The sequence below is a fragment of the Megascapheus bottae genome, chromosome 6, assembly GCF_031878675.1.
Source record: "Megascapheus bottae isolate mThoBot1 chromosome 6, mThoBot2.hap1, whole genome shotgun sequence".
In the NCBI taxonomy this organism is placed as follows: domain Eukaryota; kingdom Metazoa; phylum Chordata; class Mammalia; order Rodentia; family Geomyidae; genus Megascapheus; species Megascapheus bottae.
The window spans coordinates 36,712,483-36,856,661 of NC_143514.1; the positions used below are offsets into that span (position 1 = coordinate 36,712,483).

Genomic DNA, 144,179 nt, shown 5'->3' on the forward strand with positions numbered 1-144,179 from the left:
AATTCTCATATAGATACATAGATATCTAACGGTAATGTAAAATTCTGAGTTGTGTAAATACATATGGTGATAAGCAAGGGATTACAAATGAATTAAGTGAATGCCACAAACCCTATAATAGTGCAAACAGTGTAATTCCTTAAAAAGGCTAAATCAAAGCCCACCAAGTAAGTGCCAGGAAATGGGTATTTGCAAGAGGGGAGGGTGAGACCAAGGGGAGAGGAGGAATGCATGCAAGAATTCATTGTATATACTACAGAATCAAGAAATGCAAAGGAGTGGTGGGTTAAAAGGAGATGAAAATGTCGAATTGATGCCACAGACCAAAATATGTTGCATGTATAAACTGCTTTGTTAAATGGTAAAGAATTAAATAAATAACCTAAAATTAAGGTAAGTAAGGGAAAGAATAGGTTGGGAAGAATGGGGAGAATGTTTAAAAGGGGGTGACTCAATGCCTGTAATCTTAGCTACTCAGGAGGCTGAGATCTGAAAATCACTGTTCAATGCCAAACCTGGCACGAAAGACTGTGAGACTCTTATCTACAATTAACCACTAGAAAACCAGAAGTGGGGCTGTGGCTCAAGGGTAACGGTAGCCTTGAGCTGAAGAGCTCAGGGACAGTTTCCAGGTCAAGAGTTCAAGTCCTAAGACCAATAACAACAACAACAAAAAGGTTAATATTGATCAGAAGTACTGTATTCATAAACTACTTTGGTGAATGCCAACTCCAACTCCTTGGTAAAACTACTGAAAGATAATAAAATATTTTAATGGGAAAGGTAAATTTGCATTTAGCAAATTGCTAATAGACAATGTCATGGATATTTCATATTTTACCTACATTTCAGTTTGAATAGACACATATCATCATCTTCATTTTGTCACTGACTATGACCAAGACTCAGAACAATGGTAAGAGATAAGATTTGTTGATTAATTACTATTTTCCTGTCATTGCTTTATAGTTATTGCTGCAATTAATCCTTAGGATCACAATTAGGAAGAGACATTGCTTCCCTCATTGCATTAAAAGTGATTATAGTAAATAACCCACACAAGATTATTCAAGTTAATATGCAGTGCATACTGGATTTAAACTCAGTTCTTGTTCACCCAAACATTAGATTATGAATATATGTATATGGTACATGTGTGCTGTAATGCTAAATATGTATATTCGTATTTTGGGTTTGATCATTGGAAACTATATATATAATTTTACAAGTATTATCTCATTTATTATTTATGTATATATATAATATTCTTCTCATTTTATTTTTATAAAACTGAAGTGATGCTTGGAGAATATCAATAATAATAATAATGACAGTAAGGACCAAAGTAACCCTTATTAATATGCTAGACATTCTTCATACAAACACTTGCAAATATAGTACTTACTTAAATACTGCATCAACATGATTTTTGTTATTCCTATTACACAGATAAGAAAACTGAGGGGCAGAACAACCTTAGTTCCAAAGGATCATGACTATAATCACTAATCAAAACAACTTTGAGATTCCACCTCACTCTAGTTAGAATGGCCATGATCAGGAAACCTAATAACAGATGTTGGTGGGGATAGGGCCAGAAAAGACCACTACTACATTGTTATGGGAGTGTAAACTCATTCAACTACTATGGAAAGAAGTATGGCAATTCCTCAAGAGACTAAACATAGAGCTCCCCCATGACCCGGCAATTCCACTCCTTGGCATTTACCCAAATGTCCAGAAACAAGGACATACTAAAGCCACTAGTACAACGATGTTTTGCAGCACTATTTACCATAGCTAAGATATGGAACCAACCCAAATGCCCCTCAGTAGATGATTAGATCAAGAAGATGTGGTATTTATACATAACGGAATTTTATGCTGCCATCAGAAAGAATGACATCATGCCATTTCCTTAAGGAAATGGAAAAACCGGGAAAAAATCATATTAAGTGAGGCCGGACCCAAAGGAACATAGGCTCAATGGTTTCCCTCATTTGTAATAATTAGTACACATCTAGGACTCTCCTAGTGGAGGATTACAATAGCTCAAAACCTAGGTACATAAGGTCATATAGGATGACACTAAATGAAAGGATCTCTAGGATTTGGAAACAAGAGCTTTATCTTGTGTGATTGTTGTTCTTAATATACTATGTTATTTCTCTTGTCTTTTGTTGCCCTTTGGTCAATCTCATATTTTCACTGTATCACACTTTGTTACCTGGTATATTGTATATATGTTTACTTGTTTATTTGAAATAGAAAAGGGAGGGGGTCAGGAGAGGGAAATGCAGACAAAAACATAAGAAGGGTTATCAATGTGTGAGAAGTAATGCACCTACTACCTGGAGAATGTAACTATAACCCCTCTATACCTTACCCCGACAATATTTTTTTATTTAAGCTATTATTTGCTTATTGAAGCAAATGTTTATAGAATGCTTACCATAACATCCATCATAATTAGAAATTTTGTTACCTAGCAAGTAAAATAATTATCCACATTTGGAACAGAGTATGAAGGAATCAAGGCTGTACAATTTCATATTGATCAGATGTATACAGTTTCTGTGATGGAAAAAATAAAATTCCTCACTTTATTTGTTCTAAAAAAAACTCTAAGTATTGACTATTTTCCAGGTGCTGGACTTATGAAAAATAAGACTTACTTTCCATCTGTGAGGAAATGGAGAAATATAAACAGGTAATTAAAACATAAAGGAGAGAGGTTTTCTTATTTTCTTTCCAACTCTATGCCAAATTCATAAAATATATGTTTCATACAATCTGAAGAGTTCATACACAGGATAAGCTAACAAAAGAATAAGAAAGCATAACATCTTTTTATAAACACATATAATAAAAGTCAATAAATAATGTTCTCTAATAATTATAATCATCTTTACAATTTCAATAATATTTGTGCAACCCAAAGTTGGAATTCCAAAAGAATGTTATGATATGTCTATTCTTTACTTTAGGAAAGCCTGTGCATATTTTTTGTTATCAAAGATAGCTAATCTCTGACAACTATTTCTTATTTGCTAGTACTGAGGTCCCAGGCCTTCTCAGTGGGGCCCATCCATAAAAAATCCAGCTCTAGTTCATTGGAAATCTGGGTTGCAAATAAGAGACATCAATATGGTTCGGCTTAAGCAAAGAGAGAATGAGCTGAATTGGCTTATGGGACTAGGAATTCCAAACAATAGAACTGATTCAAATAGGGCTAAATTCAGAGGTTCAAATACTATGTTCACAGTTCACATTTAAAGCCAGGGATAGTGGTATATACCTTAGTCCCAACAATTGGGATGACACGGTAGGAGGATTGTTTGTTCAAGTCCAGACTTGGCTAAACAGTAAATTCCATGTCAATCTGGGCTAGTTAACCAAAATGTATCTGAACAAAATAACACATCTTTCTAGCTATTCTTATTCCTCTTCCTTCACTAATCTTCTCCTTCAGTTATTGTTTCTGCTTACCTTATGTGGATATGCTCTCTGTATACTGAGTGTTATTTTCACATATGCATAGATTAGCAACTCCAATAAAGTTCCAAGTGTTCCTAAGAAAATCTTAACAGAATCTAGGATTCTGAGTGGTATTTCCTTATGTAGGCTTTAGCCAATCTCCATGACTAGGTGAACTAATACCCAGGATTGACTTATCAAAAAATGTGAAAACGACGTCACACTTCACTAATCATTTCAAAATACAGGCAATTAAGAGACAAAGCCTGAGCAGAAGAAGATCTAGGATATTCTGACTCATTTGCCAAATTCTTCCTTTCAATAGGCCAGATTAACAAACAGGTTTTCTATGGGCCATTGTACATTTTATCACAAAGTAGAGGATGTAACTTGTGAAACATCTATTTATGCCTCAGTTATAAAATGGCATAATACTGTGTGACATCCTCTAGGAAAGCCATACCCTAGAAATCAATGCATTCCAGGCTAATTTACTATAAGGAATTCTTGCCTAGGGAAACCCAGGTATAGGCTTTATGGTTGTTTTTGTTTCGTTTTGTTTTAAATTACCTCTTCCCATTTAAAATAATCATCCTATTTATCTAAATTTTCAGTTGACAAGATTATTACACCAGGCTACTTGTTTTCTTTTCTCAACTGTTGGAAGAGAAGTGAACAGTTCACAGATAAATTAATTGACTTCTTTTTCTTCGGGAGATTGGATATTCATATTGGAAAATAAGAATCCCAAATTATGATGAAAAATTCTCAGAAACACCTAAAGCAGGACAGCTAGAGGAAAGCATGCCAACCAAATATAAACTCTGACTGCTCATATTTAGTACGCTTCTGTTGTTCAGACAAAGATGTTAAATGACCTGATGCTGTTACATCTTGGCTGTTCCAAAGTTTGTCTACTGTTGTTTGTTTCTGTGAAAAGACTCCAGCTACATCCTATAGCTCACAGACTATCACAGAATCTGTACAAATACTGGTAAATTGGGCCAAATTTGGGGGCCTGAACAAACAAAGCCAAAGGAATGGTTAAAATGTTCCACAAGAAACATTAGAATGCAAATAGAAGACCCAAACCTGGTGTTGCATGTCTGTAATCCCAGTTCCCCTGGAGGTAGAGACAGGATGTCACACGTGTGAGGATAATCTGGCAAAGAAAAACAGAAATATAGCACAATCATCGAAGCTTGACTAACATATAAATTATGGTTTGATCCTCATCACATCAAGGAGAAAAATGGAGACTATATAAATATTCAAACTAGGATGTTTTCTATCCTAGTCTCAGGTCTTTGCATCTATTTCCTTACAGAATCCGGAAATTCTAGTAGAGTAACTGAAGCTCTTTCACAAGAAAACAACTACCCAACTGTATCATAATCCTCCTTTTAGCTGCAATACCTAGACCTGTACCTACTGAGGGAATCAATTAAAAAGTGAATGCACTTTTAGCATCTAGCATCTCATTTCTTATGTACAATAAAACACCTAATGAAGTCTTTTGTTTAAAAAAAACTCCATTTTATCATCTATTGATACCAAGTTTCCATATGCTTTATTATAATGTGTGATTCTTAACATAAATTTGCACATCATTTTGTATTTTTCCAGTGTTTCTTTTTTCCTTTAACATATATGCTCAAGAAAACACTGCAGAAGATTTGTGACTGACACCATATATAAGCTTTGCCTCTCAGTCTCCAGCAGGGCCTGCCTCCTTAACCTAATTAGAATTTTCCACTCCCATACGGCTAGTAAATTCTATAATTAATTTATAAAGGACTCTGCAACACCAGCTGGCAAAACTTTCCAACCATTGCTTTCTGTAGAATGAACAGAGGGAGGAAGGGAGGAAGAAAGGGAGGGAGAAAGGGAGGGAGAAGGGAGGGAGAAAGGAAGGGAAAGAGAGGGGGAAGAGAAGAAACAGAGGGAGAGAAGAAGAAAGGAAGGGAGGGGAAAGGAGGGAGGGAGAGAAGGAAGGGAGGGAGAGAAGCGAGGGAGGGGGGAAAAGGAGGAAGGGAGGTAGGGAGGGAGGGAAGGAGGGAGGAAGGACAAGCAATTGGCAAGTCATAGGATAGTAATTTAGGGTAATCCTTAAGTGTAGACTTAGGTTAAGGAAAATGTACTAACATTGCATATGAAAACTGTCCTCCTTTTCAGGTTCTGCTTCTTTGTGTTCTTGTCAATAATACCATTCCTGGCTAATTTCATATGTCCTATTGCAAGACAAAGCTAGCAATTCTAAAACATAGAACTCCCCTATGACCCAGCAATTCCACTACTTGGCATTTACCCAACCACCCAGAAACAAGGACATACTAAACCCACTAGCACAACAATGTTCATTGCAGCACTATTCACCATAGCAAAGATATGGAACCAACCTAGATGTCCCTCAGTTGATGAGTGGATCAAAAAGTTGTGGTATTTGTACACAATGGAATTCTATGCTGCTGTCAGAAAGAATGACATCGCCCCATTTGTTAGGAAATAGAAAGACTTAGAAAAAATCATATTAAGTGAAGTAAGCCAGACTCAAAGGAACTTAGGCTCAATGGTTTCCCTCATTCGTCATAATCAGTAGAAACCTTGGGCTCTACTAGCAGAGATTTGCAATAGAACAAAATCTTGATACATAAGGACATATAATGTGAAGCTAATTGAAAGAACCTCCAGGATAGTGAAACAAAAGCCATATAATGAATGATTGTTGTCCTTAATGTACTATGTTGTCTCTCATCTCCTTTGCTGTCCCTTGGTTATCTCATATTGGTATAGTATCTCACTTTGTTATCTGATATATTGAATTTATTTGTATTTGAATATTTGAAATTTGATAGGGAAGGGGGAAAACCAAGACGGGTGGGGGGTGTGGGGGGGAGGGAAACGGGTACCAAGACATGTGAAAGGGTATCAATGTATGTGAATTAATGCACCTTCTATCTGGCAAATATCAGGTAACCCTTTTACTAATTACAATAAAAAATGTGATTACGTAAAAAAAAAAAAACTCTCCAAAAAAAAAACAAAGTCAGCAATTCTATTATTTACACTGCCATGGCTCTCTGGATACTTTTTTGTAATTTAAGTTTTATTATCAAGGTCATACATAGAGAGGAGTTACAGTTACATTTGTAAGGCAGTGAGTGTATTACTTCTTGAACATTGTTACCCCTCACCATCTTTTTCCCCACTTTTCCTCCACCAACACCCCCCCAAGTTGTAAAGTTCATTTGGATACTTTTTAAATGTAAACACCCCCTTTTCCCTCTGAAGTTCCATAATGCCATTTGTTTAACACTAATTACATCATTCCTCACATTGGTACAACATCTATTATGCAGCCTGTTACTAATGCTTCTAATGACTCTCAAAATGTTGTCAGTGTGTTTTCCATATAAGAACCACAAACACAAGGGCTGTCCAGAGAATGCAGGAAAGCATCAGTAGTTATCTGAGATGCCACAGTAGCCTGTCTATGGATGATATGACTACTTGTTTTCGAGGAATGGACAAGGGTGGGGAGATTCCAGGATAAAGGACTCTGACAGCCACTATGCCTCCTCTCTTAGGTGCTCTTGAACATACACTCATATAGGCAATTCCAGCCCAAAAATGAGCACTGGACACTGGATCGTAGGCAGTCCATAAATAATCCTGTGCATATGTTAATGAAAAATAACCTCTTATAATAAATTAGCATCATTCCAATCTTGTAAGATCCTCTGAAAGAAATATTACCATGACCATCACCAACTCTGGATAGCCAACAACCCACTTGGGATTTGTATGATCACCCATCCTTAGGCCATCTCACAGAAGACAGTCCTATAAGCTCTTGGTACAGTTAATGGACCCAACACACACTAATGTAATAGGGGGAAATAGGGAGTACTAAAGCCAGTGTTTTAAGTACACCCCTCAAAGTCCCTCTCATATGCCTAGTCTCCAACACTGCATAGAACATTTTCAGGTTTTCTTTGTCTAAGATCCACATTACATTGAGTTTGGAGTGGTCCGAGAGATTAGGAGAGTTCTACAAAGCACAGTCAGAGCTGGGTACAGATTAAGAACTTGGCTTACTCAAATCTTAGGATGGTATTGTGTCTTGATGTCATGTGAACTAAGTAGTAGGAATCACTGGTCTGATCAAAGAAAATGATGAATACACCAGTCAAGCCAGGCAAGAAACAGAAATTGTGCTGCTGCAGTGCAAGATGATTTAGCCTCTTTCTGAGTTTGTTGCATTCTTTTCCTAGCATTATATCAATTAACTCTTTACAATGTAACCTTCACTCTCCCATTCCTTTGAGGTGGAATGTTAGTTAAGTCAAGTTACTTTGAATATACCTACTTGCAAGCAGGGGAAACCTAATAAAATAATAGCTATGTAATTTTAGAAACTCAATCTCACTATGTCTAACATAGCTAAATCACTGCATGTGAACCAATATTTTAGTAAGAACTAGAAGAAACTGATATAAATATCAGAATGTAACAATCTATAACTGATATAGAAAAAATAATTTATACAGATAATTATTGCAAGGCTTTTTAAAAAGATAGGCTATGATTATTTCCAATCAGAGGATTGTTTGGTGAGCATACAATTATAATAGAAAGAATGGGTAAGTGGGCCCCAGCATCTTACACCTGTCCTAACTACTCAGGAGACTGAGATTTGATGATGGTGTTTCAAAGCCAGCTTGAGCAATAAAATCCATGACACTCTTACCACCAGTAAACTTCCAAAAAGTCAGAAATGGAGCTGTGGATCAAATGGTAGAGCACTAGCCTTGAGCAAAAAAGCTCAGTGAAAGTGAACGGACCTTTGACTTCAAGTCCCAGGACTGGTGTATACACACACACACACACACACACACACACACACACACACACTCACTAAAATGAATGGGAAGGATGTGTAGTTCTGAACAATTTTTTTAAGGTTTGTATGGTTAAAATAAATTTGTTCTCTACTCTAAGAATACTTTCCTTTAAAAAAAAAGTTGTTATTTTTGAACTGAAATAATCTGTTTTGTCATGCCCACAACTACCCTTACATTATGCTCAAACTATCCTAGCCTTATTGTATAAATAATTCCTATTGACATGACTCTCAGAAAAGCTTTACTAACTAATTTAATATTCATTACAGCATCTCCATGACATTTATCAGCTTTTATATCTACTAATTCTTATATTGCCTTCTAATCATATAGGTTCTATGGATTCTAGATTGTCTTTGTTATTATGACTCATATATTGGTGCTTCATTCCTGTAATCCTAGCTACTCAAGATGCTGAGAGCTAAGAATCGAAGTTCAAATCCAGCCTGAGCAGGATAGCGTATAAGACTTATAGCTCCAGTTAACCATGAGCAAACCAGAAGTGCTGCAGCTCAAAATGGTAAAGTGCTAGCCTTGAGCAAAAATTGCTTAAGGATAGAGTTCAGGCCCTGAGTTCAAACCCCATGACGAGAGAGAGAAAAAGAGAGAGAGAGAGAGAGAGAGAGAGAGAGAGAGAGAGAGAGAGAGAGAGAGAGAGAAAAGAGATTTCATATATGTGTAAACTTGAATATCAAGTATCATTTTATATCTGTTTTTTGTAATTCAATACTTTTTGAGTGACATTCATGATGTTCATCGTAGTTACAATTTGTTGCTTATTGCTGTGTACAGTATTCACAATTGCTGAGTGATTGTATGACAACATATCTATTTAAGCTACCATATATAATCATGTGGCAAGCTTTTATCAGGAAGTATTAAGAACAAAGCAGTTATGAACATTGTTATACATGCCTTGCTTAAATGAAAATATGTGTCCTTGGGAAAGTAATTTGTGGGGCATAATGCATGCATACAGTAAAATTCAGTCAATTCTAGCATTTGTGGAAGTACAAATAGTCCTTGATTTATGATGGGATTACATAAAATTGCCATATGAAAAAGCCATTGTAAATTGACACATTAAGTTGGCACATGACTGACATCCAAGTGACACAATACACTGAAGTGTACGATTGTTTCTCCTGTGATTTCTTGACTACTAGGGAGCTGAAGTTATCTTTTACAATGCAGAATCACAAAAGTATGTTCACAATATTGTTAGACTGATAAAAGATCATAATCCAAAATGTGACCTTTGAGCTTGATTCTGGTGGCTCATACTTCTATTCCAGTGACTCAGGAAGCTGAGATCTCAGCATTACAGATCAAAAGGAGCTCAGAGGGACATCCCTGAGTCTCATATCTCCAATTTAACCATAGAAAGTTGGAGATAGAGCCACTCAAGTAGTAGAGTTCAATCCTTAAGCAAACATGTTCAAGGAAATCTCCCAAGCCGTGAGTTTAAGCACATTTAAAAAAAAATAGTGAACTATAAACACCATTGAACATGCATCCTGATTATAACACCATAAAAACCACAAAATTTCTAAAGCAAACCATTCTAACTTGGGAATCATCTTATAGACATATCAACTGATACTTCGATCAGCAACATGAGAATGTCATTTATACTTACATTCTCCAATGCTTAGTATTGTCCATTTATTTTATTCATTTTGACTGACATCATATTATGTTTTCAATTTTCTTGTTCTTGATTTGCTGTGCTAGCCATGGTAAACTTATTAGAGCCTATCTTTTCCATTGATTACTGTGATAAACTCAGTATAAAATACACAAAACTATGGCCTATGGACTCTGAGAAGTTAAAAAAAAAAAACACAGGCAAACTGGGACAGAGATGCAAAATCTAGAGAAATGAAATGTGTGGATTTAACAGCTTTGACCATAGGCCTAGTGAATCTGTAGCGTGACAGCACAAGCCTCAATAATTGAAGGTAAACACATGCACACACACACAAATAAAAATACTTTTCTGTCCAGATGAATAAGGAAAGTTCTGTGAGGTCAAAATTTGTGGAAGAATCTGTGGCTCTTTCCCTTGTTTTATCTCCCCTTTTCCTTTATTTTTTTCCCCAACACCCTCTTATCTGGGCTTTAATAAAAGCGAGGGATGTGGGTATTGGCTTGTAATACCTATGAGAAACAGTATTTCTAGACAAGGAACTGAGAAAGGAGGCTTCTGTTACCTAATGGGTGTGAAGGCAATATCACACCTTTCTCTCCTCTCTCTCACCATTCTGCTCCAGGTTAGGGCTTAGTCAACTAATAGTTATGACAAACAGCTAAAACTCCAAGGAGAAACTAGTATTTCTTGAAAGGGGACAAGGAAAATTGAACTTTGCACACAAATGTCAGAATAAAAGAGAGAGCTGGAGCTATGCACGATCCATCCCACATTATACACAATGAATGTGAAATACTGATGGGTACAGCACCACTTAAGCTACCCTCGCAATACCAAAATAGTTCCTGAGTGTTGTATGCATAAACTCAAAATAGAATAACAATATCTTTGGCTTTACAAGCCAACATGGACTCAGTAGTGACAAGCAAGAGTGAACCAAACTGATCAACTGATAAAACAATTAACATTTCCCCAAACATGGGGACTGGCTAAAAAATAAAGCAAAATTACTTAAATATGATGGAATTTAATCCACTAATAACTATTATTAATAAATTGTATTAATAAACTGCTTTATTGTACTTTTCTGTACAACTAAAGATAATATATTTTAAAAACCCTAAAATCCCCCCCATTTGAAATAAATGCACATTATATGATGATGTCCAAATAAACATACCAAATTATTTGGGAGGGGGGAGAGTGAGGGAACTGGGTCATGAACCTTCTTTAATGTAACCTCCACAAACTTGGATAACCTATCCTAGCCGACCACAAAACTCACAATGGGTAAACCAGTCCCTCCAAGCCTCTGAACGAATCATAGTCACTTCCGCCGTGGCTCCTCTAGCTCCGCCCACCAGAGCGGAAGGACTTTCCTTTAGGGGTCCTCCCGCCTGTAGGGGGCTCTCCGAAAATTCTAGTGCCACGAAGGCCGCCTGCATAGGCTGTCCCAAAGACGCCTGTTCAGTTGGTCTTAGAAAAGACATTTATATGATAAGTTTTGGGCCAGGAAACAATCTCCGTGATATCTCAGCCTGGACAGTAACGTTCAGTTTCAGCACGGGTGTCAATGGCTCGGTCGTCAAACCCGAGGCGATGCTGGGCTGGAAATCAGGCAGTGTGAGGACAGCCTCGAGAAGGTGAAAGCCCCCAACCCGCTCCCTCCGGTAAAGACGTAGCTGCGGGTGGCGGCGGTAAGTGGCGGCGTCCAAGATGTCGACCAAAAATTTCCGAGTCAGTGACGGGGACTGGATTTGCCCTGATAAAAAGTGAGTGTAAGAAAGACCTCAGATTGGGGCGGAGTTTCCTAGCGGAGGCTTTGCGGAAGCTTCCGATTCCTCATTATGACTTTTTTTTTCTCTCTTCCTTTCCCTCATCGTGGCCCGGTCGAGGGGGCGAACTGCCGGCTCCGGGGCGGGAAGCGGCGCCCGGGGAGGGAGAGTCTTGGGCGGGGGGAAGCTTGTGTGTTGGATCTGGCGGCCACGTCCCCTCGTCTTTGATCTGTCTGAGGTGGCGTCTGGTTGACGGGGAGCCAGCCCGGCCTCTCCCCCACCCCCTCCCCCAGTTCGGGCCTCTGCACACCGCCGCGGCCCAGGCTGCGGGGTGAGGCCGGCGCGCGCCCGGGGCTCCCCACGTGACTCCCCCCCCCCCCGGGGAACTTTATCTATTCCTGTTAGCCTGCACGTTTTCTTGCTTTCCCTCACTCGTCCTTTACCATTTTGACGTCTCCCTGGTTTTGTTTGGGTCCTTTTTGGGGGGAGGGAGAGGGGTGAATCAAGTTTTCCAATTCCTGTTGATTTCCTTTATCCTACCCTCATGTCTTTGGTTTGGAAAATTCTGATTTTTTTTTTTCTTCCATCATGTGTCAATTTCTCCACAGGGAATGAAGCTCTTTCCCCCTCTTCAGAGTGTGTGTTTTTGCCCGCTTAGCCTTTTCAGATGCCTGAGTACATGTATCAGTGACATTGCCTTGTTGTTGTTGTTGTTTTTAAACATTGTTGATCTTAACTCGGTTATCCATCAGATCTTTTAAGGAAGGGTAAGCAGATGTAACTGTTTGGGAACGTCAAAAAAGACATTGTAGCCAGGCGCTAGAGGTGGCTCATGCCTGTTAATCTTATCTACTCAGGAGGCTGAAATGGGAGGGATTGATTGGTTTAAAAACAACCCAGGCCGGAAAGTCCGAGAGACCTTTATTTCCAAACACACCAAAACCAATAGTGGAGTTGTGGAAATGCTGTCCTGTCAGCCTTGGCAACAACATTTCTTGTCCCTAGCCACGAATTGACTGAAGAGCAAACATTAGAACAACCCTAGGTTTAGTCTGTTCTTTTTATTGACCACCACTTTTAAGTATTTTATCTTTATTAAAAACATACAATTGCTGTTTTACAACGAACACATGGAAAGGAATGTGAATGGTGTGTGTAGAGAAGAGAAATTAACCGATATTGATTACTTACTGATATTAACATTGATAGTTGTTGATAGTTATTCAGAATTAAGACCATGCAAAGACTCAGACTGAATAGACTCTATGCCAGGAATGTCGTTTATGTAAGTAGAATGACACTTCAAAACACTTGGAACAACTTCTGACTGTATTAGTGGTCACAGTTTGCTATTTTCTACAGTAAAGAATATTCTTGGTATTCTGTCCTGAGATGCCAGTGGTTCATTCTTACAAGCCTGGCTACTCAGGAGGCTCAGATCTGAGGATCCCGGCCCAAAATTAGCAAAGCAGGAAAGTGGGAGCCATTCTTATCTCCAGAAAGCCATCAAAAAAATCCAAAAGTGTTGCTGTGGCTCAAGTGCTAGAGCCTGTAGCAAAAAAACTCAGTGACAGTGCCTAGGACTTGAGTTGATATCCTAGAACTGACAAAAAAAATACTCTATTCTTAATAGCAACCAAATGCTTGCAATGAATGACACTTTTTTAAAAGTGCTACTATGAATGTGATATGCAGAAGAGTTACAGTTAATATAAGTCAAAAAATGAATGCATTTTTTTGGACCAATGTTACCCCTTCCCTCACTCTTAAGTTGACACTCCTGAAGAGAGAAATGCATATAGTTTTGTGCATTTCAGTTCATTAAAAAAATAAAATTACTTGTTGACATGTATAAATCCAGAAGACATTTTTAGAGTGTATATTCAAGGCGCTTACTAGGGTCATAAGAAATACTTTTTTAGGGGGAAAACTCCTAAAAATTACTTAGAAGTGATTCAGTTTAGTGTTGTAACATTGTTGTTGTTTTGCCAGTCCTGGAGCTTGAACTCAGGGCCTGAGCACTGTCCTTGGGCTTTCTCAAGGTTAGAGCTCTATCACTTGAGCCACATCACCACTTCCAGCTTTTTCTACGTATGTGGTACTGAGGAGTCAAACCCTGCCTTTGTGCATGCTAAGCAAGCACTAGGCCAAATTCCTGCCCTCCCCCTTTTTAATTTAAGCTTTGCATGTTTTCAGAGCATTTAACATGTATTACTTTAGTAGTTTTTAAATATAAAGCAAAAAGATATACTATTTTAACTCTTCCTTATTGATTTGGTTGTTGAGCTATTTTTCTTTGTCTCAGGTTTTGTAAATACACCACAAGACTGAATTTCAATATTACTGAATATGTTTTTAGTTAATAAACTTTTCTTCTTCACCATCTTTCATCCTATTAAAAAAGAACATCTAGGGCCAGCCGTTTGGCCTAGTGGTAGAGTGCTTGCCTAACATGCATGCTGGTTTGATTCCTAGGTACCACGTACATAGAAGAAAGCCGGAAGTGGTGCTGAGACGCAGGTGGTAGAGCTCTAGCCTTGAGAAAGCCCAAGGACAATAGTGTTCAGGCCCTGAGCTCAATCAAGCCCAGGACTGGCAAAAACAAAACAACAAATTTCATCAGGGTTTATGAAGCCCTTCTTTATCCTTCACCCCCTCAATCCATTGATCCACCTGTATAATTTTATTTTTTCTCATGAAAACATCACATTTTCATATTTACTTTTATTTCCTATACTGAGAATTAGTTGGATGTTTTACTTTTTAAACTCCCCTTATATATTGACTTTCCAAGAGTTTCCATTATAATTAATGATATGAAGATAGCATGAGACAAACCATAAAAAACTTAAGGTTTCCTAGCAGGTATATTATAAGATCAGAATTTGTCCTGGATTTGTGATTCGCAATTCATTTTTTTCTGTTAGATTTTCTGTAGTTATAATGTTAACATTAACAGACTCAAATGAATTAGAGGTAGTTATATTCTTAAAATACGTAGTAGGAGATGTGAAAATAGAGACATTTTAAGATCTTTCTATAAATATTTTTTTTCAGATGTGGAAATGTAAACTTTGCCAGAAGAACCAGCTGTAATCGATGTGGTCGGGGTAAGTCCTTAGTGAAGATTCTAGTAATACTTGATATATAGATTATTTTGCCAGATTTATATTGCATATTTTTTTTGTTTTCAGAAAAAACAACTGAGGCCAAGATGATGAAAGCTGGGGGCACAGAAATAGGGAAGACACTTGCAGAAAAGAGCCGAGGCCTATTTAGTGCTAATGACTGGCAATGTAAAACGTATGTGATTCAAATTGTTGTCCATTTTCCTAATAATATATCCAGCCATTAGTTATTATAGATTCTTACTGACTACATTGACACATCAAAGGCTTGTTTGTAGTTGCCTACTCTTCATGTCATATTTAAGTGTTGTGAAAAGAAATTTTAGATTCTCTTTTTAGTATCTTTCCAAGGTTTTGTTGTTACTATGATGGGGATTATATCTACCAGTAAATGAATATTTATGTGTTACCTGATAACCCGAGCAGGTGAGCAACATTACAAATATCCAGCCTGACTTCTGTCATTATGAAATATATAACAGAATTGATTTGGTCTGTTTTACAAAGTAATTTTAGAATAGTAAATTGTCTGTCATCAAATACCATGGCTAATTGGACAGATTTTATTCTAAAATAAATTTACTTCTGTACTGATTTTTTTCAACATCTTTACTATGCAGATAAATCCTATATGAAAGAACACTGAATCAGGGAAGGGTCTTATATAAATCTTGATTGCATAACTTTGTATTGGATTCAGAGGATTTGGTATGTTATGGAATTTAATAAATTAAACCATTCCTTTATGGAAGAGAATATTTGAAGGGTATCATAACATTTTATTAGAGATTAATTTGGAGACTGGAAAGTTGTAGGAACTTTAAGGTTATACTTCTTTCCTAAGATGGCAAAATCTGAAGTTACTATGTATTGTTTCTCAGTATCACAGAGGCATTTTATATTACTGAATAGATTTGTTCTCTACCTCAGAGGTTCAGTCAATTGTTAGCACCCACATCCACATTTCTTTTATCCTTGATATTACAGTGATTTTTATCTTGAGAGTCTAGATGTCTAATAACAGCATTTTTCTAATTATTATAGCTTTCTGATCTGGTATTTCTTTCTATTTTAGTTGCAGTAATGTGAATTGGGCTAGAAGATCAGAGTGTAACATGTGTAATACTCCAAAGTATGCTAAATTAGAAGAAAGAACAGGTAAGATAAAACCAAATGATTTTCTGATAGAAGTATGATTTTGTTCTTTTTTTTGTTTTGTTTTGTATTTTATTATCAGAGTGATGTATAGAGGGGTTACAATTAGATTTGTCAGGTAGTGGGTACATTAATTCTTGAACATTGATACCCCTTCCCATATTTTTCTCCCACTTTCCCTCCATTCCCCCTCCCAATCATCTTTTTTTCAGTTTTTTCTTTTTGTTTTCTAGCAAAGCAAAATTTATTTCACGGAAAGGTTTGCCGTTGACACCTAAGCACAAGTCTGGGTTGGTTTTTTTTTTTTTGGTTTGTTTTTGTTTTTTTAAGAATTTTAATTCACTTCATACACAGAGGGTAATTTCATTGTTGCATTTCAAATAGGTTTACAGTGTTATGGTCAGTAGTAATCACTTACTTCCCCTCCCCCCAATACAATTTAGACAGGTTTCTTTGACCAGTTTTCATAGCTGCAGACAGCCTGTCATCTGTATTCAAAATATATTTCAAAATTCTTCACCCTCTGTTCTTTTCCCCCTCTTGTTAATCTTCTCCTAAGTTATCCCTTAGTTGTATTCAAGTTGTGTTCATATACACATATATGAATCTGTAAGTTGGTATATAAATGAATGTATATGTTTGAATTTTTTTATGTCTGACTTCCATAAGTGAATGATACATTTTGTTTTCTAAGGTTGGCTTATATAGCCTCCAATGTTAATATCCTTTTCCTGCATATGATATGATTGAAATATTTTATCTTGAAAAGTCACAGAGCTTGAACTCAGAGCCTAGGCTCCATCCTATCCTTGAGCTTTTTCTCCTTAAGGTTAGAGCTCTGTCATTTTGAGCCATAGCTTTACTTCTGGTTTACTGATGGTTAATTGGAAATAAGAGTCTCATAGACTTTCCTGCCCAGTCTGGCTTTGAACCATGATCTTTAAGTCTTATCAGCCTCTTGAGTAGTTAGAATAACAGGCATGAGCTACTAGCACCCAACACTCCTCAACTACCCCACGCCCACACCTTTTTTTTTTTTTTTTTATTCTTCTGCTGGTAGGACTTCAACTTAGGGTCTAAACTCCACCACTTAGGCTACAACTACACTTCCAGCTTATTATTGGTGATTACCTCAAGATTAGAGTTCTGCAAGCCTCAGATCTCAGCCTCCTGAGTAGCTGAGATTATAAATGCAAGCCACCAGTACCTAGCTTACCCTTATTTTATAAAAGATTTGCTTTATAATTTTTGATTTAAAGATTAAGGTGTTAGGAATCCCTGTCCTAACAAATAAAGATGCTAGAAATACCATTTATTTCTTGTCCTAATATGACAAAAAGGTCAGACCTTTCAGAATACTAGGCAATAATGGTTATATATTAGACTCACCTGAAAAACTTTAAAAATGCAAATTCCCAAACATAGAACTGTGAACTCTTTGCATTTAGGTTAATTGTCAGAATTCTTTGGAGGTGAGTCACAAAAGTCTGTAGAGTATTTCAATGGTGTTTGTTAATTATTGACTTAATGTCTGTGTTATCAATGTTGAAAGTATCAGACATAATCTAATTTTCGTATTAATCTCTCAGCTACTTGTATTTTACATAAAGTTCGGGTGAACTACTTATCTATTTTCATTTTTTTATTTTCAGATTACCTTCACAGTCTATTTGTTTTCTGAGGATTATGAGACCACTGATAAATTTTTTAGGCCTTACGACTTTAAAGAGTTTTATTCTTTTTAAAAAATGTATGCACTAATATTCTCGGTTTCCATTCCTTCTATTCCACCTCATATTCTTGCAAGTAATTTTAACTTTTGACTATGTGGATAAAAAAGGCAGTTCGTTTTTATTTTTTCAATAATTACTCCATCTTTGTCTCCAAGCTTCTCATTATTCTTTCCTTTGTTACCTGAGTGTCCCCGTACTAGGACATGGACCTCTTTCAATTACCTTTCTGTTTTCTTGGGTTCGTTCCCCCCTAAATCGAATAATCCTTATTTTTGTAAAAACCCTCTTTTTAAGAGTCAAGTCCAAAATTTTTAAGTTTCTAAAATTTGTAGAAGCTGTAGTAACAAACTGTTTGGTAGATAGTTTGATGTCTTCTCACCTTGCTTCACTTATTTTCTTTTTTTTTCATATTTTTTTATTTTAATTAATAGAAGGGTTACATTATATATGCCAGATAGATGGTGCATTACTTCACATACATTGATACCCTTTCTCATGTCTGGGTCCCCATTTCTCTCCCCCTATCCCAACCCTTCTCCCTTCCCTATCCTACTTCAAATAACCAAATAAGCATGTATACAATATATAAGATAACCAGGAGAAATACTATAACAATATGAGATAAAGGGACAGCAAAAGAGATGAGAGATAACATTAAGGACAACAATCACTCATTATATGGCTTTTGTTTCTATATCCTGGAGGTCCATTTCATTCTATATGGCCTTATGAATCTACATTTTGTTCATTCTGTATGGCCTTATGAATCTACATTTTGTTCTATTGTGAATCTCTGCTAGGAGAGCCCAAGATTCCTACTGATTATGACAAATGAGGGAGACTATTGGGTTCCTTTGAGTCTGGCTTACTTCACTTAATATGATTTTTTCTAAGTCTTTCCATTTCCTTACAAATGGGCCGATGCCATTCTTTCTGACAGCAGCATAGTATTCCATTGTGTATAAATACCACATCTTGTTGATCCACTCATCAAATGAGGGACATCTGGGTTGGTTCCATATCTTTGCTATGGTAAATAGTGCAGCAATGAACATCGTTGTGCTAGTGGATTTAGTATGTCCTTGTTTCAGGACAATTGGGTAAATGCCAAGTAGCTTCACTTATTTTCTTAGCATCATTCTGGTTTCTTGAACTTTTTCTACTTAAATGGCTACAGTATATGTTTTGGCCAGTAGCAGTTGTAGGTATCAAGTAACTTTTATCTAAGGTTCATGTGACCATAGGACACTGATAATAAAAGAAGCTTAATGCACACCCTCTGAGAAAGATCACTAACTTTATGTCGGTAACATTAATGCCATAACATTGTGCAGTAACTTCTCTATCCATTATCCCCCTTGGAATTTACAGTTCACAGTTTTATCTGCCTTTTCTTTTTCTGAGACTTATTGGATGGAAGCAATCTTAATACAATGGAACGGGTATTCTTTTAAACTCTGAGAAACTGAATTTCTTGTTTAGAAAATAGAATAAATGAAATGTCCAGCTAGTTCCTTAATTAAATTCATCCTCCCTTTTCTCTTCAATTTCCATTTTATCACCTTAATCCAAACAGTATTTCTGTTTGCTTATTTTAAACTGTAGTTAAAAACCTTTTAAAAAATTGGAATTCTTTAAATGTTACATAATTGTGTTTTATATACATTGTATTATCAGTGTCCATTGTACTTGGGGTACATGAGTGCAAAACAGTATGTACAGCCAGGCAACTGAAATCTTCTTTGCGAAAGCTGTGTTTAAGCTAAAAATCTGAAAAGTGGATTACCAAATAATGATTTAATGAAAAAGATTGAAACAGGAACAAAATTCTTTTAGAAAGTCAGTTAAAGAACTCCTGGTTAGCTCCAGGAGGTACTCCATGTATTTTGCCTATCTTTGCAAAATTAGCTACCTAAATTACAGCTTACTTTCTGATCTTACTCTTTAGGTCATTTCATATCTTTAATTATTACTAATCTAAGCATGAAACTCTTGCTCATATTTCAGAATACCTCTATGAACTAAACTGTACAGGTTAGCAGATGTTTCTTCATAGATTTTCATAGTTTTTTTTTTTTTCTTATCTAAAATGCAGTGAAGGAGTCAGCATGAGTGGCTCACACTTATAATCTGGCTAGTTAGGCGGCTGAGACCTGAGATCAGTGGTTCCAAGCCAGCCTAGGCGGAAAAGTCCATGAGGCTCTTATGTCCAGTTAACTACCCAGAAAAATCCAGCAGTGTAGCTGTGGCTGAAGTGGTAGAACAGTAGCCTTGAGCAAAATATTTGGATAGTACTGGGGCCTTGAGTTCTAGCCCAAGGGTAGATGTGCATGCATGTGCACACACATGTGCGTGTGTACACACACGATGCAATGAGGGAAAAGGGTGTTTTTTATTAATGTAGTTATTTTCAGAAAGTAAAAGTTGAAACATTTTTTAAAATTTCTATTCTTGGCAAATTTAAGTTTTTTCTTGAAGTCTTTATGTTTAAGAATCCCTAGTTTTATACTAGTATTACCTTAAAATGTATGATTTACTTAATACCTGACTGACTTTTAACCATACAATAAGAAACAGTTGACATTAAAACCAAATAAACCAAGACTTTAAAGAATGAAAATTATTAAATGGATAGACAACTGATTTTGTTTATATTTTTCTGTTTGGAAGGGGTATGGACATAATATTGTTATTCTGAAATGCTGTCATATTTATGCTCTTTTTTTAAGGATATGGTGGTGGATTTAATGAAAGAGAAAATGTTGAGTACATAGAAAGAGAAGAATCGGATGGTGAATATGATGAGGTAAGTTCTTAGTTGTATAAACAATTTAAATTATGGAAATATTAGACGATATTCCATGTGCTAACAAACATTTTTAAATGACTTATTTTTGTAAGTACAATAATAGTAATGTGTTTTCAGCCTACAGAAGTAATTTTGAAATTATTTCTCTATAGTTCGGACGTAAAAAGAAAAAATACAGAGGGAAAGCAGTTGGTCCTGCATCTATATTAAAGGAAGTTGAAGATAAAGAATCAGAGGGAGAAGAAGAGGATGAGGATGAAGATCTTTCTAAATATAAATTAGATGAGGTAAGCAATGTTGTTCTATTTCATACCCTTTGTTACTTGAGCTGCTACATAATATGAATGTTTTTGGCAGCCTTGGACTTTGGTGAAAATATATTAACACAAATATGAACTTTAATCTTGTGAATAGAGTTTTGCTTTGAAGATATCATGGTGACTAAGAGAAAATCATCCTTCTCTTACTAAATTTTAGAGGGGGGGTTGGTATAAATGAACAGGTTTGGATATTGGTAGTGTTAGGAAATCATAGTATGTCTAATGGATAAAGTAAGTGGGAAATTTCTGAGATGAAACCTGAGCTGAGAATTGAGATGTATTTAGAGAAAGAAGATGGAGTGAAAGCACATTCAGGCAGAAAGTTAATGGAAAATAAGCCAGAAATGTTTTTGTGTGTTTTTTTTTTTTTTTAATTCATATAACTAGGCCACGGTGGCTAGAACACTGGAGAGAATAACAAAGAAATTCTCACCTTACTCCGGTGATATTTGTTCTATAGGACTTGAGTATAAATTTTATAGTCTTGCTCTAGAGATACAAATCTAGTATTCTTCTGAGTCTGACCTTATGAGGCAGAATAATTTTCCAGAGATAGTCTAATAAGAGCTTAATATGGGAGACAAAAGTTATAAAAGTGTGTGTGCACGTGTGTGCATGCTTGTGTGTATGTATGTATCTCTGTATGTGTGTGTGTATGTTGATACATTAAATTCAGGGCCTCAAGAGCTCACTGGGCTTGCTATTACTCATCCTCTTTGAGCTAATTTACCAGTCATCATTTAACTGGTTAATTGGAGGTGGACTCTTGAGAGCTCTCTGCCTGGGAACAGAAAGTTCTAGCATCAAACCTCTGTCCTCTGGTCTCAACCTCCTGAGTAGCTAAGATTACAAGCATGAAGCAATGGCATCAGCAACTTTTATGGAGGTCAATTCAAAATAAGTGTGTTGGGGGGGAAGGTAGCAGGTCCTAGGCCAAAGCACTATCTCTGAGTTGCTGAAGGCTAGCAATCCACCACTTGAGCCGTAGATTTACTTTCAGCCTTTTAGTGATTGATTGAAGATAAGAGTCTGAGGGACTTTCCTGCTTGGGCTGGCTACAAAATAGGCCTGAGCTACTGGTACCCAGCAGAATTTAAATTCTTGACACCTAACTTGCTAGGACGTAATAGTAGGAAGAAAGGAGGAGTTATTGTCAAGTGCCAAGACAGTTGTCAAGTATGTATAGCTGTAGAGACATTTAATAGGTAAATTCTGGAATTGAGAGTCAATTTGCTTTGAGCTCTTGGTAACATGCATATGAAAAGATCTAGTATACCAATCTATTTTCTTCTGGTAGGTGATAATAGCTAATCATGTAAATGTAATTAAATTTTTATTAGGATGAGGATGAAGATGATGCTGATCTCTCAAAATATAATCTTGATGCCAGTGAAGAAGAAGATAGTAATAAAAAGAAATCTAATAGACGAAGTCGCTCAAAGTCTCGATCTTCACGATCTTCATCACGCTCATCCTCCCCCTCAAGTTCAAGGTCTAGGTCCAGGTAAACGGGTACAGGTCAAGGGTAACATCAGTCAAAATGTCAGTATCTAACTTCTTTACTTATTTCTTTTAACTAAATAAGCTTTTTATTTGTATTTTAAACATTTTAATCAAATCATCTTTTGAAAGACTTCATTTTGGTATCATGAAGTTATGTCTGAATTTCCAAAAATGCAAAATGTGACACTTCTTTATCCTACTTTAGCATAATATTATTTACTAGAATAAATTTTTAATTTCATATAGTTACGTTTTGATACTTAGTTCACATTAAGACACTTTCTAGCAAATGAAAGGGAGATTTCTGTATGTTAAAATAAATTCATGAGTACTTGTTCTATTATGTAATACTAACTTGGAGTTCCCAGAAATAAGTAGAGCATTAAATTGGGGTTGGATTTAAATATTCTTTTGTTTTGTAGTGTAAAGTACATAGTACCTGTGATTTTTATAGTTAACATTAACAATAGAATATTAGTGGAGAAAATTGAATTTTAGAACTCAAATAGGCCATCTCTCTTGTCCCATATTTTCCTGTGTATGTTTTCCTTTAAATGGTGTGTGCTAAGTAAATGGAAAAACAGATCAGATATACACCTCAACATTTAGAGCTCAATGCCAGCTAGATGATAAGGAAATAGTTTATAAATGAAAATGGAAAGAACAGTCCAAAAAATTTGTCTTCTGGATATATTAGTGCTAGGTGAGTTCTAATGAATTATTGGTGACTATAAAGTGTCCATTGTCTAATAAACTAATAGAGCAATCTAGTGGTTTTAGTGTAATCAAATTCAAAGTGATAGCTAGTCTTTTAACTTTTTTTATTATAACAGTAAAAAGCTTAAGGTAATTCTATTTTGAAACTGTAGATTGTCTAGATAACTTTTTATATGAAAATGAACTTTTTTTTTTCACTGTTCATATCACAAAGTTAAGTTAAATGGTCCTGGAAAAAAAATGATTCCATGTTGTTCCAGGTCCCGTTCAAGAAGTTCTTCCAGTTCGCAGTCAAGGTCTCGTTCCACTTCCAGAGAACGTTCGAGATCTCGTGGGTCGAAATCAAGGTGAATGAGGTAGCAACTCTCTGTAAAACAGAGAGGAAAAATATTTAAAAGCTGCAGAAGGTGTTGCTGCTTCCCCCCACCCACCCACTTATTTTGCTTCTGTCAATTTCATTTTAGCTTTAGAAAACTAATGCACTTACCTTGGCTTAATTTTCTCACCATGAAATGTTTCCATTACCAGCAGTGTGCCAAGACATTCCCATGATTGAATTAAGGTGATTATTTTGTGTTATAGAAGATTTGTTATTTTGGAGCTAGAATATGGTCAGATAAGAAAGTAAAGCCACGTAATAGCACTACAGCTTTAGTGTATTAAGATTTTCATAGTAGTGAAAGAAAAATAATTCCCTCAAAGCAAGAGTTCTTCTAAAAGTGAGATACTTACAGAAACAGCTTTGCCAGTTGTATCAGAACGATTTCTAGGGCATGCTATACGCATTTCACTTCTTTAATTTTAAGTGGCATTATAAGTTGTATTTGTAGAATAGACACCTCTCTTAAAGCAAAAGCAGTAGTATGTTAATTTAGTTTGTATGTGGCCTTACGCATTGGTGTAAATTTTTATATTGCATTTAGTCAAACCCAGTAGAGCAAAACAATTTCTAAAGAAATTAATGAAATACTAAATTTTGCTCCCATTATCGAAATTCACACTAAAGTTTAACAGTGGCCCTAGCAGTTAGGGAAACTGCAGTTTAATCACACTAAAAATTATATGCACTTTTGTATTAAGGCAGTACAAATAGAGAACTTCCAGTATGTATTAGTATTGTAGACCTTTTGTACTTAATTGAAAATTCATGTTTGATATTTCCTTTGAGAACCAGTCATTTAGATGTACAGAATAGCCTTTGTATTCTTTCTAAACATTTTTAAGTGCTTATAACTTTCCAAAGAATTCTCCTTTTGGGCTTTCTGCTTTATTAAGCCCAAAGGTGAATTTTTTGGGAAGTTTGAGCTAAATTCCTTCAGTCAAAATATGTAAATGAAGACTATTTGCATTTAGACACTGCATATTTACTTCTACCTGAAACATGTGAATGTCAACACTTCATGCTTCATGAATATTGATGTTTCATGAAGATAAATATTGTGAATATGCAAGTTTTAAAGTTACTTTTCTTTGATATTTAGCTATTTGCTATAGCTACAGTTCTTTCTTATTTCTATACCATATCCTTCATTTTTCTGTAGCAGTGTAGCTAATAAGTTGCAAGAGTTTCACAAGAAATTAGATTTCCCTCAAGTTGTGTAGAAGATTCATATTTTCTCCCTGAATGGAAGAATGTAATTTCTAAAAGTGAAATTATAGAATTTCAATTATCTGCTGATTTTACTATTTATGCATTTTAAATGGAATGAAAGCCTTAAATAGAAAATTTAAATTGTATGTTGATATAGTAAGCCAGTTTTCAGTTATAAAGGTAACTACTTAAAATTTTTTCAAAAAGATTAAAATAATTGTATTTAAGTAGAATATTTTCATGGTTGATCCAGAAGTCTTCTGTTGAGTAAGCTGTAAGTATTCCTTTTTATAAAAATTCTAATAGTTATGAGGTTTTTTTTTTCTGTTTTTGGAAATTGGATGGTTATCTTTATTTCTTCTTTTAATGAAATGTCTGATTTGTTTCTCAATCAATGAAGATCCAGCTCCAGATCCCACAGGGGCTCCTCTTCCCCACGAAAAAGATCTTATTCAAGTTCTTCATCTTCTCCTGAGAGGACCAGAAAGAGAAGTCGTTCTAGATCTTCCTCACCTGGTGATCGAAAAAAAAGACGAACAAGATCACGGTCACCCGAAAGGTTTGGGTTTCTGTAGAAATAAGAATGGGTGTTCTTAAGTGTATTTAATGCATAAATTAAACTTCCTAGTTAAAGGTTAGATTTGTATCTCCTCTGCTCCTATTTTAAATTAGATGTTTCATCCTTTTTAAGAATTGGATTGCTTTGTTTAGCTTCTTACCTGAATGGAGTTGCTTATAAAAGGTACAGATCAAGCCATTCTCTGATAATTTTATTGCTGAAATTTTTATCTCCATGTAATTATAGCCAACTCTCCGTTATTTTTGTCTTTTAAAGATTACAACTCAAAAGCTGTATGTTGAAATAATATTGAAGTTGATTTTTATATATTTTTTATGCTATTCTAGTTAAATATAGTAGGAATTCTAGGCCATCTAATACTAACATTCAAGATCATTAGGACTCCGTCCTCATTTAAGTATGTATGAATGCATTCCATAACAAGTTGTTTTATTCCTTTCATAAGAATATTTTTCCTTAATTGAAAATCTTACCTGCAGTTGTAAGTCCATTTTTTCTTCTAGAGAACCTTTACTAGATTACTTAATCTGTGTATATGTATATTATATATATAATAGTTACTTATTATTTATGCGGCTTGATCTGAGGGCCTCAGAACAGACCTCTGGTCAGCTTTTTCACTGAAAGCTGGTGTTCCACCCCTGAAGCCATGCCTCATTTGTTGCTGGAGGATTTGTCTGTCTAGGCTGGTTCCAGCTCTTGTTCACATCTCAGTCATCTGAGCAGCTAGGATTACTAAGGTTGAACCACCAGTGCGATGGTAGTAATTATAATATTTCAATGTCTTCTATAACAGGCTTATACAGCTTCATTAGTTTTGTCTTAGATCTCAGTATCCAACTATATTATTTTGCTGGCTCATTTGTAATCTTGGCAAATTTTGCCCTCTTTCAAAAAATTAGGATTATGAAAGTTTGATAATGGATTATCTCATTCCTGCATTGACAGAATGATTTTATTTTTAAGTAGATACTGAGATTACACACAATTAGTCTTGTTTTTGTCTATTTGTTTCTTTGTAAGAAAATTACTCTGTACTTGAGTGCAATTTATTCTGTTGCTTTCTTACCACTTCTGCAAATTTTTATCTTAGCCACATATAATCCCCCTAGTTTTGTTGTCATCTAAACTTAATAAACATGTTCTCTATTCCATAAGCCAGGTGATTGGTGAAAACACTAAACAACCCTGAGCCCAGGGCCAACCCCTACGGAACACCACTACTTTACCCAGGTTGATATTCACTTATTCATATTAGCTGCATGAATATAACACTATAACTAATTGTACAGTCATCTATGTGACCAGATTTCCCAAATTTCATTATTTATGAATATATTTTCCCATACACAGCCTTGCTATATGTTTTACATATGGACTTACTACACTATTCTAAGTGTATCACTGATTGGTCTACACACTCCCATTACCAATTTATATGCCATTATTTTAGCTTCTCTGTAACAATGCATTTGGCAAGGCTTTTCTTCATTGCCTTAAATAATTGAGAGGTGGCTATATTTTGAAAAAAATTCATTTTTATTGTAGAATTTTGAAATTATACCATTACTGTGCTCACATGCAAAGTGTCAAAAGGTGATTTTATGTGTGTAAATTTGTTCTTAATTATTCTTTTTGCCAGCATCAAGGTTTTCTTATTATTTTTTAATCATAAAGAATGGTGAACTCTAACTCTTGCTTACTACATTGCTTGCTTTTTCTCATTATGTTTTGCAGGCACCACAGGTCATCTTCTGGATCATCCCATTCTGGTTCCCGTTCAAGTTCAAAAAAGAAATAGTGTATTAAAATTTACATCTTAAAAAAAATCCAGTACAGTGCATGAAGCATATTTTTTAAGAAATTGATGTCTTTGTCAGAAGTGCTAAATCTGCTAGTAGAGGTGCATGCCTTTATTGATTTTTCAGAACAGAACAGTACAACTGTGTTTATTTGTGAAAGGAAAAGTAAATTGCATTTTAAGCCATAATTCCCCTCAAATAGTTGTTATATTCATTATTTTACAACCATTTGTTTCATTTAAAATCATAAGCATACTTCGTTTCCTAGTTTAAATTCTTCTAAGTACATCCCATCTATTGCCTAAGGCAGGACTTTCTAGGCTTGCCTTAACTTAAAGGCAAGACTAAATTAGTTGGAAACAATCTGTTTATGTTGATCTGAGAAAAGCCTTTTTATGTTATCAGCCTATGTCAGAATGGTTTTTTAAGTTTTAGAGCTGCCAACTGAAACTTCTTTATTTTAGTTTCCCTATGTTTCAGGGTGCCTTAGAATCATTTTCTTTCTTTTATCCAGCTTTATTACCAGTTTTGCACCACCATCTATAATGCAAAAACAAATTGTAAAAGGAGAATGGTTTTCCTTTCTGACCTATGGGGCAAGGAAGAAAGTCCTAACAGTTCATCTGATACTGTCTACTGAAAGCAACATCTTATTGAAAATGTTTATCTTAAAACTTTAAGAAGCTTTATTGATGATCTTTAGAAATCCTGTTGTCAAATACGATAGGATTGAAAAGGCTAAATCGTAGTTAATAAGCCAATTGAAGAGCGCTTTCCAGGTGTGTTTCTTTTGAAAGGCCAACAAAGATATTGTGAATTTAAAAGAATGTTTGCCATGAGATGTTTAATTTTCAACAAGCTTTGTGAAGTTTTCTTCTAAACAAATGAATGCTTATTTCTATATGATTTAATAAGCAAAAACAATTCTTATTCACTCAAGAACAATTTTATGGCTTAAAATGCTTTCAGTTTTATTTCTCAGAATTAGTATCTGGTCATTTGAACTCCATTTTGTTTTTCTGGCTTAAAAGTAGAAAGGTTTCTCTTAACAGTACCTTCGAAGACAATGCAAGGTAAGTATCTTAAGGGATATCAAAAATAGTGCTTGGGGGCTGTTTTATGGGGTATTAATCGCCTTTTCTTGTTATTCCCCCTACCCCATTAATATTGTCTGCTGCAATTTAAAGGCGTTTTATGGTGTTTAGTAGATGAACCAAAATGTTTTTTTTATTTTAAAGTGAGTGGGTTTTTTCGCTTCACTTAATCTAAAGATGAAAAAAATGTAGAAATATTTTGATAATATTTTTACAACAAGCTTTCCCATGTTTTTATGTCTTAATTTTCCTTGCTACATGTGTTGTAGGTTGCACAAGAACTTTTATTCTCCTGTAATTGTGCCTGACTTTTTGAAAGTCACCTTCTAAGTTGCCTGGGTGATCTTCTAAACAATAGATGTTTCATTGGTTTATTCTTGTGCTTTCTGTATTCAAATTTTTGGCTGTACTAAGCAAATGCAAGGTTCTAAATTTAGGTAATAGTTTACAGACAATTCAGATGATTATGGTTTCATTTGGTTTAACTGAGTTGTACCAGTTCATTTCATAAGGAAATAATACTGTAGACAAATGTAAATAAAATCTGTGAGTCAAGCATCAAGTGGTGTTTGTTAGAAATAAACTAAAAAATTCTGAGCTGTGATTGGATGTTCATTTTTAAGCTAAGAAGTTTTTCTTCATTCGATTTTTAAGTGGTAGGTTTCTATTCTAATGCTTAGTTTAAAAGATTCCAAATGATCACTACAACCTTAAGTGCTTTGATTTTTTTCATAATAAATATGCCTATTCGAATATTGTATGACTTATTCCCAGTAAATAAAATAGAATTATCATAGCATGCTTCCTAAATTACTGCTGCAGCTCTTTCACTACCAAGTTTCTTTTATTTCTTTTTTGGAATTTCTGAACAATATTGAAGGTAAGGGTAATAAATGTCCTAAGTGAGAACAAGAATTAAGTTTACCATTTCTAAGCACTATTAGATAAATTAGGAGATTATTTACAAATTTATCTCCTCTTGCTCTCTGGCATTCATATCTAGTATTGTGGATCCTGGTAAAAAGGTAGGGGAATTTTTCCACTACCTAGTTCGTTGGCCAAGGGGAGGGCATGGCACAATATTGGAATTTGATCTCAGGGCCTCACACTTGCTAGGCTAGTGTTTTACCACTCTTGCCATACCCCTAACCCTGATTTTGCTGGTCATATTTGAGATAGGTCTTCCCAAACAAGCATGCAGCTGAGCAACAGTCTGCCTACTTTAGACTTTTAGTCATTGCTGGAATCAGAGTTGCACGCCACCATTTAGCTTGCTTCCATGGAAGTGGAGTCTTACGGATTCTTCTACCCAACTGGTCTGGAATGTCAGTGCTCCCAATCTCATTCTCCCATGTAATTTGGAATGACAGGTGAATACCCCTGTACACAGTTTTAGATTGAGAAGAGGCCCAGTCTGGCCTCCCATGTATCTAGGATTACTTGTGAGATATCATTGTCCAGCTGAAATGTTTTAAAAGTATAACTTTGTTTTTAGCCAAAAAGTTGTAATATTCTATTTCTAGAAGTAGTACACAATTTTGATACACTGTGTAAATAAATTAAAATTTTGCTTAAGGACACTTAAATAGGAATTTACCTTTTTTGTTTTTGCTGTTCTTTTCTTTGGTACCAGTCCTGGAGCTTGAACGCAGGCCATTGCCTCTGAGCTTTCTTTGCTCAGGCTAGTGGAATACTGCTTGGGGTACATCTCTACTCCTGACTTTGGTACTCAGTTGGAGATAAGAGTATCAAACTTGTCTGACCCAGACTGGCCCAAACCATGATCCTCAGATCTCATTCCTCCTCAGTAACTCAGATTATAGATGTGAGCTACCAGTGCTCAGCAAACTAAAAATTTTTTTATTTCATTTAAAACTTTGACTATCTTGAGTTCTAACCATCTTTCTTGCTTAAATATTCTCACTGGAGAATAGGTAGCTGGTTAGAGCAGGGAGTTGTTACAGTTTGTCTTTTTTTTTTTTTTAATACCTCTGGGACTATAGGTTTTTCCAAAGAACACCATTGAAGTAACTTTGTGACCTGTGAGTGGTGCACGCTATAAAATGTTAATCTTTAGCGTTTGGTTAAAATAGACTTTACCTGTTTTTCCTTAACCTATTCCTTTGAACAAGTTACTAAGTGTGCCCAATCAGTATATGAACAAGAGAATTAAGATTGACCACTTGTTAAGGGGTGGATGTCTTCACCTATTTGGAAATCTTCAATAAAGATTTATCTCTAGGTGTTTGTGTCTAGATTTGTTAGTCTGTACTGTTTGTTTTACTGCTCAAAGTGTTAAAGCTTTGATCATTGTAAGAATTTTTTCATGTTTGCTCCCGTATCCTTTGATAGGCCTCCCTAGTCCTCCAAACAGAAGTAAGTAATGAAAACAGGGAAGAGTTGCTGGAAACTATCAAAGTTGTGAATAGGCCCTTCAGTAGTAGTGATGGTAATATCAGAAGGAATGGACTCATTAGAATCAAGTTATTGAGAAATACTGTTTTTGTTTTGTTTTGTGTCAACCGTATTGGAGACTATTTGGATTCTTAGAGGATATTGTATTAATGCAGACAGATAAAAGAGAAAAATGGTAGTTCCTAAACGTTACTTTAACAAAGTGCTAGGTAAATGATTAAATACCCTAATAGTTAAGATTTTGAGAATCTGGATTTGAGGCCAAAGATAGGGAGTGTTATAAAATACTTCAGAATATTTAGTCTCTGTGAAGTGGGAAAACTAATGGAAGGTTTATAGATGAGGAAAATGAGCTTAGGGCATACCCTTTCTGGGTATATTCATGTTTTTAGGAAGGCGAACCTCTATGGCACTGGGGATGGGACTCAATCATGATTTGAAGACCTTATCTTGAGCCCCAAACAGTTATGTACCCTCCCTAAACTGGAACATCTATGTGGCTTGTTAAAAATGAGGTCATCTGGGCTGGGAGTTTGGCCTAGTGGTGGAGTGCTTGCCTAGCATGCAAAAAGACCCGGCTTCAGTTCCTGGGTGGAAGTGGTGCTGAGGCTCAAGTGGTAGAGCTCTAGCCTTGAGAAAGTCCAAGGATAGGGCTCAAGCCCTGAGTTCAAGCCCAGGACTGGCAAAAAGGAAAAAAAAAAAAACGAAGTCATCCCATGGGGCAGTACGGTGGCTCACACCTGTAATCCTAGCTACTCAGGAGGCTAAGTTCTGAGGATCAAGGTTTAAAGCCAGCCCGGACACAAAAGAACCTGAGACTATCTCCAATTAACCTCAAGAAAACAGGAAGGCTTGGCTCCAGGGTTAGAACGGTAGCCTTGAGCTGAAGAGCTCAGGGACAGCACTAGACTGAATTCAAGTCTCATGACCCACCAAAAAAAAAAAAGGAGGTCATCCCAAGGTAGGGAGCTTCCAAACTGAATGTGTAAAATGTCTCCCATGAGAATCAACTACTTGTCTTCAGTTTTAGTCCCTGATGACTGCTCCACAAGCATGATCATTTTGCATAAGGTATACCTATTAAATGAAAATAATGGGATCTACCTTGTGGAAATTGCGTTTCTCAGATTCCTAGACTTAGCCTTGTGTGTACATATCAAAATATCAAACCAATACACTGTCATAGCACATTTCACATTGATTTAGCATCTGAATTAAAGAATCTATTTCCTATCCAACTGCAAAGCCCAAGCCTACTGTACTTTTTTGACACTGCCATTGTTTGTTTGCTTCCTAAATTGTCCATTAGTAGGTTTGCTTACCCAAACAGTGATTGTCTTTCATCACTGTTTTACCAAATGAGTCCTTACCATGTCATTTCTTTGCTTAAAACCTTTCATTTGCCTTCCAGAATTAAACTAGTACTTTTTGCATATATTCAATATTTATCACCCACTGTGTGTACGTGTGTTTACACATGCTAGTGCTGGGGTTTGGACTAAGTTACTTTTTCAGATTTTTTTTTCTTTTGGACAACTGAGCCATACCTCCAGTTCTTTGTGAGGTCCTTTATGTTAACCTTGCTGAACAGCAAACATGTTCACACTAGGAACATTCAGAACACTAGGATACCATCCTAGGATTTAAAACTTACTAAGTTAATGTTTCTAGAAGAGCTTCTCTTTGCCCAGTAGCCCCAACCTTAATCATTTTTAGCTAGCACTCAGGTATTCAGTGAAGCCAGTAATGCATGTTAAATTTCTCAAGAGAATTTAACCAGTTGTGTATTCTCCTTGGCACTAATATAGAACAAATAATTTGTCTATATTTTGGTGAGAAAAACTTTAGTTTTGAAATTTGTAATAGATATCAGTAGGTGTTGAGAAAAAGCTAACAAAGCCTATTTTTCACAAGTAGGAAGATGTTTGTTGTTTCCTGTAAGGAGCAAATGAACATACTCCCAGTCATACCTGGGATGTCTAAACTGTTGGGCCACAAAACAGCCCTGGACAATCTCCAAGGAGATTCTACTCTCATGGCAGCAGAGGTAAAGTGAGAACAGAACTACAAAGGAAAAAATCTAAATATGGAATTTTAATTTTTTATAAAAATGATATACAGAGGGATATCAGTTATATAAGTCAGGTAATGAGTACATTTTCTTCAACAGTGTCACTCCCTCCTTTTCTCCCAATTTTCCCCCTGCAGTCCTCACCCTGCATTGTTATCACTCATTTCTAACAGTACCCCTACTGAATTGCTTCACCCTTGGTCCCACTATTTTGTTTTTAACTGGAATTTTCAAACCTTCTGATGTTCAGCTAAAGCAGTGCTTGGGAATGTGTGACTGAAAATCTATAGAGTAGGAGAAACTGATTTTAAATGTCAAAGTGCCATTTCAAGAATACCAAAAATTGATAAAATACAAATTAGTAGGTGAGAAGTAACTTAGGAGCTGAGAAATAACTTGAGGCAAGATTAACCTATCCACCTGAAACATGGCAACAGTTTTTGGTACATTGAACAGATTTTGAAAAGCAATGGAGATTTGAGAAAAGGAGATGAATTGAACCTTGCTAAACTTACCTGACTGCCTGGAAGAGTTTAATGAAGGTGGGGAAGTAAGTTCAAGGACCTATAGTTTCCTGATTCAGTACCAGAAAGGAGTTGCATATATAGATGATTTTTTTTTTCTGTCCTTAGGTAAGCAATCTGTTGAGAAAGTCACTGATGGAGGAAACTGTAGTGCCAAGCATGGAAAACTTGGCTGTAGTAAAGTCATTCATACTTAAATTGCTTAAAGCTAGTGGTAGCAAAAATTTAAATCAATTCTGTATAGACCAAGTGCTAAGAATTACACCAGCTTTGTCAGAAGAGCTGCAAATAAAAATATGTCCCTATCCTGTTGTCTCCTATACATTTCTTTAGGTTTTTTTCAGACCAGGATGCTCTAGGCTTAGCTATTCTCTGCTGTTGAATTGCCCATTTCTCCAAGAAAGCCTACTTCTTACTTGATTATTATTTAGGTCCAGGGTTCCACATTATATTGTAGTAGGTGAAAATGAGTACAGACAATAGGATTTCAAGAGAGTAACAGTTTGCTAAATAAGTGGCATTAGTTCATGCAACAATTTTCAAACTAGCGATCATCTTAACATTTACTACAAAGTAAAAGTTTAAAAATCTACATGGGTTTAAGACAAGTATGAATTAAGCAAAAGTGTTCGCAGATGTAAGTTTGATTCAGGTATTAAAAGGTGATGCACTGAACAGAATTCCTCAAAAATGAAAATATAGTCAGGCGCCAGTGGCTCACACGTATAATCCTTGCTATTCAGGAGGCTGAGGATCATGGTTCAAAGCCATCTCTGACTAGAAAGTCCATGAGACTCATCTTCAATTAATCAACAGAAAACCAGAAGTGGTACTGTAGCTCAAACGGTAGAGCACTATCCACTATCCTTGAGCTGAAGAGTTCAGTGAAAGCTCCCAGGCTCAGAGTTCAAGCCCCATAACAGAAAAAAAATTAAAAACTGTACATTTTCCAGAATATAAATCATAATATGATAGAAAAAGGTAAAAGGCAAATGATAGAGTAGACATATGAGGACCTGTGGATGGATATCTTTATACAAAGAGCTCCTACAAATTAGGTTTTTTTTTGCCAGTCATGAGACTTGAACTCAGGGCTTGAGTGCTATCCCTAAGCATCTTTGGCTGAGGGCTAGTGCTCTGCCACTTGAGCCACAGCACCAAATCTGGCTTTTTCCGTGTATGTGGTACTGAAGAATCGAGCTGTACAAATAGTATAACAATTGGACTTGTAGGGCTACAGTTAAATGGGGCTTCAGAGATAACATATGCTTTTTTTTCAATTCTATTTTAACGTATAGAGGGGTTAGTTATATTCACCAGATAGAAGGTGCATTATTTCTCACATATTGATACCCCTTCTCATATTTTTGTCCCATTTTATGACTTTTTATGTAACATAAACATGTAACCATTTGTATTTGTGTAAATTTGACAAGCCGATATGCACAAGAAATTATTGGCCACTCTTTTTAGTAAAATATTCTTAAGTAATTGGTTAGACTATTGGTATTTGCAAATGAAGGAAATCTATGAGTACTAAACAAAAGAGAGATTTATGTTCACTCATTTCATAAAGATGCCTGGCTTTTCCAGCTGCATTTGTTGAAAATTGTTCTAGTAACACGTTTAACAATAATCAATTGCATTTACGTGATGGCTGTATGATGTGTATGAAACACTTTCTATATCTTTATGTCTGCTCTAGTCCATTTTGTGTGGTTAAATCAAAATAACATAAATTGGATAATCAAAAAAGAGTTCTATAGGGTTCCCTTTTAATAAGGTCCGATTCATGACCTAATCACCTCTTCCAGACCCCTGTCTCATCTCATCACATTAAATATCAATGCCTGAATTTCTGAAGCCATTTACACCACATCAATGTCTATTTTTATCTCAAAATCACACTGCCTTATAGATGGCAATAAAATGTGATTGAATCTTTAAACAAAAACACCTTTAATTTTTCTAAACTCAGTGAAAACCATTCAGGAATCAAAGCAGAAAATGCAATTGCAAGTTTTTGGCTTTTGGTTTTATTTGGTTTAGATTTTTGTTTTGCTTTGCTTTCTTCATCTAAGAGTAATATCTCCCAGCCTTTCTGAATTTGGCTATAGGAAAACTCTCAGCCTTACTAACAAAAAAGTGGCAGAGATTGGAAATAAGACTTGGGGAATTGAAAATAAGCCACTTCAAATTAAAGCAGGAGATTCTGATCATGAGAACCATAAAAGACATGAGATTGAACTGCCCACCTCTATTTGTCACAACTAAACTATGTAATGAGAACTTGAGAGAAAAGGGCTTGGAGTTTGGCCTAGTGATAGAGGGTTTACCTAGCATGCACGAAAACCCGGGTTCGATTCCTCAGTACCACACACATAGAAAAAGCCAAGTGGTGCTCTGGCTCAAGTGGTAGAGCTCTACCCTAGAGAAAGCTCAAGGACAGTGCTCAGGCCCAGAGTTCAAGCTCCAGGACTGGCAAAAATAAATCTATTCAAGAGGACATTTATGATGTTTATGCTTTTTCTAAAAGGGTACCTTTCTCATTGTGGGTACCTTGTGTGATAGAACACACACAGTCCAAACTCAAACTGTCAGGACATAGCCTTAAACTGTTGTCTCTGAAGTTTACACTTATCTCCAGTCTCACATCTCCAGTTGATTTGTTATTCCATTTTGACAGCTCAGAGACACCTTAAAATGTTCAAATAGAATTCTAAATTTTCCTTCCAATTCCTGTGTCTACCTGAGATTTCATTTCCATGGGTACTACTGCCACCATTCATATAATCACCTCTCTCACAAAGTAAACCACAGAAAGACAATTCTCGTCACTGACTAGCCAGCAAGAGAAATTGTTCTACAGGAACACAGCTTAAAAACCAACCATTAAAACTATGAGAACAGAACTGGGCGTTTGGCCTGCTGATAGAGTGCTTGCCTAGCATGCAAGAAGACTTAGGTTTGATTCCTTGGTACCACATACATAGAAAATAGAATACTTAATGAAGATGCTATGGAGAAAAAATAATCTCAAATATTTCCACCATATATATATATATACATCAATGAATGGATTATTTACATGAAACTAGTTATCAGTATTCGTTTGCATTTACATTTAAGAGTTCTTGGTAACCAAATACAAACATATCCGATATATCAGGTAACAAAGTGAGATACTGTAACAATATGAGATAACCAAGGGACAGCAAAAGAGATTAGAGATAACATAGTACCTTAAGAACAACAATCATTCATTATATGGCTTATGTTTCTATATCCTAGATATCCTTTCATTTAGTGTCCTACTATATGGCGTTTTGTATCAAGGTTTTGCTCTATTGCAAATCTCTGCTAGGAGAGCCCAAGGTTTCTACTGATTATGACAAATGAGGGGTGTGGGGGTGGGGGGGAGGGAAATGGGGACTAAGACATATGAAAGGGTATCAATGTATGGGAATTAATGTACCATCTATCTGGCAAATATCATGTAACCCTTCTATTAATTAAAATAAAAATATATGAAAAAATGTGAAAAAAAGGGCCGGGAGTTTGGCCTAGTGGTTAAAGTGCTTGCCTAGCATGCATGAAGACCCAGGTTCGATTCCTCGGTACCACATATAGAAAAAAGCCGGAAGTGGTGCTGAGGCTCAAGTGGTAGAGCTCTAGCCTTGAGAAGGTCCAAGGACAGTGCTCAGACCCTGAGCTCAAGCCCAGGACTGGCAAAAAAAAAAAAATGTGAAAAAAAGTTCTTGGTAATAGTTCAGTGGAATTAAATAGCAAAATAAACAACACTAAATATTGATAATGTGAATTTAGAAATGCAAGCTACAGAAGTAATACAATTTGTGTTCTACAATATTTCTAGAGGAAAGCCAAAAGTAGTGGCTCAAATCTCTAATCCTAACTACTTGGGAGGAAGAGATTGAGGACTGAGGCTTGAGATCAATCCAGGCAACAAAAAGTTTGAAACACTCCATATTAGTCATGCATGCAGCTGCATGTGCCTCTCATCTCAAACACGTGAGGCAACACAAATAGAATGATGGCAGTCCAGGTAGGCCCTAGCAGAAAGCAAGGGCCCATCCCAAGAAATAACCAGCATGGTGATAAGGTCTGGTAGAGTGGTTTCATTTGCAGCGCACTTGCCTAACAAGTGTGAAGTGTGAAGTCCTGACTTCAAACTCTAATAATACCATAGAGAGAGAGAGAGAGAGAGAGAGAGAGAGAGAGAGAGAGAGAGAGAGAGAGAGAGAGAGAGGGAGGGAGGGAGGGAGGGAGGGAGGGAGAGAGGGAGAGAGGGAGAGAGGTGAGTCTGTGGGTTTCTACAGAAAACGTTCAAATATAGAAGAAATGGATGTTTTAAAGTTTCTAATTGGATATATGGTCTTTTGATTAATTGGAAAGGAAAAGGTGTATTAATGCAAAGGAAAATAAAATGTTTATGATTATATATTTAGGAAAGAAATCACATCCCTATGCAAAGAACAAACTGTACATTTATAAATTCTCTTTAATATATCATACTGCATGTTATTAGCCTCTAATGTCACTAGAGGGGAGTGTTGCTTCAGGGTTTCAGATCAACACAATACAGACTTTTTTTTTTGTACCAAGAAGAGGGGAAGGGGGGGGGGTAGCATAGCAGAAAGTATGGACCAGAGTCTACCATCTTTATATTGTGTGACTCCTTAAATCCTCAAAGTACCTGTTTACATGGCAAAGAGCTTCAAAGCTAGGGTGAACGATTAATACACATATGTGTAGGTGAATAAGAGACAGGCATGTCCTGATGCTTGTCATTCTTAGAGTCCAACCGACTGTAGCATATAGTACAATAGAAGCAATAGTGTTACATCAAATATCTCATAAAATTAGTTTTATACAACTAGAAAGACATAACTTGAATTTCAAAATGATCGTAGATCATACTAGAACTCTATTAATCTCTGAAATTGAATTTAGCATGAATATTATATCCAAATACTTATTCTAGATCTAAGAATATATTGCTTTATTCTAAGTAAATTTTTTTCTAAGAATACTCTCACAGTCATGAATTTGAGATGCACATTTAGAGTAATAAGACAAATGTTGGAAGATTTTAAAATAAAACCATATCCATTTTATTTGTAAATGTGACAGCTTAATCAACTCAGAAGTGACAAAGCTTTTAATAACTGCAAACATGAAAGAAAATTAGTAGTACGATGAATGCAGTCATAACAATGTAGTTGGAATTTTATTCATGCCTTCCCTTCTTTGCACATGGTACACCTCTGTAATGATTTTTTTTAAATTAACACAGCACAGACACAATGAAGGAAGTCATACCTCAGTCTCATCACTTTATACGCATTTACATTCAAATAAAATATAAGGCTAAGCAAGGCAGAATACTGGCCACACTTGTTCTGAGATCATGGTCTTCGTGGTTGATGATTTGGTCTGATCCACTATAAAACAAAATTTGCAAATACTTTTTGAAAATCTTTTCATCTTTCTGGGCAATATGAATGGATCTCCTTAAATCTCCAGGCATTATCTCTCCCTCCAGACATTCCCTCCCACACTCCCCCTTTTGTACTGTAGGTCCTGGGTCTTGAATGCAGAGGCTGGGTGCCATCCTTGAGCTTTGTTTGGTGCTCAAAGCTGGCCCTCTACCGTGGAACCATATCTTCACTTTGGGGGCTATTTTGTTGTTTTTGTTGTTAACTGGAAGTTAAGAGTCTCACGGATTTCCTGCCTGGGCTGACTTTGACCCCCTGATCTTCAGATCTCAGCCTTCTGAGTAGCTGGGGTGACTGGCGCCGGCCACCAGAGCTCCCTGTGGGCTCTGTCGTTCCGTAGTTTACGGTTTCAGTGGTGGTCTGAGCCGGGCGCGGGACCGCGGGGCTTTTTCACTACCATTGCACCTCAAACGGGAAATTTTTAAATGAGCGAGCCCGCAGTGTACCTTGCTTAGCTTCCTTCAGGACGCGCGTTGATGGACAAAGACGGACCGCAGGCCACCCCAGGCGGGCCCTGGGTTGGGGCAGTCCAGACCTTTCAGGGGCGGGCCACCCACTTCGCACTGGAAGGCCCGTGGGCGTCGCTTCCCGCCAGGAACCGGGGGCGCTTCCTGGAAGGAGCGCCCAAAAAGGTTCCGCCAGGGGACCAAGACAGGCGCCCTCTGGCTTCCCCGCCCCCTCCCACCTAACCCTGTCCACACCCACGGCGCCCCGCCCCCTCGGCCTTATAGACGGCAGGGACGCCCGGGCACGCCTGGTTCTCGGAGGTTCACCCGAGCCCATAGCGCGCGCGCTCCTCCCCAGGGTCGCCCGGAGCCCCGGCAGCGCGGAGCGGAGCCGGGAGGCGGCGGCGGCGGCGGCGGCCGCGCCCGCACCATGGAGCTCAACCCAATCCCAGCCCGGGTGACCGCCAGTGTCTGCCATCCCTCGTGCCGGGTGTACCAGCTCTCCGCGCAGCTCTCTCCGCGCCGTCCCCTCCTCACCTCCAAGCCAACATGAAGGAGACCCGGGGCGGCGGCAGCGCCCCTTTCTGCACCCGTTTCAACCGTTCCTACTCGGGTGGTATGTGGGCACCCGAACGCTCCGCCGAGGCGCTGGGCAACCTCACCCGTTCCCCGGCGCCCGGCGAGGACTGTGGCTCGGTGTCGGTGGCCTATCCGATCACGATGATGATCACGGGCTTGGTGGGCAACGCGCTGGCCATGCTGCTGGTGTCGCGGAGCTACCGGCGGCGGGAGAGCAAGCGCAAGAAGCCTTTCCTGCTGTGCATCGGCTGGCTGGCGCTCACCGATCTGGTCGGGCAGCTGCTCACCAGCCCCGTGGTTATCGTAGTGTACCTTTCCAAACGAAGCTGGGAACACCTCGACCCGTCCGGGCGCCTGTGCGTCTTCTTCGGGTTGACCATGACGGTATTCGGGCTCTCTTCGCTCTTCATCGCCAGCGCCATGGCCGTCGAGCGGGCTCTGGCCATTCGGGCGCCTCACTGGTACGCCAGCCACATGAAGACGCGCGCCACGCGCGCCGTCCTGCTGGGCGTGTGGCTGGCCGTGCTGGCCTTCGCCCTGCTGCCGGTGCTGGGCGTGGGTGAGTACACCGTCCAGTGGCCCGGGACGTGGTGTTTCATCAGCACCGGGCAAGGGAACAATGCCACCAGCTCTTCTCACCACTGGGGCAACCTGGTCTTTGCCTCCACCTTCGCCTTCCTGGGGCTCCTGGCGCTGGCGGTCACTTTCGCCTGTAACCTGGCCACCATTAAGGCGCTGGTGTCCCGCTGTCGGGCCAAAGCTGCCATCTCGCAGTCCAGTGCCCAGTGGGGCCGGATCACCACCGAGACGGCCATCCAGCTCATGGGGATCATGTGCGTGCTTTCTGTCTGCTGGTCGCCTCTCTTGGTAAGTTCCTGGGTGAGGGGAGGGTGGAGGGGGGCCACCGTGGTGGCTGCACCCTGGAGAATGGGCTTGGGAGCCTTCGGGAGAACCCCAGCGCTAGCCTGGTTCTAGCTGCAGACGTGGGCTTTCTTGCTGCCCAGCACCCACGTCCCAGGCAGGCATCGCATTACACACTGCCCCTGCACCCTTGGCCTGGCTAGCTGTCTCTAATCCCGGGGGAAGACGCAGGTTTGCACTTTAGTGCACGTGCAGGCACAGTTGGCACCAGACGCACTAGAAGCAGGATGGTGACGAGCGCGGTACTGTCTGGTATTGGACGTTTTCTCTTTATTTTGGGATACCTCTCTGCTAAGGTGATTTATTTTTTCCAGCCTGCAAAATTACCCAACTGCCACCTCAGGCAGGCACCGCCTTTTTGCCCACTCGTGAGTCCTCCCTGCGCAGAAGTGCGAACCTCACTCCTGTCTGGGAGCAGGGGAATGAATAGTGGTGTGGCAGCAGAGGCTTGGCTCAGCCCCGGGGTGTGTGCCTGACCCCCTAGGAAGCCAGTGCTTCAGTCCACTGTCAGTCAAAGAGGAGACCTAGCATCCCAGGAGGTCCCCTGGCCTGCATTTGTTAGTTAGTTGGTTGGTTTGCTTGTTTTCTTTGGGGCAAAAGTGCTGGGTTTCAGAGAATCCCGTCAGAGGAGATAAGAGTTTATCAGTTCACACACCAGCAAACTATGGAATGACCTGGGAATAAATGATGATTCCACAGACGCCAAACCACCATCTCTTACACGGGTCTGAGTTTTGTTTCTGTTTCTTTTTAGTTAGAAACTCCTGTTATGGGTTGTTGAGTGGATTCACAAGGACAGGCAATAATTTGGCGTCCAAGTGGCTTACCCTAATAGTTATTACAGAAAGAATGATCCTGTTATACTCACAGTGATAGCCAATTATACATGAAGTCCTGCAAACATATTACACAGCTGTGCAAAACCTCTGAAACACAAAGGCAGGGTTTGGAGAACCTACCACATGTTTTATTTGTTTGTTTGTTTGTTTTTGATTAAGGTAAAATACACAATATAAAATTTAGTCTTTTAACCATTGTTAAGTTCAGGGTTTCATGACATTGAAGGCATTGACATGGTGAGGGGTATATCTAGTTTTAAATCTCTGGCCTTTTAAAACACAGGAACTTTTTTCTCAAACCCCTCTAACTTTGACAAAGCAGATGCGGAAAGATCCCTGTGTGTGGTTAGTCTGGACCGCTTTGAACACAAGCTTGGCCCCAAATCAGTAACATGATGACAAGGAGAGTTATGTGAGGACCTAACAACCCCACCTACAAGTCACCCGTTACAGCTCTGAGTTCCAGGAACTGGCACTCAAGCTGATGTCATCATCCCAAGCTTATCAAAACTCACACCAAGTTTAGACATTTATTCTACAGTTAAGGAATGGATTGTGTAGGTGACCAAGCAGAAGGGCGGGTGTATGTGGGGGTGAGGAGATTTCTTAAAAACTGGATTTTACTGAAATTAATGTAACTTGAAAGACAAAAAGAGTATCACAGATCACAGAGTATCTCAGATATTCTCAACTGTCTTCTAAATCTTACACGTGTGAGTTCGCTGTGGCACACAATTTATTCCCTAGGGGAAAAATGCAGGTAACTCAGAGGAATCAAATATTTGCCTCTATAGAGGGTCAGATTCATAATCTTTGTTTGTTCCTTTGTTTTGTTTTTGAGTACAAAATAAACAATGAAGTGTTTTTTTTTCTTTCAATGGACAGTTTAATTCACATGCTATTCAGTATTAGGTACATCAGAAAAAGTACATTTTCATTGTGATTATTGTAAGTTAGGGTGGCCTGCTCACCCTGGATTTGTTGCTCAGGAGCAGAGCACTTGCTTAGCATTTTAAAGGCCCTGAGTTTGGACCCAGTACTGCCACAAAAGAATGTCCACAGAGAAAGACTGGATTAAAACTAGTCTTAGTGGAAGTGGTGCTGTGGCTCAAGGGGTAGGGCAGTAGCCTTGAGCTGAAGAGTTCATGGTCAGGGCCCAGGCCCAGAGTTCAAGTCCCACCACCAACAAAAACAAAAACAAACAAAAAAAAAACCAAAACTAGTCTTAGTTAATTTTGATTAATAGCCTCATTGAGATGTTTGCTGGTGTGTAGCATTTTGTCAGTTGGCCATTTCTTATAAAAGCATTAAATTTGAATTCCACTCATGGTCATATCAAAAAGAAGAAATTCTCAAATTCAAAATAGTTATCTTTGAAGTATATAGTTCCATCTTCTGTTTTGTCCACCATGAAAATTAAATCAATATGTGGTGTGCATTTCTAGTCTTAGATAATCAGGAGGCTGAAGCCTAGAGGGTCATAAGTTAAAGCCAATCTTTCCCAGCAGAAAAGTCAGCAAGACCTCATTTTCAATTAACCAGCAAAATGCCAGACTAAAAGTATGGTTCAAGTATTAGTGTGCCCATTGTGAGCATGAAAGCCTAGCAAGATTTTATTCTATGCCTTGGCATCAAACTCTGGTACTGGCACACAGAATAAAGGAAGAAAAAAAGAAAACAAAAGGCAAGGAAGGAAGGAAGGAAGGAATCTCCATGCATTCTGAGAAAGATCTATGGTACAAAAGTGGAATGAAGGAACTGATTAAAACTGTTCTCTTAATAGGTTAGTGAATTACAGGAATGAAAACACTGGAATCTGGTGAATTAATTTTCAGCTTCTTGGTGTTAACATGAGAAATCCTTTCTTACATCTTTTTTTAAACTATGGGTAAAGTGTCAATTACATATTAGCTTTGATTTAGTTAGACATCCAATACTAATCTAGCATAATTATAATAATGTGTCATTGTCACTGCCGCAAAACTTAACAGAACCAAGAGACCATAATAAAAAATGTTCCAATGGTTGAAAATTCTCTCTTTATAAATACAGTGTAATGCAAACAAAAGCTTTTTTTCCCTCAATTTTTTTTAGAAACTTTGGAAAACATTGTAGAAGATAGAAATTAAGAAGGGAATGATGAGGTGTGAGTTCTGAAATATGACTATGAGAAGTGAAAATAATTGGGAAAGTATTATCACAGTAGATGACGCTCTATTCTTACAGTTCTACATTGTTTATTTAATGTGTCAAACTGCTACTTTGTTGGAATTAGCCAGTTGGAATCAGCTAATTTATAGCAACACAATCTGTTTATATATACATATGTGTATAATGTGTCTCTATGTGTATGTATGTATATATATATATAACTGGGTATATGTATATACATGTGTGTATATGTTTGTGTGTCTGGGTGCACTAGGCTTGAGCACAGGCCTCAAACTTGCTCAGCTGGTGTTCTACCACTTGAACCATGCATCCAGCCTTGTTTTTTATATGATGTCTATTTTGGTGAGTTTCCTAAATAGCCAGGATTCCATTTGTGAGCCACTGATACCTGGCTATTAATGTTTTATTTTTCATGAGCTATGCTTATCAAATTGTTCAATTATTTCACATGATAGCCAACTTTTCATATTCAGGAAACCCTAGGATGTTGTTCAAACAAATCTATGAGTACATTTTGTTCATTTATAATCTGGTACCCCAAAGGGTAGATTGTGAGGAATGCTGTATGGCTTTGTGCTTACTCATGTAAAGATAGACATATCTGTCATTACAATAGTAGTTATAGGGATAATAATCAACATTATAAAAAGTAAGTTATGAAGAACAAGCACTATTTTGTCTTTAGGGTTAGAACTGGATAAAAGCCACCTTGAATTAAACATAGGATCAGCAAATTTCCTATCCAGGCTCTATAAATACAAACAGGTGTGCTTTAATTTGAGAAGCTTTTTCACAATATATTTTTAAAAAGCATTTGCATTTTCTTCTGTGTGTCTCTACTCTGAAAATTTCCTGTTAATATACTACATGTGGTAGATATGTGTGGTAGATAATTTGTAGAAGAATGCTATTGTACAGTGTATTAAACTGTTGTTCATTTCTTTGTCACCTCTTTATACGAATTTTAAATTTCTGCCATATTCCTGCAATAATATCAAAGGGAATGATTAAACATATTAGTCCTCCCTATTAGGAAAACATACTATAATTCGTTTTTATGAAAGTTTTAACTGTATTGTCACATCGCTATCTACAAGGCATCAGTTACTGCCCGTGATTAGCTATGAAGAAGGCAGGGATAAGATATTTCCTCTCAACCTTTCCCTCTGGGTCACAGACTACTTTAACCTTATGCTTTAGTGATTGTACTTGAAAAAAAAGGAAGTTGAGATTATTTTAATTCTTTACATTTCTAAATTTACTATCATCTAGTATAGAAGGGCTTTTAAAAGGCTTTTCCTTGTCATGCTGTTGATCAAACCCAGGCCTCTAAACATTCTAGGCAAGAATTGTATCTTTGAGCTACACTCCTAGACCAAAATAGAATTATAAAAAAAAATTGTTAAAGAGTTCATTCCATTCAGAGAAGCATGATTTCTCCACTTCTGAGTGAAACAACTAAAGAACAATGAAGCAAGCTAGGATATAATTCATGCCTGTGGCTCTCAGGAAAAAGTCCATCTGATTTAGCCAGAGGGCACATCCCCAAAGAAGTGGTATGACAAGTCTTGGCCTCATGGCAGACCTCAGTATGCCAAGAACCCAGCTAAAAAGAACATAGTGTACACACTAGAACAAAGGGAATCAGCCAGAAAATATTCTTGACCCCAGATTGAGATATTTAGACTCTCAATGACAGGTGAGGACTTTGCTGTTGTTGTTGCCAGAAGGCAATAGAATGGCTAATGTGTGTCTTTAAAAGATGAAGAGAGTTCATTTGCTAGGTTTCAGTGGTGGCACATGCCTGTAATCCTAGCTACTCAGAAGGTTGTGATCTGATCGCAGTTTCGCAGTTAAAGCCAGTTGGGACAGGAAAGTTTGTGAGATTTTTTATCTCCAATTAATCTCTCTCTCTCTCTCTCTCTCTCTCTCTCTCTCTCTCTCTCTCTCTCTCTCTCTCTCCCTCTCCCTCTCCCTCTCCCTCTCCCTCTCTCCCTCTCTCCCTCTCTCCCTCTCTCCCTCTCTCCCTCTCTCCCTCTCTCCCTCTCTCCCTCTCTCCCTCCCTCCCTCCCTCCCTCCCTCCCTCCCTCCCTCCCTCTCTCTCTCTCTCTCTCTCTCTCTCTCTCTCTCTCTCTCTCTCTCTCTCTCTCTCTCTCTCTCTCTGTGTGTCAGAAGAGAAGCAGAGATGTGGCTGCTAACTGGGAGTAAAAATGCCCAGGGACGCCACTCAGGCACTGAGTTCAAGCCCCAGGACTGACATAATGGAGGGGGGCAGGGAAGTGGGGGAGGGAAAAGGAGAGAATTAATTGGCAGGGATATCAAGTGTAGATAGATGTGGCCTAAAAAAAATGAAAACATAAAGTTAGGTGTGACTTGCCTTTGAAGTAACATAGGATCTTAGGAGAGACAGTGTGAAGAGATGAGCTGAAGAAGGAAAGATAAAACTGATGCTATTAGAAATGATTGCTTTTATTTTATTTATTTATTTATTGGCCAGTCTTAGGTCTTGAACTCAGAGCCTGAGCACTGTCCTTGGGCTTTCACAAGGCTAGAGCTCTATCACTTTAAACACAGCCCCACTTCTGGCTTTTTTTCAGGGACTTGAACCCAGGGCTTTATGATGCTAGTCAGGCACACTACCATTAGGCCACACTCCTGGCCCCTCAATTTTAGAAGTGACTGATTCAATACATATTTATTGAGTATCAACTATGTCCTATCCTCTGTAGTGGAGTGTACATTATCACATCAGTTTTCTCTCGTAAGACTGTGGTCGCTGCTATCTATACCATTCTGACATAAAGAATCTGGGGACCAAATTTGTAATTCAGCAAATCTGACTTTCGGTCTTGGTTGTTTATTTCTTTGCTTAACCTGGAGTCCAATAATTCTAAACCAAACAGCAGGACTAGAGGACTTGTGTATTCTTTAAAAAAAATAGTTGAGACTTTATTCTAATGGCTATAATTACAGTACCAGATATCCCTCCTCATGGGGGGTGGAGAGGTCAAGGTGGCTGGGCTGTACCATTGTCAACCTTCCACGATGGGGCAGGGGAACTCTTAGGCATTCTGGATGGCGCCAGTCCCTGTCCCCCTTAACACTCCCTGCTCCCCTTAACACTCCCTGCTTTTCTTTTAGCCTAGTCAAATCCTTGACTAGTTTACCTTAGTACAAATGGGGTTATACCGGGTGTGTAGGATCATCAGTTTTATAACTCTGATCCTTTTTGTTTTTACTAAAGACATCATTTCAGTAATTATACATGGGCCAATCAACAGGAACATTCTCCTTCCAGGGTGACACTCAAACCTCTAGGAACAATATATCTAGTCCTCTTCTGTTCTGGAGGACAACTTCAGCTAAGGACCTCAATGAGTTTTCTGGGAGTCTGAAAGTCCAGGATCCTCACAGGCTGTCTTCACCTAGGAGTGATGAACCCAGTAGCTCATTTCTGCTACCTACACAGTGGTTCGAGTGCATAGGTTCAGTTGAGTACCAGGGCACTGGAAACCAGACGATGAACATGTTCCCAGATCAACTTGTAAGGCCTATAAGGACTGGATTGAATCATGATTAACAATGCCAGCTGAGATAACACATGACTTGGGGGGCCAACAATTGTTATCAGTCTCGGGCACACAGCATTCTTTGGTTTAGAGGGGAATATAGCGTGCCCTCCCAGTTTTGCACCCAAGAAAAAGCTCTCACAACTAGGAAGCATGCTTAACAATCCCTCAGGTGGGCACAAAGAATAGTTTCACATTAGTGTACCAATCCTGACCCAGCTTGCATCATGACTAACTCAATTACATACCTACCAATTCTACTTGTAATCTCCATTCTCAAGATAATGCTCATACCATCTACCACATACAGGAACTTTCTAGGATTTGTCTTTCTGCCTTTTTGTAGAACAAACATAAGACAGTTCTTTTCAGATCCTCCCTTATCCATAAACTATCCTTCTGTTTCCTCAATTCCTTTCCAAAGGTTTTCTTTACTAAACTTTTTCTCTCTTCTTTACCTGACTATAGCCCTCATTCACATTTAACCAGAGGCTAGGATTCTCTAGGCAGGTATAGAAGACTTGAACCTGTATCCATTCCCCATAAGTGCAGTCTCCACTCTTGCACATTTGTTACTACTCTTTCCCATGTCTTTAATTTTATCCTGTGTCACTTTCCAAAAAAATGACTCTGGTCCCTTCATCAAAAGGGGGTTGATGGGCAGAGATTCAGCTTCTGTAACTTCTTCAAGCTGACTTAGGGGCATTGTCTCTATCCTTAGATAGGGACCCTAAAAAGCTTAAGACTATTTTATCAAGGGGTTGCCAGGATTACATTTCAGGAGCAATATTTTACTCCATACTGGAGATCATATAAAACATTTAACAACTGCACAAACCTTCTTTAGCTACAATAGTGTACCCATTTGCAAAGGCATTTTCTTGACTGTCTGGGGAACTTAATCCCTGCGACCTCAACAATGCCTCAGTTACCTATGTAGGCCTATATACAGATCAATGGGAACATAAGCCTCAGATCCACAAATTTTCCTGAATTTGTGGCTGGTGTCAAATCAAACTTCACTCAGATAGGACTTTAAACTACCCACTATCACAGATGATTGACAAGTTCCTGCCCAGTTATGAAAGGCACAGGCATTAGTAAGGCATGCTTACAAACTATTCTATGACCTCCAGGCTCTGATTAATTTTGAATGGCCAAGCACAAGTGACTCTAGGATCTGACACCACCTCTGCCATCCAAGCAGTGGCTTACTGCATCTGGATGCTTCATTGCTTTCATCCCAGTAGTGTCTCTCCACACAGGAATAAACATTGGCATTTCACTTTGTTGGTTGCTGGACTTGAACTCAGGGTCTGGGCGCTGTCTCTCAGCTCTCCAGCTCAAGGCTAGCACTCTGCCACTTCGGGCTCCAAAGCAACTCTGTTGCCAGATTAGACACCAGCAGAACTGCAGTTTTCAGATCAATGAGTCCTATAAAAGGCCACTTTACTCCAGTTAGAAGCAACAAGGTGGTCAACTCAGAAATAGTCTCTAAGCATGATCTTACCTGGAACTTGGTTATATCCAAAGTTACATCTGAATAAGGATTGCTGTCCTTCTCCATGGGCCTGTGGGAAATTGCTATAAAGTAACTTACAAGAGCAAGCTGAAATAGCAATTAAGCAATCATTTTGGTTGTCCTAATTTTCCTTTTTTCTCTTTCTTGAAACAAACATTTAGGACAACTTCACTTTCAAATTTTGTTCAGAAACCCATTTCTAATGTTCTTTAAAACTATTACTGATATTAGCTTAAACACTTAAGTCTTTATTTGCATTTGAAAAAGCTTTAAGGGCTCAAGGAACTCCCCTAGCCTCCAGGCCTCCTAGGGCTCAAGGCATTCCCTTTGCCTTTTAGAAGAGGCTTTTTTTTTTCTCTGCAGTTTAGATTACTTACTGCCTACAACTCCAACAACAGTTTAAACTCAAATAAGTTTTTCCTTAATGCAAGAACTACAAACATCATCAGTGCACCAAAAGTCTAAGTCTGGACTTTCTTTCTTTTTCTAAAATACGTCCAATTGCAATCCAGTAGCATGAAACCAAATCATAAGGAGGTAAACCTTTAAACATTCCTTTAAAATACTAATCACATTACCCACATTTTACTATCAGATTTTCAGTGTCAGTCTGCAAGGAAAAAGGACGAAGATGATCCACTCAGTCCATCTGACCACATTTAGTGAACAGCCTCATGGCAGCTTATTTTCTTTCAACAGTGTGGACCCTCCCTTAGGGTCTTTTCCACCATGGGAACCCAGAGCTGCACCTTAGCCAGTTCACCTCTCACCCCCAAAGATGGTCACACAGGACTATCCTAAGTTTTCCCATCCTTTCTCTTGGCATTTGATTACCTAAACAGTTTTAAAAGACAGGCAAAGTTTCTGACATTGATAAACAAATTCACATTTAAATCTCTAATAGGTGTCTCCAAACTTTAACTTAAGGAAATAAATTCCAAATTCCCTAATACCTCTGTGCTAAACAGGATACAATGTTTACAATGTAAACAGCTCTATGCATTACAATACCAGATTTTTAAAATGCAGATTTCAGGACCTTTAGAAAAATACTTTTTACCAGTTCCTCTATAAAACAATGCAGTAATCCTTTGAGACAAAGATCTTAAAGCACACAAAATTCAAGAGAGCTTTGCCAATTTTACTCTTGCAGGTGAGTACCAGGTTCAAAACAAAACTTTTTACAAGGCAACTTAGCTGGAAGTTATTTTTCCAGGGCTTGTTACAACTGCAGACACGCGGGAGCGGCCATACCAGGCTCAGAAATGTTCAAATAAATAACAAAGACATACACACACAAATCACAAGGATCCATATTTAGGATTGGTACCAATTTCAAAAACAAAACCAGACAAGACAAAAAACACCTCATAAAACAAGACAGAAGCAGAGACCTTTAGTACCCCCTAATTTTGATGGTATGCCTGGCAGCAGAGTGAGGAAGATACCTGGGGCCCTAAAAACTCTCAGGGGTGCCTCCCTTTTCTCTGGCAGCCAGCTGGCCAAGGCCATCCTACCTGCAAAAACTGCTATCAGGGAGCAAAAGTTTTTCGTTTCTGGCAAGACTCAGTATCACCTCAGTCCTGGGGAGGGGATCCACATCCCTCCCGCCAAAGATCTGATGGTTCCAGAGAGAGGATTCCACTGCCTCCCAATAGGAACCTCCACAAGGGGGTCAAGGCGTCCCTTGACCATCCTGGCCTTAAAGAGCTTGCTGCGTCCAGCTTTTTCCTCTCTGTTTTAGGCCACAGTGGACTTTCCAGATATACGTACAGAAATAGAGTGGTTGACCGACTTCTACTTACCTCTGGAGGCCTTTACTTTTCACCTGGGTGATTTCCCTCAAAAAGATGGTTAAGAATTTCTGGAGGATAATCAGAGACTCTCTTGGGTCTGACACCATCGATGGGATTCCACATCCACCGGTGGGACTTGAACCTACGCGTCAACCTGTGGTTAAGGACTCTTCCCAGCCCATGCACCAAAAATGTTATGGGGTCAAGAGGAGGGGATTCCACATCCCTCCAGGTGGGGATTCCACGTCCCACCAGAGTCCACCACACAGAGACAGTCTCATATAAAAAGGTGGATTTATTGGGGAAGTAGATGGTGAACTGACCGGCCAGGGACACAGTGCAGACTCGGGAGCTGACACTGTGACAATTTTTTTAAAAATCATTTTATTAAGGAGTTGTACAGAGGGGATACAATTATTTCTCTCTTTTTTTTTTGCCAGTCCTGGGCTTGAACTCAGGGCCTGAACACTGTCCTTGGGCTTTTTCCTCAAGAGTAGAGCTCTACCACTTGAGCCACAGCATCACTTCTGGCTTTTCTATGTGTGTGGTATCAAGGAATTGAACCTGGGTCTTTGCATGCTAGGCAAGCACTAGGCCAAACTCCCAGCCCCTATTTTTAACTATTTAAAAAATGCACTGAGTTCAGGTTAAAAACCAACCACCAAATGGATTCCGATACTGATCTACACAGCCCACTGGCTCCTGCAGACCAGGTGCCCACATGTCCAAATCTTTTCTCAGTACTGACAGTAAATTGATTCTCTTTGTACAATAAAAAAGCTGAGTAATATTGCATAGGAGTCACAGAAACTGCCTCAGTGGAAACAGAAACTATTTACATTAAATAAAAACCTGGCTGCAGGCTGCGTGTGCACATGTACAGCATGGTGTGATGCACACTGTGACCAACCCATGGAGACAGCTTCTGGCACTCAGGACCACAGACTCGCAGGTTTGCCACATGAGAGGAAAGCAGAGGGCAGAGAGGAGGAAGTGAGGGGGAGGAGGAGTTCTGGTTCACTTCTGGTTCCCGAGCTAAGATTGGACAGCCAGTCCAGTCCTTCATAGAGCCTGTCCCCACTGCTGGCACAGGTGGCCTGAATGTACCAGTCCCTGTGGCGTGGAGAGCGCAGCCCCAGCTTGTCTGTGATTTTGACAGCATCATGGCATTGGGGAGGTCCTGAGGGGAAGGATGCATCAGCAACAAGAGCCATCAGCAGGCTGTCCTCCCCTTCCCTGACATGGGTGCCCTTAGGGAGGATCCTGCTGGCACCTACCTGTTTGTTGGCAAACACGGAGAGGACAGCATCCTAGAGCTCATCCTCAGCCAGCATCCGCATAAGCTCTTCACAGGCCTCGTCAACACGCTCCCTGTCATTGCTGTCCACCACGAAGATCAAGCCTTGGGGGGCTCTGAAAGTAGTGGCGCCACAGTGGCCTGATCTTGTCCTGGCCACCCATGTCCCACACAGTGAAGCTGATGTTCTTGTGTTCCACGGTCTCCACACTGAAACCTATGGTGGGAATGGTGGTCACGATTTCACCCAGCTTCAGTTTGTACAGAATTGTCATCTTCCCAGCTGCATGCAGGCCCACCATGAGGATGCGCGTTTCTTTTTTTGCCAAAAAGGCCCTTGATGAGATTTGCAAAGATATTCCCCATGCTTATGGACAGGTGGAAGGGACACTGGCCCAAAACCTCAGCAGCAGCTGCTCCCAGCCAGGCGTTGGTTTTGCTCCCACAAGAGGGCGGCGCTGGTGGCAGGACTTGTGTATTCTTATATGTAAAGTACAGAGAAATCTGAAATCTTTATCCAGTCACAATATTTTCAGGTTCTTTATTTGGGTGAATTATGATTTAATGGACCAGATGTACAATTTGAAATGGGGACAATTTAGTCGATCCTATTAAGGATGGGTGTGCTGAGTAATAGGTTTGGAATATACCTATGAATTGACCATTAGGTATTTAAATGATATATCCAGAAGTTAATATAATCTGAAGATGAGTGAGTGAGATAAATCATAGCTAAAAGATGATGATTCTAAATTTTAGGTTTATGAGAGGGAGACAGAGAGAGAAAGAGAGAGAGAGAGAGAGAGAGAGAGAGAGAGAGAGAGAGAGAGAGAGAGAGAGAGAGAGAGAGAGAGAGAGAGCGCGAGCGCCTAGGATTAAATACTCCTTAAGCTATCATCTTTAAAATATTCAGATGCTCTAGAGCTGGAGCATAATTGTGATTCATTGGCCTCTCATTTGAAAAAGCTGTAAAGGTCAATAGCTCAATGACAAGTTTCCATAGATCCACTTTTCTGGAAATACTGCCCTGGCTTCTGCACTGTGAGCATTTGTAAGAGTGTGGGATTCATCAAGGATGCTGAGTGGTGACAGTGAGTGGCACTTCAGGTTCTTTCAGGTTTTACTTCTGGCCTGCATTGCAAGGAAATTGTGGAGGGAGGGGAAGCCCCGCCTGAGTGTTTTGCATTTGTGTGTTCACTACTTTTCTTATTCATTTATCATTCATTTATTCATCTCTGAGATCTACAATTGTAATATGCAAGTTTGCCTCTCCATTTTCTGAAATTCTTTTTTTTTATTGTTGGGGTAATGCATAGAGGGGTTACAGTTACATTTGTCAGGCACTGAGTGCATCACTTCTCAAACATTGATACCCTTCTCATGTTTTTTTCCCCCTTCTCCTCCCCATACCCCTCCCAATTATCTTGTTCCCCCCTTCCCTTCCCTATTTCAAATAAATGAATAAACATATATACAATATACCAGGTAACAAAGTCAGATACATTAACCACATGAGATTAATCATAAGGGGAAAAAAGAAAAAAGAAATAACTGCACATAGTACATTGAGAACCACAATCACAAAGATATACCTCTTGCTTCCATATCCTAGAGTTCATTTTGTTTAGTCTCATCCTATATGAACATATGTATATAGCTTTCAAACTATTGTAATTTTCTGCTAGAAGCGTCCTAGATGTGTACTAATTATTACAGATGAGGGAAACCATTGAGCCTATGTTCCTTTGGGTCTGGCTTACTGCACTTAATATGATTTTTTCCAAGTCTTTCCATTTCCTTATGTCATTCTTTCTGATGGCAGCATAGAATTCCATTGTGTATAAGTATCACATCTTCTTGATCCATTCATCTAGTAAGGGATATCTGGGTTGGTTCCATATCATAGGATTTTCTGAAATTCTTTATCATGGGGATAAACAAGAAATCTGTGATATAATTCCCAACAACTATTCCTATGGAGAATCATTAGGTTATCTCTGAAGTCCTCCTTTCTCCAGAAAATTGTAACTTAAAGATGATAAGTTAATTTTTTTTTCTTGTGATTCTCCTCATGCCTTGTCTCCTAAGTATGTGAAATGTTTTACAATAACCATAGCAACATGACTTGCTCTTACAAATATATGACAGCGTCTGACTTCTTTCATGAGAGGAATGTATAAACACAAATACATCCACACAGAACACATGCACACACACACAGAAGTAGCATTACAGAAGTTACACTGCATGTAACTTTATACAAATTGTAGTTTTTACCCAGAATGTTTCTCTATTTGCCATATGTTACTTTACCCCTCAGCTGTTCAACAACATTTACACTTCATGAATTTGTATACACTTCTTTGGACCTATTGGTAAAGTCTTTTTCTGTTCTCAGAGCTCTCCCAAAGTCAGGTACACAAATCTTGTACATCATTCTTTTTTCTGGAAACCCTCATAACTATCTTGCCATGTAAGGCATCCTTAATTCATTCTTATTTCCTGAGTATCTGAACGTCAGATTTGAGAAGACAGTTTCTACTCTCACTCACAAAGGCAATTATGTGAGTCACGTTAGACAACCACTTGATACCTCTCTGAACTTTTTTCTTATGTTAAAAAAACACCTACCCATGTCACAGAATTGTGATTAAAAATAAGATAAATATATTTTAAAATAAATGAAAGGTGTGAAGTGCACAGGAGGCGTTTGATTGTTGCTGAATCCTGTTAGCATGCTGGTAATATTTCTTCCATATTAGGAATACCACTATCATGTTTTACTGGACAACTCTGTTGATGTTTTGTGTTCCAACAGATCTTCCTCAAAAAGAAACTGGAGAAAAGAGGCTAGTAATGTTTCATGGCTTGATTAATTACAGTTCACTGGCAAAACAAAAGTATGCCAGAGAATTTAATTTTTCTAAAATAAGAAAAATTGAAAGAAACAATAAATTGCCATGGGTAGGGGTAACAAAGTTCAAGAAGTAATGTACCCACTACCTGATGAATGCAACTGTAACCCCTCTGTACATCACCCCAACAATAAAATTAAATTAAAAAAGGAATAATAAATTTCATGTGCATAAATTTGTATAAAACATTGTCATCCCTCCTCATTCCTTGTCCTTACCAATCCCGCCTTTCCACCTTTTTCTCCTTTGCTTCCTCTCTCTCTCTCTGTCTCTCTGTCTTTGTCTCTGTCTCTCTGTCTCTTTGTGCCTCTCTGTCTCTTTGTCCCTCTCTCTGTCTCTGTCTCTCTGTCTCTTTCTCTCTCTGTCTGTCTCTCTGTCTGTCTGTCTGTCTGTCTGTCTGCCTGTCTCTCTCTCTGTCTCTCTCTCTCTCTCTCTCTCTCAGCTCTGGAATTCGCACTCTGCTTTAGAGTAGTCAGTTAGATCCCTAAATCTAAAATATACTGGATTTCTCCTCTCTTAAACTTCAAGATTAGCCACTGCCTTATGTTCTGATGACCTCTGTCCCAGGCATAAAGTGTCATCCTTATCTGCTTCTCTGCACCTGTCTTTTACAGGTAATCAGAAATATTGGAGCTAGATACAACCTCTGCTAGGGACTCAAAACCCTGAGTTGGATTTATATAAGCCATCAATGAGAGCAGAGTAGAAAGCACAGAGATATACCCTACCTCATACAATGTGAAAAAATCCTGGCAATGTCTTCATATTATTTGCAGGTTTTGAATGGCATGAATATCATTTCCACTTAGTGACCTGCCCAATATTCTCTGGAGTAACATTTATAAGGACTTGACAGTGATGATATTCATGTTTATTCAGAATCTGTGTATTGCTTCAAGGGATGATAGTTTCATGAGAGGAATTTGAAGAACAATAATTCTAAAAATGAAAATTGGAGGAAAGGAGATTTGATTATTCACAATTTAATTCTGCAAGAAAAAAGACAATTAGCTATTAACTTAGATAAATGCTGTATAGGATAAATCCTACATAATCTATATAAAATACGATGACTTGTTGATCTTAAAAAAAAAAACAAACCACAAAACCTTGTAGCTGAATACTAGTGGCTGTAAGTCTAGCCACTCAAGAGACTGCACTCTAAGGATTGTGGTTAGAAACCAGCAAGGCCCAAAGTCAAGCTCCAGTGTTAGCACACACACACACACACACACACACACACACACACACACACACACACACACACCTTGGCAATCCAAAACTAAAACATCATGTTGGAAATGGAAATTCATTTTTAAAGCAAGTATTTATTTTTTAAAAAGTTAAATGGGGGGGGGGCCAGAAGTTTGGCCTAGTGGTAGAGTGTTTGCCTAGCATGCACAAAGACCTGGGGTCAATTTCTCAGTACTACTTACATAGAAAAAAAACTGAAAGTGGTTCTATGGCTCATGTGGTAGAGCTCTAGCTTTAAGAAAGCCCAGGGACAGTGCTCAGGTCCTGAGTATGTTAAGTGTAATTTAAATGCACACCTTTTCATTAATCTATTTTTTTGTATTTCTTAAAAGTAGATTTAAGGCACTTATCTTTTTACTTTTCTCTGAATTCAATGTTATTTTCTGTGTTTAAGCATAAGCTACAGCATGATTCATGAAAATATGGAAGTATATTGTTTAAGATGAAAATGATGAAAGTTTGTGTATGTGGAGGAATCTCCAAGATAATAAAGTGGAGATTTGATTGTTTTGATATATAATTTCTTGCTGTCAAGCACCTTACATGAGTCAGCGCTTGTGGCAGAATGCATGCATAAATATCTTTCCAAATAGAAGAATGCCTCCATAGCCAGTGGTAGGCAGACAGAAAGCAAGTTACCCTTGCTTTGGAAATGCTCCTCTCTGTTTCCTGAGAGGAGTAAAAGAGAGTTATTGAGGATGCAGCTGAGAGTGCAGAGAGAGAAAGAACTGGAGTCCACTGGAGAGCAAGAGGCCTGCAGCTGATCTTGCTTTCATGAATAGAAGTCACTTTTTCTCACTGGGTTTCCATTTGTCAGTAGATAAAATAAACAAGATTTTATTATTTTCAGTTTGGACTGTCTATGTTTATATATAACAGTGTCCCTGTTGTAGGCACTGTTTTAGATTCATGTGGGAAAACACCTAACAACTTCTTAGGATAAAGCAGGGAAATGTATGCAAACTGGAAAAGGCCACAGCCTTTAATTTTCAGTGTTGGAGATGGAATCTCATGTAGACTAGACTCACATATTCTTTTAACAAGCCATCTTATAAATATTTATTGAGTACTCACTATATAACTCTGGCATCAATCATGGTGATCATTATTTCATACACCTTATAAAGTACAAGTATAGCTCTAGAAGATTCTACTTTATATTACATTCTACATGAATAATATTCCTTGAGCAGTGTATAACTTATCCACATATTCATGGTAGCCTTAATTACTCTAATAAATACATCACATCCAATAGATACTACTGTCATTGCTTTTATCGCTACATTTTATTCCTACAAGTTAGTTTTCTAGGGACAGAAAGGTGCAGGCTACTCACTCCTCTGAGATGTTCCTGGTGAACATGATCCATCCACACTTGACTGACCCAAAGAAATGATGCTTATTTCTATAACATCTGCTCCAACGTGATTTCTCTTGAACAGAGACATGGTGGAAACTTCTGGAATCCACATACATATATCAATCCAAGGTAGATGTTATGACGGCAAGACAAATGTACTTTGGAAATGTGTCAAAAAATCCCTCTTGATTCATTGATGGCGGTTGGGGTTAGGGAGGACATCTCTGAGAAAGTATCATTTATGAGGAGTCAAGAAAGATGAGATGTGGAGAAAGAACAGTGTGCAAAGCCATCACTGAACCAAGACATGGAAGCATTGGAGGGACTGAAAAAGGCCAGGTGAGACAAGTAAAGAGAGAGGACCAGTAAAGTAAGACTCCATGGAAGAAGGCAGGAAGGATACCATTTACTTTTAGTTGGGAGTTTCGATGTGTGTTTTAAGAACAATGGAAAGTAACTGAAAGCTTTGAGTAAAGGAGTGGTTTTGTCTGCTTTATGTGTTGAGGAATCACTCTGTGTACTTGATAAACCAGAGTGGTATGACAGAGCCCTTGAGTCAAAAAGAGAAAAGCCTTCCTCTTAAGTGTTGCATTAAAAGAAGGGAGGGATTTGCTGGGGAGTGGGTCAAGTGGTTAGACCACTTGCCTGCTGCATGTAAGGCCTTAGGTTCAATACTCAGTATGATAAATAAGTAAATAAAAGAGGAGAGGGACTCTGTTCTCAGGATTTTCAAATAAAAATAAAGAAAAAAATCAAAGAGGAGAGGGAAATGTTTGACATGGAGTTGATGAGAAGGCAGCAGGGAGTATTGGCACAGCCAGGAAATCCAAATGGAGCAGTGCTTATGGGATGAGAATCAAGTCTCTTTTCTTTGAAGTACATTTGATCATGTGGAGAAAAACTGGGAGGCAGATATAGCTTGAAGTGTGAGGGAGGGAAGAGTGCACTGGTAGATGGCTTTGAAGATTTTGACTGAGAATTTGTTTATTCTCTTGGGCATGACAAGTGGTGCAATCAAGAAATTTGACCCCAAGGGAAAGGTTGTCCTTTACAGATCAGAAAATGATCCAGAGAGGATAATGGCTTCATATTTTGTTCCCCTACAAATGCAAATATTACTTCTAGTATCTAACAGACTAACTTCTTTATTGTTTGGTGCCAGTATGGGGGCTTGAACTCAGGACTGTGGCACTGTCCCTTAGCTTTTTATTCATTGGAGGCTACAGTTCCACTATGGGCTTTTTGCTAGTTGATTGGAAAGGAGATCTCAGTCTCCTAAATAGGATCCTAGGTATGAGTCACTGGCTCCTGGCTCAGACTGACTTCATTTCCAAATCCATCCCTATTTTCCCAACAAAACTATATACCTTCAACTGGTGATGGTCATTATTGGATTTCTTCAGTGAACACCAAGGCTCTTCATAGAATTTCTAGAGAGAGGAATCCAGAGATGCAGATATTAAGGCTTTCTCAATGTCTAGAGTTTTTTATGTTAATTGTCACGAACAAGTTCTGTTGTTTGGTTTATGTCCTCAACAATACTGTTTTTAGAAGTGCTAGTTGCTATTTATCACCTATCAAAAAAGAATGAGGAGGAGAAGGAGGTGGGGGAAGAAGAAGAGGAGGAGAAAGGAGGAGGAGAAAGGAAGGAGGAGAGGGGGAAGGAGGTAGAGGGAGAAGAAGAGGGTCTGGGAAGAGGAAGAGGAGGAGAAGAGGAAATAGTCACGGTGAGAGTTGATTTCTTTTTCTTCTTGTGCCTATCTTGGGGATTAATCTGTTAAGTGAGGTTGGAGCCTTTTTTCTCTTGGCTAGTGATTTATAGCTCCAGTTCCACCTTTTTAGTGTTTAATTCAATATAATAGTCTTACTTTTTTTTTTTCTTGCCTGGGTTGACTTCCAAGTGTGAGCCTCAGATCTCAGCCATCTGAATAGCTAGGATTACAGGCGTGAGCCACCAGTGTCCAGCGCTTGCCTTTTTGATAAACACTCTGTCTCAATTTTGAGCAGTTCTTTCTTGGAATCTCATTCTGTCATCACATATCACATCAGAATTCCTGGTTGGGATACCAGCTTTCATGCTCATATGGTCAGGTTTACCTTTACAAATTGCTGGTCAGTAAAAAAGTGGGTCCCAGCTATTCTGGAGGTAGAGATTGGGAGGACTGAAGTTTGAGTCCATCCTAGAAAAAAAAATTAGTGAGACCCTTATCTCAACCAATAAAGTTAGACATGCTATGGTCCCAGATATACTAGACACACGGACAGCAGGGTTATTATCTGAGGCCTCCCCCCAAACAAATATGTGATACCTTACCTCAAGAATAACCAAAACAAATTCCTGGGGTTTGGGGCTAAAATGGCAGAGCTTCTGATTAGCAAGCTAAAGATTTTGATTCAAACCCCAGGACTGCCACAAAAACAAGGTGATAGGATGAGAGGGCACTTTGGGGATCCTTCAACTTCAGCGTGTTGGACAGAGGCCTGGATGAACAAATCCCAGATCTTCACTGGTTCTATGCTCAGAGACTTTAACCTCAGCCCCATCTAACTCATCAGCTGTATGCTGAGACAGACAGCAGTAGAGGAGCCTTATTAGATTGAGTGTCAAGAAAAAGGCTTCTGAGACATAACATTTGGGTGTCAGGACATGTACTCTAGGTAAAGGGAAGGCAGCATTTTTTGACGTGTTCAAAGGCTGGAAGGCAAGCCATTATACTCAAGTAAAGATGGGCACCAGAAGTGGCAAAATTGGCTAAAAGGAAATGGCTTGGATAGCAGTGATAACAGGGAGAGGAGCTGATCAGGATACATTAATTACATATATAAAGATATCACAATGAAACTCCCACTGTACCGCTAATGAGGTTTCAAAAGTCTAATTAAAAGGAAAAGAAGAAGGGCAGTGTGATGGAGTGATAAAAGTGGGAGGGGGGAATGCTGTAAACAGGTTGGAGAGCATGTTGGGACCTGGTAGTATCTAAACTAATTTCTGAATTAAGGAGTGTAAATATTAGTTTGTAAGAGATACTGGGAACTTTGAAGCAGAAGAATGACATTATTGCATTTATATTTTTTAAGATGCTTCTGGAAGCTTCTGGGGACTGAGTTAGAGAAAGCAAGAAAGGTTGTTGAGGTTTACCAGGGGAGAGACAAAGACAGCTAGGACTGTAGCGAGCTGGATTAATTTTCATTTAGAGCCAGAATTTCTCCAGGACCCCCATCTTATGACCCTACCACAGGGCTGTGACCTAGAACTTTCTCTTTCTCTCTGGGCCTCTGGAGGTGAGATGGCAAGTGATCAAAAAGTGGTCTTCCCTTTAACTCCCTGAGAAAGGTGTGATTGTTCTGATCATGCATACATATAGGATACATATAGGGCAGAGTCAAGATACAAGTTCTCTCATCATAGTTTCTTTCTTTTCTTTTCTTTTTCTTTTTTGGTCAGTCATGGGACTTGAACTCTGAGCCTGGACGCTGTCCCTAAGCTCTTTAGCTCTAGGCTACCACCCTACCACTGGAGCCACTTCTGGGTTTCTGGTGGTTAATTGGAGATAAGAGTCTCACAGAACTATAGTGCCCCCACTGACCTTGAACCATGATCCTCAGATTTCAGCCTCCTGAGTAGCTGGGATTATAGGTGTGAGCCAACATGCCTAGCTGTGGTTTTCTTTTTCTATAAAAAATAAGTCTTAACAGTCCCACAGAGACACAAAAGTTAGCACAGTTTCATAAGAACATGATCCCTATTTTTTGAAATCCAGACTAAGCTCATGTCTAGGCCATATCTCAGAAGGAATTGTTTATTGTACTATTATTAAATTAGTTCTTGTTATTTTTTTATGAAGTGCTATCATTTTAAAGTCTTCCAAGACATACATACATGGTAGGGTAAAAAGAAAGGTAGGGTAAAAAAGTTCTTGTTAGGCTGGGGATTTGGCCTACTGGTAGAATGTTTGCCTAGCATGCACAAAGACTCAGGTTTGATTCCTCAGTCCCACATACATAGAAAAAAGCCAGAAGTGGTGCTGTGGCTCAAGGGTAGAGTTCTAGCCTTGAGAAAACCCAAGGATAGTGCTCATGCCCTGAGCCCAAACCCAAGACTGACAAAAAAGAAGAAAAGAAAAGAAAGAAAAGAAAAGAAAAGAAATTCTTGTTATTGCCTAGCTTTTCTTCTCTCCTAAACTGGGAATGTTCCTCTAATTACCTTTAAAATCAGTATGTGTGGTTGTAAGCAAAAGATACAGAATAAAAGTTTGCTTAAAAAATAAAAATGAGAGGGAGTAAATGCTTGTTCCACATGAATTTTGGTGGCCTCATGGAGGACTAAAGCCAGGATTCTATCTCTAGCTTGGCTTCTCAACCAGTGGCAAAATTTCCAATTCAGGTCCTACTTCAAAGGAACCAACTAAGACGTCACTTTTCAGTTTCTTGGCTAGGTCCTGAGTTCTTTCTTTCAAAGCTTCAAGTTGCTAGGTTTATATTTACAGTCTGCACATGGGGTTTTAATTTTGCTTTTATCGCAACATAATATATTACTGAATAAGTCATCTTGAAGCACTGTTTGAACATCATAGACATTCCTTTCTTTCCTGTATTTGTTTTGAATTGTTTGGTTACTACACGGGAGAGCTATAGGTGACAACAGGTCTCTGTTCTCTGCTTCATCATCAAGGATGAATGAATCTTATTCAACTACAGTTAAAAGCTCAACTTCAGAAAATTTTCTAGAAGCAAGCTGAGAGGTACTGAGAAGTTAGTGGCGAAAAAGAAGTATGGCTCTGAAAGCTCACAAATACTCCACTGCACTAGAGAAGAAAGAGGAAATTCTTTGTTAGTTTTTTCATTAAGGGAGAATAGAACTCTGCGTTTGATTTGAATCTGGCAACTGACTCTCTCCTTATAAATCAGTGGCTGTGCTAAGGGCCAGCACGCTGGGTGGCAGACATTTTTGGAATTTATTTATTGGTAGTAATTTCCTCCAAGAATAGAATAAGGGAGTAACTGGATCCAAAAAGTACATTTCTTAATATTAGCTTTTGTCCTAGTAAAAGAAAGGGGAAATTTCGAAAGTCTCTCTTTAGTCTCCATTGCTAGTTAAATCATGCTATAGGTCATTGTGGCATAGAAGCTGGGTGGCAGTGGTTCATGACTGTGATCCTAGCTACTTAGGAGCTTGAGATTTGAGGATTGTGTGTCTGCCAGCTCAGGTGGGAAAGTCCATGAGCTGCTCTCTCCAATGAACTACCATTAACTAACTAAATCTCAAATTAACTGGGGCTAGAGGGATACCAGAAATTGAGCTGTGGGTCAAGTTTTAGAGCAATAACACTGAGCCAAAAAAAACCTCAGGGACAGCATCTAGGTCCTGAGTTCAAGCCTCGGGACTGACATTGATGGGGAGAGAACATAAGAGAAGAGAAGAGGGGGGGCTGGGAGTTTGGCCTAGTGGTTAAAGTGCTTGCTTAGCAATCACGAAGGCCCGGTTCGATTCCTTGGTACCACATACATAGAAAATAAGCCAGAACTGGTGCTGAGGCTCAAGTGGTAGAGCTCTAACCTTGAGAAAGTCCAAGGACAATGCTCAGGCCCTGAGCTCAAGCCCAGGACTGTCAAAAAAAAAAAAAACAAAAAAGAGAAGAGAAGAGGGGAGGGGAGGAGAGAAGAAGAAAGAAAGAGAGAGAGAAAGAGAGAGAGAGAGAGAAAGGAAGGAAAGAAGGGAGGGAGGGAGGAAGGGAGGAAGGGAGAGAGAGAAAGAGAGGGAGATAAAAGGAAAGGAAAGAGTCAGAAATATTTGACATCAGAGCTCTAGCCTCCCTAGACTGAATTCTGGGTAGCAAATAGCAGATTATGACTCATGCACAAAGAACATATGTGAGAAAGTTTCTGGGGGCTCACAGGGTCAATCGGAAGCTGGTAGCCAGGTTTGAAAGGCAGGCAGGACCCAGGATGTACTAGGTGCTGAGCGGCAGGCCATGCAGCCAGAGCCCTGTGACAAAAAAATGCTTACAGCATGCCACCATGGTCAAGTCAGCATCTAAAACCTCCTGTGTCTGTGTATCAGTCTGTTAACATTCAAATCTCTGATACATGCCTTATTGTATCAAGGAGTCAACAGAAAGACCAAAATCTCCAACAGCTATTTTTTAAATTGTATTTTATTGTCGGGGTGATGTTACATTCATCTGGTAGTGGGTACATTAATTCTTGAACATTGATACCCCTTCCCATGTTTTTCTCCCTCTTTCCTTTCACTCACCCCCTCCCAGGGAAGATTTTCCACTTCCCTTCCCTATTTGAAACAAATAAACATATATTCAATACACCAGGTAGCACATTCAGATATAGTAACAACAGGAGATAAACCATAAGGGGAAACAAACAAGAAAAAAATAACTTCACATAGCACCTCAAGGACAACAATCACAGAGATAACCTTCTTGTGTCCACATCCTAGAGTTCATTTTGCTTAGCCTCATCCTATATGGCCATAAGTACATAGCTTTTAAGCTATTGTGATTCTCTACTAGGAGAATCCTAGACGTATACTAATTATTACAAGTAAGGGAAACCATGGAGCCTATGTTCCTTTGGTCTGGCTTACTTCACTTACTATGATTTTTTCCAAGTCTTTCCATTTCCTTACAAATTGGATGGTATTCTTTCTGATGGCAGCAGAGAATTCCATTGTGGATAAGTACCACATCTTCTTGATCCATTCATCTACTGAGGGACATCTAAGTTGGTTCCATACCTTACCTATGGTAAATAATGTCCAGCAGCTGGTTTTTGAGACATGGGTGGTGATAATAGAAAAAAGAGCCCTCCTAAGTATGGGTAGAAGTAATAAAAGTTAGAGATTCATTTCTACCACCTTCTTTATTCTTAAAATGTTACAACAATTATGTGTCTTTGCAGTGGCATGGTACGTATGTGTGCCCCTGCCCAGCCATCTGTTAGAGTGGCAATGATGCTCTTGGAGAGGAAATTGGGATAAAAAGCAGAAAGAATAAGAAGAACGCCTACTTACTGTGTGAAAGGACTTGAGAATTGCATTTTAATATATTGTCTAACTTAACCTTGATGAGAATTTATACATTTGATAGTTGTCTTTTCCATTCTTTCCACAACATAGGAAAACTTTTTTATTGTAATTAGTAAAAGGGTTACATGATATTTGCCAAATAGAAGGTGCATTAATTCACATACATTGATACCCTTTCACATGTCTTGGTACCCATTTCCCTCCCCCCCACACCCCCCACCCGTCTTGGTTTTCCCCCCTTCCCTATCAAATTTCAAATATCCAAATACAAATAAATTCAATATATCAGATAACAAAGTGAGATATTATACCAATATGAGATAACCAAGGGACAGCAAAGGAGATGAGAGACAACATAGTACATTAAGGACAACAATCATTCATTATATGGCTTTTGTTTCAATATCCTGGAGGTCCTTTCAATTAGCTTCACATTAAAAAAAAAATATGCAGTAGCAGGGACTGGTGGCTCACACCTGTAATCCTAGCTACTTAAGAGGCCCAGATCTGAGGATTGAGGTTTGAAGCCAGCTCAGACAGGAAAATCCAGTTAACCAGCACAAAGCCAGAATTGGAGCTATGGTTCAGGTAGAGTAGAGCATTGGGCTTGAGCAAAAGCTCAGGGACAGCATCCAGACACTGAGTTCAAGCCTCAGGATTGGAATTACACACACACACACACACACACACACACACACACACACACACACACACACAGACATTCATATACTTCCTTGATCCAGTTCCAAGTAATTAGTAGATCCTAGACCTTTGCGCAGTACTTTAGAAGCTTACAAAAGGCTTTCATTACTTAATAAGAAATGAGCAGAGTAGTTGAGAAAATCATGGAAACAGCATAGGCTAATTACTCACTTACTGTAGAATTAAAAACTTATTGTAGAATTTCTATTTATTTATTTATTTATTTATTTATTAATGGGTTGACTTTAGGAGCCTGGGTTTCTAGAGAACATATTCTGAAAATCTCTAGAAAATGACATTTTCATTTGTCCATCAGTTAGAAGATTACACTTCTGTATGATACTTGTAATTTAGAAAGTGCTTCTTGTAAAGTTGTAGGATTCATTTCATCCTGTGTCTTGAAGGATGGGAACACCACAGAGTGATAAAGTTTTATGAAGCAAATAACTTTCAGCTGGTATGATTCATAAACATTGTTCTTTTACTTAACTATTTATAAAACTGACTATTGAGTTCTCATTGCTTAGTAGGAAAGTGTTTGACTGTAGTCAAAATTAGAAAAATTGTTTTGACAGTTGTAAAACTTCCAGTATGATACAATATAATTGGGATTCTCACAAGCCTACTTTCATCCTTTCCTTTTTTCCCCCTCACTTGTTATTGTGGATGAGAGAGAAAAAAAAAAAAAAACTAGAGAATGTCCGTGGGACCACAACTCCTTATCTAGCACCCAGGGCTTTCGATTCCTAAGCTTAAACCTCAGGGCTAAAGTCACACTCAGCACTCCGACATTTTCTAGCTCTTCCCCCACTATCTTTCCCTTCAATCATAAAAATCACCTTGCGTTTCTGGAATGATTCACCCAATTATAGCCTTAGACGTACAAAGTCTTTCTTTTTAAAAATACTCCAAACTAGGCTGGAGTTTGGCCTAGTGGTAGAGTGCTTGCCCAGCATGCTCAAAGATCTGGGTTCAGTTCCTCAGTATCACATACAGAGAAAATAACTGGAAGTGGTGTTGTGGCTCAAGTTGTAGAGCTCTAGTTTTGAGAAAGCCCTAGAACAGTGCTTAGGCCCTGAGTTCAAGCCCCAGGTCTGGCAAAAAAAAAATACTCCAAATTATCTGCTGTTAAGTGGGGGAAGAAAAGCCAACATTTCTCTGAACCCACAGGATGATTTAAATGTTCTCTTGAAACCAGATTAGTGCATGCACGGTTATATTTACATTTGTGACAATGAAGATGATCCCTAAAATAGACAAGTGCTCACTTTACAAGGCACTGAGCTGTTGTATTTCACAGATATAATCTCATTTTGTTCTGTCAACATTTGAAGATATACTGTTATCTTTGCTTTTAGATAGAGACTGATTATGAGATGTTAAGTATCTTTCCTAGAGTCACAAAACTAACAAAAAGCAGAGCCACTGTTCAAATCCAGATGTTTGCATTGCCTAAGCAATTAACCATTATGCTATATGTCTTCTTTATTCTTGATAGTTTTTTATATCTGGCTCCTTGTAAATTTTAAGGTATTTAAGAACAGATGCATTACCTTATTTGTCAAGAAATCTGCATAGCCATTAGCAGCAACTCAATAAATAATGATGGAATAAATGAAGAGGAGAAGATCTAATAAGTGGAAAGGAAAAGAAATTTGGCAAAGCAGATTGAGGTCTAAGACCTGACATTGAATTTCGTACATATAAATGGTCTATAAGTTTCGCCTCAATCTTATAACACAAATGATAATCATCTTTTAATTTTACTTTTCCATTTATTGAGTAAACAATGTGTTTGAAACTTATGGCTGGTAAATGCTATTGAATTAACTAAATCCTGGGGTTTTTGTTTTGTTTTATTTTGTTTTGTTTTTAATTCCAAAGACATTGTTTTAACTGCTATCTAAAGAGTAATGGGTCCTGTAAATCCAGTGAAGTTAATGGTCGTATTAAGGACATCATACATTTTCTCTTTTAAACTAATTTCATTATTCCTTCTTTTTTGCTGATAATAAAAAAATAAATTCAGAGGAAGATGTTAGGATAAACAAGGATGGGAGAAGTGGTGTTGTTTTTGCAATAGAAAGTTAATTAAAAACAGTTGGTGGGAGCAATAAATAGAAAACAGCTGCTCTATTGCTTACTGTCCAAAGAAGGAAAAAAGGGGAATGTCCTTGGAGGGATTTTTAGCAACAATAGAGAAATAGTAAAAAACAAAAACAAAACAAAAAATGTAACAAAGAAATGGAAAAGCAGTCTTCAAGAGCTGCTCATAAGTTTTATTATGTTTACACTGATCTCATTTTTCTATTTATTTGTTTTTTGTATTTTTTAATATTTTATTTTACTGTCAGGGTAATATGTAGGAGGGTTATAGTTACATTCGTCAGGTACCTCATCTATTATTGAAGATGATATAATGTCAAGTCCAGAGGCAGCCTTCAGATTTGGTTAGTTAGTCCAAAAGCTTGACATTAATATGAAAGAGACAACATGTTGCCCCTCTCTTTTGGCCTTCAATACTGGCTTCATCGTGTGGCTCATTCCCCTTGAATGATTGAAAGGACGTGAGGCCAGGCTTCCCAGTTAGCCTCTGGAAGGAAAGGAAAGCACTTTTTTTTTCTTAAAATGTGTAACTTCTCTAATTAAAGGGGGCATTCTTAATACGTTCATAAGAAACTTTCTTTTGGAATTCATTGGCTGATCATTTCTGTAGCTAGAGATAGAATCAGCTCTGAAGCCCTCAGGTGCCAACCAGAATAAGTTTGATGCTGAGAAGGGGAGTTGGGGGAATGGGTATTGGGTAGACAGCCAATTGTGGGCACTGTGGTAATGGTACCAATGCAATGTTCTTGAGATAATTCTATGAATCCCTCAGAAATAGTAACTCCAAAATATTCTGTCTGATATGCCATTGCATGTAGATTTTGGACACTTGAAATGCAATAGTTCCAAATTGACATATGCAGTAATTATAAAGTACATGCCAGACTCTGAAGATTCAATGTTAGAGTGGAAAACACAACCAAACTTGCTAATGTTGGAGTTGGTATTTCAAATATATTGGATACATTAAAATATATTGAATACCAATTCTTCATTCTTTTTATAGCTGTGCCAATGAGAAAACTGAAAAGTATACATGTACTTCACATTTTTAGTTTGAATGGAATGTCTATTAAATAGCATTTCATTAAAGCAATGACTTTTCATTTTTTTTTAATTTTTTTTTTTTGCCACTCCTGGGCTTGGGCTCAGGGCTTGAGCACTGTCCTTGGGCTTTCTCAAGGATAGAGCTCTACCACTTGAGCCTCAGCACCACTTCCGGCTTTTTGCTATGTATGTGGGGTACTAAGGAATTGAACCCGGGTCTTCGTGCATGCTAGGCAAGCACTCCACCACTAGGCCAAACTCCCGGCCCCCTCATTTATTTTATTTTAGCAGAAGAAACCATCACAATAAATATCTCCAGTGAATCAGACAAAACAAAACTGTATGGTGAGGAACTGTATAGTCCAAGTCAGAGTAGCATCTATCCATCAATCCCTATGAAACCATTCTTGGGGGAAAAATCCCTAGACCATTTTTTTTGTTGTTGTTTATATTGTTTAAGATAGGCATAGAACTCTTGATCTTCTTGACTCTGCTTCCCAAGTTCTGGTAATACAACTATGTGCCTGGCTCCTACATCATTTTTTTTTTTGCCAGTTCTGGGGCCTGAACTCAGGACCTGGGCACTGTCGTTGGGCTTTCTGAAGGTTAGCACTCTACTACCTGAGCCACAAAACCACGGCCTTTTCTGTGTATGTGGTACTGAAGAGTGGAACCCAGGGCTTTGTGCATACTAGGCAAGCATTCTGCCACTAGGCTACACTCCTGGCTCCTCCTACATCAAATTTTAAGTTGAATTCATGAAAAGTATTTTCCCTACAATAACAAGATAACTAGTTTTATGATTTCTTCTTTAAGATTTTCCCTAGGAAGGTAAGAAAGTACAACCACTACTCATTAAGCTTATACTTTAAGGTGAAAGAAAACTAATGGACTCAAGTGCCAGGACCTGCTTATCATTTTACAGAAACCTGTGTCCTGAGCTTTAGTAGAAATAAGTTCCTTTCTCATGTTCATTTTATACCTGACCCTATTATTTACTTTGCTATTGAAACGAATGGTATTAATCCAAAAAAAAAAATCAATGGACAATTCCAAAGCAGCCTATGGAGATAAAGAAAATAAACCTGCTAAAAATTTCCATCTGCATGAATGAAATATAAAACATTCTTCAAACTTTACTCCAACCTGATTTAAAAAACTGTAAATTCCAATCATAATTTATCTGGCATTTTAAGTTTGATTTCCTGGAAAAGAAGAAAAAAGGGATATTTCCACAAGAATATTTCAAAAATAATATTTATCTTATATTTATCTTACTTGACAGATTTTAATTTCTACCTATGTATTAAGCGAAGAGATTGTGAATTATAAAGAGATTATAGTGGTACCCCTTAAACCACAGTGGGTGGAAAAGTTATAAAGAATCCATGATTGTTGAGCATAATTAGTTACACTCATTTTGTGGTATGTAACAGCCTTAAAATAGTGGTAACAGCAAAAAGGCTGCTTATGCTTCCTTTTGTTATATCTGAATAACTATAATAACAAGTTAATATACGACGCTCTCTATAAATCATAGATTTTGAGTGCTTGATAGTATAAGACATACCTCATACCTGCATGGTATATACTGTATATTAATTGTACAAAGTGATGGATTTCATTTTCAACACTGGTACACTGTACTTTGATCATCTTCACCCCTCGACACCCTCTCTTGACCCTATCCTCACCATCACCGACTCTCTTCTGAAATATCTTTTCTACTTACCTGTCATCTTTTGTTTTTAAAAAAAAACACAACCTAAATTACACATATGAGAGAAATTAATGGTCTTGTTTATTTCACTTAATGTGATATAGGGATAAAGAACACTTAAATACCACTGGTAAGAGAATAAATTTGTTCAGTCATTGTAATAATAGCCTGGAGGTTCCTTAAGAAATTAAAAATGGGTAGCCCGTGTGGTGGCTCTTGCCTGTAATTCTAGCTACTCAGGCTGTCTGGCCAGGCACTACAAAGCCCTGAGAGTCTTATCTCCAATTAACCTCTAGAAAATGGAAAGTGGTGCTATGGCTCAAGGGTAGGGTGGTAGCCTTAAGCTGAAGAAGTCAGAGACAGCACCCAGGCCCAGAGTTAAAGCCCCATGACCCACAAAAAAAAAATTAAAAATGGAGCTAATGTAAATTCTTTCAATAGAATTTCTGATCATGCATCCAAAGGAATCAGAGTCTACATGTTACTATTTATAGATTATGGGATTATCCTAGCTGCTTATAAACAGATGAAGGGATACAAATTGTAACTATTATGATTCACACACAAAAACACAATGGAGTATTATATAGACTCCACATATATGACATATTATATATGTATATGTTAAAATATAATATATACTATTCAATATATATTCTATATACATATATTCAATGGAGTATTATTCATTCATAAAGGAGAATGAAATTAGGTCATTTGCAATAAATTGAACGGACTGAATACACAAATGCAAATATAAGGTATTTTAGTTTGAAACTTTCCTACTAGGTTGAGATTTGTGTTTGTGTGTGCCCATCCTGGGATTTGAACACATGGCCTGGGCACTATCCCTGATGTATTTTTGGATTATTCTTACCTAGGCTGGCTTCAAACTGTAATCCTCAGATCTCAGCTTCCTGAAAAGCTAGGATTACAGGCATAAGCCACCACCACCAGATTTTTTTAATTTGGTTAAGTTAACATTTAAGAAAGTATATATAGAGATGACACATTTATTTCCATGAGCAATCTCTATCTCCCTAAATCTGATTGTTAAAAGCACACTGTGTGTACCATAGAGCAAGAATACCTGGGGGATGGGAAGAGATACATTGTATAAACTGAAGGTGCTCATTACAGCTTATCTTATTTTAATTTTTTGCAACTGCACTATCAGATGGAGAAGATTACACAGTAAGCCCTTATTAATCACATGGTAGAGAAAGGAATACTTAAGATCAAAGTTAGGCAACTGATGCCTAAATCAGAAGTAGAACTGAGTCAGATTAGTGAAAGGCCTTCAATTCTCTATCAGTGCATTTACCTTTTATTTCTTTAAAAGAAAAGAAGTCTCAGGCCAAGAGTGTGGCCTAGTGGTAGAGTGCTTGCCTAGCACGTATGAAACCCTGGGTTCGATTCCTTGGTACCATATACACAGAAAACACCGGGAATGATGTTGTGGCTCTAGTGGCAGAGTGCTAGCTTTGAGCAAAAGTGTTCAAGGACAGTGCCTAGGCTGCTGTGTTCAAGTCCCAGGACTCGGAAGAAGGAGGAAGAGGAGGAGGAGGAAGAGGAGGAGAAAGAGGAAGAGGAGGGGGGAGGGGGAGGAGGGGGAGGAGGGGATAGTAGGCCTCCAAAGCTTTGTGACTCTCAGTCCTAATTCTCAGAGACTATGGAATTTCTAACTTGGTAATTTTCCTCTCTCCTCTTTCATTTGAGGATAAAGACATATTTGAGGAATTTCACTTTTTATATCACATCATTTTGCAACAGTGTCCTAGCATTGCACAACCATACCAGCATATGCAGAGGCCATCCAGTTCAATAACATTGTTAAAGAGAGAATTTAATAAAGCAAAATAAAGCAAAGGACTCCCTTAAAGTCATAAATAATGCCAGAGACAGCAAGATAATTCAGTTCTAACCCATTCTTACCTTAAAACTCTATAAGCTTATTTGTAGTGTAGATACAATAACACAACTACTTGTAATCTTTTGAAAAATCTATTTATAAACCATTCATTAATGAAGTGTTTGGATGTGAGCAAGCAAGAATGCTTCAGAAGCACAGATGATTTCACACCTGGAAAACAGAGTTGCAAGCAGACTGGAAGACTAAAGGTGTCTTTTTTTTTTAATCCAGAGTGAAGCTTCTTCACAGGAAAATCCTTCAAAGTATGTAATTAAGTGGTTTAAAGCACCCAAACTGGTTTCTGTGTATCATAATACAACACATTTGTCAAATGATAGCAGGAATTTCCGGTAGATCAGGTTATTCTTCTATAGTCTAACCAGAGAATTATGGAAAACAAATCACCTGAGAGAAAAGTTGCCTTGTTTGAAAGTTTTTTTTTCTTAAAGACTTACATTAAAAATAAACTGGCAAAGTGAAAACATCCCAAAATGGAGCCTAAAGGCAGAGATAATCAATTTTATTCCCTCTCCCACAAATTAGTTTTTCTGAATGTATTTATTCAGTAGATATGTATGGCCTTGAATTATACATATATAATTCAAGGAACATTTGAATCAGGTGGGCATACAGACTAATTGGTAGAATACCTGACTACTAGGCATGAGGCTCTAAAGTTCAATCCCTGCAATAAGACAAAAAAGTGAAACACCGAACAATTTAAAATGGGTGATTAAAAAGTGCCATCGAAGTGAAATTGAAGTCCTGAACATTAAAAGCACTCTTCTAGGTAATTCTTTGCGCATTTACTGGTGGAGGGACAACTCAATTTTCTCTTTGAAGATGATACAAATTGTTTGCAAGGATGTAGACTTTAGGGGTTTGTGATGGATGTTGTGCTTTAGCTGTCTTGAGTATGGAGAGCGGTCATTCCAGGAGGAAAGCAAGATGGCCTACAGAAGTCATGTGGAGTTTGGGGAAGATGATCTTAATAAAGATGCACCTGTTTCCAGAAGGGACTGATCTCACTTCTCTCTTGAGGAGATCACTCATATTACTTATGTTTAATTTTTTAAATGGTCTTTTAAGTAGTTTATTAAAGGGGTGTCAATTCAGCCTACCAATGTCAATTTATGAGCACAATGCATCTTGATCAGTGTCAACCTCAGATCATGTCTTGTATGTAGATGTTTAGAAGGAGCATTCTTTTTTTTCATATATTTTTTATTGTAATTAATAGAAGGGTTACATGATATTTGCCAGATAGAAGGTGCATTAATTCCCATACATTGATACACTTTCACATGTCTTGGTCCCCATTTCCCTCCCCCCCACCCCCACCTCTCATCTTGTTTTCCCCCCTTCCCTATCCAATTTCAAATAACCAAATACAAATATATCTGATATATCAGGTAACAAAGTGAGATACTGTAACAATATGAGATAACCAAGGGACAGCAAAAGAGATGAGAGATAACATAGTACCTTAAGGACAACAATCATTCATTATATGGTTTATGTTTCTATATCCTAGAGATCCTTTCATTTAGCGTCATACTATATGCCCTTTGTATCAAGGTTTTGCTCTATTGCAGATCTCTGCTAGGAGAGCCCAAGGTTTCTACTGATTATGACAAGTGAGGGGAACCATTGAGCCTAATTTGCTTTGAGTCTGGCTTACTTCACTTAATATGATTTTTTCTAAGTCTTTCCATTTCCTAACAAATGGGGCAATGTCATTCTTTCTGACAGCAGTGTAGAATTCCATTGTGTATAAATACCACATCTTGTTGACCCACTCATCAACTGAGGGACATCTAGGTTGGTTCCATATCTTTGCTATGGTAAATAGTGCTGCAATGAACATTGTTGTGCTGGTGGATTTAGTATGTCCTTGTTTCTGGATGATTGGGTAAATGCCAAGTAGTGGAATTGCTGGGTCATTGGGGAGCTCTATGTTTAGATAGTGGTTGAATGAGTTTGCACTCCCACCAACAGTGTAGTAGTGATCCCTTCTGGCCACATCCCCTCCAGCATCTGCTGTTATTAGTTTTCTTGATCCTGGCCATTCTAACTGGAGTGAGGTGGAATCTTAGAGTTGTTTAGATTTGCATTTCTTTTATGGCCAGAGATGTTGAGCATTTCTTCATGTGTCTATAGGCCATTTTTGTTTCTTCTTCAGAGAAGACTCTCTTTAAGTCTTTGGCCCATTTTTTAATGGGATGGTTGTTACTTTGGAGATTAGTTTTGGATTGATTCAATTTTTTGAGCTGTTGATATATTTTAGATATGAGGCCTTTGTCAGCTGTATGGTTGGTGAAGATCTTCTCCCATTCTGTAGGCTTCCTAATTAATTTACTAGCTATGTCCTTTGCCATACAAAAGCTCTGCAGTTTAATGCAGTCCCACTTATCCAGCCTTTCTCTGATTTGTTGTGATTCTTGGTCCTTAGTAAGAAAGTTTGGACCTGTGCCGAGGAGGACTAGTGTATCTCCTATTCCTTCTTGTAAAGTTTTCAGTGTGTCGGCTTTTACCTCAAGGTCTTTGATCCATTTGGAGTCAATTCTAGTGCAGGATGACAAAGAAGGATCCAACTTTAGTTTTCTGCAGGTGCTTAACCAGTTCTGCCAGCACCATTTGTTGAAGAAGCTATCTTTCTTCCATTCTATTTTTTTTTGCCAGTCCTGTGCTTGAGCTCAGGGCCTGAGCACTGTCCTTGGATTTTCTCAAGGCTAGAGCTCTACCACTTGAGCCTCAGCACCACTGCCGGCTTTTTTCTACGTATGTGGTATCGAGGAATCGAACCCGGGCCTTCATGCATGCTAGGCAAGCACTTTAACCACTAGGCCAAACTCCCGGCCCCCATTCTATTTTTTTTGGCTCCCTTATCAAAGATTAGGTGGCCATAGGTCTGTGGTTTAGTATCTGGGTCTTCAGTTCTATTCCATTGGTCTTCAGGCCTGTTCTTGTGCCAGTACCAAGCTGTTTTGATAATAATAGCTCTGTAATAGAGTCTAAAGTTTGGTATTGAAATTGCTCCTGTGCTGTTCTTTCTGCTAAGAAGTGTTTTTGCTATACGGGGTCTTTTATTATTCCATATAAAATTTTGGATTGCCTCTTCTATTTCTTTAAAGAATGACATTGGGATATTGATGGGTATTGCATTGAATTTGGCAAGATTGTCATTTTCACCATATTGATTCTTCCAATCCAGGAGCATGGGAGGTTTTTCCATTTCCTCAGTTCTGCTTTAATTTCCTTTTTCAGGATTTTAAAGTTTTCATCAAAAAGGTCCTTTACATTCTTAGTTAATCTAATTCCTAGGTACTTTATTTTCTTTGAGGCTATTGCAAAAGGAGTTGCTTTCCTGATTGTTGCCTCATTCCTCTCACTGTTGGCGTAGAGGAAGGCAGTTGATTTTTGAGGGTTAATTTTTTAGCCTGCTACCCTTCCTAAGTATTGAATCAGCTCAAGGAGCTTGGGAGTAGAGTCTATAGGATTCTTTAAATACAGGATCATGTCATCTGCAGAGGGAAAGTTTTACTTCCTCTTTCCCTATTTGGATCCCCTTTATGCTTGCTTCTTGCCTTATTGCACTGGCTAGGAATTCTAATACTATGTTAAAGAGGAGTGGAAAGTGTGGGCCTCACCTTGTCCCTTTCCTGATTTTAGAGGGAATGGCTTTAGCTTTTCGCCATTAAGTGTAATACTGGCCTTTATTATATTGAGGAATGTTCCATGGATTCCTAGTTTCTCCATAGCTTTTAACATAAAGAGGTGTTGGATCTTGTCAAATGCCTTTTCTGCATCTATTGAAACAATCGTGTGATTTTTGTCCCTGAAGGAGCATTCTTCTTTTTTTTTTTTTGCCAGTCGTGGGCTTGAGCTCAGGGCCTGAGCACTGTCCTTGGACTTTCTCAAGGCTAGTACTCTACCACTTGAGCCTCAGCACCACTTCCAGCTTTTTTCTATGTATGTGGTACCGAGGAATTGAACCCGGGTCTTCGTGCATGCTAGGCAAGCACTCTACCACTAGGCCAAACTCCCGGCCCCTGAAGGAGCATTCTTAAAGCATGTATTTGCATTTATTTTTGAAAACATCACTTTGAGCTGGTAGAATATACTGCATTCTTTTAGGCTCTTCTCTGTAGAAGGAGTAGAATTTCACTAACATTATTAAATTTCACTAGAATTCCTAGCTCATGCCAAAGATTTCCTCTCAAAGTCTGGACAGTTGTCAAAGAAATCTTTTCAAATGCATATGCAAATATTTATCATCACTTTGTAGCTCCTTAAGTATAGGAAAGTCAACAAAGAGATGCAAATTTACATTTATGTTCAAAATTAGATGAGTTCTTGGAGCCCCAATCCCTCCCTGCCCGCATTTGGAAATGGCAGTATGGTGCTTGCTGCTTTCTAATTCCAATTAGCTCCCTGTTGCACATCTCCTGATTTCTGGGAAAAGCTAGAGTGTCTGCTCATGTGCCAGCTATTGCTTCCAGAGCTTGATTTCATAATTTCATAATCATTGTATTGTCAATAGGAAATGACAGGAAATTGCAGTGTGCTAAACAATGTAAATCTATATTTGCCTTATAAAATAATTTAAAATTATTAGCCTCATAAAAAGTCATTTGAAAATAACTGTGTATAATAGCTGAAGTATCCTTTTAGTAAGTAATTGTTAAAAAAATTCCCTGATCATAAGAAGCAAAAGAAACACATTATGGTGTCAAAGAAAATTAAAGTGAGTTTTAGATAATAGACCAAATCTACAAGACTTTCTGGAACTAGCCAAATATATTTGAGTATTGAATGAAGTAAGGTGCTAAAAGCTGCATGAAAATCATTCTAATGATTACTCTAAATAGGAAAGACAGAATAATTAGCATATGTTCTTGTCATAAAAGGAACAGAGTTGAATAAAGTATTTCTATAACTTTTAGGCAAATACATTAAAATCCAAGTAGATGCCTATGAAGTAATAGAACATCATTTTTGCATTGCAGATCTGGAAACTGCAAATTTAGAGTTAATTTAGGCTGCAGATCCAGGATGAAACTTTACATTTTACTTGTATATACTTTAAATCTTCTAAGGAAATGAAGGAGGTAAACAAGTTTGATGGGATGCTTGATCTGTGCAAAAGAGCAAGTAATCTTCAAGCTAATCCCTTCTTCTTCTTGGCATACATTGAAGCTTAATATGCAGTTGTAGTGCTCTGTTGTAAGAAATCAATACAAACTCAGCAGCTTAAAAACTACACAGCTCCAAGACGGGTGGGGGGTGTGGAGAGGGGGAGGGAAATGGGTACCAAGACATGTGAAAGGGTATCAATGTATGTGAATTAATGCACCTTCTATCTGGCAAATATCATGTAACCCTTTTACTAATTACAATAAAAAAATTAAAAAAAAACTACATAGCTTTCTCTAACAGTTCTACAGGTTAGAAGTCTGACATGCGTCTGACTGGGCTGAGGTCAAGACATCCACAGGCATGCATTGCTTTTTATTTTCTCAGTTGTGAGAGTTGAACTCAGGGCCTGGTCACTGTCCCTGAGCTTCTTTTGCTCTAGGCTAGCACTCTACCACTTGAGCCGGAACACCATTGCCACCTCCAGCCTATTCTGGTCCTGAGGACTCCAACCCAGGGCTTTATGCATGCTAGGCAAGCACTCTACCACTAAGCCATATTCCCAGCCACATGTATTACTGTCTAGTTGCTCTAAGGGAGAATTATTTCGGTACCATGTCCAATCTCTAGAGAAGGCTGTCTTTATTTCTTAAACACATTTCTCCACTTGTTCATCTTTCTTTTCTCCTTTCTGATTGGCAGTACTGGAGCCTGACCTCAGGGACTTGCATCTTCTAGGCAGGCATTAATTCTACCACTTAAACCACCCTTGCTAGCTCTTTTTACTTGAATTTGACTTTCAAATGAGTTCTTGTGTTTTAGCTAGAGGGCATCCATGAACTGTGAGTTTTGTTCATGCCATACAAGTGCTGTACCTCTGAGCTATACCCCGATATTTTTTCTTTCATTATTTTTGCCAGTCCTTGGCATGGAGTCAGGGCTTGAGCACTGTCCTTGGGTTCTTTTTCTCAAGGCTAGAGCTCTACCAGTTGAGCCTCAGCACCATTTATGGCTTTTTTTTAGGTATGTGGTATGGAGGAATTGAACCTGGGACTTCGTGAATGCTAGGCACTCTACCACTAGGCCAAACTCCCAGTCCCCGAGTTGGTTCTTGCTGATATTGATAATACTTATCTGAACAGTTTTTACTGCATAGCTAAATTTTGCTTTACTGAATGAAACTCCTTGGAAAAACTCCTATGAATGAAATTGAAGGGTTAGAATATGTAACTGTCTCCCCATTTTTTTCTCCCCACTTCCCTCCTTTGTTTATAGATCAGTAATTTTGTTTGAATATTGGGGAGCAATCTAGCCAATAACCAGAAACTATACCCCAAGACATGAGTTTGATTTATAGGTCAAACTGGTAATTCTCATCTCCTTTGCCATTGATCAAATTATGAATAACCTGCCATTGAATAAGATAATGGGAGAGGCGGGAAGTTTTGCCTAGTGGTAGAGTGTTTGCCTAGCATGCATGAAGATTGGGGTTGGATTTCTGGATACCAAATACATAGAAAAAGCCAGAAGTGGTGCTGTGGTGCAAGTGGCACTGAGGAAAGTCCAGGGACAGTGTTCAGACCCTGAGTACAAGCCCTGGGACTGGCAAAAAAATAAAAAAGACAAAGGGAATGCCTGGAGACTAATGTCTGAGGATCAAAGTTTGAAACCAACCCAGGCAACAAAGTCCATGAAATTCTACAATTAATCATCTAAGAGCTGGAAGTGGAGCTGTTGTTCTAGCTGAGAGAGAGAGAGAAAGAGAGAGAGAGAGAGAGAGAGAGAGAGAGAGAGAGAGAGAGAGAGAGAGAGAGAGAGAGAGAGAGAGAGAGAGAGAGATCAGAAACAACACCAATGCTCTGAACTAAAAAGCTCTAGGACCAGCACAAAAATTAGTTAATTGGTACTACATGACAGAAATATCAGTATTAGAAATATTGACCCAATTCTCTTTTCTAGTTTATTTATTATTATGGTGACCATTGATTATCAGCTGGGTAGAAAAAGACACAGAACATGAAGAGTTAAGAATCAACTATTTACTAAATATGAATGATATCTTTATCTTATAGTAGAGGCCCATTTTGCCAAGAAAAGTAGAAAATGCTCAGACCCAGAAGCTAAATATCCTTTCTGTCAAGGTAAATAGATTCAGATATGTCAGTGTGTCATTTGTTCATTCACTCACACAGAAACTCACAAATCTTGGAGACAAGTTAGTGTCTAGAGGCCCTAGTATTTTTATCTGATGTCTAAGTGTTTGCAGGGCAAACTTGTTGACTGTCTATTAATCTATGATTATGTGAGTTTATATAATACTCACATCTTGTAAGCCTCCAGAGGACAGTGGTTTGGTATACTCAGAAAATGTTGACATGGAATTTTCAGATGTTGTCATGAATAGTAAAATACGAAGTATTTCCAAGGGAGAGAACATTAATGAAGGCCAGGAAGCAGGATAGAATAAAACTATTCTAAACCCATGAGATATAGCTGAAGCTTAGAATCCCTGTGGGCTAGTTAGTGGTAGATAATACTGAAAAAAATGTTGAAGCAAACTTTTGTTAAACAAATTTTAAAAGTTTTATCCAGTCGAGAGTGGAAATCTCTGATAAATTGACATATGCATGTACTTGGTATGCTCAGATTGCTATAGTAAAATACCATCATGGGATGGCTTAAATGACAGATATATATTCTCAGATTTCTAGTTGGAAAGTCCAAGATTGAAGTGCTGGCTGATTTGGTTCCTGATGGAAGCCCTTTCCTTGGATTTGTGACAAGTATCTTTTTCCCTCCCAATTTATTGTTATTGTAAAAGTGATGGAAAGAGGGGTAATGCTTACATACATCAGATAAAGAGTACATTTCCTTTTGAACAATGTCACCCGTTTTCCTCTGGGCACAAGTTATCTTCTTGATCTCCTCAGAGCACGGTAATGAGAGAGAGCTCTAGTACCCCTTTTCTTCTTTCTTCTAAGGACCATGATCTCAATATACACACTACATTCATGACCCCATATAAGCTTAGTTACTGACTGAAAGTCCCACCTTCTAACACTATCATTTTGGGTGTTGGCCTTCAGTATTTAAATCGTGGGGAAACAGAAACATCTACTCTACAGCATGAACCATCCTAGTGTCTGCTAGAATTCCAAGCTCCAGATTGGATTCCCATTCCAAGTGTGTAAGAGTTTTTCTTGCAATGCATCCTAACACTTGATATTGTCACATTTCTTCATTCAATCTAGGGAGTGAGTGTAAAATGGTTTCTCATTTGGTTATAATTTCCATTTTTTGATTATTAAAATCAGTTTGAATATCTTTTTATATGCGTATGATTGAACACTATTTTTCCTTCTGTGAAAATCACTAATATGAATTCATTACTATGAAGTCAAATGTAAATACACTTATATGTATCACAAAATATTATATTATATACATCATATATTCTTTCAAAATTGCATGTTTGTTAATTCATAAATCTTTGTCAGACACCTACTATCTGATAAACTTTCATCTAGGCACTAATAATCTGCTAAAGGGGAAAATAAATAGTAGCAAATCCCTATTGTCAGAGTATATATTTTAGTGTATGTAGGGGAACTAAAAAAAAAACCAAAACAGTAAGATACTTAGTGAGCTAGATTTTCATTTGGCTCAGCCATTTCACTTTATTAAATCTTTGTTTCTGTAATTACAAAAAGGAGGCAGCAAGCATACTTATGTCATTTGTTAAGTATAAAATGAAGAAATTGAAATGGTGCTTGCAATTTAAAAGTACAAAAATACCAATAGCAACAATAATATCAGCAATATGGTAACATTTTCTATTTTCTAGCTTCTACTTTTTAGTCAGAGAGATTTTTTTTTGTTGTGAGAACTAGTGTCTTTTATGTTTAACTGTGTTTTTGTTAGAGTTGTCTTTCACTGGGTTTCAACGCACTGGAGCTTTCTGAAAGACATAAATTTGGCTAATTTTGTAATGTGTCATTTCTAAGTTTCCTTAACTTCAAGGACCAAGAGCTTGAGAACACACACATTTACAAAAAACCACAGCATGTCAAACAGCAAGGAAAAAATGTAAACAAATTCCTATCATATAATGTCTACTGTGCATGTAAATGTTGCATTCATCATTTCAATGCAACCAACTTGTTGAAAATCCAATATGTGCAAGATGAACTGCAAATATACACAACCTTAATAATCCTTCCACTATTTGTCTTTCTTTATTAGATAATGATGTTAAACATGATCTTCAATCAGACATCACTTGAAGACTGCAAGATACAGGCAGGAAAGCAGAAAGAATGCAACTTCTTCTTAATAGCTGTTCGCCTGGCTTCGTTGAACCAGATCTTGGATCCTTGGGTTTATCTGCTGCTAAGAAAGATCCTTCTTCGAAAGTTCTGCCAGGTAGCAAATGCTGTCTCCAGCTGCTCTAGCGATGGACAGAAAGGGCAGCCCATTTCATTATCTAATGAAATAATACAGACAGGAGCATGAAAGAGAACACTTAGCCAACTTGCATGTTCACAGTTTGGGGCAACAAAGATCCCTAAACCTTGTGAATTTAGGTATCTCTGGCATGCCACTGTTTATGCATTGAGATGGAATTTTTAACATTAAGCTAAAATGGCCCGAGAAAACCATGTGCCAAAAGTGCTGAAACATAAACAAAGGAAAATATATTAATAACAGTCTAGTGGTTTGGGGATCTCTGCCATGTGAATATGTGATTATTTATGTGGATAAAATGCTCATTATAAATGATCTTAGTCTACTTGGGGGTGCTGGTTGGGATGGGAAATAGCTCAGTATACTGAGTGCATGGAGATTCAGCCACAAATATCAAGAACAAGGCAAGAACGATTTGTTTTTGCTCAAGAATATTGCTCATCTGTGTTCTCTTTCATTGTCCAGCTCTTCCTCTGTCACTTTTTCTCCACTTACATTTAAAAAATAGTTTAGGATGAAAAATGTGTAATGTATGCACAATATTTATTGATATCAACAATGACATTTAAATGTAGTTCAACCTATTAATGTAGTTCTGATCTGGTGTAGTCTGAGATCATCTGCCTTACTGAATTCAAAGAATGAAATTCAAGGACAATTAAAGGTGACAGGAAAGTGTTAAAGTCGGTTTATTGGGCCAGGAGTTTGGCCTAGTGGTAGAGTGCTTGCCTAGCATGCACAAAGACTGGGTTCGATTCCTCGAAACCACACACATAGAAAAAGCCAAAACTGGTGCTGTGGCTCAAGAGGTAGAGAAAGCCCAAGGACACTGCTCAGGCTCTGAGTTCAAGCCTAGGGACTGGCAAAATAACAGAGTTGGTTTATTTAGAAAGCAAAGCCAAGAGAAGCTCCAATGCTGGGAGAGATCCCAAGAGAAGCTCGCTATTTTTAGCCATTAGTCTTGGAACCTTTATGCAACTTTAGGGCCAGATGGGTAGTTGCTTCTGCACCTCACAGACTACACACAATGTACACACTCTCCTTGAGCCTGAGCTGAGGGCTAGCAGCCTGCCTTCCATTGTCAACCAGAGGGCTGGTTATAACCTAAAGCTCTCACTGGAATTTGAGTCACCCTAGCTATCCACCTGCATCTTCTTTTCTGACAATATTGAATTAATTCCTAGACTTACAATGTTTAGTTTTTAGATTGATGCATTATCAGTTTACTCCTTATCTAAAGAAGAGACACTTCTATTTGTTTCAAATACATTACAGTTTCTGGCTGCCAAAAATTGCTAAATGTTCTTTCTTTTGAAGAAATTTTACATTTACTTGGAGAAAATTTATGGAATTGATCTATAAGAGACAGGATGATGATTTTTGTTATTATTGTTCAGAATGCTATTTAAGGATTCAATTTGAAAACTAAGCATTGATAGTCTTTTCCTTGCTTTATTACAGATGGATTATTCCACCATTTAAAAAGCTTTGTTATTTATTTATTTATTTATTTATTGTGCTAATACAGGCTTTTAAACCCAAAGCCTTGCTTTCTTACTTAGTTTTTCCACTTACAGATGAGTTTCTACCTCTTGAGCCATGCCTCTCACTCTGGCTTTTCTTTGTATATGTGTGCTTTATTTGGACAGAAGAGTCTGCCTGGGTGGGTGGGCTTCAAACCACAAATCTCAGATCCCAGCCTTCTGAATATCTAGAATTATAGGTGCAAGCCACTGGCATCAGGGTTTTGGAACTTTAAATATAAACTCTAATTCCAAAACAAATAAATACTTGGAAAGTTCAGTAAAGACTTTTCGTAATGTGGTCTGCATAGAGGACAACAAACTAATAATACGGATCTTTCAAAGATGTTTTTGCCCTTAATGTAATTTGATCTAAGTTGTTAAATTTCCTTATACTCCACATTGGTATAAACCTGGGAAGCTAGGCTTACCATCTTTGTAGTAAAGGTAAATCACTACTTTAATTTTTGAAAATTGTACTTATGAAAAAGTTGTCCCAAGCATTATGTTCCAAAACTTTTTGTTACATCCCCAAATATTTATCCATTTTGTAAACTCATTATCATTTTACTATAAAGACTTGAATTTTCAGTTTGTTCCATTGTTTCCTAGTTTTTCAAACTTTGAGGTTTATTTGTGCTTCTTATACTAATGGAATTAATTTTATCTGGTATAATGTATCTATTAAATTAGTTTGTCCACTAGCATAGGGAATCAGTACTAATTAGAGTAAATCACTATATCAAATTAAATCAGAAGACACTGAGTTTTTTTTAAAAATGTGAATGTAATTCAGAATTGTTCCCTTAATTCAGGTGCTGGAAAGGTGAGGGAAAAAAGAAAACAATCTTGTAATAAACTCTGTACTAAAATCTTTCTATGTTAGAATTTAGTTATTCTATACATCACTTCACAGAGCATAGAATAAAATGAGCTACATTTTCAACATACTTATAAAACACCTCAGGTGGTTTCTGATTCTAAGTTGTTAGCAGATAGATATGTATGTGATACAGATTTGAATGGTGAGGCGTGATCTAGTTATTCCCTCCAGTACCTAGTGTAGTATCTGAAATACATAAATTGTATTTGTTCAGTGAATAAATGTATAAATATCAGCAAAAATGGTATGTTCATTGGTTATGACATGCGATAGCATTGAAGTATTTCATTCTATTACACACAGTCCATTAAGCCAATAGAGTGAATGATTTCTGCTTATTTAATTATAGAAATACAAATCTGTCTTTCTAGGTGTAGTGTCATCTTATTGTATAACAGTGTACTTTGCATTAATAACTTAGGAGACACATTTCCAACTGGAAATTACTGGAGCTTACTGAAAAAAATTCTACTTTTCATTTAACAAGATACAGAAAGACATAAAAGCCGGAAACTTACATGGTAAAAGTGAATGAATGACCATTTTCAATTAGCTTTGAAGAGAAAGTGGAAAAGGAAGAAACAGTATAAATGGCATGAGAATTTTTTATCTAGTGAGCCTTTTGTTAAATACAAGAAAAACTTATTAAATAAAAATCCCAAATGACTTGAACCTTCTATGATAGTTGAAGTTAAATTTTAGAATTGATGTGCAGAGATTCTTTCCTTTTTTATTCTTCTCAGATTTAAGATTTATTTAGTTTTTTTTACATTTTTTATTGTTGGGATAATGTATTGAGGGATTATAATTACATTTTTCAGGTAGTAGGTGCATCACTTCTCAGACATTGATACCCCTTCTCATGTTTTTGTCCCTGTTTCCCTCCTCCACCCCCTCCTAGTCATCTTGTTTTTTCTCTCTTCCCTTCCCTATTTCAAACAAACAAATAAACATATATACAATATACCAGGGAACAAAGTCAAATACAGTAACAACATGAGATAAACCATAAGGGCAAAAAAAGAGAAGAGAAATAACATAGTACATTAAGAACAACAATCACACAAGATTTTTTTCTGTTGTTAGGAAGTAGATGGGTCCATTCCTAGGTTTAATTTGATTGGCCTTTAAATTCTTTTCCATAAACCCAGTTTACCTGTGTATGTATATGAGCAAGAAGAAAAATGCATACCTAAGTTAGAATAGTTCCTAAAGTAATACAATACAATTAGAGACTCAGAAGCTCATAGGAAAGGAGTAAGTTATTGGAAGGTAGCAGTAAGCACATGTAAAATCAGCAAGTGTTTGATTTTTCATTTTTTTTACTTTGCTATACCATAAAAGAGATTTTTGAAATGTCAATAAAAGCAATTTACTTTTCAAATAGACGTGGTCAATGTCTTAACATATTTTTCAGTTGAAGAAACAGAATGTGCTAATTCAAGATTTGTCAAACTTGCCTAATGCTATCTATCTATCTATCTACCTACCTACTTACCTACCTAGTGTGTTAGTCACAAGAGATCTAAAGCACTCTGAAGATACAATACACATGTATATTTCTCCTAACACATTTTTATTACATAAAATACCTTGACTTAGTTTCAGGCAAAAGTGCAAAATACGGGTAGGATAACCACAAGAGTTTTGGACCACACTAGCCTTGAGGAATGTAAAAATGAGAATCTAATAAACAATATTCTAACAAGAAGGACACTCTTTGGCAGTTCAGTACTAGATTTTCAAGTGGATAAGACCTTTTTATTTAGTTAGCATTTTTCATGCCTTTATGGGGTTTGGGGTTCCAAATGACTGTTTCGCTTTCAGATTCGTCAACATCAACAATTATTCAGCAGTTTTTGTGGGTTGGTATCAAATCAGAGAGAAAAAAGAGGACAAACTTTTCTTTGAAATATTTAACATGTGTATTACCTACTTATCTTCACGTGTTAACCCCAAACTTTCTTTTGAAACATTCAAGATGCTTGAAAAGTGACGCAGTGAGACTAAAAGTATTTATTGTTACAAACATGTTAAAAGCTTCATTTGAAAAATTTTAAATTTTGTTCTATCCATATAAAGTTATCTATAAACAGTATTTTCAAAGATACTTACTTATTGCTTGTTTTGTGTTTGTATATGTCTCAAAATCTGTGTCTAAATAAATATGCAAAAATATGAAATTGTGGCAAAATCTGTAGAAGGTTTCTCTGAGATGCAATAAAATGTTGACAAGAGGTAAGCTATAAATTGGGTGTCATGATATTGCTTATGAGAGGGTGATTTACAAATCATCTAAGTCACCTCCACATCAGTTAAGAAGCTGACATCAATTTAGTATCATAAATAAACTACCAGGTAGAAATTACACATGGGGTATGGACTAGAGAAAGAAGGATAATATTTTGTTTTAAATATTCTGTTTCATCATTCCTAAAGTGAAATTTTTATTATATTGTATAATTCATAGAAGCTTATCATTCCCTTAGGATGTCATAAGCAGAGTACCTTATGATTCTCTAGAAATGCAATTTGAATAGATATATAGTGTATTCATTTATATCTCATACAGGTCCATTAGAGATAATGAAGAATATTTTAGTTTCAAGAGTTAGGTTTGTGCTACGAGCCCCTCAAATAGTTACTGGCTTTATATATATCATCATCAAGAATGAGTTGTATTTCCTTCCACATCCCTTCCTCCAACCTGCTCATCTTTCTTATCCTACAGAAAAACTGACGTATTTTCAATTGGTGAGGCAAGATTTTTTAAGAAATAAAAAGCTTCATATTTCTTCTTTGTCCCCTATGAAAAGATCTAAATCTTTTTTTTTATGATCCCAGTTGCACAGGGCCATTTAATTATGGGAGCAAAGACAGGAAGGAAAGAGCACACCATGATGTACAAACCAGCCTTTTCACACTTGTTGAGCACATTAGAGATGATCTCACATATAAATTTATGTTCACATTTGTAGCTTTAAATTCTAATGTAAAATTCTTTAGAATTAGAGTTTTTGACCCTTCAAAATAATCACATACCTGGACAAAATCAAAACAATCGCCAGAGATAAATAGTAAGTTTTAAAATTTTCCTTATGTGGTTTTTAGAGTCCAGAGAAATCAAAAGTGAATAGTTAAAGGAAAATGCATGTACTATTTTTAGTATTTAATATTTGAATATTAGTTTTACTTTTAAAAGTAATGCTTGCTGGGCACTGGTGGCTCACACTTTTTATCCTAGATATTCAGAAGTCTGAGATCTGAGGATTACAGTTCGAGGCCAATAAAGGCAGAAAAGCCCATGAAACTCTTATCTCCAACTAAGCACCAAAGTAAGAGCTGGAAGGGGAGCTGTGAGCAAAAAAGTACAGGAATAGTGTCCATGTTCTGGGTTCAAATCCGGGACCAAAAAGAATGAAGAAAGAAAGGAAGGAAGGAAGAAAGGAAGGGAGGGAGGGAGGGGAAAAAAGTGCTCATGGGAAAAGGGTATGAACATAAAAGGGAAAACAAGCCCAGGACCAACCTGTCACCATTCTTCCTTCTTTTTAGCCAGGCACCAGAAGCAAAGTGAGGAATGGACTTTGTATGTCTTTGTACACTTGCTCTCGATAGTACAAAGCAAGATGACATGGCCTGGACTGTTCTGGGTAAAAAGAAAGTGATAAAATGGATGGAACTAAAAGGACTAAAGCATTTGCTAAATCTTAAATTATACAGAGAGTGGGGGGGAGACAGAGAGACAGAGAGAGACAGAGACAGAGACAGAGAGACAGACAGAGACAGACAGAGACTGACAGAGAGAGACAGAGAGAGACAGAGACAGACAGACAGACAGAGCTAGGGACAGACAGAGGAGAGAGAGAAGAGAAAATGGAGAGGGAAAGAAAATGAAAAAGAAAGAAATGCTTTAGTTATATCCTTTATTTCACTAAAAGTTTTTTTTTACAAATAGCATAAATATCATGCAAATTTAAAGCAAATTACAAATAGGTATTGATTATCTTGATCTTTCCACAAGGAATGAATGTAAGCACCACTTATTTGGTGTGCCAAAAGAAGAACTGGCACCACTGGCTCTTCAGTTCTACTGTAAAGCTCAGTGCAGAAAGTCCTTATTGCTGCCTCTTCTCAGCATCCCATCCTTACACAACTGGCCAATGGAGACGTTGTTTTTGTTACTTCTATGTACAGATATGATCTGTAGCATATTCCAGTGTGTTTCAAAGGTTGGTCTTCAATAGTGTGAAGCCAAAGAATAAAAAGAAACTGTGAGAAGTACATTAGCATTTTATTTTCGATGGCATTAAAGTCATCACTAGCCTGTGTATTTAATAAATGTATATTCTTCATCCTGTCTTTGTCAATGAAAATAAAGCTGAATGTTCTGAAATGTCCCTGTCTTTTTTTCCTGAGGATGACTCATGTAGGAATATGTATCTTACTACTGTAGTATTTTTTAATTAAAGAAATTATTAACTGATTTTTAAATCATATTTCAAATGTCATGTTTAACAAACAAATATTTAAGAAGGGAATCTCTATTTACAATCACTGGCACTTAGGTTTTAGAACATAATTAAAATTAAGCTAAGGGTTTGTTATGTCATAGATACAAATTAATCTATGTAATAAAACATTATATCTATAGAGTATACTACTGTAATATTTTACCAAAACTATTTGGCATGCTTTGTCAAATAAAAGTAAACTGTAAGTAATGTAAAACCTTTTGCTATCTGGACTATTTAGATCATGTTATGTTACACCCATGTTCTTACACAGAGCAAAGTGTCCTTTGTTTTTGCTAGAAATCTAAAAGGTCCTCTTCTCCTGTTTTAAAGGTAATAATGTTTTGGATACAAAAAACACATTTCTAGATTGTTCTGAGTTTCCTCTTTCTTCTGGACCTTGGCATCATTGTTATAGAAAGCAGACATAAGATTTATACTTGCTTATAGTGAAAATTGAATAGACAATCTTGGGTAATGATGTGACCTGATCCTTTATGGGTCATCACCTGCCCCGTCCCATAGTCTTCTGGGTCATTCTTCCTCCTTTTGTTAGGAAGGGAAGTGCTCTGTCAAAGAATACTGTGAAGTCAAGCTTATTAAAATGAAAGAATTAAGATTGCTATCCCTGCTCATAAGAAAAGGAAGAAATTGGTCCCTGATTCCTTCCACAAGGGGTTTCTAAAGCCCGAGACCAGCTTGTATTGCCTCTCCCTCCTTACATAGCATTTCAAGTAGAAATCATCATAGCCACATGAGTTAAAGGTGTCCGCAAATATCCACCATCATGCTTGCCAGCCTGAAGGCCCTGTATGTGACATTCTCCCTTTCATGATTTCAGAGGCCATGAGTCACAAACCCTTAGTTTCCTTGGGTTCACGCTTAACAGTCTTGAGTAAATCCTATGTGGGTGCTGGGTATGGGGAGATCTATTCTGTTCTTCAGTCTACAGAGTTGTTTTTTGTTGTTGTTTTGTTTGTTCTTATTATATGGCAAGCTCTAGTAGGTTCAGAAGACACAAGGATTAATAAAATCCTCAAGTGTTCACCTAAGTTATACAGTCTAGTAGGGGAAACAGAAATAATTTCATCAGAGCAACAGTTGGAGAAATCACATGGCATTGTGAAAGTACATGGAGAATGTCACATGACATAATCTCCCTTAGATCATCTGCGTTTTGGAGAAAGGAAAAATTGTTGGCCTGGAAGAAAAAAAAACTATTGTAGGAAACTTTTCATTTAACTCTGTCGAAAGCCTTATTTTCAAGGCTTTAGGCTGTTTCCAAGGAATAGGTGAATATCTAGCGCCCATCTGGAAAGCGTGGGTCCAAGCGGGACCCATCTCCATGACCTCTCAGGCAAGTTTCTCCATCATGGCCAAACTGGGCCAGATAAGTCTTGTCTACGTTACTCAGGAACACACCTGCCTTTTCCCACTAGATACTAATGATATGTCAATAATTATCAGTGAAAATTCTCCAGTATCCACCATGAAGGGCTTTGAAGCTCTGCTTTAGGGCAAACTTTAAAGCCACATACTGACAGATTGCAGCACAAGGCCATATATGGGGTCTGCACAGGCACTGTTCTGGCATTTCCTGGAGCTTTGATTTCTTGATAAGCTTCGATAATCATATAAACCTATTCACAAATGGAGAGATAAAATTTTCTAGAAATTATTGTCTTTCTCCTCTTGCCTCCAATTCCCATTCTGTATTTGATAAAAGCCTTGGGGTTCTGTATACTGCAAAGGAATATCTACAGTGAATCCTTTTCTCCATGGCTCTGTAAAAACTTTTAATGCTCTGGAATTAAGGCCACATTTCTAGAGAGCTACCTTTGTAAGGAAGAACTAATCTACCAGTATCTTAAATGGACTTTTTGCATATTTGGTCTGTAGATGTTTCACTTCATCTGAAAGTTCATGTTTTATCAAAGGAAGTAAGATCTGGTGGCAAATTCTCTTGCTGAGCCTGTGTTTTCTTAATTCATGCCAGTCTGTGTTATTATGAGAATTACCATGAAATAGTTTGGTAGGTGTGGATCCCATCCTCATAGAAAATCTTATTTAGTGTTAGAAATTGTACAGATCTTTGGAAGTCTGTCCATATAGACTTCTTGGAAGTTAATGCGCTTGTTCGAAGTTAAGAAACTTCATTGTGAACAAGTCTTTATGATTCAGGGAATTACATGAATTTCCACACTCTGCTAGCCAGCCAAAACCTAAAATTATAAATAAATCAACATAATTATTTCTCTCTGAATGCCAAAATTCCCAGACATTTCACTGTACATTTATATTAGTAAATCAGCATAATCAGGTACAGAATTATCATAAGGCACTACAACCATTTAAAAATATGTCATCACATGAGGGTGAAAACAGCACAATATAATATAGAAAAGGAGAATTGCATGCTCCTCATCCAAAATGACTGAAAATAAAAGGATTAGTTGAATTTCTGGCTTTTTGGCGGTAGGTTGGAGTTAAGAGTCCCCTAGAGTTTCCTGCCTCGGTTTGCTTGGAACCACTATCTTTTGGATATCAGCAATCAGAGTAGCTACAGCTATAGGACATAGCCTATTATTCTTGTATCAATTTTTTCTACCATTTCCATTTTTTTCATGGCAGACTTGGGGCTTGAACTAAGGACCTGGACACATTCTCTGATCACTTTTGGTTCAAGGATAGCACTCTGCCATTGAGCCACAGCTCCACTTCCATCTATTTTAATAGTCAATTAGACATAAAAGCCTCAGACTTTCCTGCCTCAGCTGGCTTTAAATGATTCCTTTATTCTAATCACATTTACTTTTTCAATGAGTTTCTTTGCAGAAGTAAATGTATAAAACCAAATTCCTGGAAACAGGAGGATGTTTGCAAATAAAGATAGATAATAATACCAATCTTACTAGTAGCGGCAAACTTTATTTTATGGGCACCTTTATTTATATATGTTACTAAATTTGCAAGCCAATTCTATGAAGTAGGTTTTCTTAGCAGCACTTCCCACCTGAGTCTACTGAGGTTCATGGAGTTAAATTGTTTATGCAAGTCTACAGAATTAATAAGAAGTGGAGCTGGGGTTTATATCTGAGTTCAGATTAAATATAATGAACTGGACCCTAAGCAAGAAATTTATCTGACAAGAGCAAGGACTCAATAACTGCATACCCGAAGCTATGGACATGGTAATGGAAATATAAACATAACTATATAAATTAATATGTTTCTATGACATACAAACCCTTAGCCTAATTTTGATTACGTTCTAAACACTAAGTCCCAGTGATTGTAAATAGAGATTCCCTCCTTGAACACTTGTTTGTTAAACTTGTCATTTAAAATATGATGTAAAAATCAATGTTAATAAATTCTTTAATAAAAAAAATGAAAAAAAAAGAAAGAAATATATCTGAGGTTTCAGGTTTATTTCTGAAAGCTCTAGTATAACTCAGTGTGGGGAGAGCTTTGACTTTATTATATAGATGCTTCGGCACTTCCAAAAGACAGGAAACCTGCTGGGAAATAATAGGAAGTCAGTTTTCCACCAGTACTGATTCGATTCAGCAAACACGATTCTTAGCAAAAATTTGAATGTTCGTATGTTCAGTTTGTGCTATATGCACAAGGCTGCAAATATTCAGACTCTTCCTTGTCAGATGCAGGATCACTAGAAAGAATATTGGCTCCCTGACAACAGATGGTTGAACAGAAAGGCTACTGGTCCACTTCCTGCACAGAACCTGTGGGTTTTGCAGAAGCTAAGAGTTTATCATGATTTGGTTATTAAAGATTACATATCTTTTAGCCCTCTGTTTCTTTTCTTCTCTGTTTTTTTTTTCCTTTTACATCACCTCCCAGTTCCTTGCTGAGAAGACTTTTGCTGAGAAGCCGAAATGCAAATACTTATGCCTCCTAATTACAGAGGAACTCCAGGGCACTTTGTCTGCAATGAAATCATTCTGATTATGGGTTTCCTCTGCTTAATTCTGAGATTTTTCCTAGCTTCTTCCTGTAAAATGCAATTTCAAAGTAGATCATATTTTGTCCTTGAGAACGAACAAGAACTTCTCTGCTCTCTGTTTTTGAGTCTTTGCTAACAGTCAAAATGCATTTGGTATATTTAGCACTTTGTTCACTCATCAGTTTTCTTTAGTTTTGCCTGGTCAAACTTTTAAAACAGTGTAGAAGATTTTGCTCTAAAGAATAATATCTCAACATCTCCAAAACTCAAATTCTACTAAATCAGTTCAAAAAATAATTCATACATACCTATATTGCTTGAAAATTTGGTCCCTGGTGGAGTTTATCTTTTGTCTTATATTGCACACTCTCTTGAGTATTGCAACATAAATGCAATTTTAATAAACAATTCTCATACATCTTGGGACTCAACTGCATTTATTCAGAATGAACTCCACCTAATTACTCAGAAGTCTCTATTTTTACAAACTGTTTTTACTAGCAGTTAATGAAAACAAATCAAATGAGCTATTGCTTAGGACAAATGAGTGATGAATTTCCTTTGGCTTGCCAATTTCTGTACAAGTTATATTAGATATGGAGACTGGTGACCTTATCTGGAGACAATATTATTATTATCAATAATAATATAATTTTAAAACAGACATTTCATAGAAGCATGTTTTAATAAAGTAATTTGTTCATAACAGCATAAAGTAGTAATGAAGATTGTATTGCTTGAAGTTTCCTAATGGAAAGCACTCTTCCACTGTTCCAGTGAAGGAAGAATTGTACACTCAACCTTAGAGATCATTCTCACTAGTAAACATAAACATTTGTTCGGGAGAAAACTATAGTCTCGGAAAGCAGAACAAGAAAACTGGGATGTTGACCTGATTTGTAGGCTCTCATGTTGAATGAGAAGTGTAGTCAGGTCATAGTTAGGGATACAAAAACATGTGTTTTGGAAGCACACCTGTGATTCAATGTTGGGTTAATAGCTGTGGAACTAGAAAAAAAAAAAAAACAGAAGCAGATGTTTGGTTCAAGTGTTTGAGCATCAGCCTGGAGCTGACCAGAGAGAAGACTCTGGGTTCTAAAAAGACATTCCTTCATCTCAAAGGGCGAGACTGGAAGGATCACCATATCCAGTGAAACCAAACCATCTATTCCACTTGTTCCTTTTAAACCACAAAATCAGATACTGTCACCAGGGTTAATGTGTTGACATACCTGGCATCATGAATTGCTCCCTGAAAGCATCATGTCAATGTGCCACTGCCACCTAAGAGGCTTAACATTGTGGAGAGGAAGGCAGAAGGCAGGCTTACAGAGCTGGGAGAGACAGTAGACAGGGCTGAGATAGGGGGCCTCCAGGGGTGCTCAGCAGCGTTCCTCTCCAGGAGTTGCAGCAAGTGCATGTCGTTGTAGCTCCTCCTTTCTCTAGGTCACAGAGAAGGGACCCTTGATAGTGTGTGCAGCAGGTGTGATGAAGTGGAGTTTAAGATCTGATGACTTCCAGTGCTTATCAAATGGCAGTAAATCAGGGCTGGAAGTTTGGCCTAGTAGTAGCAGGATTGCCTAGCATGTACAAAGACCTAGGTTTGATTCCTCCATATCACAGCACATAGAAAACGCTGGAAGTGGTGCTGTGGCTCAAGTGGTAGAGCTCTAACCTTGAGAAAACCCAAAGGCAGTTCTCAGGCCCTGAGTTCAAGCCCCAGGACTGGCAATTTTTTTTAAAACAGTGCAGTAAATAGAAGTCCACCTATGAAATAAATCATACCTTGAGACAATTTCTGACAAAAATAAATAACCTGCATGCATTTGTTTTTATTTGTTTATTTATTCAATGCTTTGGACACAATCTTACAATGTAGCGAGGCTGGTCTTAAACTTTCCATACATAGATAAATTATCTCTGAAGTACAGATTTCCTTGCTGGGCTCACAGGATTCAAGAACTTCCCTGTACTAAACTCTTTTCACTGCTGTGGTAGTGTATTAAATTGGGAGTGAGATTACTGTGTAGCAAATGGGAGAGAGAAGACTTATATTACTTGTTGGTATGATGTTGTGCAAGCTGTCCCCTTTTAAAATGCCAAAGTATTAGATAAATTGAGGGGAGATTGCCTGCTGTCAGTTTGCTATCATCATTGTGCTTCTCAGTTTGACACAGATTAGGATGAAACCAGTCTGCTCAGGTTGACACCTAAAGCCTGCAAAACAAAAAAATGCTAGACAATTGACTACATTTTAAATTTGATAAAATGAAAAGTATTCATTCTTTTGATTAACATGCCTTTTCTTTGCACTGCTGTAGATTTTCCTTTAATAACCGTTCAATATTATTCAGAGTGTTGTGGTGCTTTATCATAGGTTTTGGTCAGCTTTAGGAAAAACAAAAACAAAATAATAATGGCTAAGGACAGAGAATACTGTATCTTCATGACTCATACAGTTGCTGCAATGAAGTGGGAAATGAAGGGTTGATACGACCACCTTCCCTTAGCGTATATAGCTATTTCTAGTTGTTACTTTTAGTGTACTAACTCATGGTTCATTGTCATTGCTTGGACCATGAGCTATCAGTTGGACTACTGGCCAAAAAGGAAGGAGGAAGGAAGGCTATAAAGAAGGATGTACCTCTTCCTTTAAGAAGATTTTCCGGAGCCAGAGTTTGGCCTATGGTAGAGTGCTTGCCTAGCATGCATGAAGATCCGGGTTAGATTCCTTGGTGCTACATACATAGAAAAAGCTGGAAGTGGTGCTGTGCCTCAAGTGGTAGAACTCTAGCCTTAAGGAAAGCCCAAGGACAGTGCTTAAGTCTTAAGTTCAAGCCCCAGGACTGGCAAAAAAAAAGAAAGAAAAAAGAAAAATTTCCGGAAGTCTCATCACATCCACGCAGATGTAATTGCTCAAAATGCCATAACCAGTGGCAAACCCAGTTCCTTGGGAAACAGATGGGGATTGAAGGCCAGCCATGGCAGAAGCTGAGCATGATAGCACATTACCGTGGTCTCAGATACTCAGAGAGCAGAGAGCAGAGAAATGTGGCAAATGTAGTACAAAACTCTATCTGAATATAAATAAACAAAAGCAAAAGAAACTGGGGGAGTATAGTTGCAGTTATAAGAGTGCTTGCTTAATAGGAGTGAGACCCTGAGTTTATCTCCTAGGATGGAGAGAGAAAGAGAGAGAGAGCAGAGAGAGAGACAGAGAGGCAGAGAGAGAGAGAGAGATAGAAAGGCAGAGAGAGAGAGAGAGAGAGAGAGAGAGAGAGAGAGAGAGAGAGAGAGAGAGAGAGAGAGAGAGAGAGAGAGAAGGAGGTAGGGGGGGATATAGGGAGGGAGGGAGAGACTGACACAGAGAGGAGAGGGCCGATGGAATAAGGAAGAAGAAAACAGAAGAGAAAAGATAGAATGAGAATCTTGTCATACCCTCTCATCTAAGTGGGCCAGAGCTTCAAATGCCATGTTTTAGTTAGTGTCCAGGAAATAGACAGGGCTCTGTCACAAAGAAAGGGAAAACTTGTATGGTCCTAGAATGATCCTTTATTTATTGTACCTGTCTTTTAAAACAGCTTTCCTCTGAATGAAGAATTTCCTGGGTTAGAATCTAGCAAGGCATACCTGAGTATCACAGTTATATTGCTAAGTATAAATATACATCATGAAAAATTAAAATTGAGGGTTGGGAAGGATGGATGAAAATGTTGAAAAGGATAACATTGATCAAGATGCACTGTATTCATAAACTGCTTTTTTCCAATGGCAGCTCCTTTGTTCAACTACTTAAAGATAATCTTAAAAAATAGAAAAAGGAAAGGTAAATAATAAGTGACTTTTGTCGTTCGGCATTTGAAGTTCAGCAGCTGTCATTGCATTTGTGAGCTCTAGATAGTTTTCTTTTTTTAAAATTTTTTTGTCAGGGTGATGTAAGGTACTTCTTGGACATTGTTCTAGTTAGTTTTCTCGTGATGCTGTCATCACTTAAAGAAGTGAAAATTAAGACTCATCTAGACCCAAAATTTAGACTTAGTCATTTGTATCCCATAATGAATATTTTTAATCATACACATTTTGTAACATTTTTATTCGCTTTAAGCCCAGATTTTCTGTAATGCTTAGGGTAGTGTCTTACACATGAAAGATATGTAATCAATGAAGGCCAAATTGAATTGACCTTCTCAACTAAATTTAATTTATCTGTCTGGTATGTAAAAGATGTTTGACAGTTTGTTGCTCATACCCACCATTATCTGAATGACAATGTTACACCGGCTTTGATTTAATTTGATCATATTGGATGGTTGTGAGTTATTGCTATGCATAGCAAGGCCATAGGGAATTGTTCCTGAGCTAGGTAAGCATTCTGCCCTACACAGGGAGCATACATGCAGCTGCACAATCCAGCAGAATACTGAAGTGCTCAAAGATTAATCAAATCAATTCTAACCCAGAGAGTAAGTACCTATTTATCATGAAATCCATGAGTCAGTTCAATTACCATATTTATGATAGTCTTTAATCTCAATCTTCCTCAATCATTGAGTGGGTAAAGAAGACATTTGATTGGATTTTAACCTGAACCATATTTCTTGGGATTCACCTCAGGAAAACTGAAAGCACAACTGCAGTAAGATCCTTAATTTTCTTGTCATTACAAGTTATGTAAAAGAACATAGCTTAGACTTTTTGTCAAATTTAAACAAGCTTCACTTGTTTGCAATTAGGATGGTCATTTTTCTCCTTCCTTCCTTCCTTCCTTCCTTCCTTCCTTCCTTTCCTTCCTTCCTTTCTTTCTTCCTGCCTTCCTTCCTTCCTTCTTTCCTTCCTCCCTCCTTCCCTTCCTTCTTTTCTTCCTTCCATCATTTCACCTCTTTCTTTATGCTTTTTTAAAATTTTTTTGGTTCTGGTACTTATGCTCGAAGAAATTTCACAGCAATGTCCCCAAACTTATACTAGTTAATTTGGAATTTACATTAGTTAAGCCACATGGTACTGTATATCCAGTAAAAAAATCATTTTTCATTACTCAGGTAAATGATTATATGCCCTAATAGATATCTAGCCTATTCATTTGGTGATTAAAGTCAAGATTCTAAGAACTTTGAGAAACAAGCCTCCAGTGCAAGTTGAATTCTGGATGTAGCTGCATCTCCCTGATTCTGAGAGTGAAGAGTGTGGAACAAATTAAGCAAACTCAGTGAACTGGGGAGTGGCATTGAAGTGCAAAGAGGAGATAATTTCTGGTGTACTGGACTATTGATACCAATTATTGTGCTTACTTTTGCATAGTTGATGTTGATAGCTACCCAAAACATAAATGATAAGGCAGAATGTGAGTTTGACCAGGTGTGTGTTTGTTTGTGGTTACTACCTGAGTTTAAGAAAAAAACAAATCCCCCTCTACACTGAAAGACAGTTTCAAACTCAAGCCAGCAAATGATGGTAACTACAGTTTCTCTGTGTTAGACTTCACTTTGGTTTTTATAGAATTAAAGAACATTTACCACAAGACCTTGATTTCAAAAAATTAGAATCATGTTGACAAGAAGAGGAGGAGGAGGAAGAATGCAGTCATAAAAATCAATGCATATATTACAAAATCAAGAAAATTTGAGGAGACAGATAGATTTGGGAAGGATGAGGGAGATCCCACCTCTATCTGTCAGGGTACCCAGGAATTCATGTAGAAAATAAGATTTGACTGGTCCTTACAAAATAAAAGACCTCTGTACATGTGACCAAAAAATGAGAACTCTTGTTCTGCAGAAGGGTAGCTGTGAGACAATGTCTAGGTACATTGAAGGGCAGTAACTTGATTTGTTAATGGACACCAGGATCCATAAAATAAAAATCAGATTCCCTACCTTGTTGCCTAAGGTGTTTGCACTGCTTAACTTTTGTACTCCTTTGGTATGTGAATAACAGACTTCTATTTAGATTAGTTCTAACAAGAAGTTTGAGAAGAGGCGACAAATTTGGTCTTGGTGAATTTGATACTTAGATTTACATGTGGAAATATCACAGGGATACCCCTTTGTGCAAGTAGTTTATGCTAATAAAATCATTTAAAATGAGAGGTTAGTTGTAGCAGAAGACGGTGGATTATAGAATACTAATGGCATATTGGGTTAGAGCTGGAAGGTCAAATGGGAATCCCCAAATCCACAGCTCAATTAAAAGGAATTTTATGTTTGCCCTCCACTACTACTTGTTTGTGTTTACATTACCAGCTGCCTGTTTTCCCTTTACTGTCAACTAATTCTTAACCTCTGTCACCTACTTCCTCTATAGCTCTGCTCTTTTTTTTTTGCCACTCCTGGGGTTTGAACTCAGGGCCTGAGCATTATTCTTGGGCTTTCTCAAGGCTAGAGCTCTACCCCTTGCGCCACAGCACCACTTTTGGCTTTTTCTCTGTATATGGTACTGAGGAATCAAACTCGAGTCTTCATGCATTCTAGGCAAGTATTCTTCCACTAGGCCAAATTACTGACCCCATGCTCTGCTCTTTCCCTTAGCTAATCTTCCAAATTTCAAATTCTCAAGAAAGCAAATCTCTCAACAGCTCATTGTTCCTTAATTGGCAAGTTCAGAGGTCTTGGCCTAATGTACAACTTTTCTTGCATACTTGTTCAATCTGATGTGCTTGAGATGTACAGAATTTTAGTATAAAATAAAATATATAAAATGTATATAAATATATAAAATTATATATAAAATCTATAAAATTTGTGTTGTTCTTTCAGCTGAGGTTGGGCATCAGAGACTTTCCTCTACAAGGGTCTGTATGTGAGGTAGGCATACATATACAACAGTTCATCCTTCCTGACCATTTGCTTTGTGTCACTGTGCCAGCTTCTGTTCTAAGCAATTCATATATACATTAACCTTTTTATGCTGCCAACAAATATATGGTCATAATTACTGCTATTGTCCTTATGATGACAGGGATAAAACTGAAGACCAACCAACTCAAATGACGTGTTCAAGGTTATACAGTTAATAGCTAGAGGACCTGGGAGTCTGGTGAGTAGTGTTATTCTAGAGTCCATTTCTACAGACCACAGGACTAAATGTGAGATTTTTATTTAGGACAGGTTATAGTATAGGTCAGATGTAGAAAAGTCATTTTCTAAAAGAAGCCAATGCTGAAGTCTGTGGGCTAAAAGGTCAGCATGGGGAATTGTTAGGGAAATGGTATGATTCAAGCAGATAAAAGATACACATCACAATAAAAAATATATAAAAAAAGATACACATCACTTAGACATGGTGTTGACTTAGAATTTTGATTTTAAAATGGAATTATTGCTCCAATGAAACATATATGCTTCCTGATTTTAAAAAAGGAGCTAATTGAAAAGAAAAGGAAGTTTCTTAGCCTTAGGAAAAAATGACTTGCTAATTGGAGGTATCACATCTGAAGCTTTCATATAATCCTAAAGAAGGAGCTGTTATGATCTTCCTTACATAAACATCTTGCCTAGTCCCAACTTTCTCTGCTTCTGGATAATCCCTCAAGAGGCTCCTTAGACTTTTAGGATGTCTTAAAACCCTCACCTTTTGTTTATATAATGTGATCTACACTTTGAAGGAAAAACTTTGTATCCTTTATTTAATAATATGTGAAATAAAGAACTATTCCGGGATGAGTGCCATCTTCAGTGTTGGCACTCTGGTTTTTTGGAGCCTCTGGGGATCCAAACATGGGAAGCAGATCTGCCACCAAAACCACACAAGCAAGAAAAGCATGGACTCTTTCCCAGCCTTGAGAAAAGCTCAAGTAACCCTTTCTGCTTAGGAAGTGAGGGAGGAGCTTCATATACAAGAACTTTGACAACCAGTGATTATTTACAATCCTCAAAAAGTGTATCAGAGTCTTTGACTTGAGTGGGGTAGCAGTACAGTATACCGCTTCAAACAGTGCCCAACTCTACCCAATATTAATCAACAAATAAAATGTCTGGTATTTTCAGCTGCATTTTCTCATTTTCCTCTAATCCTGCTCATTCAGAACTCAGTATTTTCTGTTCAGCTTTCCTTGTCCTTCTCCCAATTATTTTTTCCAGATCCTATATTCTGTTATGAAAGCTGAGGGAGGCCCTCTCAAATTCTTTCATATTTCTCCTTTCTCTGGAATCTTGAAGCATCTACTCCAGTATTATGAGGAAATAACATGTTTAAGGTTCATTCTGTTTGCCATGTACTTTAGTGTTTGTGAAGGAGGGAAAAGACAAGACACCCTCTCAAATAACAAAATTCAAATAGAAGCCCTGGAGTTATAAAGCCTGGTAACACTAATACATTTTTTAATCACCCAGAAAGTGAAGTTACATTGAGGAGAAGATTATGAATATGAGAGCTTTTACTAAGTGTCACAGGAAACCACAAGAAGTACCATAAGAAGAGCAGGCTATGCCTGCCTATAGATTGTTTAGGCAATGTAAATTCAGCGAAAAATGATAAACAAGGGAAGGAAACTAGACAGAAAAGAGGGGAAACTGTTTCTTCTTATTGCTGGGATAATTAAGCAGGACCATTTTCTTAAGGGTTTTGCTGAGGGTATATATACTTATCCATACAGTAATGAAAGAATTATTTTATGATCATATAAGAAATTAGGAACCCCAAACTGAATTTCTGCTTCTAGTTCTAGAGCTGGATTTGAACAGCATTTAACTGCACTGAGCTTTAATTCTTTTGTGTATGAAATGAAAATGATGTCTACTCAATGACAAATCATTCGTTCAAACACTGCATAGCAATTAAGCTACAATATGGCAGGCTCTATGTAGTTACTCAGAGGCATCATCATGCAAAAATGTTAAATCTGTGTCCTGATAGGACTCAGTGGCACAGAAAACATGTCTCTATTCTTCATTCTGCTTATTAATCCCTCTTCTCTCTGTGTCTCTCTTTTTCTATCTCCCTTTGCCTTCCCCTTCCTCTTTTCCTCTCCTTCCTTCTCTCTCCCTTCTTCCTTGGTTCTCTCTCTCTTCCTCCTCCCTTCTTTTCTTTTCCTCTCTCCCTCTGACCCTCTCTCCATGCAAGTATTTGCTGAATAACTTATGCTTCAGGTTATTCATAAGTGGATAAAATCTACCATTCTATGAGGCCTAATGACAAAACAAAAATGAGTAAGCAGGATTACAGACAGAAGTTTGTTAAAAACTAGCTTTGTGACAATTAAAAAACAATTTGACTTTCTGTGCTCATTTGTAAAGGAGAGAGTTAGATTGCATGATCTCTAAGTCTTCCTTACCTTTGAGTGCACAGTTTTGTTTACTCCCACAGGTATCACCACTCTGGTGGCAGCTGGCATAGTGCCTGAGAAGAACTTACCAGCTCTCAGACTATGCCCTGCAAATTCCAACACACTGAATGAAGATAAATGTTGTCATGTTATAGTCTAGAATGTGACTATATGCCATTTTAAGTCATTCTTTATTTCAATTTTTTTACTAGGTTATACATTGATTGTGATAGAAATCAAAAGTGATACACATACACATTTATATGTCTGAACAAGTTGCTATTTTAAACTTGAGTTTCTAATATAGAATTGCAAACCTACTGAAATATTTATCTTTGCATTGGTCAAATTCTATATTTATTATCAAAATAGTCAGTTGATTAATTTATTTTTAATCTATCTAGAAAATATTGTATTTTTCTCCTCCCTAAGAAGAATGATTTACTTACTCCAGACTGAAGTTTTATGAATCATGTAGAAAGAGACAAGTTTATAAATAAACGAGCTCTAGTATACCATACAGGAATATCTAGCCTGAGACCTACATTGCCAAAAATGACAACATATACCAGGTTTTTAAAAGACCAGTTTTATTTGCATAGCAATGCAGTTCAATTACAGAGAATTAGCAGGGATGAAATACTAAGCTTTGTTAACACATATGCTCTAGAACTAGTTGTCTGCCAGCATTGAATCCAATCTCTGTTGCTTCCTTGTTGCTGACTCTACAAATTACCTATCCATGCTTCCATTTCTTCATGTACCAGGTGGTTATGAAAATAATCTAACAAATTAGTGTTTGTAAAGGTTTAGAATGGTGTTTGACAAAGACAATATACGTTAGAATTTTGGTGGACTATTTAAGAGATACTTGAAAGGACAACCAGGAAATAGAATGTGCTTACAGGAAATAGTAGAGTCACAAAGCCCAAACATGGGCATTTGTGTATATTTTGTTTTCCAAGGCAAAGCATAATTAAAAGTTGAAAGACAGAAGTCAGTTGACAGGGACCCTGAATAAATAGAGAATATTTTATAACAAGCACACAGGTAATTAGAAGTGAAAGGAAGAAAACATAGAAAAGTTGTTTTCGATACTCTTGCTTTAAAAAAAGAAAGCTATTATTTCTCACACAGAAATCCCAAAGGCAACAGAGCAGATGATGACAGTGCATGATGTCCAGAATTAGGCAGTGGATGGGGATAAACTAGTGAGCTAAGGTGGAGGAGTAGCCAGAGCTCTAAGGCTGTAAAATAGCCCTGTGGTATACCTCAACCATTCTGCAAGTAGTCTTGTACATAAACTGTGGCAGGGTTCACACACAGAGGCAGTGTGTCTCTGAACACAGTCACCAGTCAGTCTCAGCCAAACCAACAGCCACAATATCAACACACAGTCCATTTTAGAAGTTTCAAGACTTCTCTGTTCAGGTGTCTGGGGGTGACATCAGTCCTCAGCTCAATTTCCACAGAAAAATAATTCAGTCCAAGTGTCAAATTCACATAGGACTCAAATCAAGACTCAGGACTCCTTCTAGATTTACATGTTCATATAGTCAAGAAGTCAGAAGTATGAAGGGAAGATTTTTCCAAAGGTCACCCTCTCTAGAGTTTCACAACCAGTATACATGAATGGCCTCTTCCACTACTAGTTAACAATGGCCTGTCAAATAGAGCATCCTACACAATGGATTACTTCCTAGAGCTCCTCAGGTACATGCACCAGTCCTGTCTGCTCCATATTTTGTCTCTGCTTATTTCACTATTAACTGTTTACATTGGCACCTACCACTAGTGTTCCTCTCCAAGCAGAGAGGAACACTATTTTTTTCTATGGGATTAGAAAAAATAGACCCATGTCTAGACATGGACAAAAGTTGATGTGTCATTTATTCTTCATAGTTCACCCAAGAATCAAGTTGAAGCTAAATTCATCTGAAATTCCATTTCTTCTCCTCTTTCTCTTTCTTCCTTTCTCTTTCTCCCAAGCCCTTCTCCTTTTTCACTCTTTCATTTCTTTCCCCTGAGGTCAGATCCTTCATTATTAGTTTACATATAACTCTGGTTCAAGGTCTGCCTCTGGGAGTACTCAATCAAAGACAGGCTTTACTTATAACTCATCCTTTCATTCAAAAACCTCACCAACTGTTCATGTGTTTTCTGCTCCATTCAATGAATAGAAGTTAGGTAAAGTGTAACCATGAATATTTTCAAAGTCCTATGTGGGACACATGCAGATTACTTTTTGTTAGAGGTAAGGGAAAAGTTGGCAAATTCTCATGCATGCCAAAAGATTTGGTTAGTCTTTAGCTTCCTGATATGAGCTATTGAAGAAGAGCTAACCATTTACCTAGAATTCCATTTTATTCAACCTTTTATGAACAAGAGTATGAGAAATTGACATATAGACTAATAAGTGTAATATGGTAAGTGTACTTTGAATAATGTATAAAATGCACTAGAAACATGATAAACAAGTACATTTCCAAGAAAGTGGAAGGAAGGGCCTTGTATAATTAATTCTGGAGAGAGATAGGGAGAGGCATTTTTATAAATGGAATAGTACATTCCACCATAATTAGGTGTGATCGTCTGTTGGCAGATCTCTGGACAAGTAAGCTATGTCTGGATGGAACGAATGTTTGCATGAGGATTAGACAAGAAATAAATCCGAAAAAAAAAAAGAAAGAAATCCGAAGATGTAGGTGGAGCCACTCAGTGGTAAACCTTAGGTACTTCAGGGCTTTATCTAGTAGCAGCTGGACACAGAGAGGTCTGTGGGATTTTTCCAATATGCGTCTTAAAAGAATATGGATAATGTGTTAGAGAAAAGTTTGCATCATAAAATGTAATCAAAGGCCAGAATTTGGTTAACTTAAAGGTAACTTCTAATATACAATCATTTAAATAAACTAGAATATATTTTAGAGCAGTTATTGCAGAATTGAAAAAAAGGTAGAGAAATTTCCCACATAACTTCTGCCCTCAAATATCAACAATCAATAATATCTCATCCCCATTTGTTACAGTTGATGAACCTATAAACCCACAAAACCTGTTTTAACATATCAAGACCCAGAGTCTACAGTTCACTCTTGCTGTTATCCAGTTAGGCTTGATTAAATGTATAATGACCTACATCCACCATTGTACTGTCACATAGAGCAGTCTCACTGGCAGAGTTAAAAAACTCCCCAGCCAATTTTTTTCGAACATACCTCATCACATCATGTGGTTCAAACAGATACACTGGTCAAGAATAATGGTGAGCACTTGAGGCATGTCCAGAAGACTAGAAAGGAGTCATATAAAAGAGATAAATGAACAGTTTGAAATTAACAATCTACTGGTTTAAGAGTAGAATATACTGCAGAAATCAGATGTGGCAAAAAGTTCTAATGAGATTTATGGGGAAAGTGGTGGCATGTTCTCAAGGCAAATAAAGGCCCAACACACGAGTAGCTTATAGATACAGGAAGGAAGCATAACCATAGCTCTTCATAGATTACGGGGCACTCTCCTGTTCATTTATTCTTTTTCTGCTATTTGACATTGGTCAGCCATATGACATCCAAATTCCTAAAGCTGTATCTACTACCAAACTTTTGCCAACAAATAATGCGAGCTTGAGTGTGTTTACTTTATTAAGGCAGTGATCTAAACAAAAACCAATTAGTATAACAGTGGCGTGAGAAACCTCCTGTCCAGCTAAAGTAGAAACCTATTCTAACTGTATTATTGTTTAGTATGTAAAGAGGGATTTTTCATACAAAAGTGCAAAACGGGCTCTGAGTATCATAAAATCGACTGAAAAATCTGTCATTTTTTCTCCTCAAGTCAAACCACACTTCCAGAGTCAATGTTTCAGCAAAAGTGCTACTTTTTTCTACTTGTTCTGAAATAGAGTGATGGCTATAAACTAGACATGATACTTTATGAACCTTTAGACACTGCCTTCATAAAACAGAAATCATCCTTCTGTTTAATATACTCAAGAGTTGGAAAGCTAATATACTAAGAGTTGGAAAGAGTTGTCTGTATGGACAAGTATGAAATGTCATGACACTTAGGATAGGATAGACACACTGCCTTGAATGATCTTAGTGTTTTCTTTTGAGAAAGAAAATACCCTCGGAAGCCAATAAAAAATACACTGAACAAAAACATTAGATTCCATTTCTTTCTGTTCCCCACCCCTTGTAACAGTTTCTGGTTAGAATTGCATTTCATTCTGCTTTCTCCCCTAAGAGTAATACCAGAAAATATATGAAATATATTTTAGCTGTCAGAAAATATTTTCTTAGAAATATTCAGTGGCATCCAATAAACCTAGGTTATAATCTAGCAAGTATGTTGAAATACGTGCCATTTTTGTACCTTCACCCATTCATTTTGCAAAGTCTTACTGGCCAGGCACTGTGATCATTGATGGAGAGATGCAATTACAAGCAAAACCAGAGCCCCTGCTCTCATGATGCTTATAGCTCAGATGTAATGGCAAATAGCAAACAAACATTCACTGATAGAATTGCTGGTTTCAAAGAATGAGTTCCTGAAAAGAACAACAGTGGTATTCCCCACATGTAATGGGTGACCAGTCTTAGTCAACAGGATGCTTTCTAGGGAAGTGAATTTTCAAACTGAGACTGTAGAATGATTATGTTAGACATGCCATGAAGGAATGCATGAATGCCTTGCAAAGGCCTTGAAGTGGTAAGAAAGATGATACTGTTCATAATTTTCAAAGGTGGGTAGGGAAACGTGCAAAATTAAGGGAAAAATGTTTTAAGCAAGTAGTTTCCACAAGCATTCAGATCAGAGGGCCTTTCAGGGAAAGAATTTTGGTCTTCACCCTAAGAGCCAGTAGGAAATAATGAAAACTAGTACACTGAGAAATAGCAAAATTAGATTTGCCTACAACAAATCATTTAAAGTGGCTCTTCAGCATTTAACAGAAATGGAGATACCTGCTGTAAAGTTTTCAAGTCATCAGACATGGGAGAGCACTGAATGTGGAAGAACAGGAGGAATCAAGAGTGGGAATCAAAACATGGAGGTAGCAGTGAGATGGCTAGAGGAAGATAATAGCTGAGACATCTTTATTTATTTGATCTTAACCAGTGTAAGTTGGTGTGAGTTGTTTGCTTTCACAGTAGTCTAGGAAATGCCATTTGACAAAAGGGGCCTTAATCGATAATTGTGTCTCCTGAAACCCTCTGTTCACAGATCAGGTACCCCACAAACAACTATGCTTCCCGTTCAACTTCCTTACCCCACCAATGTTCTTCAACCTTGATGTGGAGTGACCATTTGGAAAGGTGAGATTTAGAAGCTGCTTGGATGGACAGAGAGACTTTCCTGTCTCTCTGTTCTGCTACAAAGGCAGAATATCCCTAAGAATTAGAATGCAAATTCAACATACACATCTGATTAAGGAGTACTAAATTCCATTGAAGAGCAGTTACAGTTTATAAAACTCAACTTAAATTACTTCCAACTAAGAGCTTTCTGAGCCTGGCTCCAGTCTGCTCTTCTGGCAAATCAATTTTCTTACAATGAAAGAGCCTTGTCTCAACATCACTGATTTTTTTAAATAATAACATTCTACAGAAGGATTTTAAGGTTAAGCTTTAGAATGTGTCTTCCATATTGCTATCACACTCTTGATTATCTTTTTGATTATGTATTTATATATATAATATATATGCCACTGAATGGACACTTTAGAACGCATAATACTGAATTAACGCATGATAATCTATGTTATTCTTTTTTTGTGTGTGTGGCCCAGTCATGGGACTTAAATTCAAGATCTGGATGCTGTCTCTCAGCTTTTGTGCTCATGGCTAGATCTTCACCAGTTAAGCCACATCTCCACTTCTGGTTCTTATGTGGTGTTTAATTGCAGAAAAGTGTCTCAGGGACATTTGTGCCCCAGCTGGCTTCAAACTATGATCCTCAGAACTCAGTTTCATGAGTAGCTAGGGCTGCTAGCATAAGCCACTATTATCCAGTTTATATTAAGTTCTAAACACTATTTTATACTCTCAAGCACTTCAATATTTCTGTTTGGGTTATAGGGTTAATTAAACGAAAAACTCTTACTGGATATTATTGTACTAGGAGATCTATTTTTTAAGAGAGAATGTGAATGACAGGATTTCATTATTTTTCAAACTGGCACATTCACTTACCTACTTAATCCCTTCATTTTAATAGAAATCAGCTTGCTTCTTTATTTAATTCCTTAGCTATTCCTAGACATAAGAGTTCCTCTATATAAGTTATTATGAGTGTGGACATTCAACAGTTTAATTTCCTTGGTCATTTATCCTAGCAATAAATAAGTGGTAAATGAGAGATGATCACTTTGACTTTTCAGGGGACACTAAATACTTTTCAAGGAGATAAAGCATGCAACTAAGTCAACATTAAAGAGTAAGCTGGACAATTCTGAGAGTTTAAAATGACAAATCCAATACAATTTTTATTCAAATCACCTTTGTTAGTCTACATCCTTCTTTTAAAAACTGAGAGATATAAATACATATATTTGGACATTGTTTTTCAATACACAAGAATTCCGTTAGGGTCAAGACAAAGGGAAATGAAGGAATAACTGCTCAGGTATCCTTTTTATAGATTTATTCTAATAGTATTTTTATTTTTGAGGACAAATTTTGTATATATACTCCATAATAAAAAATAAACCATATTGTGTATAGAAACTTTGTGTGGGGGGAAGTAGATAGAAATATGGCTTGCTAAACTTGAGTTCCACTGATCAAGGAAAAAAATGTGTCTTTAATTCAGAATATTTTGTTCTATTTTTCCTCTGTGTAGTCTTCATGATTTTGTTTAATATACATGCTATTATATATGCATTTCGAAACTCTTTCTTCTTTCAATTAGTAGAAGCAGTTCTCAGATGTTTGCAAATATTTTATAAAGCTATTTTAATATTTATTATGAGTCTATCAAAAAAGTGTACTACAGTTTACTTAACCATAATATGTGATCACATTTAGTACTGCATGTGGTACTGGAGGGTTGAAATGCTGAGAGTTTTCTTATTTATGTGTACCATTGTTTATAAGAAAACTTGAAAGAAAAATGTAATCTACTGTTTTTAATGTTCTGTACAGATGAATTTAGTCAGATTGTGTCCCCAAGGAATTATAGAGATTTCACATTTTATTAGCAATGAAGAAATTTTATGCTTTGTTTCACTTTAATCAGTTCTGCATTTAGCATTTAAATACCACAAAATACTTTTTAATAGAAGAAAATGTATTTCTTGTCCATTTCAATTTTTTCTCCTCATTATTAATTTTTGGCTGCATACACATATGAATAATTCTTATTTTAAGATCAATTGATGCTATTTGTAAAATATAAATTTGCTTCAAACAAGCTATTCATGGACATCTTACCATAGCTTGTTCTCACTATACACAGAAATTTAAAAGTTTATCCCTATTCATGCTTATGGCATCTCTCTCTCTCTCTCTATTCTAACAGATAATGAAAGAACGGAGGTGGACTTTTTAATAGCAATTCCTGCTTCCTGAGTTTGCATGTTGATTCCCATCTAAGGATACTTTTGTGCTTTGATTTGGATTGCATCTTTATTTTTGTTTCATATTTTATTTTACTGTTTTTGTCAGTAATATATACAAAAGCTAGTTTTATTATTATAATCCATGCCCCCGAGTGCTCACTAGCGTCCTTTAAAGAATTTCCAATAATAAGCTGGGTGTGGTGGCTCACACCTGTAATCCTATCTACTCTGCTGGCTGAGATCTGAGGATCAAGGTTCAAAGCCAGCTGGGGCACAAAAGGACCTGAGACTCTTATCTCTAATTAACCTCTAGAAAATGGGAAGTGGTGCTTGGCTCAAGGGTAGGGCCATAGCCTTGAGCTGAAGAGCTCAGGGGCAGAATCCCAGCTCCATGACCCACAAAAAAGAAAAGAAAAGAATTTCGAGTAATTATTTAAGAAATTGGCCAGAGTTCCACAGTTATTATTGCTAGAAAAAGTGAACCAAAACTCTGAAATAGAAAAAAAAAGAAAAAGTGAAGAAAAGAAACACGTGTATTCTCCAACCACACATCTTTATCTGGATGTATCTTATCCCATGTGGGCTACAGATTTCCCAGTATGCACTTCAAGAATCAGTAAAGATGGTCGACAGTGAAAAGCAAACACATCAGGAGCAATCATTTATTTACTAGACTTAATGAAAAATATGCTACATGAAGGCAGGAACTACTGTAATACTTAGACAGATTGTATAATTAATAATATAGAGATGCTGTGTCCTCCTGGGTTAGGATTGCAAATGAAAATTCCTATCAGTTCTGGTTACAGAGCATTTAGTAATCCATTTAATCATTATATGTTTCTTCTCTTAAAGACAAAGGAATGATAAGGCTAAGAGCACTTTTGAAGCATCATTAACAGTCATAGCCTCAGCGACTATTAAGTATTCAAGTAGAACAGTGGAAAACATCAAGACAAAACCTCCAGTTATTACTTCCTTTTTGTTTTATTTTTGAATCATATGAAGAATCACCTATAATTATTTCCCAGGATCTTAGGCAGAATTTTTAAAAGGTAAAATTAATAAATGACCATTATTGTACAACAATTGCTGTGACTTCTATGAAATAAAAAAATCTATTTGTCTGAGTTGGAATAAAAATATTCTGCATATTTTCAAAAACAAGTAGTTTGAGTCATCTCTTTCTCTTACAAGCTTTGAAGTTCAATCTTCTTTACTCTTCCTCTTCCATTCTCCTCTGCTTCCATCCCTCCTTTCCATTCACATAATTCAGTACATATTCAGTTTTTAAAGGACTATGTTACGTGTCATCTTGGCAAGAGATGAAAATACAGAATCAATCATTTCCTCATAGGAGTCCATACTGTGACTGCATTGTCGTTTTTGTCAAGTAGACTGAAGCAATCCATGAGTCCTGAGTCTCAAAAGGTTGGTGCAATTCAGTACAACTATGCTCATTGCAGCATTATTTACTCTGGCTAAGATGTGGACCCATCCCATATGCCTCTCAGTAGATGAATGGACAACAGAGCTCTGTGCTTCCATCAGAAAGAAAGAAGACCTGGAAAAAAATTATATTAAGCAAAACAAGCCAGGCCTAAAGAAATGTCAGTTGCATGGCTTCCTTCATTTGTAATGAGCAGGGGATCACAATAGCCCAATAACTAATTGCCTAGGCCTATATATAATAAGCATATCAAAATGAACCCCAGAAACTAGAAAAAAGAGGTTCTTATGCAGGTTTTTTTTCCTATGTTTTTCTTTTCTAATTCCCGCTCCCCCCCACCCCCGTTTTTGTTTTTGTTTTTGCCAGTCTTGGGCTTTAGCTCAGGGTCTGAGCACTGTCCTTGGACTTTCTCAAGGCTAGAGCTCTACCACTTGAGCCTCAGCACCACTTCCAGCTTTTTTCTCTGCATGTGGTACCAAGGAACTGAACCCGGGTCTTTGGGCGTGCTAGGCAAGCACTCTACCACTAGGCCAAACTCCCGCCCCACTCCCGGTTTTCTATATCCTTTTTCTTGTATATGAGTTGATGTAATCTGCGGAAGGGAAAGGGAATTACAGAAACAGCAAGACAAAGGATAATGTAATGCAACAACGATTCTCACTAGGTATCATGTTGGAAATGAACTTTACAACTTGGGGGAGAAGAGAATGGGGAGGAGTAAGTGAAAGAAAATGAGGAAGAGGGCAACAGTACGTAAAAAGAAATGTACTCATTACCTTACTTATGTAATTGTAAAAAAAAGTTGGTGCAGTTATGAATTAGCTGTCAACTACAACGAGTTAATTTCATTTCACTCTTGTATTTAAAATAATTTTAATTCAGGCAAATCTGATACCGTACACAGTCCATTTTCAAGTCGAATGTCAAGTGATCTTATTTAGCTCATAGTAGTTGTCACCACTACAGAAATGTCCATACTTCAGTCTGTATGGTTGCCATCCATCTCTGTGGTCACCTATTTATTGTGTTTCTTATAAAAAATCAGATTCAATTTACAGAGGAACTCTTTCACACAGTAGTTTTTAAAATAATGTAAGAATGTAAATAATATAAGAATTCGGGGGGAGGGGGAGGGTAATGGGTACCAAGACATGTGAAAGGGTATCAATGTATATGAATTAATGCACCTTTTATCTGGCAAATATCATGTAACCCTTTTATTAATTACAATAAAAATATATTAAAAAAAGAATTCAGATTTAAGTTTAACTGTTTTAATTCTGGGCGTACAGTTCTTCCTTGCCATACTGGGTTAAAGTATTTGCTATAATGTTATTCAACTTTACAACAACACTCTGTGATGTAACAGTAGAAGCATCTGTTTTGAAATCAAACTTGGATTTAAACCTTACTGTGCCACAGTAAACGACATGACTCTGCCAAAGTTAACCTCTTGGAGTCTAAATGAACAAATCTGTAAATTGTAGCTAATCTTCATATTAATGGGGTTAACATATGTAAAGTGCTTATAACATAATAATCAGATAAGTATTTAATATGATTATTACTTTACCCAGATTCTTTGTAAATATTTAATATAAGTTCTCAGTTTCAAATATAAACTGGCTTCCCAAATGTGTGTTCTAAAATGCTTGATCAGAAAAGCCACTTCAATCTCCTGAATGTTATTCTCATGTTTAATGTCTTTTAATTATTTTTATAGCTGCCGCAATAGAAATTTAAACCTTGCCTATCTTTGCTCTCCTTATATCACTAATTCTGAAATTTCATAGTATGTATTTTAATTGTTGTGCATTGTATTATTTACCAAATATATAAATTCTATGTAAATATGCATATAACATACATTGGTTTTGGCTTTTAAACTCAGGGCCACGTACATGCTTATGCAATTGATATTCTACCATGTCAAGGAAGTATTTGCTATTATAAGGTACTTTTGATGCTTTTATATATTAGGCATTAATTTTAGATAGCTTTTAGTTTTATAACAAAACTAAAATGGAAAGAATGAGTTCACTTATAATCCACAGAAAGGTATTTGTGGCATATTGGGTTTCTTTGTTCTCATTGATGTTTTCAGTAAACATAAATCCTCATGTGATATAATGGTGTTAATGGGAATAGACCTAATCCTCAAAACAAAATAAGTTCCTTAGAAATGTTGTCAAAATATCAATCTGTAAAGTTTTATGAAAAATGTAAGAGAAACAGGTAGCATTAAGATACTTTAAGTGAGGTATATAGACATGGTTCCTGATTCCCTCCCTCACCATATATGTATATCTATCTACATTGATATAGAAATCCATACAATATGTATATGCACATATAAATGTTTGCAAGAATATACACACAATGGTTTTTTTTTTTTTTTGCCAGTTGTGGGCTTGAGCTTAGGGCCTGAGCACTGTCCTTGGACTTTCTCAAGGTTAGAGCTCTACCACTTGAGTCTCAGCACCATTTCTGGCTTTTTTCTATGTAGTGGTACCGAGGCATCAAACCTGAGTCTTTGTGCATGCTAGGCAAGCACTCTACCACTAGGCCAAACTCCCGGCCCCTACACACAATCTTTTGTACATATAACCCATTCTGTATAATTTTAGACCTATGACTTTTGCACTGGATAAAATGAACTTAGGCCTGCTCCAAACTCACTTGTATTGCAGTCTCACGGCTTTTATTTAATGCCAGTATAAACCAGCATGAAAGAAAACAAGTTAAAAACAAAAAGCCAAGCTGTACTACCCCTAAGAGAGACCAGAGCAGTGCAATATAACAGGGACACCAAGTGTGTTGAAATCTAGGAGCCAAGATAGGCAAGAAAGGCAATATTAGGTTTAAAATATTAGAATTATGTTAGAAGATAGCCCTCTCCAAATTTTCTTAATGAAGGAGAAAAGTAGATCCCTTTGCCTTTTATACATACAAGTATATATGTATCTTACAGTTATTTATAGTGATCTGCAAAATGCATTAATATTCATACAGAATTAAATTGTTCTGTTGTTTTATTATCTACAAAAGAAAAACTAAATTAAACAAGAAGAGGGGAGGTTGCAGATTTAGAGAAACAGCACTTCCCTGAATCCCTACAAATCTGAAACTAAACAAGGTGGATGAGTGCAAGAAAAAGTGGTGTCATGGAAAGACACAGGAGGGCAATAGTGTATAGTGGACAAAAACCAGCTGAAATCTAGAAACATTCAACTTTAGATGTACAAAAGGTATAATAGAACCTAACATAGAACCCTAGAGAAATAGTAAGAAATGGAGAGACTTCTTCCAAGTAGGGCAACAAGCAAAAATAGTAGCTTCGCGATAGGGTAGTTTCACAAATGCTCAATTGTTTTTTTCAAAGAAAAGACCAAACTTCAGCAAGCAAACCCTGGAGAAAGGACCCCTTCAGTTTCCAGCCTGCTTATTAGTGCTGTGGAGGGAGTCATCCTAAGAGGACTAAGAGCCAACCTTTTGTTTGGGAAGAACAGAAGACCTTGCATGTTCATATCTCTTAACTTCACAGGGTTTCTCCCTTCTCTCATTGGTTAAATTCAAGCACTCCCAGAATCAATGTGGATTTGACTCCGACTTAGATTCACAGACAAAAATCTACTTGAGTGGAAATTGTATGCCATGCTAATGAGAGTAGCCAAGGTTGAAGATTTCAATAATCCATTTCAATCATTGAAAAATGAGAAATTCAGTAGGAAATTATGATTCTGAAAAAAACATGAAATTGTTGAAAATGAAAAACTCAGTGCATCAACTAAAAACATCAAAATAGACTAGATTAAACAGATGAAATATTACCAAGATTTTTAGGAAACATCCAGGAATAATGCATTCAGACAGAAATAAAGAAAAATACAATGTGTGTGTGTAAGTATGTACTTTTGTGCCCAAGTCTAGTGACTTACCACTTCATCTACAAGCTCCAATTCTGCATTTTTCTTTTCTTTATTTTTTGTGGTTAATTGAAGAGGCCCATATGCATTTTTGTTCAAATTCTCCTTTTTGTTAGGACATCAGTCACATTAGATTAGAAGCGTGCCCTACCTCACTGTAACTAAAATATCTATAAGAGCCTTATTTTCAAATAAGATCATATTCTGAAAGTTAGGGAGTTAAAGTTCGAGATAAGAAATAGAGGGAGGAAATTCAGCTCATAACTGAAGGGCAGGTTGGTTTAGGGAGTTAAACAAACCAAAATCATAAATTCTAAAGTCATAAGACTTTGAAATCAAAGGAATTGGGAGAAGCAGATGACCTGATAAGACTTTTATTACTAAAGAATGAAACAGAGCAACAACTGTTTGTGGTATCTTTATGAAATGTTGTGAACAGGTAGAAAATTTTCAATTGAAATATCCAGATCAGTTATCCTGACTAAAAAACGAAACAAACAAATAAACAAAACCCCAAGGCAACACATTTTCACCCATTACCCTCTGTGCTCAATAATGGCACCATGAACCTTTTTGAAATCCTCCTTGCTCAAAGAGCTTAAAAAGCTTCTTTATCCTTTTGTAAATGAATAAAATATGGCTTCTTCTCAAGTTTCAATGCCTAGGAAAGTATATGGCTCTGATTTCAGATCTTCTAGGGACAAATCCGAGTACTTAAAAAAATCAAAATTTGCTTGGGTTGAGAAATGTTAGCTTCTCATAAAACTTTCCATTCTTCAAATTGAGCAACAGCCTCTAGTCTAAGTGGACCACTCAAAAAAAAAGATACAATTGACAACAGTAGTTTTTTCCACCACATTATTTATTAAATTTATACTATTAATATTTTAGGAAGAAAATGTCAGATATTTGAAAACCAGATTCAGGATTATTTTAGAATTGTCTTGCTTAATTTCAGCCAGTGTCTATGAGATTTTCTTCAGTCTCCAAACTCTCTCAGTTTCCCAGTCAGCATCAAGTGAGATCTTCTATGACCATGGCTTGAAGTAATTCTTGTATTAGAGCCTCTGGACATGGCAAATAGTCCCACAGAATACTGCTCAGTGTGTGTCCCTAATTCATGTGTTGTGAGTGTGTTTTGAACTTAGGTTGTGTAAATAAAAGCATTTTCTCTTCTTTGTGTAGGGAGACAGGAAAACCCTCTGAAACTGGGAGTATTATTCTTAGTGAGAATTTGCAAGAGCAAATTTCTAGTTTCCTCTTTTTTTTTCTAGTTGTGGGGCTTAAACTCAGGGCCTGAGCACTGTCCTTGGGCTTTTCTCAAGACTAGCACTCTGCCACCTGAGCACAGCACCACTTCCAGCTTTTTCTATGTATGTGGTACCAAGGAATCGAACCCAGGTCTTCGTGCATGCTAGGCAAGCACTCTTACCAATAGGCCAAAGCCCCGGCCCCTAGTTTCCTCTCTTTAAAAACTCTCATATGTCTTCTCTTTCTCTTTGTAGTTACTTTGTGAACATAAAAATGGATGTTCACATCTGTTCTAGATATCTAAAGCAAGATACCTGTATTACAGCAAAATGATGTCTACACACAGAGAAAGTAGTTAAGAGTAAAAAGGAGAGGATGTGGAGTCAGAAGCACTGGATTTCCATTGACTTGTCTAAATTTGGATATGTAACTAAAAAGCTTTAATCTTCAGTTCCATCATATATAAGCCGAGCTCTTCTGTCCTATTGAAGGTGGCTATGAGGACTAATAAGAGCATGTCATGTTGTGGTTCTGTAAACTCTCAAAGCAGTCACACAGCATCGTTCTTCCAGCCTCTACGCCTGGGCCCATGGAAAACCTAGTCAAACTTACATACTCTTTAAACAGCCATGTAAAAGAAAACTTCATAAGATGGATGTATCCAAGCGACTTCTAGCATAGTAGGACTAAGTATCTTTTATAGAAGAGAAAAAGACAAGTCAGTTGGCAAATAAGGTACAAGGCAGGCTTAGAACCAGGTCCACAGAAAAAACCCAATGCATATTCTAAAAAATTAACAATGACAGAAGGGGAGGGGTGGGCAACTTAGATCAAGATATATTGTATTCACAAACCACTTTATTAAATGACAATTCTTTTTTTATGGCAATTCTTTTGTACAACTACTTAAAGATAAAAAATTTTTAAAGAACCAGGTCCACTTGAATTCTAATCTTACATTCTGTCAACTCTGTCAACTATCACATTTCCTTAATTTAGATTAAGGAAGAAGAAGATTAAATGAAGATTACATGACGTTGGCAGCAGCAACAAACCCCATCCAAATCTCACTCTTAATATTTTTCAAATGATGAAAGATGTTCAGCTTCATTAAGGATTTTTCACTGGGATTTGGAGATTCTGGCCGAAGTGGGCTTCTGATAACACCAGCCTCTGAAGGAGGAGGAGGAAAGGAAAAATGCAGAGAAGCTCAAGTACTGGTAGGGCCATAGAATGGCATGCTAACTCGAAGAGGGATTGTAGTGCAAGGAATTGAGACCATTCCTGTAAGGAGGAAGGGGAGAAATGGAATAGGGGTGGATCAGCATGGACACATACAACAGTAAGAGGAAACTAATGAATAAAAGGCTGCAGAAGCAGCTTGAAAAATTTCAAGAGCCTAAAAGGAGCAGGCTGTGGTAGATCAGCTGGTGGGTTGACTGGCTGGGGTAGGTCGGAGCTTCTGAGCATCTATCAGGCAATATGGGAATCAGCTCAGCAAAGCTGCCCAAACACGTTCATCTTTCAATCTCCCCAGTTTAGACTTTTAATAGGAGCAGCCTATGGCTTAGAACTGATTCGGGAACTAGGGAAATCACCATATAGTTGGGGCCATGTAGCACATTTCCCTTAAGAAACACAAGTGTTCTGACAATTTGTGTAGAGGAAGTGTTTCTGATGTGCTGGATGGTCTGGTGCCCCTTTCCAGGAAATAAGGTCATGGTTTTGTGAACTGAAAATATTGTTTGAATCACTACAGCATATTTGAATTCTAAATCATTCCCCTGGCACAGACTGCAGTTTTCAGGACTTTATAAAATCAACTTAAAAAGACAGAAAGTGTGTTCCAGTAGGAACCCGTTCTTCCTTATGAAGAACAGGTTTATAACACCATCGTTACATTGCTAAAAGAACTTAGTTAATTTCCTCTTGTCTTTCAGGCTGTTTGTCCTCATTATATAAGGATTTCCATGAATAAATGTAGGTGATTCTATGGATTCTTCCCAAAATACATCTTGATGTTGCTTTGTTTTCCTCATCTTTACTATTCCTATTTCATGTAATTCTTGTGTCTCAGACAACCACAGATACTTCTAATACTTCTGTGTTTTGTCCCATAAGCAATTCAGCAGATATAACATCTTTCCACTTTTCCCACTCCTGTCATTTGCATATGTTACCCTTCTCATTTGCTTATGTCTTAGGTTAGATAACACTACTTCTCCCCTTGGATAACTGATAAATTTTTTCTCAATAGTCTTTATTGATCTTCCTATCTGTATTATGCTCCTCCTATTTTTTTATCTCATTGATTTCCATCATGAAGCTTATCATAACTTGTAATTTTTTTCTCTTTACTCATTTTAGTTTTACTTTTGCTAGTTCTAGAGATTGAACTCAGGTCCTGGGCACTGTCCTTGGGTTTTCTCAAGGCTAGTATGCTACCATTTGAATCACAGCACCACTTCTGTCATTTTCTGTGTATGTGATACCAAGGAATTGAACCCAGGGCTTCGTGCATGGTAGGCCAACCTTCTACCATCCTACTCTTTTTAAAAAAACAACTCTGCACTAGAACGTCAGCTTTGCAAAATAAAAAATTCACTTTGTTTTATCTGTCTTCCAAGCATAGTGCATGGAACACTGAAGGTGCAGAAGAAATACTTAGGTTATGCATGAAGGAGTTTCTGTTAAAAATAAATGAGCTGGGTAAGTGCATCTTTAATTCTTGGTAGCACACAATAAACATTAAACTCTTTCCCTTCCTTTTACCAGGGTGACCCAGACAATCATCACTTCTAAGCATCCATTTCCTTGTAGAAGGTGCACTATCCAATTTCCCAGTCACAAGCAAGCATTTTAGAAATCTAAACAGAAGGGCAAAAGATAGTACAGAAGAGACTGATCCTGACTTTTGATATATAATTTATCTTTTAATACATCTATGGTTTTATGAATTATGCACTCATAATCTAAACATGACCTTTTGAACATTTAGGGATCTGTAATCAATCAACAAATAAGTGTTTCTTACTGTCTCTAAGCTTAAACAATGGTATTTCAAGATAATTTAAAATTTATTGCTATTCTTTTTTATTTTTTTAAATAATTTTTATTGTGATTAATACAAGGGTTACATTGTATTCACCAGATAGAAGATGCATAACTTCACAAACATTGATACCCTTTCTTATGGCATGGTCCCCATTTCCCTCCCACACTCCCCCCGCTTATCTTGATTTCAAATAACCAAGCACACATAAAATATATCAGATACCAAGATGAGATATTGTAACAATACGATATAACCAAGGGATAACAAAAGAGATAAGAGATAACATAGTACATTAAGGATATCAATCACTCATTATATGGCTTTTGTTTCCTTATCCTGGAGGTCCTTACATTTAGTGTCATACTGTTTGGCCTAATGTCTCTAGATTTTGTTCTATTGTAAATCTCTGCTAGGAAAGCCCCAGGTTTCTACTGATTATGACAAATGAGGGAGACTATTGGGCCTATGTTCCTTTGAGTCTGGCTTACTTCATGTAATATGATTTTTTTCTAAGTCTTTTCATTTCCTTACAAATGGGGCAATGTCGCTCTTTCTGACAGCAGCATAGAATTCCATTGCTATTCCTATCTTATCAAAATGATTGAAGATAGATATATTGAAAAAGAAAAACATGCTGATAAAAATTCATAGAAAAACATAATAAATACACAGTTTAAGTTTACAGTAAAGAGTTGACATGTAGTTTTGGTGGGTAAAATTAAACTGATATGTCTTCACTTACAAAGAAAACAGATGACATTAATAGCATAAAATGCTGGAACTTATCATCAGGTGTTATGTCTAAAGGTAAGGCATAATTCTGAAATTAGAAATCCATTTTAATTCTATGTGGAAGACTCTCACGCTAAAATGGCATTCACCTTTGATTTTCCAATGTTTTTAATCTAGTTTTATTTGAAAGTAGCAGGGTACAACAAAGTATGATCATTTTTTTCCCCAACGAATAACAGGTCAACCTCCATCATGTAGTTAGGAATTGTTTGTAAGTCAGAAAGGTAAGCCATTATAAACTATTTTATAGTCTTCAGGTAGAGAAACTAAGGATTAAGTGCATATTTTAAGGAATTCCTCAGACATCTGGACAAGAGTTCATTTATGAATGATGTCCAGTTTGGCACAGGAAAAAGTATAGTGGATAGGCAACATTTTAAAAGAAAAAAAGATTTCAAAGTATCTTGCTTGTGGTTTAAGTTAATTCATCCATATATAATAGATCTCTTTGTCTTTTAAAACCAATGGAGGTCGACCCATGGCACTATACATATGCGTACCTTCTAAAACAATTCATTAGTAATAAACCAGAGCCCAAAGAATTGTTCTTTCTTCTTCGTGCCTGCTCTTCTCTCTTAACTCCTTCCCATTTGTGGAATTTGCCTCTGGACTTTGGCACATACAGTCTACATTTAGTATGTCCTACAATTGCTGAACTTGTTACCTTCACAGTGTTGCCCTGGATTTGCAGGTGTTTTTGCAGTACTTTTGAATTCCAATTCTCAGCATAATATCTCTAACAAACCTATCTCTTTCCTCCATTATCCAACACTACAGGCAAGCACTAGCCCCATGGAACTAAAGCCACATTTCAAATTCACTATAGGAATATATGACTAGGGTCGTGGCATCAGACAATTCAGAAAGTAATATTGAGCAATGTTGTTTTGGAGATCCAGACCTTGCAATCTATAGCACCAGTGTTTATCTCTGCAGATAAGATAACTCCATTTTCCAAAATTTGAGCAGCTTAAGTCAGAATGCATCAATGTCCAGAAAATGCTCTAGTAAAATTCAATACAAATGTCTTTGACAGTTTTTGTTAATGATGCATTGCATTAGTTTCCAAGGTCTTTTATAAGGCTTAAAAAAGCCATAGGGATCTTTATCATGAGTCTAATTTTATTGTTTCTCTTGTCTTGAGCTAAATTTTCTGAATCATTTTACATTTGTTTACTCCGGTGTTAAACTTGGTTTTTGTTTAGTTTGAAAGTCTGTTTTCTGTTCAGTATCTTAACTATTTTCTGCACTGTGGAGCACTTTAAGAAGAGATACCTTTCTATGATTTAGGAATATGAAGTTTGGTTAATAGTAGGAACATTCATTATTAGAAGGAAATTTAGGGAATATGAAAACTGTAAAACTAAATGATTACACAGAAAACTATGAACTACAAAACTTCTTAATTCTAGGGACTTAGACTGTTCTAAATGTTTTCATATAAATAAATCTTTTGTATATTTTTTCTTTCTCCCATGCTAAAAATTATTGTCCACAATCCTTATCCCAGACATTGTCAGTGGAGAAGTTCTGTGGATAAAACAGAAACTATATTACAACCAATTTCAATATTTACTGCTAAGAAAATACCATAATTCGACAAGGCCTTGAGAACCATGTCCCTATAAATACCTTTTTCTCCAAACTACATAGCTAAAGGGAATAATAGAATAGGAAATCCACCCATAGCAAGAGTAGGATTATCAGGAAATATGGGTGTTTTTCTTTAGGAACCCACCCTGAGTCCTGTCTGGTTAGGAGCATTTGAACAGGTCAGATTAACTAGAAAAGTATGACAGAGTTGAGATACCCTTTCAGCTGAACTTACTTACAATACAACTAAAATAATTTTATAGACTTACATATTTATAGGTATCAAACGACTTGGCATCTCACCTTTATAGCTTCCTTATTGCTTTTCCATGAACTCTTTTTCTCCTTGTTTAGGACAGAGAGACTAAAGTTTAGAAGTCTCTGCAAGAAGTGGATTTTGTGTGTGTGAGACAGAAAGTATAAGAAATAGCCAGTGCCTGTGGCTGGCTCATGCCTGTAATCATAGGTACTCAGAAAGCGGAGATCTAAGGATCATGGTTCAAGGGAAATTCCCTGAGACTCTTATCTTCAATTAACCATGAGAAAACCGGAAATGGCTCTGTGTCTCAAGTGGTAAAGCAGTAGGTAGCCTTGAGCTGCAGAGCTCAAGGACAGCGTCCAGATCCAGAGTTCAAGCCCCATGACCGACAAAGAAAGAAAGAAATTAGAAAGAAGAGAGAAAGAAATTAGAAAAAAGAAAGAAAGGGGAAAAAGAATGTTAACTTGAGAAATGTTTTTTAGACATGTGGAATTACCCTTTAAGAAAGAAGAGAAATGTGATCAACCACCATTTTAGCTTAAATATGGTAATATGTATGTATATATATCCAGTTATAATATTACACTTAATTCCAACAATGATGATGTGAGTCAGATTTCTCCCCATTTTTACTAATGAGAAAATTAAGGCATGCAACACATAACTGACTATCCTCAGGTAAGGCTGAGATTCAAAGCCAGAATAGGGATTCCTTTTCTAATTCATCAGGTGACTGAAACCATCTTATGTAGTCAGTTCCCGGAATGATATAAATCTGCTCAAGGACATGCAAGGACAAATTAATCAGTAAAAATAAAGTTCAGCAGACCTGAGTACACAAGACCTGTGACCATGCACACCTGATTCCTGGAGAAAAACACTCAGGACCCTAGCCAAATAAGCTAGAGGTTGGTCTGAGCCATGGTACCTTTGGAAACAGCTATGTCAAATGGAAAAAAAGATAGTGAGTCCAGCTGCGTAAACTGTGCCAATCAGGTAGTCGGAGAGAGATCATTTTAGTGTGGGGGACACATGAAGAGCCAGGGCCCAGCACTCACATTACAGCAACTGACAAACTCCAGACTCCAGAGTGGCTGACTAAATGCCTGCTCCTGTGAATGATGTTTTAGGTTGATCATTGCAAGAAAACTCCCTGCATCAAGAAGGGAGCACAATTACTTGATTGTCATAGTATAGCATGGCACATTATGTAATGGCATAGTGGTAGGAGTGATACTTACAAGACACTATGTTGGAAATGAACTTTATAACTTAGGAGGAGGGGAGTTGGGGAAGGGAAATAACAATTTTCAACAAGAAATGTACTGATCACCTTACTTATGTAACTGTAATCCCTCTGAATGTCACCCTCATGATTTTTAAAAAATGTCATAGTGCATATACGCTGGGATCAAATTTTGGGGTCTGTTATCCATTATCTCTATTTACACTTTCTGTGAACCATTTACTCATTTGTAAACTTACAAGTGCTAACAATGTTCTATTCCTTTTTCAAGTTGATAAGAATATACATAACTTCAGGCATACCTGAGTGTGGGAACTTGCAACATATATGGTCAATCAAGGAGGAAATGAAGGGGGGAGAGGAGGGAGAAGAGAATGGGGAGGGAAAGCCAGGAAGTTCAACAAGAAATACACTCATTTCTTTAATTATGTGACTATATGCCTTCTGTACATTGCCTTTACAATAAAATTCTTAAAAAGAAGAAATTGAATAACTATATTCATAGTATAATGCATGATAAAAACTGGGACTTAAATCTAAAGGATATGAACCCCAGAGCCCAACATCATAGTAAATGTCCTACAGAAGGTGAGGTTAACCGAATGTAGTAAAATAAAGTCATGTGACTAGATTTCTGCATGTACAAATGAAAAATAGGACTTGGGACCTTCATCTGGAATGAAACAAGGGAAAACAGACAACACAATTCCAAGGTTCTTTGCTTTTCTCTCATGTCAGATTTGCCACCACCGCAATAGACATTATGACACTGCTCAAAGTCTTTTCAGATCACCTTTTCCATTAGCTCTTTCCAATATTTCCTGTACACCTGAAATCTCTGACGTTGCATTGATGACTCCAGCTCCATTTTAGTCCAACCAAGGCAAGAATGATTAAGAATGATCAATCTAAAGAATCCTATTGAGCCAGTCTTCTATCTTTCTGCACAACGAATAAAATCACAAAGGTTGCAGGCAGACCTTATGAAATAGAATTTTCAAAGCTACTATGTGTTTTATTGATGTACTTCCAAAAATAAGATGCTGCAAATGATAAAGTTTGCTTTTTTTGGTTAAGAAGGTCTACCTGTTTATGTTTTTTTTTTTAACTTAACCCAGAGAAACTTTGAGCAATGCATAGAGCTAGATCCGCTCAATTTTTAGCCTACACCAAGCCAAATCAAGTCATATGATGCTGTGTAAGATTTGTGACTCCAGGACCTCAAACCCACTGGATGCACACCACGTTGGTCTCTTAGTCACCTTTTCTGGGTTTTATATGCATAGACACACACCGGGTAAGCAGGCACACAGTTTGCATTTGAGAGCAGGTATTTTGTAGTCAGAACCATGCTTCATCATTAAAAAAAAAAAAAAAAGCAAATTCTCCAGTGTGCTAGTTTTCCGCAAACTGTAGAGGTCTGAGGACAGCAGTGAGTGCAAGGAGTTGCATAGGGTACAATTGGTACATTTATTTTTGTCCTTTCTTTTTTTGGTACTGAGGATTGAACCCAGGATGTTATACATCCCAGCCAAGGTACTTTTTTTTTTTTTTTTTTGGTTTTGTGTTTCACTGCTACTTGTTACTTTGAGTTTGGAGGGGTTATGTTCAGTTTATTTCCAGCTTAGAAAATATAAGAATTATACCATGGAGTAATACAGTGAGAAGAATAATATAGAAATTAGAAAAAAAATATGAACCAAGGGCTTAATGCTGTCCTTGGACTTTTTTGCTCAGGGCTAGTGCTGTACTGCTTGAGCCATAACTCCACTTCTGGCTTTTTGGTGGTTTATTGGAGTCTCACTTTTCTGACTGAACTAGAATCCTCAGATCTCAGCCTGCTGAGTAGGTAGAATTACAGGTGGGAGCTACTGGAACCTAGGAAAAAGTTTCTTTAAAAAAAAAATCAAACCACTGCGGGTAGATGATTTGCCACTAGCTGAGTCTTTTTGGGTGGATTATTTATCACTCGCTAACTGTACAACTTTAATCAAGTTATTTGTTCCCTGAACTGTTGGTTTTTTATATGTAAAAATACCTCAAAGTTAAATGTGAAGAGTAGGTTAGATAGAACAAATAAAGCATGTTACTCTTGCAATAAATTATAATCCCAAAGTAAGTACACTAAAAACCAATAATAAAAAGCCTGATTATATTTGTACCTTTAATAATTAATATTCTTGTCCTATCTACATTATTAAAAACCACACTATATATGGTACGTGTTGTCATATATATATATATTATCAGCAATGAACATAACATATCATCTCTCACAATATTGTGCTGAATAGTTTGGAGGAGAGTTTGGGAGGCAAAGAGACTTACCAGAGGATCTTGCATTGGTTCAGATATGAGGAAGGGCTCGTTAGTGTGGAGACAAAGTAGTTTGGAAGAGTTTCTTAGATTTAGCATTTGGGGATAAAATGTTTTAACTGGTTGGCTATTGTTTAATTATTGGTTTTCTTTTTTTTCTATGAATCTTTGAAGGAAGTGAATCTATTTATTCATCTACTTCCTTAACCCCTGATAATATGGCTTTACATTTGTACAATTTACATACATAGGTATGGGAGGTAAGGTCTATTCAGCATACCTGATTCCTATTGGTACTTGGTAAAAATAGAGAACACCAAACAGTTCACTATGACAACAAAACACTTTTACTGAAGGACACCTTGGACTTTGGTCTTAAAGTCATCTTAGTCTTTGGGACTCTAGTAAATATTTAAACTACAATATGTTTACTATTGTTGAATATTTTCAACAATAATAGAAAGACAGGAGGGCAGAGACTCTGATAATGAAATTCCTGTCTCAAAATCAATGTGATGACATATTTGCACCCAGATTGAAAAGGAGCTAAACAATTAATTTATTAGAGAATGTTTTTCCATTTCTTAAAAACTGACAAATAGGGGTAAAGAGTGGGTTAATACATGGAGCCACACCACAAAGATTTACAGACAAGCTGGGAGGCAGCGAAGACAACCGTCACTGAAAAATAGCTAAGATAAATGATAATAGGGGCATATTAAGGATACTTATTTCAGAGAAGAAAACATCCTTCCCCAGGGAGTATGACCCTTTTCTGGACTGACTACACCAAAACACCACAGAGTTGGTGGCTTACATTGTCCTCACTGTGGAGACTAAGATCGAAATTAACCTACCTGAGGTTAATTTTTGCTCTGGTCTTTCCCCTTGGCTTGTACATGGACTCTTTCTTTCTCTTTCTTTCTTTCCTTCCTTCTTTCTTTCTTTCTCTTTCTTTCTTTCCTTCCTTCCTTCCTTCTTTCTCCTTTCTTTCTTTCTTTCTTTCTTTCTTTCTTTCTTTCTTTCTTTCTTTCTTTCTTTCTTTCTTTCTTTCCTTCTTTCTAGTTGCCTACGTGGCCTTGATGTTTCTGTGTGCTCGAATCCTTTGCTTTATATCATTTTAAAATACCTTCACTTAATTTCAATTTTTTTGAGGACTCTAGCTCCAAATATAGCCACATTCTGAAATACTGGGAGATTGAGGCTTTAATGTATGCATTTGGCAAGACACAATCCAGCCCATAACAAGGGGGAAGAGACATTTTCCAGAGCAGTGATTTTAACCAGTCATGCAGGGCAGGGCATGACCCTGAATATAGAACAAACAAAAGAAAGGAAGAAAGCAAGAAGGAGCATGACAAAGCTACAGAATGCTAGTTAGTTTGAGATGGGCTTAGGATATATGTGAGGGGTAGAAACTGTTAAGCAGTAAACTGGAAATACAATAAAGGAGTAAATTACAGACAGATAATCTATGGCAATAAAATTGTGTGATGTTATAGCTGCAACCCAGCAAAATTTATTTCTTAGAAACCAAAGTGATAATTAGGAAGTTATTCTTCTGAGCCCATACTTGGTATTTAAGATATGGAGTAAATTGTACATAAAAGGTCATAGTTAAATATTTTGGTGAAAATTATAATGCCACTACTTTAGGTTATCAACATGGAAATGTCATGCTATATTTTTCTTTAATGAAATTATATCTTCATATAAAGAATTGTGATTTTATTTCTAACTACTGAGAGCTATATATTTTTGTTCCTTTGATTTGAAAAAATACAGCTTTTCCATAAAAATTTCTCTCTCGAGAAGTGCAGGTCAAACAGAACTCCCACACTGTGTTTCAGGGATGAAAATCGTTTTATCTAAGTTTTTCATCATTGTGGTTAACTAAAAGTGTCTAGCATTCTCACTTAAGGTCTGAATCAACAGGAACATATCCTTATTGCTGCTTTGCCAGTGGTGAAAATGAGTATCTGACATCTCCTGGCTGCTGGATCATGGCATCATGATAGGATAAAGGAGTTGAGCGAATGGCCCCTCCTGGCTATTATTTTGCTTCTGTGGAAAGGCAGATGGGCATGTGTACAAAGGAGTTAGCCTCATCATAGACCTTCAAGGCAAACTTAAGGAATTTGGGGCTTTGTACTGAACATAAGAGCGTGACTGAGAATTTTTACATGGCAATAGAGTTGCTACATTTTAATTTTAATTTCAAAATGTAACATTGGTAATATCAAAGGAATGATTTCGTAAGGCAAGATGAGAATCAAGGTGATAGTGTTAAGGAGAAATCTTCATAATTTTGACAATCTGGGAATTCTGGTTGTGGTTCTAAATTGAACCAATGCTGGCAGAAGAAAAGATGCAAGATTTTAATTCTAGTAGTACTTTAGAAATAGGTTTATCATTCCCATCCACTGATTTCTTTGCGGGGGCAGGAAGAGGACAATTGCAGTAACCCTCAATTTGGGAACAGAGTAAAATATGGAATTTTTCTATCAGTGGTAAGGAGGAATGGTATGGGAAGGAAGCTCAATTCAAAATGTCGTGATTTTGAGAACTCTATGGGATTCAAATGGTGTTTCCAGTGAATTGTATCTGAGTCAGATTGTCAGGAAAGAGTATGAGATTGAAAACCTAGGTTTTGTAGTTATTATGTTAGTGATAAGAAGTAATTGAATTCTCATGTGAATGAGGTCATTCATGTGACCTATAGATTTATATAATGTCGTGAAAACATTGGTTTTCAATTCCCAGCCTAAGCTTCCCCCAAAACACTCCTAAGTTAAAGAAGTTTAGATATGTCATGAAGTTGACATTTTAGCTATTTTATAAATATATAGTGATACAAAAAAGAATAAAATTCCCTCCAACATCTGAGATTCAAATACCACGAGATAAATCATTATAAGGTCTTTCTGACCTTCTTGACTAGACCCTGTGTGTAAGTGCTCCCTTCTGTGTGTTTAACATTGAAGGACATATTGCAACATTAATAAGCTCTTGAAAATATCTAATACTGTGACAGAATAAGAGATGACCAATTGCATTTACCCATCTTCTTGGCAAATCTAGTTTCCTTATAAAGGTCATGTACAGAGGGTTAAAGGTACATAAGTCAGACAAAGAGTGTATTTCTTTTTAGACAAAGTCACTCTCTTCCCTCTCTCTTCCAGTTTTTCCCTCTCATCTCCAATCAAAAGTTGCATAGTTCATGTTAACATAGTGCCAAGAGATTTCCAGTGGTACATTTGTTTCTTTCTGGAAACTCAGTGTCCACTTAAGTGTAGTTATGAAGCTCTGTAAACACTTTTCTTTACATTTTTACTAACCTGCTCATTGGAAGACAGACCCAGAATAATAGTAATTATTAGATTTCAGAAAATCACATGACAACTAAATTAGAAGCATAAATCAATCCCAGTGAAAAATTCTGTAAAATACTCTCAAATGACTATCTAACCAGATGTTAGAAAAATCATTGGCAATCTTTTTTTCTCTCTTTATTTTTTATTGTATGTTATTGTCGGGATAATATATACAGGGGTTACAGTTACATTCTTCAGGTAGTAGTGCATTACTTCTCAAACCTTGATACCCTTTCTCATGTTTTTGTCCCTATTTTCCTCTCCCGCCCCGCTCCCAATCATCTTGTTTCCCCCCTTCCCTTTCCTATTTCAAATAAACCAACAACCCTATATATAATATATCAGGTAACAAAGACAGATACAATAACCACATGAGATTAACCATAAGGGGAAAAAAGATAAAAGAAATAACAAAAGCCATATAATGAGGGATTGTTGTCCTTAATGTACTATGTTATCTCTCATCTCTTTTGCTGTCCCTTGGTTATCTCATATTGTTACAGTATCTCACTTTGTTATCTGATATATTGGATTTATTTGTATTTGGTTATTTGAAATTGGATAGGGAAGGGGGGAAAACCAAGACGGGGGGTGGTGGGTGGAGGCGAGGGTAATGGGGACCAAGACATGTGAAAGGGTATCAATATATGTGAATTAATAATGTACCTTCTATCTGGCAAATATCATGTAACCCTTTTATTAATTACAATAAAAAAATAAATAAAAAAGAGAAGGGGTGTAGGGATGGGGGCAAAAAAGAGAGGGAATCAAAGACAATTCCAAAGGAGCAGCCCCATGACAGTTTAAATACTGAGTATACAAAATACAAAACACGGTGTGTGTGCGCATAAAGTCATTTGATTTTTGAAGATGTGGACTGAGAGGAGAGAGAACAATTTAAAAGGTGTCTCCTACTAACCTGTTTGAAATCAGGATCTCTACCAATTTTGGCCATTGGATTCAGGTGAGTTAAGCTGAGTTTGTTTCCTCCTCTACTAGATATAGTAAAAGTTAGATCTCTAATTCTTTTAAAGTACTTAGCACACAGGAAGGGCTCATTAAACATAAACTCCTATAAATGTTCAATCAATGAATTAAATCCTTTACTTGTGAATATAAATTGAACTATAAAAAATCTATGAGATTGTTTCCTCAGTTGTTTATAAATATCGCATTGTGGGACTATGCTTATTTGACTTTGTCTTAAGGCCTGGCTCAGTTGGCGTATTTCTCACTGTACTCATTTTCTGAGCTTTCTCTCTGAGTCTCTAAGCATTTATTAAAAGCATCGCTCACAGGATATTATACACTGCCTTTACTGAACAACTATAAACTATGTATAAACTTTAAGTATTCACGTAGCCTTACAAGGATGTAAAGCTTATACACTAGTAATTTAATACATTTAATCTATTGATCTAGTTTAGCGTAAGTGAAGTGACCTTAGGTGATACAGGGTAGTCAGGTATCATCATTGCACTACAAATATGTCAGTTCAGATTAAGAGAGGCTTGCTGGAGGTCACACATTTAAAAAAAAAAAAAAAGAGTACAGCCCAGCCCAGATGGCTCTGTGCAATTTGAGAGCAAATGCTCATAAGAATAGAGTTTTGTCTATCTTTTTGGATAATACATTCCTGCTGGCAAGAATCAGGTCTCTGCTTTGTGGAAATCATTTTTAATCCCCATCACCCATTCAGGAATGCCAGAAAGCTAAGGCTATCTTGTCTTGTTTTGTTTTATGAATCTAATAATTTGTGTCCATATGAAAACATAAAATGTCTGTCTTCAAGTCTTACAAACTGAGTTGTCAGTTCAATCAACAAAATAGTCAAGATAGAAAAAGAAGTCTCTGCTAAGTTGTTTGAATTTCCAATAAAGTTAAGCAATATAGTTAACAGGACTATATATTTTGTTATATATCCTATATAAATATATTGAAATGAAAATGTACCTCATGGGCCAGGAGTGTGGCCTAGCAATAGAGTGCTTGCCTAGCATGCATGAAGCCATGGGCTCGATTCCTTGGTACCCCACACACAGAAAAAGTCAGAAGTGGTGCTATAGCTCAAGTAGTAGAGTGATTTTCATCTATGGATTTACCTTGGGTAACCAGAGTTCAATCACATATGCCGAGGCTTAAGAAAAGAATTTATTGTTAGGAAGTACCTAAATTTCTAACTTCAACAAACATGTCAAGAACATAAAGATCACCAAACTTAGAATACTTAATGAACAGAGGCTTTTTTTTTCTCATGTGTCAAGATGCTGGAGGAGGCTGTCCTTGGTGGGTATGCTAAGTGACTAAGATAGCCTATCATGGAACTCAGGTAGACCTTCCTTTCCAGACCTTTCCTTTCCCTTCTTCAAACATGTTGCAAAGTTGCAGAACAACTGCTCCATCTCTAGCAGCATGCCTACAATTCAGATGTTGAAAGGGCAAAAGGCAGCAGGCAAAAAGAGCACACTAGCTGAATTTAGAACCTTCGTGCACATTTACCTCTCACTTGTCTCATGACAACGTTTTCCACAAAGCAAATCTGGACATGTTTCAGCTACAAACCAAATTGGAGTTTTGATTGAAAAATAAAAACAAGAAGAAAAAGAGAAGGAAGAGAAGGAATGGCGAAGGAGTAGTAGAAGAGTTAGATAACCAGCAATGCTTGCCACAGCTCAAGTAGAAGTCTGAAGAATGAAGGACAGATATATTGATCTTCTTCCTCTGGACATTCCAGTATGTGAGCTGCTTATATACTTAGGCTATGGAAGAGCCTAAGTGGAGAGATCTAAAGGTCACAGAGCTGTCTGTAGGTCTAGTTTCATTCTGCTGTTTCTCGCTGGACACATTGCACTCTGTTTTTCATATCAACTGCCTCTAGTTACGATTTTAATACTGCAGATGGAGCATACTATAGCCACACACTGCTCTTACTTTTCTTAGTTCATGTTAACCCTTTACTGAGAGAACATTTTTTTTTTGCTTGTGTCTGAGTAGCCAGTACTAAACTGCCCATGTCTTTTATTTGGTGGAACACAGAAAGGATTTGAGCAGTGTGGGACTGGCACAGAAAGCATACTCACTAAATGTTACAGGCAAGTATAGGTCTGATCTCAGTTCTACCACAGGCTCTTCAAGGGAGGACTGCTGTCTTATGCTTTGTGTCCCCAATCTGCCAGGCAAGGAGAGGATACTGAAGTATTTGCTGATTGATGAAATGAATTGTTTTAATTCATGTCACTGACCTATAGATTAAGGTAACCGCTGTCACCATCAATGTGATCCCATTGGAACTCGAGGAAAGGCTAAATGCAGTCATAAATTTCAATTACTATCCTCTATGTGGACTATTTTCCCAGATTCCCCAAGGGAGTCTACAGGGCATAGTGGTTAAAAGGCTGGGCTTCGGAGTCAGACTGAATTAAATCTGTGTTAACTTGCTGGTTGTAGAGCTTTAGGAAACTCACTTAATCTCTTCTAACATTGCATTTTTTTCTGTAAAATAAACCTAAAATGTAACATTGTGTGGTCCAGGCTCAAATCTGCCCAGGGAAAGCCTCTAGGTATTAATGCATGAGAACAGATCTGCTCCATTCTCTGTCACCCTCCAGAACACAGGGAGACAGAGATACAGGGGCCTGCAAAGGCTGGCCACGCCTCCTCCTTTTGGTGACCTAATCTCAAGGGAATAGAATATGTCAGTGGTGTTATACTGTACATATCATTCTACTGGAACTTTCAAGAACTCTAATCACTGAGGAATTCAGAAAGCCCAAGATATGATGAAATTGACTGAGTCATGGTGTATAGTCTTTTAAATGTGATTTTGAATTCACTTTGTAAGCACTTTATTAAGAATTTTTGCATATACTTTCCATCATGGTAATTGGTCTATAGTGACTGTTGTCTTCTTAAGTTTCCCCATTATAATATTGGCTTTATACAATGAGTTTGTTAGAAAACTTTCCCTTTCTATATCACGGAATATTTAAGGAGTATTCATGATTGTTTTGTTTACAAGTCTGTAAAATTCAACATTAACTTAAAAAAAAGAAATAACTTCACATAGTACATTAAGAACAACAATCACAAAGATAATCTTCTTGTTTCTATATCCTAGAGTTCATTTCCCTTAGTCTCATTCTGTAAGACCATATATACATAGGTTTTGAGCTATTGTGATCCTGTGTTAGGAGAATCCTAGATATGTTCAAATTATAACAAATGAGGGAAACCATGGAGCCTATGTTCCTTTGGTTCTGGCTTACTTCACGTAATATGATTTTTTTTCCAAGTCTTTTCCATTTCCTTACAAATGTGGCAATGTCATTCTTTCTGATGGCAGCATAGAATTCCATTGTGTATAAATACTACATTTTCTCGATCCATTTATCTACTGATCTGCATCTGATTGATTCCATATCTTTGCTATGGTAAATAGTGCTGCAATGAACATCATTGTGCTAATAACTTTAGTATGGCCTTAATTTATGGACAATTGGGTAAATGCAAAGGAGTGGAATTGTTGGGTCATATAGGAGTTGTATGTTTAGTCTTTTGAGGTATCACCATACTGCTTTCCAGAGTGGTTGAACTTGTTCCCTTTTTTTGGCCCATTATTTATCCATCCTTTTTCCCCCTTACTAATTTCAAATAATAATAATCTTAATAAGAATCACTTACAAAGTATATGTATATATATATATATATTTTTTTTGCCAGTCCTGGGCTTGAGCTCAGGGCCTGAGCAATGTCCTTGGACTTTCTCAAGGCTAGAGCTCTACCACTTGAGCCTCAGCACCACTTCCAGCTTTTTTCTATGTATGTGGTACCGAGGAATCGAACCCGGGTCTTCATGCATGCTAGGCAAACACTTTAACCATTAGGCCAAACTCCCGGCCCACAAAGTATATTTGAGTTGATTTCATTAGAACAAAGCTGTAGCAGTATTTTCCCTGTCTAGTGTGGCACTGAGTCTCAAGTAAGATTAGTACTGATTCTAAAATGCTGTAGTAAGGTTTTATACCTTTTTAAATTATCTTCTTGATTCTATTTTCTAATGTTTATAATAACAATGTTTTAATAATATTCTTGCTAATATGCCCTGTGAATGTACCCACATTTCTTTCCTTCAAAGAAGATGCATATAAAAGCATTCCGAAAATACTAATTTATAATTTATAGTACCTAGTATTTTTAGTTACAGAACTTAGGCTTATCATTTCAAATTTAGAAGCCAATATCCTGTATGAAGCTAACTTTTAGCCAGGCACTAGTGGTACCTACCTGTAACCCTAGCGACTGAGGCAGCTGAGATCTGGAAGATCACAGTTCAAAGCCAGTCCAGGACTCTCAATGATTAACTCAAGTTGCCCCAATTATGATTTCGTGGCCATATCTCCTTGATAAAGAGATGCTGGCCGGGAGTTTGGCCTAGTGGTAGAGTGCTTGCCTAGCATGCACGAAGATCCAGCTTCAATTTCCAGATATCACATACATAGAAAAAGCTGGAAGTGGTGCTGTTGCTCAAGTGGTAGAGTGCTAGGCTTGAGGAAAGCCCAAGGATAGTGTTCAGGCCCTAAGTTCAAGCCCCAGGACTGGCAATAAAAGAGAGAGATGTTTAATATTCACAGTAGAATCTGACCACAACCTTGGAAATATTTTTAGTCGTGATATAATATTTCAACTGTCTCTTTTGATTATTATCTAACAAAAGCATTCTTTTTTAAATTTTTATTTTGTCAGGGTGATAAATGGAGGGGTTACAGTTACATTTATAAGGTGGTGAGTACATTACTTTTTGAACATTGTTAGCCCCTCCCATGTTATTCTCCCATTTTGGAAATTAACAGTGAGGTCAACATCAAGCTCTCTGGAGACACCTGAAATAGGAGATGTCAGGGACGTTGAGAAAAACGAAGATTTATTTATTTATTTTTTTAATAAATCAGATGTCAGATAGTCATTTGTGAGTTGTCATTCTACTATAAAGCACAGGAAAAATAGTTTCCATTTACAACCCAATAAAAACTGCCATGTCTTTTTACAAAGGCAAACACGAATTTTTCACTCTCTGCTTTAAAGCCTCTTTAATTTACTTGCCATAATTTTATCACTTGCTTACATACTTCAAGACATTGAATGAGGTGAGCAAAATATTTAACATACCTCTCCAAGACCTTGCCATAATTCTTTATAAATATGACTAGATCACATAGTTATGTAATATAATTCAGCTAGGCATTAGATAGATTATCCAGGTGGACTTCACCTAATAAAGTTAGCTATAAACTTAGAAAACCTTTCCTGATTGGTTACAAAAATTATTAGAGAGATATGAACTGCAAGGAAGATGCTGTATCCTGCAGTTGGTAAAAAGATTAAGAGGATCTCGAGTTAGGCAATGCAGGTAGTCTTAAAGACAAAAGAAGACTCAATCTAACACGGCAAACAAATAATACTTCAGTCCTATAATCACAGGAATTGTATTTTTTTTTTTGCCGGTCTTGGGGCTTGAACTCAGGGCCTGGGCCTGTACTTGGACTTTCTCAAGGCTAGTGCTCAAGTGGTCTTGAGCCACAGTACCACTTCTGGCTTTTTCTGTGTATATGGTACCAAGGAGTTGAACTCAGGGCTTTGTTCATGCCAGGCAAGCACTCTACCACTAGGCCATGCTCCCAGCCCAGGAATTGTATTTTTTCTGTAATGCAAATAAAAAGCATAAATTGATCATACTCTATTATCCTGGTTTTTTTTTTCCTTTGGGAGCTCTCTTGAGCTGTCCTTGACTTAACAATCCCATTCCTGGGCATTTATTCAAATGTCCATGAACAAGGACATAGTAAAGCGACTAGCATACCATAGCTAAGATATGGAACCAACCCAGATGCTCCTCAGTAGATGAATGCATTGAGAAAATGAGGTATGTATATGTGCAATGGAATTGTATGCTGCCATCAGAAAGACTGACATACATTTGTAAGGAAATGGAAAGACTTGGGGAAAAAATCATATTAAGTGAAGCCAGAACCAAAGAAACAGAGACTCCATGGTTTCCTTCATTTGTAATAACTAGTGTATGCCTAGGATCTTTCTAGCAGAGGATTACAATAGCTCAATAGCTATGTAAATATAAAATAATTCTAGCTAGGAGCGGTGGCTCTCACCTGTAATCCTAACTACTCAGGAGGCTGAGATATGAGGATCAAGGTTCAAAGCCAGCTCAGGCACAAAAGGACCTGAGAGTCTTATCTCCATTTAACCTCTATAGAATAGGAAGTGGAGCTTGGTTCAAGGGTAGGGTGGTAGCCTTGAGCTGAAGAGCCCAGGGACAATGCCCAGTCCCAGAGATAAGGCAGTAACCTTGAGCTGAAGAGCTCAGAGACAGTGATCAGGCTGAGTTTAAGCCCCATGACTCACCAAAAATAAAATAGAATGATTGTAATCAAAATGAACTACAAGATATGGGAAAAAAGGATTTTTTGTGGTTGTTTTTAATGAACTATATGAAGTTATTACTTTTTTGTTCTGTTTTTTTTCCACCTATGGTTTCTGCCCTGTTGTTACTGTATCTGATTTTGGTAACTGGTATTGCACATACATTTATTTGAATTAGGGAAGGTAAAGACAGCAAAAAATAATGAGACAAAGGACAGAGGGTGAGCTAGTGTATCAGCGGTAATCACAAGATAATATGTTGTAAATGAACTTTACAAGGGGGGGTTGGGTGGAGGGAAAGTTAGAGAAAAACATGAGGAGTAACAATGTTCAAGAAGAAATGTATTCACTACCTGATGTATGTAATTGTAACAACTCTGTACATCACCTGGACAAAATTAAATTTTTACAAATTGCTCATATTCTCTAGCATATGAATCTATCAATAATTCTCTTATTCAGCAAAAAGAAAGTAAAAGTATGGTCCTATAATAATATAAAAGTAAATACAATCACCCCAAGATAAGTGTTTGATTAGGTTATGAAATTAAAAATAAGCTGGCTGACTTGAATTTTCCCATAAAATTCATCTGTTGCTTTGTGTTTCCATGGTTCTAATCAACATCATAGGAAAATTCCCTACTCCGTTCATACCCCCTAAAATTTCTCTTCTACTAACTAGCAAGTGGGAAGATTGTTGAAATTCATTTTCCATGTGGAAAAACAGAGACCCATTTTATTGTTGTTAGGAATAAATGGATAATTATCTGAAACAACTAAAACAAACTAGTATGGTGGATGACAAATGTAGGGTTTCCTTTGTTCCTTGTACCAAACCAAAAAAAAAATGGATAATCTGATTTAGGGAGTTTGGGCAGTTTAGAGGTAGAGCACAAGTCAAAGAACAAAAGTGGCAGGTACTAAGTTCAAGTCCTTCCCTCCTTCCTTCCCTCCTTCCCTCCCTCCTTCCCTCCCTCCTTCTCTTCCTCTTTTCCTCCCTCTCTCATCTTTCTTTCTTGCTTGCTAGCTTGCTTGCTTTCTTTTTCTCTCTCCTCCCTCCATCCCTTCTTCTCTCCTTCCCTCCCCTCCCCCTCTCTTTGTCAGTCATGGTGCTTGAACTCAGGGCCTGCCTACGCAGGCTTTGAACTGAAATCCTCAGATCTCACAGGCCTCTTGAGTAGCTAAGATTACAGACATAAATCACCAGCACCCAACTCTGCTTACAATTTTTTCTTACAAAAGTTCATGCTGAACTTTTCCCTCTTACTGGAAAAAAAAGTAAGTTTTTGTGATTTTTAGGTTCATTGGTTTTCCCATTCACTTTTCATTCTTCTAAGACCTCTTTTCTATAGTCTTTGAATTTGTTGTAAGTTGTTATTTTTCCCTCGTCTCTGCTCCAATAGTCATTCATTGTGCTTAACAACATCTGTGTAAGGTTATTCTAAAAGCTCCGATGCTCAGAAGCAGGATGCAGTTATATTGATGTCAATAGTATTATCACTTGAAATTATTCTTAAAATTTCCAAATTATTGGGCCAGGAGCACAGCCTAGTGGTAGGGTGCTCACCTTGCATGCACAAAGCCCTGGGTTCAACTCCCCAGAACCACATACACAGAAAAAGCCAAAGTGACTCTGTGGCTCAAGTGGAAGAGTTGCTAGCCTTGAGCAAAAGTGTCCAAGGACCAGTGCCCAAGCCCTGAGTTCAAGTCCCAGGACTGGAAAAAAATCCCAATTATTTATGAAGCACTGTGATAGAAAAAAAAACAGTAAATTAAATGAAAACAACACTAATGAAATTGTTATGTTGTAGATATATAACTTATATACTGAATGTTGAAGATAGGTTATATCAGTCAAAGTTGTCTCTTCCATGAAGACAAAACTTCAAATCTTTTAGATCAAAATACACTAAGTATTGTTACTTATCCTTATATCAACTGAGCAGAGAGTGGGGCACATAAAAAGAATGCTTCTGTTCATTCTAAATAAGACCAACCAATCTAAAATATAAACCACATATAGCTTTGATGATGATTATGTACAAGGTGGTGCTGTGTGGTTTGGTGGTTAGCATGTATTTCAGGCCAATAAAAGCAAGGGTAGAGTCTTCAGGTCAGAGTAAGTCAAGCTGAGGAAGTAATCATTCCCACAGCTGACATTATGGCTTGTAATAAACTTGACCAACTGTTTCTTGTGAAAATTTTATTGTTTTTGTTGTTATGGCTGTTTCTGTCAGGAATAATCTGGAAAATGCTTTTCATAATTCAAATGATAAGTCATCTTACGTAACCATCACATTTATTTATGTACTCCCATTGATGTGAACAAATTCTTTAGAACATAAAGTTATATATGGTGTATCTTCTCATATCTGTGAAGATTTATAAATTTCAATATAGTCAATATATAGGAATTTTTTATAATTTAGTACATTAAAAGATATGTTGAGGATGAGCAGGATGCTTTTGCTGATATGAAAACTAAGCACAGAACAACTAAGGTTCTCAAGCACAGACTTTGATACAAAACTGTGGAGTCACAGGATGTAAAAGATTAAAAGACTCTCAGCTTGCCAAAGTACATTTCCTCGACAAACGTAGCCAAATTCCTGAAGTAGAGCCAGTCACTTTATGCGTTTTATTGATGCTGCAGTGTCTTGATGATGACATACATTCAACATGTGGTACTCAGAAACACAAGACTGTGGAAAAAAATAGAATTCAAAAGGTTAATTTTGATGGTTAACTTTGACCAACGTTTTGGCTAGAATTATTTATGGATATCATTTTGCCTTGTGGATAGTTTAGCTATCCACAGCTAATATATACTCTTCAGTAGGCAACTAGAAATGACATTTCTAGTTTTTTCTAATTTTTTCCTGTCTTTCTGATGAAACAATTTGAAGAAAATTATGCTTTCAGGTCACAGTGATATGTAAATCATTAGAACAGATAGTAAATCCTTGACAGAACTTAATAAAACATGTTCACCTTGATCTTTGATCAGAATTAAGATTTATCATAACACTGAAGTGCTACATATTTCTGAGTCTCAGTTCTGTCATCTATAAAAGTAGATATTGATACTTGATTTGCAATGTTAACAGCAGAATTAACAAATATTCTGTCTCACTCCAGTCTTTAGGATAGACAAGAAACAAGAACAAAATATAAACAAGAACAAATACTGTCAGAAATGCAGGGGGAAAGGAGACCTTACATGTACTTAATAGGAACGAAAATTTTTTCACCTACCATGGAAAACATTATGAAGGTTCCTCAAAAATCTAGATGTAGAACTACCACATACATGATCCAGTGATATCACTCCTGAACATATATTCAAATAAATGTAAGTCAGGAGACAATAAATACACAATGGAGTATTATTTAGCTAAAAAAAAGAATGAATTAAGGGAAAGAGGAAGGAAGTGAAATTTTCCCTCTTTGAAGATGACATGATTCTGTTTTTAAAAAACTAGATACATAAGGCCATATTGGATGAGGCTAAAAGAAAAGACTTCCAGGATATGGAAACAAGAGATATATAATGGGTGAAAGTTGTTCCTAATATACTGCTTTTCTCATCTCTTTTGTTTCCCTTTAGTTAATCTCTTATTGTTACACTATCTGTCTTTATTATCTGGCATATTGTGCATATGTTTATTTATTTGAAATAGGAAAGGGAAGGGGGAAAACAATATGAGGGGAGGGGATGGGGAGAGGGAAATGGGGACAAAAACTTGAGAAGGGGTATCAGTGTGTGAGACATAATGCATCTTCTATCTGGCAAATATAACTGTAACCCCTCTACACATTACAATAATTTTTTGAAAGAACCCTGTAGACTCCACCCTGAAGTTGCTTGAGTGATTCTAAACTTTAGCAAAGTAGCAGGGCATAAAATTAACCCTCAAAAAATCAACTGCTTTCCTCCCAACAACAAGAAGAGTGAGGCAGAAATCAGGAAAGCAACTCCTTTTAAAATAGCCTCAAACAACATAAAATACTTAGGATTTAACTAAGAATGTAAAGGACCTTTATAATGAAAAATTTAAAAACCTGAAAAAGGAAATCAAAGAAAAAGTGAGGAAGTGGAAAAACTTTCCATGCTCCTGCATTGGAAGAATTAACATCATGAAAATTGCAATCCTGCCAAGGGCTATCTACAAATTCAATGCAATACCCACCAATATCCCAATGGCATTCTTTAATGAAATAGAGGAAGCAATGCAAAAATTCATATGAAATAATAAAAGACCTCATATTGCAAAAACAATCCTTAACAGAAAGAACAGTGCTGGAGGAATTTCAATGCCATACTTTAAACTCTATTACAGAACTATAGTAACCAAAACAGCTTGGTACTGGCACAAGAATAGGCCTATTCCAATGGAATAGAACTGAAAACCCAGAAATCAACCTACAGACATATGGCCACCTAATTTTTGGTAAGGGAGCAAAAAAGATAGAATGGAAGAAAAACAACTTCTTCAACAAATGGTGCTAGAAGAATTGGTTAAGCACCTAAAGAAAACTAACGTTGGATCCTTTTATGTCAACCTGCACCAGAATTAATTTCAAATAGATCAAAGACTTTGGGGTAAAAGCAGATGCTCTGAAATCTTTACAAGAAGGAACAGGAGCTACACTAGGTCTCCTTGGCACAGGTTGAAATTTTCTTAATAAAGATCCAGAAACACAACAAATTAAAAAAGTTTAGATAAATGGGACTGTATTAAACTTCAGAGCTTCTATAGGGCAAAGGACATAGCTAGCAAGTTAAATAGAAAGTCCATAGAGTGGGAGAAGATCTTCACTAACCATACAACAGACAAGGGCCTCATATCTAAAATATACCTACAGCTCAAAAACTTGAATCTCTGAAAAACAAATCCTCAAAGAAACAGCCATCCCAAGAGAGACTTTTCTGAAGAGGAAATAAGAATGGCCTATAGACACATGAGTAAATGCTCCACATCTCTGGCCATAAAAGAAATGCAAATCAAAACAACTTTGAGCTTCCACCTCAACCCAGTTAGAACTGCCATTATCAAGAAATCTAATAAAAACAAATGCTGGTAGGGGTGTGGCCAGGAGAGATTGTTACTACACTGTTGGTAGGAGTATAAACTCATTCAACCACTCTGGAAAGCAGTATGGTGATTCCTCAAAAGACTAAACATAAGACCCAGCAATTCCACTACTTGGCATCTACCCAAATCATGCAGAAACAAGACCATACTAAAGCCACTAGCACAACAATGTTCATTGCAGCACTATTTACCACAGCACAGATATGGAACCAACCCAGATGCCCCTCAGTAGATGAATGAATGAAGAAGATGTGGTACTTATACACAACGGAATTCTATGCTGACATGGCCTCATTCATAAGGAAATGGAAAGACTTGGAGAAAGTCATATTAAGTGAAGTAAGCCAGACTCAAAGGAACATTGGCTCAATGGTTTCCCTCATTTGTCATAATCAGTAGAAACCTTGGGCTCTCCTAGCAGAGATTTACAATAGAGCAAAACCTAGATACATAGGCCTTATAGTATGACGCTAAATGAAAGGACCTCCAGGATATAAAAACAAAAGCCATGTAATGAGTGATTGTTGTCTTTAATGTACTATGTTATCTCTCATCTCTTTTGCTGTCCCTTGGTTATCTCATATTGTTACAATATTTTATCTTGTTATCTGAAATATTGTATTTATGTTTATTTGGTTATTTGAAATAGGATAGGGAAGGGGGGAAAAGATGAAGAGTGGGGGTGGAGGGAGGAAATGAAGACCAAGACATGAGAAAGGGTATCAATGTATATGAAGTCATGCACCTTCTATCTGGTGAATATAATGTAACCTTTCTATTAATTACAATAAAAATATCTGAAAAAAATATGGTACTATGACTTGCAGTTTTTAAAATTCCAAGTAAAAGTAAAAATCAGAAAAAAAAGAACTACAAAGAAAGTGTGAATGCAAAGGCATGGTGTAAAGAAATGGTCAATAAGATCTGGGAAGGCAAATGAGAGCAACCATTATGACTTAGGCCTGAAGTAGCAGAATGGAAACTTCAGGCAAGGGCTAGATGACTGAAGGCTTTGTACAAGGCAACAGGGAAGCACCGAAGTGGCTCTAATAAGCTCAGTGACAGAGCCCTGTCTTTGGTGACCCTGAACCACACTACAGTCTGCTTTGTGCTCCAGCTTTAGCCAAATCTTATCCTCCCAGCAACAGAAACTGAGCCCCTGGCTTTATCTTTCTGTACAAATGTTTGATTTCCATGTGAAAATAAAGAGACATTTGAAAATCAACAGGGCAACATGGATGGAAAACACATTTTTGCAGTAGAAAGAGATGCATTTTTTGGATGATATATAAGAATGACTTCCCTGCACTGAGGCAGAATGGTTCACTTCTCTTTACATGAAACAAAAATTATCCAAATTCCCCCTTTGAAATAGGAGATGGAAAGGGGGGGAATCAAGATGAGCGGGGGTCATGGGGGGGAAGGGGAGAGGGGAAAGGAGACCATGACATGAGAAAGAGTATCAGTATTTGTGAAGTAATGCACCTTCTATCTGGTGAATATAATGTAACCCTTCTATTAATTACAATCAAAATATATGGAAAAATTATCCAAATTCATTTACTCAGAACAATATCCAAATGCATTTACCCTCTTAATTCAGTAGCCTTTCCTACTTGCAGAATCGTTCATGCAGTTGCCTTTTCTTCTTTCCTTTTTACTGTATTTTCTGAAGACTAAATAAAGCATTAGTTATAACATTACAAGTTGGAAGCATTATTTATTTCTCTGTTACCGGTAACTTAAAGGAAAGCAGAGATAACCCCGTCTCCTTGAGAGTTTGGGGAATTTAGTGGGGATTATCTTCCTACTTGCTTCCCAGCTCATGTCTCTCAAGTAAACACAGCTATGAGACCCAGTTTACTCTCAAAGTAATGCCACTTCGTACTCTGTGTGTGTGTGTGTGTGTGTGTGTGTGTGTGTGTGTGTGTGTGTGTGTGTGTGTGTGTGTGACAGAGTATTTGATTAACCAGGGTAGACAAAGATTAAATTATTTAGTCAATATTTTACTAGGTCTCTCAGTTATTACTCATTTTAAGGTTAATTAGTTTATTTTCCTCTTCTCTCCATCTACACATCTAATGCCTTGCATAAATGCACTTAAACTGCAAAAGCTAGAATAATGGTAACATCATATTTTTTAAAGAAGCTTGAACTTAGCTTTCCTTTTTTTATGACTTGAGGATCTCATAAAAGAAAATAGAAAAAGAAGGGGAAAATGAATCTTTAGTGCAAAACTACTAATCAGATGTAACTTTATCAAATTCCTTTCAAATTAATGTTTTCATGAACCCACACTGAGCTGTAACAGCAGAATGACAGATAAGAACTACACAGGTCTTAGCTGGGTGCAGTGGCTCGCAATCGTCATCCTAGCTACTCAGGAGGCTGAGATGTGAGGATCAAGGTTCAAAGACATAAAAGAATCTGAGACCCTTGTCTCCAATTAACCTCTGAGCTCAAGCCCAGGACTGGCAAAAAAAAAAAAAAAAAGAAAAAGAATATGGATGCCATAGAAGAGGTGAGGAATCAAAACATAGCTCTGTCTATTCTTTACCGATACTTTATTTCATAACTTTGGATTAGTCACTAAAAGTGCCAAAAGGATCATGTTGCTACATCAGAAGGAAGTATTTTATATACAGTGTCAACTTAAAAGCTCTAGTTTATAGCTTCATTGAGAAATAAGCTCAGTAAAAATTTCTGTCCTGGAAAACTTTCATAGTTTAAAGCTACTAGCACTTATTTTATTTAACTCAAACCTTAGAATTTGGTTCTATAATTCTGCATTAAAAATTCATGCATTTATGAACACAAGAATTTATGAATAATAGGCTAAAAGACAATGTAAATTCCTAAAATTTTCTATGGAAAACTTTTAGCGCATTTAATTATAGCTCAACTAACATATGACATATAAAAATATAGTTTTTCCTGCGTCTAGTACTTTCTTGCTCCAAAATACCAAATGTCTTATGTATATACTCATTCATCTTTTAAAACATTAAAAAGAACCAGTTTGATATTGCAAACTTCCATTGTGATTTATAATTTAGAATTTTTAGATAATGCGATAGTTTTCATTTATTTTACTCCACACAGTTCTTTTTTAAAAA

The 144,179-nt window shown here is 37.3% G+C and overlaps 2 protein-coding genes and 1 pseudogene across 6 annotated transcripts; 2 read left to right on the forward strand and 1 right to left on the reverse strand.

The window, feature by feature from the left end:
• Window positions 1-11,692: 11,692 nt before the first annotated feature.
• Zranb2 (zinc finger RANBP2-type containing 2) lies at window positions 11,693-28,834 on the forward strand. Of its 3 annotated transcripts, XM_090334610.1 has the most exons (11): window positions 11,694-11,804; window positions 14,865-14,917; window positions 15,002-15,110; window positions 16,011-16,093; window positions 20,553-20,629; window positions 20,785-20,919; window positions 22,293-22,456; window positions 23,433-23,519; window positions 25,164-25,322; window positions 26,502-26,576; window positions 27,081-28,834. In XM_090334610.1, exons 1-10 carry the CDS (start codon window positions 11,749-11,751, stop codon window positions 26,533-26,535), a joined length of 957 nt encoding a protein of 318 aa, XP_090190736.1. In that variant the 5' UTR covers window positions 11,694-11,748; the 3' UTR covers window positions 26,536-26,576; window positions 27,081-28,834. The 3 variants fall into 3 exon arrangements, with proteins under 3 accessions (XP_090190735.1, XP_090190736.1, XP_090190737.1); XM_090334609.1 differs by lacking the exon at window positions 26,502-26,576 and having other exon boundaries at window positions 11,693-11,804; XM_090334611.1 differs by lacking the exon at window positions 27,081-28,834 and having other exon boundaries at window positions 11,695-11,804; window positions 26,506-26,566.
• Window positions 28,835-39,520: 10,686 nt separating this feature from the next.
• On the forward strand, window positions 39,521-109,690 carry Ptger3 (prostaglandin E receptor 3). 3 transcript variants are annotated; one of them, XM_090334612.1, is made up of 4 exons: window positions 39,521-40,657; window positions 81,346-81,525; window positions 106,937-107,028; window positions 109,232-109,690. In XM_090334612.1, the coding sequence occupies exons 1-4, from the start codon at window positions 39,761-39,763 to the stop codon at window positions 109,233-109,235; spliced, it is 1,173 nt and encodes a 390-aa protein (XP_090190738.1). In that variant the 5' UTR covers window positions 39,521-39,760; the 3' UTR covers window positions 109,236-109,690. The 3 variants fall into 3 exon arrangements, with proteins under 3 accessions (XP_090190738.1, XP_090190741.1, XP_090190739.1); XM_090334615.1 differs by lacking the exon at window positions 106,937-107,028; XM_090334613.1 differs by lacking the exon at window positions 109,232-109,690 and having other exon boundaries at window positions 106,937-107,032.
• LOC150061655 (ADP-ribosylation factor 1-like) lies at window positions 51,542-52,284 on the reverse strand (annotated as a pseudogene).
• Window positions 109,691-144,179: the final 34,489 nt, after the last annotated feature.

Coding starts and splice junctions, on each gene's coding strand:
- Zranb2 (XM_090334609.1), top strand. CDS start 11,749: ATGTCGACCAAAAATTTCCGAGTCAGTGACGGGGACTGGATTTGCCCT. Junction 16,094..20,552: donor TAAATTAGAAGAAAGAACAG/GTAAGATAAAAC, acceptor TCTTTTTTTAAG/GATATGGTGGTGGATTTAAT. Junction 25,323..27,080: donor AGATCACGGTCACCCGAAAG/GTTTGGGTTTCT, acceptor TATGTTTTGCAG/GCACCACAGGTCATCTTCTG.
- Ptger3 (XM_090334612.1), top strand. CDS start 39,761: ATGAAGGAGACCCGGGGCGGCGGCAGCGCCCCTTTCTGCACCCGTTTC. Junction 40,658..81,345: donor TCTGCTGGTCGCCTCTCTTG/GTAAGTTCCTGG, acceptor TTTCTTTATTAG/ATAATGATGTTAAACATGAT. Junction 81,526..106,936: donor TTCTTCGAAAGTTCTGCCAG/GTAGCAAATGCT, acceptor CTCTGTTCACAG/ATCAGGTACCCCACAAACAA.